General features: G+C 43.6%; 9 protein-coding genes across 14 annotated transcripts; 5 read left to right on the forward strand and 4 right to left on the reverse strand.

Annotated features, from left to right (window-relative positions):
* Positions 1-47,199: 47,199 nt before the first annotated feature.
* LOC119225416 (mucin-5AC-like) lies at positions 47,200-53,082 on the reverse strand. The gene is made up of 2 exons (XM_037483263.2): positions 52,811-53,082; positions 47,200-51,294 (listed from the first exon to the last, which is right to left on the reverse strand). The coding sequence occupies exons 1-2, from the start codon at positions 52,980-52,982 to the stop codon at positions 48,110-48,112; spliced, it is 3,357 nt and encodes a 1,118-aa protein (XP_037339160.2). The 5' UTR covers positions 52,983-53,082; the 3' UTR covers positions 47,200-48,109.
* A 2,823-nt stretch (positions 53,083-55,905) lies between these two features.
* On the forward strand, positions 55,906-73,603 carry zfr (zinc finger RNA binding protein). Of its 3 annotated transcripts, none has more exons than XM_037482571.2 (20): positions 55,906-56,043; positions 56,207-56,288; positions 58,463-58,739; positions 59,550-59,688; positions 60,764-60,982; positions 61,214-61,548; positions 61,734-61,943; positions 62,503-62,797; positions 63,995-64,176; positions 64,257-64,376; positions 65,054-65,199; positions 66,445-66,610; positions 67,711-67,919; positions 68,151-68,301; positions 68,628-68,769; positions 70,631-70,728; positions 71,586-71,681; positions 72,082-72,193; positions 72,370-72,467; positions 72,595-73,603. In XM_037482571.2, the coding sequence occupies exons 1-20, from the start codon at positions 56,007-56,009 to the stop codon at positions 72,775-72,777; spliced, it is 3,297 nt and encodes a 1,098-aa protein (XP_037338468.2). In that variant the 5' UTR covers positions 55,906-56,006; the 3' UTR covers positions 72,778-73,603. The 3 variants fall into 3 exon arrangements, with proteins under 3 accessions (XP_037338468.2, XP_037338469.2, XP_037338470.2); XM_037482572.2 differs by having other exon boundaries at positions 60,887-60,982; XM_037482573.2 differs by lacking the exons at positions 70,631-70,728; positions 72,082-72,193; positions 72,370-72,467; positions 72,595-73,603.
* A 141-nt stretch (positions 73,604-73,744) lies between these two features.
* On the forward strand, positions 73,745-76,973 carry LOC119224999 (zinc finger protein 239-like). Its single transcript, XM_037482581.2, has 2 exons — positions 73,745-75,191; positions 76,099-76,973. Exons 1-2 carry the CDS (start codon positions 75,020-75,022, stop codon positions 76,971-76,973), a joined length of 1,047 nt encoding a protein of 348 aa, XP_037338478.1. The 5' UTR covers positions 73,745-75,019.
* On the reverse strand, positions 76,654-82,256 carry ccdc125 (coiled-coil domain containing 125). Its single transcript, XM_062562167.1, has 8 exons — positions 82,013-82,256; positions 81,712-81,821; positions 81,332-81,409; positions 80,487-80,730; positions 80,208-80,320; positions 79,358-79,715; positions 78,226-78,332; positions 76,654-77,843 (listed from the first exon to the last, which is right to left on the reverse strand). The coding sequence occupies exons 1-8, from the start codon at positions 82,254-82,256 to the stop codon at positions 77,529-77,531; spliced, it is 1,569 nt and encodes a 522-aa protein (XP_062418151.1). The 3' UTR covers positions 76,654-77,528.
* A 22-nt stretch (positions 82,257-82,278) lies between these two features.
* Positions 82,279-92,580, reverse strand: rad17 (RAD17 checkpoint clamp loader component). 3 transcript variants are annotated; one of them, XM_062562281.1, is made up of 18 exons: positions 92,449-92,580; positions 92,030-92,135; positions 90,989-91,219; positions 90,151-90,225; positions 89,850-89,988; positions 89,463-89,599; positions 88,895-88,947; positions 88,408-88,533; positions 87,715-87,784; positions 87,496-87,607; positions 87,198-87,395; positions 86,472-86,575; positions 86,216-86,362; positions 85,984-86,112; positions 85,023-85,143; positions 84,714-84,766; positions 83,211-84,423; positions 82,279-82,504 (listed from the first exon to the last, which is right to left on the reverse strand). In XM_062562281.1, exons 2-17 carry the CDS (start codon positions 92,069-92,071, stop codon positions 84,247-84,249), a joined length of 1,914 nt encoding a protein of 637 aa, XP_062418265.1. In that variant the 5' UTR covers positions 92,072-92,135; positions 92,449-92,580; the 3' UTR covers positions 82,279-82,504; positions 83,211-84,246. The 3 variants fall into 3 exon arrangements, with proteins under 3 accessions (XP_062418265.1, XP_037338471.1, XP_062418266.1); XM_037482574.2 differs by having other exon boundaries at positions 84,714-84,771; positions 92,449-92,528; XM_062562282.1 differs by lacking the exons at positions 82,279-82,504; positions 83,211-84,423; positions 84,714-84,766 and having other exon boundaries at positions 85,029-85,751.
* ak6 (adenylate kinase 6) lies at positions 92,563-95,675 on the forward strand. The gene is made up of 6 exons (XM_037482584.2): positions 92,563-92,706; positions 92,792-92,868; positions 93,321-93,413; positions 93,561-93,619; positions 94,168-94,313; positions 95,158-95,675. The coding sequence occupies exons 2-6, from the start codon at positions 92,832-92,834 to the stop codon at positions 95,345-95,347; spliced, it is 525 nt and encodes a 174-aa protein (XP_037338481.1). The 5' UTR covers positions 92,563-92,706; positions 92,792-92,831; the 3' UTR covers positions 95,348-95,675.
* Positions 95,676-97,351: 1,676 nt separating this feature from the next.
* On the forward strand, positions 97,352-104,368 carry ydjc (YdjC chitooligosaccharide deacetylase homolog). Its single transcript, XM_037482582.2, has 6 exons — positions 97,352-97,470; positions 98,633-98,808; positions 99,074-99,224; positions 100,465-100,564; positions 102,119-102,296; positions 102,937-104,368. The coding sequence occupies exons 2-6, from the start codon at positions 98,645-98,647 to the stop codon at positions 103,280-103,282; spliced, it is 939 nt and encodes a 312-aa protein (XP_037338479.2). The 5' UTR covers positions 97,352-97,470; positions 98,633-98,644; the 3' UTR covers positions 103,283-104,368.
* A 659-nt stretch (positions 104,369-105,027) lies between these two features.
* Positions 105,028-108,636, reverse strand: ube2l3b (ubiquitin-conjugating enzyme E2L 3b). The gene is made up of 4 exons (XM_037482585.2): positions 108,489-108,636; positions 106,932-107,027; positions 106,644-106,830; positions 105,028-106,291 (listed from the first exon to the last, which is right to left on the reverse strand). The coding sequence occupies exons 1-4, from the start codon at positions 108,513-108,515 to the stop codon at positions 106,137-106,139; spliced, it is 465 nt and encodes a 154-aa protein (XP_037338482.1). The 5' UTR covers positions 108,516-108,636; the 3' UTR covers positions 105,028-106,136.
* Positions 108,637-111,143: 2,507 nt separating this feature from the next.
* On the forward strand, positions 111,144-121,588 carry pias2 (protein inhibitor of activated STAT, 2). Of its 2 annotated transcripts, none has more exons than XM_037482017.2 (14): positions 111,144-111,254; positions 112,815-113,008; positions 113,579-113,666; positions 113,762-113,812; positions 114,026-114,116; positions 114,197-114,331; positions 114,408-114,513; positions 115,299-115,372; positions 115,684-115,844; positions 116,640-116,773; positions 116,945-117,131; positions 117,635-117,771; positions 117,847-117,884; positions 118,413-121,588. In XM_037482017.2, the coding sequence occupies exons 2-14, from the start codon at positions 112,867-112,869 to the stop codon at positions 118,617-118,619; spliced, it is 1,551 nt and encodes a 516-aa protein (XP_037337914.1). In that variant the 5' UTR covers positions 111,144-111,254; positions 112,815-112,866; the 3' UTR covers positions 118,620-121,588. The 2 variants fall into 2 exon arrangements, with proteins under 2 accessions (XP_037337914.1, XP_037337915.1); XM_037482018.2 differs by having other exon boundaries at positions 118,437-121,489.
* Positions 121,589-135,731: the final 14,143 nt, after the last annotated feature.

The following is a 135,731-nucleotide window of genomic DNA, read 5'->3' on the forward strand; positions in this document are numbered from 1 at the left end:
CTGCAGTAGGAGTCCAATTAAGTGGACATAATGGCATTCAAAGCCTCTCCCTGCTAGTGCTTAGAGCCAACGAGGCTCTATGCTTTTGTGCCTGTCTGTAGGCTGGGTGTCATTAGAGTCTGTACCAGTTGGTATTTGTCAGGTCATGAGTGTAATCTCGCGTCTTGTTAGTCTCTGGTCTGGTCTCTGGTCTCGTATATGTTTTTCCTCCCCTCGGATTTTTGGATTCTTTGAGTTTGGATTTTGAACTTTTGACTATTAAAGTCTGTTTTTGTTTTTTGGAAAACTCCGCACCCGAGTCCTGCTTCCAAGTATCATTTTGGCTTAAAACTCCCTTCAACAGACACTAGCTTTTGGAAACGTATTTGGAGAAGTCTAGTGAAAGCGCCATTGTAAAGTCTAAAAAATATCCGGCATCTATTTCATTATTTATTTGTGATAGGTATGATCCAACACACTTTTCCAAAATACTTTCTGTAGTGTAAGTACTTTAATACTTAAATTCCAAGTTTTCTACTTTCTAAAAATAAACTGGATTCTACTTGTACTAATAGATTCTTTTTGCTGCAGTTTATTCTAAAAAACAGACACAAATTCCATTTAGGACATTTCTGTAAGCCCATTTCCTACATTATGAGACTCTTGCTGTACTGTATAACTCCTGCATGGTCAAAAGACTGAAGAGTACTGAGCGAGCTGGAATCGCAGCTCAGCCTGTCCTGCACCGCCTTCTGTATCAGGGTACAGGAAATGAGTTGGGAGGAACTATCCGTTCAAATTGCTTCCTCATTTCAGAGAAGCGATAATGGCAAGTGATAAGTTATTTGGAAAGGAACCGAAAAAAAAAGATTACAGATTCATTTCCTTCCTCTGCCTGTTAATTTGCCTCCGTTTGGTCAGTCCTCTTCAGAGGATTTGAGTCGGTGTCTTTGGGTTCGGAGCGGCACGGTGACTACAGCCGGGCAAGTTGGCAGATAATGGCAGGGAGACAGAAATAAAGCACTATTTCTAGAGGGCTTTTGCTGTAAGAGCCGTGAGTTGCTTTGCTTGCGAGGGACAAATCCCCTGCAGCACCAATCAACAAACCACCGGCCACAAAACAAAAATCGGGAAACTACCTCTGCTGCTGTGCTTTAAAGTGTGTCTTTCATATGCTGCTGAATGGTTATAATGTCAAATATTAAGGGGGTGGAGGTCCCTTTAATCAGTGAGATTAAAGTCATCCATCGTGTCAAACTAGCACCGGTCCTGCTGACCCTCTTAGCACAGTCCACTTTCAGTTCAACATGATCTGATCGGCACATTTGGCCTACCAGGAAACGAACTAACATCAGACAAAGCCATATCACTCTCCCAACAGAACGTTATGGAAGAAGAAAGAGGAGGTTACACCTGCGTGCTGTGGATCAACTGACAGCAGACATCTTGGCCCGCATGTCCTTTAATGGTAAACAGTGAAGTCCATTAATGGTGGAGGATGCGCTTTTCAAACTTTTTTGTAATTCCACCCAGGTGCCTTAGAGTATTTACCCCGACAGAGCTCTGTGAATCTCTACACAGCCTGTGCACGTGGGCAGCTGCTGCGACACATCCTCCTCAGCTTCGATGCCTGTGCCAGCGGCTGTTTACACAGGCCCCGAAGGCCTCCCATATCACTGCAGACAAACACCAGCACATATGGACGGACCAATAAAAGACCTCACCTGCGACACCTTAATCTCCCGGACACGGAATCCAGCGGGGAAGAATTTAACAATATGAAAAACACGACAAGGCAAAAAAGTTAACATCATTACTCAAGGCACACGTGCTGAGCATTCCCCTTCTGCTGTAGATGAAAGGATCCGTTTTATTGTAGGGTTCAATAGAGACTAGTGAGATTCTAAATGGTAAGTTTCTTTTCAGCTGTTTGTTCAGACAGCTTACAAGTATAAGTGGTTTTTAAAAATGGCTATAAATCGGCCTATTGGTTGGGCGGGGTATCCTTTAATACCAAAAAGATACCTCGATGAATACCTTAATTTAAGGAATACAAATACTGTTAACAGCATTCATTGTACAACTTCAGGATGTAGTAGCATTTAATGCAGTTCAACCACAAGCAGATGCTCAAAAATCAAAATATTGCCTAAATGAAATCACAGAGAATCTGATAAAAATTTTTTTTTTTTTAAATGATCATTATCATTTAACAGTGTGGTCATATTTTCGCTTAGCCCTCAGGACATTTTAGGGTTCAAGATAACGTTCATCTTCATAGTGCACACTAGAAATCATGAAGGCACGACATGTAGCACAACATGTCAATCATACTTTGGTGTTTTTCATTTTAACCTCTGTATTTTATTTGACCCCTTTTGTTACTTTTTACTGAAAGAACTGAAACGAGGTCAACGAGGAAGAGCTTAGATAAATAAAGAGAATGTTCATGAAGCAAATTCTAATTCCTCCTACTGACCACCGTGCCCAACACAGTGCTTCCATCAATGCTGCCACCGCCGTCTGGTCCAAACGTGTCCAATGCTTCACAGACTCACACTGGTTTATGGTGAAGTGTTTGTCAAACTACTCTCATTTCCAACCTCCTCAGCTGTATACTTTGTGTTCACTGCTAATGAGCTAATGTTAGCAGGCTAACCCGCCAAAACAAGCTTTCTCATCGTCATTTGATACATTATTATAGAGAGATTAGAGCCAGGAGGAGCCCACAAGACTAAAACAAAGTTCCCCCCTCCCCCGTCGAACCTCAGTCTGCTACAGGCACGTCAAAAAGTGAGGGAGGGAATGTGAAACTTTACCCACCCCCCCCCCCCCCCTCCTCCTCCCCGTTTGGCACGTTCCTGAGGCTCCAACGCCGTTATGAGGCCACTTCATAGGAGTGTAAACTGTGTATTTAAAAAGCCGTCATTGTGGGACTAACATTGGCCCTGGTGTAGGTTGTTAGAATAACTGAATGACACAATGGTTTCTTTTCTAAATAAACAGATGTGGGTAGGCTATTAAAACTTTTTTTTCCCTTTCCCTCGCTTCCTCTTCGTCTCCTCCTCCCCTCCTCCATCCCATCTGTAAGTGGTCGCACACACATAAACACACACTCGCTCTCTCGCGCTGTTTCTCTCTTTCATTCACTCTCACTGCTTCTCTGTCTCTCTCTCTCTCTCTCTCTCCCTCTCCTACTCCCTCCATCACACATGTCTAAGAAAGGCCGAAGAAGGGCCGGTTCCCTCCTGCAGCTGTTCAGCACAGACGGGCCTCTATCCCGGCCTGCGCAGTGAAGTGATATCGGCCGTCTGCCCCGGCTGATCAAGTGCGTCATTCTTAACTCCTCAAAGACCACTGCCCCCCCCCCCTCTCTCCGCCCACCTCTTCCTCCCACGCTGCACATGGAGGAAATTAAATCACCACAATCCTACTGCCACTGGACTGCTTTCTAATCGAATTCTCGGTGAAAGATTACTGTGGGATGTCCAAAGGAGAGGGGCGAAGGCCAAACATCAATAATAACTGTGTGGAGAACTAATGAGGGGCAGGGTAACTCACCACAGTCTTTCACCCAAATGAGGTACCCCAACAACGGATCCATTTGATACAAGGCATTGTCCCCGTCGGGCCAAAGACATTAATATGCTAACAGCACAAGAAGGTAGCTGTAGGTTGCTGGCTGGCATCGAGGGAGAGTGTTCAGTGAAGATGAATCAGAAGTATGGAAACAAATCATTTGAGACATCACCCAAGTGCGTATTACAGTAACATGTTTCTCCAGTGAAGAACACAAAAATGAAAATTTAACATCTTGTGTTTTTTTTACCAAATCACCTCAATCGTTTCTTTTCATGTAATAGTCGTATAAAGTAGTAGTATATGTTCATTTATATTCACTACACCTTTCTTTATATATTTATATTATATTGTCGTTCATTTTTTACTTTTCTGTTTTACTTTTTTGGATCTTCGTGTTTTACTCTATATTTCTTGTTTATTTGTATGTACTGCGTGAGAACAAAGAATAACCAGATTTAACTTTAATAAAGCTCAACTCAATAAAGCTGATCCTGATTTTGAAACACATCTATTGTGAAGAAACCACTGATTTCTGTTTACAGGACTTGAAACTGGTATTATGAGTTAATTTACAGATTTTCTCCTGAAATGTTTTCCCTTTCTGTTATAATTGTACATTTGGGAGGGCGTCCTTATCCAAATCAACAATCTGAGGATCGAGGGGGGGATAAATAAAGGTCAAAAAAAAAAAAAGAATGACCACTCACTTTGCTTTAAATCCATTGGTTTCCAACATTTGAAAGAGAGGATGTGCGGGATTCACGTAAAGCTTTCCTTTTTAGTTCATGGTTCAATGAAGATCTCTGTTGTGGGACCGTCGTTAAGCAGTGTGTACAGAGTTAAAGAAAGGTTCCTTCACAAATATCGTTCCTTTTTTTGAATTCTCGTCGGAGATTTGGCTGTATAGGAAAACACAAACACATTATGAGCTTGAGAACCACTGAGTTTCCACGGCTTGCCCAAGTCCTCTCGTAGTGCAGAGGAACATTCCCAGCTGGTTCTGTGATGACGATGAAGCAGCGTGGCTGCCTGGTGACCAAATAAAAAGCACATGTCTGACATAGCATCAGAGAGGCATCAATCCTCCGCGAACTCTTGACTCCGAGGGGATTACTTTGAAAACAACGATGTGACCAAACCCCATGTTGCCACGTTGAAGAAACACAGGCGCCATTTCAGAGTGTCAGCTTTCAGAGGGGCGCTTTTCAAACACATACATGTGAAGGTTGTGTTGTTTAAATGTTGATTGTATTTCCTGTGGAAGCCAGAGTCTCCTTAAAGAGACGTTTCAATGCACCACTGTACATTTCTTTTTACAATTATCACTCTAAATAATGAAGGCATCTGTGTGTATTAAAAAAGTTCGAGCTGCAGCTGTCCTCTCTTCACCTGTAGCTTCTTCTGGCTTCATGGATGCATATCAGTTAGGCTTTAGGCAATAGGCTGGTTCATTCTAGATGACTGACGAGTGTGTGAGCTGTGGGAGAAGGGCGCATGATTAAGATCACGCCTTCCTCCACCAACAGGTACGAGCACAAGTTCACACAACTGAAACAACTTGAACAGACATACAGTATATTGACAGTTTGAAAAATCTTATCTGACTCAGTGAAGCAGACCAACACATTTTGGCACAAGTGAGTGATGGCTTTTAGTTTTTATTAAGTGGCAAACAAATCTGATCAGCTTTTTCCACCTGAAAAAATTATTTAAAAAGCTTATATTTAAGTAACCAGGATGGAGAAAGATTGTTCCTAATCTGAACCTATTCTGGTCCCCTGGAGTCGGACTCCAAACGTTCAAAAGTTCAACCAGAAATGTTGGTGTTTTGGGCCCACCATACCCATCCAGTCAGTGTCTGCTTTCAACTGATAACAGCCAGACAATCACTCTAGTAGTGGTCCCAGATGGCTTTGGATAGATCCATCACAACGAACACCCGGGGTCAGTCGCAGGTAATCCATCAGCTCCGGACTAATTCAGCGGTGTCAGGTGGGAGCAAAATAACTCTGTCTGTCGCGGTTACGACTCCATCGACAGAATTTATGGCCTGGTCAGAGTCTCAGTGTACGTGTGTGTGTGCATGAGTTAACACTCTGGAGGGAAAGCTCTCAGTTTACGGCCGTGTTGCGTGACGTGGTCTTCGGCTCCAAACTATGGCAGCAGCCCACGGCCTCGATGCTCCCAGACCAATCACACAGCATTCAGTAAGAAATGGGCACCAGCCCCCACCCCCCCCCCCCCTTTCGGTGACCTCATTGCACTGGTGTCAAATTCAATTTTCAACAAACATTATTAGCACAGCAGGGGAAACATTTCCCTTTCCAATACCCTGGAAATTGCCTCTGCAACGCTGCATTAACAAGATATTGTTAATATAAACATAACATGTCGCTCATTACGCACTTTCTACAAAAACATCCGAAGGTCAAGAAAAATGGGAGGTTCTCATTAGAGTCGTTGTCCTTTAGTTTGTTTGGTTTCTGATGGGTAAACAAGTAATTATTCGGAGCTAATTTGACATTAATCCACAGGAAGGGGACCCTCGGGATAGGGAGGCTGAAAGCTTAGTTATTGCACATGTTGACGGGCCAAGTCATTGGAACATTAGCTCCAATCATCCTTTCTCAAGTCTCCAACGGTTTCTGCGCCTTGTTGCCCACACACTGAAGGTGATGTGGCTTTCTTTCTGTTTTTTTGTCAGCTGGCAGGTTAGCTCAATAATTACATAACACAATTTTGATTTATTAAAGTTAAAACTTTAACCAGAGGCTAAGGAAGTTGATTTTGTGAAGTCCATTTGAAAGCAAACAGACTTTTAGCCGTTTCAATTCCAGCATTTTCTTCTTAATATTTATTCTGAAATACATATCTGGGATATTCAGTAAGTTATTTAATAACCCTAACCATATTGCTGTAACTGTAATAAACAGGGGTCTCTAGGGCTGCAAAAGCTTTATTCATGGCTTCTTGTAAACGCATACAGTATCAACGGGATACAATCGACGTTAACCATTCATCACTTATGGATCATATGGAAGAGCTCAACTTGTGTGTGAAAAGCCTGTTGACTAGCTTTGACCCTATGATCTTTTAACCCCTCTGTTGCTTGACTCAAATTTCCAATCTGGATGTTGTTTTGTGTTAAAAGGGCCAAAAGTTTACAACCTTGTGCGCTGAACTTTTACCTCACGCTGTTTTAGCCCGTGGCCGGGCTGCGAGCTGCTATGTAGATGTGGATGTGGACGTAGATGTGGAGGTAGATGTGCCATGGCTTGCTCGGGGCACCTTTAATGACCCTTTCTGAAAACCTAGCTGGAGATGTTTTGTGGGAAGACGTTTATATATCTACCTACTTTTCTAGCATACTTGTGGGCCAAGAACACAAACGTAGAGAGACAGTGGTGACATTTCTGTCTAGTTTCAGAGACCTTAAAGGGCCCATGCTGGAGAGCAAAGGGGCCACGTCTCCACTCTATTACATACCAAATCCATCACAATGAAGGAGGCCAGAAGGACATTTGGCTTAATCACTGTCATTTCCTGGACCCTGCCGCGCACCCCGGCTGTCTCTGAGCGTGGAATCCGGCAGTCTGGGTCCATGTAGACGGCTCAAACACACAGTGAACACACTCATCCATCCAGCATACACAAGAACTCTGATTCATCTGCGACGGCAGGGCCGAACAATCTGCTCCTTCTTCTGCCCTCCCCTGTCCAGACATACTTTCTGTCGCAATCTGTCTGCCCCGGGAGAAGATAACGGAGAACATCAGAGCCCGATTTATCCGTCAGCATTGAACTATCAGAAAGTCCCTCCCGCAGATGGCTGGATAATGTCAACTGCAAGAGCTTTCCCTGCCCACTTTGCTGTGTTTCTGCACACATATTCCTGAGCAACACACAGCGAACGCACTCATCCATCCAGGATACAAAAGAGCTGTGGTTCATCTGCGACGGCGGGGGCCGAATCTTCCTGAGAATAGCTCTCATGATAAGAGCGCCGTCTTAAAGGTAGAACGACAGGGTACGAAAACGTCAGTTGACGTCAGTTATAGTCTTGCATGCAATAAATGGCACCTCTGTTGGGTTACCGTTACAGAGGCTGATGGAAGAAGCATTACAAACTTATAGTGTCTTTCTCTAGGAGTTGTGTGTCCTTTTTTCTGAGGGAAGGACTCGACTTTAGATTTAAAGAGGTTTTTATTGAATTTTCCCCCTTTTTTTACTCTTACGTTGAGCTGACAGACTGCTAGAACACAGTGTTCTACACACCCAACAGGAAGAAACATTTCATTCATTTAGAGTCAAGTTTCCTTTTAGCTTTGTTTTCATCTCCCCCAACTCCTTAGGGAAATATCCTGTTCTTTAGCAGCTAAATGCAGCACTTTATTCGTCATTCACTATGTGTTTGTGCCATTTGGTGCCGGGCAGAAAGGGGCGGCTTCAGTAGGTTTGTTGACAGCTGCCACCTTCTGCTAGCACAAGATGGACGAGGATGATGAGACAGCAGTTTAACAGAGGCAGAGGAGTTTTGGCGGCTGTGATTCCACGTCAAATTCAAATCTGAGAAAATACTGAGTTGCTTTCAGAGTTTGCGAGTTAATTTAAAGATGTAAAAATTCTGAGGAAACAGCTACACTGTTTGGTTTTAGTTTTAAAACGATCATGGGCGTTTCAGCATCTTTTTGCAGTGGACGTGGCCTGATTGACATGAGTGCAGCAGCACACCGGAGCACCTAGAGAGATCTAGTGGCGCGCATGGTCCAACGGTATCTTACATAAACAATAACGTTACATCCCAAGGCCCAATTCCTTTCCGTCTATGGCCGTTTTGTCTACTACTCTCGTGTCAGGGGCCAAATGCTCTGCTGATCACACGAGACATAAATGCTTTTCTTGTCCGTCAGCGTTGCTCAACCCACAAACTCAAGACGTGATATTATCTGTAACGGGCATAAGACGTCTAGTGGTGTCGTAATGCGATGTCTGCAAGCCCATCAACCTCAAACCTCAAACATGTTTTAACAAAGCTGGCATGCAGCGATGGTTTGGGCTTCTTTTTTTTTAGGTTAAGCTACTTTATTTGTACCCGTAGGCAGAATTGGTTTGCAGTAGAAGAATACTATTCCTGTTGTGTCTTAGTCCCACACTGAAGCGGGACAATTCTCTCACCAGTGACCGCAGACAGAGCGACGTGTTTAGGTAGAGTTCGTGTGCTTTGGCTTTGGTGAGGAATGCATGCTTGCAGGGCATTAACGCTAACGTTTGGTCCACAATCTTCACAATCAAGATAGATCAAGATAATCTCTCTCAGAATGTTTTGGGTACATGTTTACAGAGTAAATATTGTTTGAATAATTCTACAATAATTCTACTGGACCAAAGATTTGTGGTTCAATAGCATTACGTTTACCTGTCATGTAGCTTTACTTTGGCCAAACCGCACAGATGTTTTACGTTTGCGTAGGGAAAAATGGTCAGCACGTCTGGTCTTTGAATCTTTGATATCAAACTATCTGGCACACTCTGGTCTTATCATTAAAGCATTTTCTGAGCTTCAGTAAACCTCTTCAAGGAGGAAGAAAAACAACCGGGCTCGGGCTTTGAACTTGAGATAACATGGTCTCCACATGGCGTGTGTTAAGGAACTGCTTGTGTGTGTGTGTGTGTGTGTGTTTTTTTGTGTGTGTGGGCATGCATCTATATTTTAAAATTGGAAGTTTGCACTCAGCAGAGTGCTGATCTCCGTTGAGTTCCACCATTATTTCTGGACACCAATGGGCATTAAAGAGTCATAAAACACGCTTCATTAAAAGCGTGTTTTATAGCGGGGCCGAATGCAGACAAGTCGTCCTATAAGATACGAAAGAGAGGAAATAAAACAAGGAAGAAGAAGATGAAGAAGGGAGAATTAGGCATTATTCCGCAGATCAACATGAACATTATCCATTTGGCCTCAAATGAATTTTCGTTTCATCCACCAGTGTTTCTAGATGTGCACGTTTAAGGCGTTCAGAGGACCAACTCTCCCGAGCGAGTCCAAAGGATTGATTGATAGCCGGGTTTTTGCAACAGGCTTCACTTGAGCCTTTGGTCGAAGTTTGAGGAAAAGTCAGACCTAATTTACTCATCCTCCATCTTCAGCCCCTGCCCCCTCCCTTCCTACCTGACAGGAGCAGCTGCGCTTAATGACGGATAGGCCGTGTCATCTCCAGAATTCCTGCAGGGCTGCCCTGCTCTCAGCATTTCTGTCAGCACTCAATATGACGTTCTAATTTTATCAAGGCTGCTACTCCTGTGCACCCATATGCGTATGTGCACAGTCGTATGGATGTACTCCCTGTCTCTCTCTCTTTATTTAACAATGCCTGCTATATATATGTATACATACATATATGTATATATTGGTGTTCTCCCTCCAAGTTAGTAAGATTCCAAGATGGTACACAACATTTGGGGCCTGACCATACTCCAAGGTCTTGTTAAGGCCATGGAATGAACTGCAAGGCCCTCTGGGTAATGAGCTGGGGATGTGCTGGGAGGAAACTCAAGCGTTCTTGCCATTCCAGGCGGAGCACAGCAGGCCTTGCTCAGTATGAATGACAAAAGCAGACAGGCAGCCCTGATGCTTTAAACATGAGGAGGTCAGCACTACGGAGTCAATGATCATTTTTGGGACCATTCTGTTAGTTTCTACAACAGACCGTCTAAATTAGTGTTTTATAAACTACATAAAAAGCTCCATTATTTAAGTGCTAGTGTGAACCTTCCTTTGCTTTAAGTTGTATTGTTGTACAAGCCGTGACGTGATGATGACGGGAAAGGAAACCAGACAGCACAAAGTCAGACTGAGGAAAAGGTAGCGCAGATAATGTTTTTTGGTTAACTCTAAGACAAACACATTCATAAAAGCTACTGTTCCTCCACAATGATACAGCAGTTTTGTATAAATTCTGACAAGGCCATGCGGTGATTTGTTTGAAACCAAGTGGGACTCATTTTCAATGGAACTTCTGCCTACGATCCCAAGGCCTGTTTTTTTAATGTTCAGATAGGAATGGTACACATTTGATCACAGGGAAGATATTCCAAGGAAAACGCGTTGTGCGTCCCGAATGCCCGCCACACACTTTAGCAGAAATGTAAGGTGATGCTTGTTCCATGTATTAAGATAATTCTCCATCTACATTCGCAAACTCCCCCACAAATGTCTGTTATTTTATTTATTTTCGAGAAAGCTGAGCTCAGCCTTTCCTGGCATGGTATTCCAGTAACTGGACTCATTTCTAAAAAGTGCAAGAACAATTGTGTCCATAAAGTTACAGTGAGCGTTTCTCCGTTGGGCTTCAACAGGCAGATTTGTGTCTGCTTGTCTCTCCTGCTTGGATCAAATTAGCTGAGGGGCCTGTTGAGGGAGAACTTGGGCAACACAAGGTTCGACTGCAAAACTCCTCTGTTGCATCAGCTCCTCATACAGTAGTGCCAAGTCTTTCAGAAAAAAAGAAAGGATCATAGAGACCTCGTGATGGCTGTCCGAACTAACCTGTGACCTCTGAAACAGGCAGCCAAAACAACATCTCTGCTTATTAGGGTTTTAGTCAGAAGGGTTTTGTGCCATTCACTAACTCGTCAACATGGTTTTTTTGCACTGTATTTTTGTCATGAAGACTTTCACACAGAAAGAAAGAAAATACAATCTGGCCACTTTTTCTGAGCTTTCGCATCGCAATCAAAGGCATGAACGAAATCCCCTCGCGCGAGACAGGCATATTCTAAAAGCAGACTATAGTGCTCAGCAATAGAGACAACAAAGACTGTTCAAACACTATTATTCATTTTTGAACCTTGACAAAGGCACCACACATCAGATCCACACCATGTGTTCTTGCATTTCACAATAAAAGCCCTAGACATGTAGACTCTCTGCTGCTCTAAGTCAATAGTATTCAGTCAGTGCATCTGTCGTGTATTTGCAGGTACAAAGGGTTTTGCTCCAAAATGTTTGAGAGTCTTACTTACTCCATTCAACGAGCATCAGCTGCATTGGACTCCAGACGGACGTCATACTCAAATGTAATAACATACCACTGGCTTTGGTTGTTCACTTAATGTGTTTCTTTAAAGTTTTCATGATGAAAACAGCAGTGTTGAGCACGAGTCCCTAGAGCAGCCAATTTTAATGGTTGCCCAATTCAACTCCCAAAGATGAAAACGTATCCAAAAACAACAACGTCCTGCCAAAAGCAAATGAAATTGCTGCTTATTACAGTGCTAGTAATCATTCCTATTTGGGCCCTTGTGATCGGGTGTGTATGCCTTTGAGTGTTTCTCAGTAACGCCCCCACCATGTTACCAATGCTGTGATTATAATCTGAGCAGCTATGTGAACACTGTTGGCTTTGAATGTGTGGTAAAGAACAAGGAAAACACACATATAGCAACATGCAGACACAGTGGCACCAAATTACCAAATGTTGCATCACTATGCCTTTTGACACGCCTTACAGTGCCCCGAAGCATTGCGCTAAGAAAGAAGAACTACACTTTGTAATGTATCATTTCCACTGTTCCAAGCTCATCAAGTTTTGAAGTCAAATGGACACCTCCAACTAGTCCAGGATCCTTATGGGCCACAGCGACATTCACTTCACTAAGTGGTTCCATGGCACACAAAGGGAAAGTTCAGCCATATTTGCCAGAGGCTCAATCTTGTGGTTTTATCTGGAACCGATGGATGGAACTTCAGTGTAAACGTTGGGGCTTCTTTGAGGAATTGTGTCTCTCTGCGTAAAAAAGTACATCATTATGTTACACCAATGTTTTGGCAGAGTCTGCAGAAGTAGTGGAAAACATTTCAAATACTCGACTGCATGAAACTTGTTTATAAATCCTCCAGAGAGAGTTACGTGAAATCTGATGAATTGCCTCAACATTCTGTTGAGTTTTTAGCTATTCTCCCAACTGAACAACACAGTCCCTTAACCTTGGAGGTGTCCATCACTGAAATGTTTTTTTGGTTTTCTGCATTTCACAATTATTTCCAATGAGATCCTCAAACGCCACTGGATGTTAGCTTGCTAGCTTGTGGCAGTCATTTGGATTTTAGAGTTTGTGTGCTCTAAAATCGTAGTGTCCACTCTACCCCGGTCATTTAGAACCACTAAAATAAATACGTCGCACCAAAGGGCACAAAACTGAAATCCGAGCCAGAACCAACTTCCTAGAGGAATGTCGTGTTCTCATCACAACCAAATATGTGAATGCTTTCCACCGTTTGAAAAACAGCCAATCGTCACACTCGAGTGTCATTTTACGCTCCCCACTTTGGCTTCTGTGGCTATGGCAGAGGTTTGGACTCGAGTCATGTGACTTGGACTCGAGTCAGACTCGAGTCATGAATTTGATGACTTGAGACTCGACTCGACAAAACGTACAAACTTGCAACTTGCAACTCGACTTGGACTTTAACATCGATGACTCGTGACTTGACTTGAGCCTTTTGACTCGAGAAGACTTGCTACTTCCCATGAAAACTGGGGGAAAACATTTTCACACCACCGCGCAGCTCTGTTTATCTGCATCTGTCAAAAAAATGTGCGCCACCTGTATGCAGAGAGCGCGCGCTGCCTGCACGACATCCAATCACTGCAGTCCATTTGACCGTATCAACGAGACAGCTCGTTCATCGGATTCAGACTCCGATGGAAATCCTCGCCAACATTATGTGAACGTCCGTTTTAAAGTACTGTAATGAGCTGAGTTAATATTATTAGTTAATCAGTTATGCAGATGTTGCATGTGTTCACGTTATGCTCTGTTACCAGCTGTAGTTACGCGAGACAACCCGAGTTTTGGGGGGCCGTGTATGCGGAAGTGTTCGTTTGGCGTGGTGACGGCCAACAGTGACCGAAGTTGAGTTGTTTTATATAAATAAATGCACCGGAGTTGCAAGCCATCGCCTCCTTATTTACGCTGCAGCATTGGGGTGAGCGTTACAGTACTATAACACAGTCACAGTCGATCCACCATTACCCTTCCCTTCGTAGTCTAGGTCTGTGAGGCAGCGCACCATCACCCAGGGTTCCCCGTCCCCACTATAATAAAAGGACTCGAAACTAAAATGGCAAGACTTGTGACTCGACTTGAGACTTGTTGGCGTTGTCTTGTGACTCGACTTGGGACTTGCCTCGTCTTTGACTCGACTTGACTCGTGACTCGAAGGCAACGACTTGAGACTTGCTTGTGACTTGCATAACAATGACTTGGTCCCACCTCTGGGCTATGGGGCCGGTTGCTGTTTTTTGCATGCTGTTAATCGGATCCAATCGGATCAGGCGATCAAAAAACAGTGGTTGAAGCATGAGATTCAGCCAACCAGAGGCGTACTTGGGAAAAAATCCAGATTTTTTAGTCTCGCTTTTTCTTTGCCGTGAGGCCTACACTACACTCTCCTTTAAAGCAGTTCATCTTCACTACCATTGTGATTAATGACAAACACTGGGCTATCGCATAGATGTGTTTTTACTTCACCTCAGCTCAATCTGACGGCCTCAAGTCAATGTGGTGTAGAAGCTTGCAGGAGCTTCTTCCCTTGTAGGCCGTGACTCTTTCAACCTGTAACTTTATTCTGCCGGCAGCTGCGCGCCCGCATGGAGCCGCCTCCATTTAGACATACACTGCCTGCATCCATCAGACAGGCAGAGATTGAGGATGCGGTCCAGGGTGACGAGGCACAGCAGGTCAGGTTTCACGCTCCTTCTCACATATCGATGAGGCGAGATATAGAGGATCACAAACAGGGACTGAGACACCCTCTCTGACTTGAACAAGGAATGACGAGGCTGGTGTCATTCTCTATTTTTGTTATTTTCAACAAAACCAACAATGAGTTTGACTGTCTCTCAATGCTTTCAGCACTCACATGAAGCCTTGGTGACAAGGTACGAATACATCATTCTTCAAAAGGCCGATTCATTTTCTAAAAGGGCTGAGAATTGTAGTTTTTAACATTACTCCAAGAGAAAATAGTGCATTTAATGGGGGAACTACTTTCAGTGATGGATTACTACACTTTTGAGGTACAGCCACATTACTTTAACATGACCCCCCAAGAGTCGGCCCCCATAAATGTGGTTAATAAAAAGCTACAGACCCCGTTGTGTCTGTCCAAACATACGTGTGAAATTGTCATATTTAGTGTATCAATTCTTGAGTCATAGCCATGAATGGGATTTGTGAGGTCACAATGATATTTGACCACCAATATCTGAATCAGTTGGTCTTACTGTAAGTGGATGCTTGTGCTAAATTTGAAAGAAATCAATTCAAGGTGCGTTCATGAGAATGTCCGTCATTCCGCCTTTTGTTTTCAAAGGTAGACAGCTCCCCACGTGTTGTGGCGTGGAGGAAAAACAGGAAACACACGCTTGAATCTGACAGACGTGAATGGAGAAACAAGGTGAACATTCGTGAGGGCGAAGATTTGCACCAGGGTGCAGTATGCGGGATCAACTCCAAAGGAACTGCAGTGCTCTCGTCCATCGGGGTGAGGCCTGTTGGGACAGTGTGTATTTCTGATGTGTTTCTGAAAGGTTCATGGAGCTCAAAGACCGGAAGAATAAGATGGAATAGGTCTTGAACCAGAACTACTACTCTGTTGAACTGGCCTTTAATCTGAGGCCGGTATGTCTTTAGGGAAAATGAGATGATGAAAGAAATGGTCGCATCTATTATCATGACATATTCATGATCACTAAGTAAGAGCAAAATACTAAAAGGGAAACAGGATACCTTCTCTTCTGGTGGTGACAGCTGGTCAGAGAAAGAGAGAGAGAGTAAGGGGGTGAGAGAGAGAGAGAGAGAGAGAGAGGGGGAATAAGAGACAGGGAGACAGACAAAGAGAGAGAGGGAGAGCAATGGGAGAGCAGGTTGTGTAAGTGAGAGAGGATGCAGCTGCATGGAGGCTCTGTGATGATGGTAGGGGTCCAGAAGCAGATGGGGGCTTCAGCCTGCACTGCAACATGATAGCCAGGATGAAATTCCTACATATTTCTTTAAAATAAATAAATAATTTCACAGACAACGTTGATGAACATTGTAATGTTGTGTCTCTCTGATCATATATACTGTTTTTCTTTCTGCACACTGTGACCACTTAAGGACCCAATGCTCTTTGGAAATATACATTTTTCATTATAATCCATTCATTTCTTAGGCATGTCTGCTGATTACGGAGTCCACGACTAGCTTTAGTGCGAAGGCCGAACATTTTTTAAATGACTGAAGAACTTTGGAATCTGACCTGTAGAAACCTAATAGTTGGAACCCCCCCCCCCCCCCCCCCCCCCCCCCCCGTGCCCCTCTCCCTCTGTAGGCTTTTAGCCTAGAGCTCTAATGATAACAGCCATGTTGGAGGAGCTGGATATGAAATCTACCACATGATGCCTGTGAAGAGTTTCTGAAGACTGAAATGTCAAATAGACTGTTTACTAATATCTGCCCCTGAGCAGAAAGTCTTGTAAAAAGAACGTTTGACCATCAATACTATAATAATAGCTATGGTCTGGATAATGCTGGCTGTTTTTAAACTAAGTTATACATTTCTGTTTCATTATATTGATGTAAAACAAATGTTGTGAAGAAGTAGCTTTTTAAATCTTGCGAAGGGTCACATCCGAGGTAGCTATGAAATAAGAAAGATTCAAAATAGTACGTAATAGCATGGAAAAAATTATCTTTTATCTAGATGACTTGAGTGGTCCAAGAGTGTAGGTAACTTATAACACCACAAATCCAAACTTTAATCTCTTGCTCCTATTCATTACTCATTTCCATTAGCTGATACATAAGTGTGTATGCTAGTTGCCTGGCAACCTGGCGGTGAAGAGAACAACTTGCTACACTGGTCCAAGAAATACAAAAATTCCCAATAAAATCCCCGTTAAATCAACAAGTGGAGTTGAAATATGGTACAGAGTGGCTGTTTTGCCCAGTCTTCATGCCAAGCTCAGCTATGGAGCTTCAACGGGAATATGTCTCAGTGACGAGTCGCCTCAACAAACCCTCCAATAAGCACATTTTCCAAAGAGTCAAACAATTCTTTTAAATCACTGTAACTTCTTACCTTTCTTTTTCAAACACAAGCAATCTAAACAGAGCTCTTCCTCGCCATTGCCAGAAGCAAACTATGTGTTAGCACAGGCTGGACATGAGTTACAGCTGCTATAATGCGGTGGCTGTTTCACTTTTATCACTCCAATTATAGTTAAAAACGTGACGCCTGCAGAAGTGCCTGTTAGGCTTTAGAAGAAAAGGAGGGGCGAAGCGTACACTCAACATTGCGTAGCGGGGTTTCTTGAAGAGCCTAAACCCCCCCCCCCCCCCCCCGCCCAACAACCCCCACCACCCCACAGCAGGAGACATTTTACTAGTGGTGTTTAAATGACCGGCTTGTTAAACATCAAGCGGCAGGCGCTCGTTGCTTTAGGATCTGCTGCAATGCTACGTCGCTGGCTATTTTCACCCTCTTCGGAGCTTTATTTGACACGCTGGTGTGAGGACAGGGCTGTTTGGAGACACAATAATCAGGTTTGACTGTGAGTGTTGAAGCACTGGATTCCCACCTGTGAGCGGGAGTCAGGACTCGAGGGGTCCCCGGGTGGCTCAGCATTTTTCGTAAACATCAGAGAAAAAGGGCAAAAGGAGGCCAAGGGAAGAGAGGTTAGATAGATGAGAGGTCCCACCCGAAGTCTCGATGATCTAAACACCTTGAATATCAGCTCAAAGACCCCAAAAGGAAAATCAACCATGCATGGATTAGTGGGTTTAATCAGATCACAGTCCTCTTATTTAAATGTCAACGTGAGATGCGACGTGACTGATTGGCTTGGAGGTCATGGGAGCACATGAAAACCATGATCCCCTGAGATTAAAGCCGCAGTCATGGAAAGTCCGACACATTCGCCGCGCTCTTTGATGGCGATGACGCAGACGCAGCATCGGGGGATGGGAAAAGTCAAGTAATGGCTTCAACGTCAAATCCATCTTAGGGTTTCGCTCAGCTTATTGCCGATCATTTCCTCCTTAAAAGTTCATGTCTGCACAGTTTGGATGTCGCCGCTGAAATGACTCAGCGGGATTTTGCAGTAATGGCAAAGACATTTTTAAAGACCAATTAAGAGCTATAATGTTTAATAATTTAATGTGAATACAGTTGTGTCTTTAGTCTTGGATGGTTATAAATTGAATTTTTTGGGGCTTTGGACCAAAATAAGTCACAATTGGCTGAAGTGTAATAGTGACTAACATTTCTTTTGCTATTTAAAGACATTTAATAGATCAAACGATTCATAAATTAATTTACAAATTATTCAAAAAAGAAAATAGTTCGAATCTTTAAGACAGTATGATGAAATATGTACAGATCACTGGATTTTTTGCACCCTGTGAGGTCATGAGCTTTATGACAGCGTAAAGAATAGCATTATAACATTTCTATGTTATGTTATTTAAAATACCAAACCTCAGCCTTTACAGATGCAAAAAAGTCTCAACTATGTTATTTTAATTCTAATCTGCAAAACAAAAGAAAGGAGCATGACAAATAATCTGAAGATTAATTCTGAAGAAAAACAAAACTCATTACATAAAGTAAAAATTTGGCCCCAAATCACTTCCCACCACACTGACGGTCAGTCGAGACAGGAGTGAAGACAGAATATTTTCGAGGCGTTCTCCCTTTTGTTCTCCTATGATTGAATGATTTCCCTCTGGGGTTTGTGCTGCTGCTTGACAGGTGAATCCTCTGGATGAAGATGTGTCAACCCCGTCGTGCTCTGCTGGGAATCTGAACAAATCATTTGTCTATAATCTGTGATGATGCAGCTTCAAGGTTCCTTACAGGAGGTCAATGCTTGAAAAAAGCAGGCTTTAAGAATGAAGTTTAAGTGGAAACCAGCTGCTGCAGCACAACACAATGATGAAGGAAAAAAAGTCAGAGATTCGTTGACAAAGCACCATGCATACACTACATAACTAAGTTCCCATACAAGATTTCCCACGACAACCATACTGTAGATAAGAAAACTGGCAACTGACTCCAAGCCTTTCCAGAAACAGACCAATTTCCCCAAAGACCACTTATCTCCGCAGTAACTCAAACAACACACTAGATTTAGAAACATTATCATCAAACCCACCTGCAGATGTCCAACCAAAGGCCTGTTGGACTGTCAGCCGAAGGGCAGCTCATTTGTGGTCCTGGTTATGCTGAGCCTTCAGGGCTAAACTAAACTAAACTCTGAGTCAAAGCTGTGTCTGACATGGCCTCACTGTTTTCCATTGATCAAGCCATTAGCGGCTCCAGGTTTTTCTTTTTGATTAAAGGAAATACAGTTTTCAATTGAGCCAAGTGTTCAAAGGGTGCTGTGTCATTCGCAACGGGTCGATAGGTTGGCTTTGGGTCCCGGACGTACTGTGGGGAAATGAAGCAGCGTTTGGTTGGAACATTAGTGCATCCGCCCAAAAGCCCGCTTTCTATACCAGAGAAAAGGGTTGAAAGCAAATCCATGCAGCACCGAGATGAATGATTCACTGGGGAGTGGTTTGAGTCGAGAACATATTTCATGAGCCAGAAGAATGAGCGTTGAGGTTTGTGGTTTGGGGTCATCTGAAGAGTCAGGACCAGACATCCCTCAAGAGTTCCTCGCAGGAAGTCATCGCTAAGAGTGCAATTAGAGAGGAAGCCCCCAGTTTCTGCCCAGAGAGTCTTCCTGATAGCATAAAGCCTCTTAAATGTGGTCAAATTCATACCTCGTTTAGAGAAACCATTCAGTGGCAAATAAGTGCCTCTTATTTAGATAAATGTAAAGTTATATCTATCCAAGTAACGAAGGCCATCTTTCAGTACCTTTCATACCTTAGTATGTTGAAGCTGCTAACCGTCATGCTGAACTAGATCACCAGTTTGAAACACATCTTTCCAGGTCCCTGCGTGTTGATGTCTCCAACTGGGATGACTTGTACGTGACCGCTTACTCACCAAGCTGAACGATGTGTGTTTACACCTTGAGGGCTTTGCCGTTAGCACCAGGCGGGCTCCTGCTCCAGCTGGTTGTTTATGTTCATACTGGAAACCATCCACCTTCAAACTGACATCAATTCAGAAGAGAGACACACAACTGCCATGTGTGTGTGTTCTCTTACTGTAAATATTTCCTTAGCTGTCAGCTGCCCTCCCTGCCAGCGCTCACATTTTACAAAGGTGTGGGCTCAACAGTGCAGGTTGGGACCCTGCGGCTCATCGGGGGGGGCTGTTGAAGATTACTCCCCCGCCGAGACGACCAAGGCTCTATTGCGTGATTGAATGAATACGACCAACAGTTGGCCAACTCACAGTCTAGACACCAATGAGCTGTAAGGCGTCGTAAAACACACTTTGTTTAAAATGGAAAACAACAGCCAATGTATGCGGGTGGTTGGCATGGGAGACATTTCATACATTCTTGCCAAAACAAAGTTTAAAATGACATACTGTTACGGGGGGGGGGGGGGGGGGGTACTGTGTTCTCACTCGCTTTCTCTCTCTCCCTCTCTCTCTCTCTCTCTCTCTCTCTTTCTCTCCAGGTAGCTCTGCGTCCGGCCTGGAAGCCCCAGGTGAAACCCCTGAGTGAGCGGGGATGGAAGCAATCAGCTGATTGGTGCCCTGCTGGATAAAGAAGAGCTTGGAGTTTTGGATGTGAAGGCCTTTGCCACAGTTAGTTATTGTGGCCTTTTATTTATTTATTTTTCTTTTTTTTACTGTTGGACATTAAGTTTTGTATATGATCTGGATGTTTTGATTTATTGTTTAATACGTCTATTTAGTTTTAATTCATTCGGCTCATATACAAAACTCCCAAAAACACACACACAGAGGGGCACAGTCACATACTGGCGCACCTGCACAAAATCGTATCATGCTCGGAAAGTAGAAGCACTTCAAACCAAAAACCAGCCATTTCAGATGAAGTAAGTAATCAATTAATGAATTGGTTATTTTATTTTTATTTCAAGGCCAAGGTCCCCGAGGTAAAAACCTATATACCAATGGTACAGATAAAATGGACATTCTATTTTTTAAATATTGGTAGTTATTATTGTTGAACCCTGGAGACTTGACTTACCATTACAGTGTTCTCAATGCTTGCAAAATACTGCCAGCATTCATTTGCAGAAGTTTGGTCGACATGTGTGGAGTTTATGATCGGAAGAATATGAGAACACTTCATGATTCTGCAGACTTGATGAGGAGGAATAACTCCGATCAAGCATTTTATTACACAAACACAAGCATTATTAATCACAGGGCGGGCTCACTTTTCTTTCCTTTGCACCATTTATTCTCCCCTCACAGCATGATGATTTCAATGCGGAGAATGAGGAGTGACCCTAACCTTTACGTTAGGTTTAGAAACTACATTTTTTCCCAATAAATAATTAGTTGCTAAAGCTGCTGTGAGGGAAAATATGATGTTGCCTCATTGGAATGTCTCCGGCATGTCCTGCCAAATCTGAGCTGGAAACACTTAGTAGGGAACCTGTGAGTACTAGGAACCGCTAATAATTTGGTAAGGGGAACCCACATCTGGTCGGAGGGCTGAGCAGAGGTTAAGAGCGTCGAAACTGGGCCACCGCTGCCTGCCAGTTGCGGGCTGAGAATCGGGCCCAGTGTTAAACAAAAATCTTAAATACAGGAAATGGACTTGTTATTATAATAAAACCATTTGCCTTGGCTTGAAACCAGGCTAAAATTGCTCGGTGTTTACTATTTTCGAATGGGGCCAAAAGTTTACGGACGGATGAATCACAAATCCTCGGCTGCGCAACTGCAGTCGTCGAAACTGTTTGTTTTTAGTAGAAGAGGCCAAAAAGCCGAGCAAATACAAGGGCCAAGTGCGATAGGAGGCGAGTTTGTTTACACGTCTCTCCGCTTTGTTGGACGGCCTCAGCCGATGACTCTGAGAGTTCCACCCTCTGAGCCACCGAACCAGAAACGGAAACGGAAGCAAACACACAAGTGAAATGTTTACAAGTTACAACCAAACCGAAAATAAATGATCAAACAAAACAAAGAGAGATTTTTCTTGTGGCGGTCGTCTTTTATTTTATTTTTTTAGATTCTAAAGCACCTATTTGTTATCCCTTCTGTCTAGATTGCACTCGCTATCTTGCTGGCGGAGTAGACAAGAGAGAAAGAACAGATAATCAAGTGAGGAGTCATCCATTGGCAAGGTGCCTGCGTTTTAGCACCATTGATGAAAGTCAGAGGGGATTTTGGCCCGAAGGGTTTCACCTGTGCCCTCCAAAGATTGTCAAACTCTACTGACGGGGCATCGCTTCCACGCGCATCGCCTTCGGTTCATTTCATAAAGAGTCGCTTCACCCCCTCCCAGGTATGAGCCAAAGTCCACCCAGTGCATCATTTTCAAAGAAGAAAAGAGGCTGGAGGAGTAAACTTCGATATGAGGAGCGTGATGATGTAGCTTGGGCCTCTGAATTTGATTTATTCTACACACTCTTGTCACTGAGCAGGAAAAGCGCATTGCTTCCTCATTATAATGTGTCATTAAGCTTGATTTGAAATCTACAGAAAGGAAAGTAGTGGTTAGTAAAAAAAATGAAAACCATGTATGCTGTGGGGAGAGGTCTGATTACAGAGAATTTACATCATTTTGTTTCATAGCGTAGATTAATGCCAAACAATCCACTCACAGAATCTCAGAATTTAAATTTCAAGCATTAGATAATGTTCTTTTCAACTTAGAAAATGCTGCCATTTAGAAATTTGGTAAGACATTGATTGAATTTGGTAAGACATGTTGATTATAGCGCCAGCCTTGATGGGTTTCATCACAGTCATTTCACTTAGTTTGATGTCTCAAAAGCACATGTAAGTGTGCAGTTAATTAAGAGACACAGAGACCAAAGTGAAAACAACTGCTCAAATCTTTGATAGACCTCAAACCAAGTGCAGTGTTTGTTGGCAGCACGTGCTGCCCTGCGCTGATGGAATCACGGTCAGGGTGTTTTTTTCCCATTAGAAACGGGGTGAACCACATCCATATGAATTGCAGCATGTTTGAGGTTATTAAAAGGAGGCCTTTGCTGGCGCGCTGATCCCCAGCTCTGTGTATGGTGGAGTTTAAGGACCCCGGGGCGGCGCGGCACCCTTGTTACTGCAGCAGACAGCGGCTGGGAGCACTTTAAACCAAAGCTAGGATATTAAGTTGTTCCAAAAACAAAGCAGGGGCCTTTTCACTTCTATTGCTAATACATTCTTTACTGGGAGAAGTTGTGTTTCGCCTGCTAAAGAAAAGTTATTTTCATAAAAGTTCCTTCTTTTATAACAGTAAGGTTTTAATGAGGCTTTCATGCTTTTAAAAAAAATGAATAGCACAATCTTCCACTTATGGACGAGAAGATGCTTTTTATTAGAGAAGGGAATTCAAACTTTCTCGATTCATTACACTATTTGCTTATGGTGGCTCAGCCATTTGTTTTATGAGTCAAAGAAAGAACTACCAAGAACGCATGTCAATGTTTCCGGCTGGAAATTATATCTTTAAGGCAGCAATAATCATGAATGATTAGAATTGCTATGTACCAACATTGGGTCACATATCTACTCATCACATCTACAGCTTGTGAAGTGACAAATCAACAGATAATTACAACCCAGCTCTGAAATTCGCTGACACTTCACAAAGTTTTTTCAAGCAATACGCGCATACTTTTGTTTTTTATGGCCCAGAACTTCAACGTTTTCATTTCCTCTCATACGTCTTAGTGTTTTTTGGCCAGAACAGGCAGCGGTGTTAATAAACTTGGACAGTCAGCCTCTTGCTTTATAAAAAAAAATGATTACTTTGCAGTTTAAGAGAGCGATATTTCTCTCATGAGTTGGTGGAGACCCAAAACCGAGTAAATAGGGGACTGATTTTAGGACATATTCATTGGCTGTACATAAGCATGCTTCGAATGAATGCTATTGTTTTTTCTGTTTTTTGGGAGGATGTACAAATATCATTCATGTGATCATTCTGTTAACATGACATCTGTCCTTCCTGGGAGAGGGATCCCTCCTCTCTGTCCCTGAGGTTTTTTCCTTTTTTGGGGGGGGGGGGGGGTTCCAATGTTAGGTTGCTTGTCCATGTAACACTGTCTCGTTTGTTTTCGAACAAATGGCTTAAAAATGGTTTTGATTTTGGTTGTTATTGTTACGTTTTGGGGGTGTTTGTGTTAGTTTGTGTCCTGTCTCTCCATGTACAGGAAATCTGCAGGCAAGATGGCTACCCTTCAACCAAGGTGCAGCCGATTGGATACGACCGACCTGGACTCCTCCCCTTCATTATTGGATGCAGCTGGTGCAGGTCTATAAAGACCTGTCAGTGTAGATCGTGGGGGAAGGGAGTTTGCAGCTCTGATGGCAGAGCGATTCTGGTGGCTCGCTGGTGTCCTCTCTCATGGTTCTGTGTTTATTTCCGTCGTTGGGGTTTGTGAGTATCTTGTTCAGAGAGAGAGAGAGAGAGAGAGTTTTTGTTTGTTAAAAAAAGGTAGCCTCAGAGCGTGGGCTCTTTGGTTTAGTGTGTATGTTACATTTGTTTTGTATACCGTTTGTTATTTGAGTTAAACATTTTTTTTCTTCCTGTGTTGCAAGGGGAGGGGAAAGGGGATATTGTTAGGGAAGAGACCCATGGGTATACACCACCCGTAGCTGACTGCCTGTCTAGATACACTAGGCAAGACCTGGGCGGACCACTCCCTGTACTTTTGGTTAGCGGGCCTCATCCGTGCCCGAGGTAGAGTAAAGGGGGGGGGGATTTAAGTTAGTTAGGGAAGTGTTCACCCTTTTTGCTTGTTTCTTTGCTTTGGTCTCGCCCAGCCCCTTTTCCCCTGAACATTTGTTTGGTTTTTCCTTTTAAGGAGAGAATAAACCTCCTATTTTCTTTACACCGTTTGTCTGTGTGTCTGTAGTCGTCACTCACACCACGACCCCATACCTCTGGTCGCCGCGTTCATCAGGGCTCATGTTTGCAGGGGTTGCGCTCCCTTACACCTAGACTAAGGGAGACGTAACAAGTGGGGGCTCGTCCGGGATCGTCAATCTCCCGACTTCCCTGTGAACACGAGGTCCTGGTGGGTGCTGGTGCGAAGGTGTGGTGTTGTAGTGTGGTTTCAGCAACAAGTTGCTAGTTTGGTTTGTAGTAGTGCTGGCGTGTACCTACTAGAATGGCTGCTCCAGCACTGGCGGTTTTTCTAGCGGCTCCATCCCTTGACCAGCTGGGAGGGATGCGCAGGTCAGAGTTATTCGCCGTCGCCGATCATTATAAAATCTCCGTCCCAAGGCAGGCCCTCAAGGCAGAGATGTTAGAGTTGATAAAAAAAGGGTTGGTTCACCAGGGGGTTTGTGAGGGGATGGACGAGGGCAGTGAGGCCTCAGGTGAAGAGTCTGGGGATGAAAAGACTGTGGGTGCACTGCTGGGTGATGAACAGGGGTTGGGGGCCGCTGCACCAGTGGTTTTACCTAGGGCCGACCTTTCGCCTCGTTCCTCTGTTGGGTCCAGAAGTGCTGCGGCTAGGCTCGAGTACCGGCTGGCTCGCCTAGAGATGGAACGAGAGGAGAGGGAAAAGGACAGACAATTTGAACTTAGAAAGAAAGAAATAGATGCAGAGAAAGAGGTGCGAATCAGGCAGCTCGAGTTAGAGGCTGGTGTTGGGGTTCCGTTAGCTCCCAACCTCGGTCGGTTTGAGGTGAGCAAGAATATTGCTGTGGTGCCGCCTTTCCGGGAGGCTGAGGTAGATTCATACTTTTCAGCATTTGAGCGTGTGGCTACGGCGTTGCACTGGCCACGGGAGGTTTGGTCCATCCTCCTGCAGTGCAAACTGTCTGGCAAAGCCCAGGAGGTTGTGGCGTCTCTCTCTCTAGAAGAGAGTGGGGATTACGAAATAGTTAAAGCCACTGTGTTAAGGGCCTACGAGTTGGTTCCAGAGGCATATAGGCAACGTTTTAGGAACCACAAAAAGCCTCAGACCCGCACTTTTGTAGAGTTCGCCAGGGATAAAGAGACACTATTCGATCGCTGGTGTGCGGCTAGCAAGGTCAAGACATTTGCTGAGATAAGGGAACTGGTCCTTTTTAGAAGATTTTAAAAACCATCTACCTGACAGAATTGTTGTGCATTTAAACGAACAGAAAGTGCCGACATTGTCTCGAGCCGCTGTGTTAGCGGATGAGTATGCTTTGACCCACAAAATAATGTTTACTGCACCGCGACAAGAGGCTCGACCGCCAACAACGCCTACAACAGCATCTCATGCCAGCCGTGTTTCTCTGGGTGAGACCAGATCTGCACAGGAGACACGTGAGTGTTTTTATTGTCATCGTCCCGGTCACCTCATAGCGGTGTGTCCGGTTCTAAGAAACAAGAAAGCACCGTCACCGGTGCCATCGAAAAGCATAAACTTAATACATTCCATGTCTCAGACAAACAACAATAATACAAACGAGGGTGGGGAGAAGCCAGATCAGGTGTATGCTCCGTTTGTGTCAGGTGGGAATGTGTCTCTTACAGGGGAACCAGTTGGCCAAATGAGCGTCACCATACTGCGTGACACGGGGGCAGCGCAGTCTTTAGTACTAGCAGACAGCCTGCCCTGGTCCCATGGGTCATACTGTGGGTCAAACGTCCTTCTACAAGGACTCGGAGCAACCCCCATGTCTGTACCACTGCATTGGGTCTGGTTAAAGTCCAAACTAGTGTCGGGACGTTTTCGTGTTGGCGTGGTACCAACTCTGCCGGTGGAGGGAGTCACATTTCTGCTTGGGAATGACATTGCCGGTGGCCATGTAACACCCATGTTAGAGGTGGTGGACCCACCTACCCTGGAACCTACGGACGACATTTTAGTACAGGCTTACCCTCATGTGTTCCCAGCTTGTGTGCTTACAAGGGCCCAGTCCCGTAGGTTGGGGGACGAGGTGGACCTGTCAGACTCGATTCTGGAGCGTGTGAACGGGGAGCCAGCCCAGTCCAGTATTTCCACTTCAATGAAAACTGCAATAGGTAAGAGTGGAAATGAATTCCAATTACACAATATATTGTCATCGATAACCTCACAGAGTATGATTAAGGCTCAGAAGGAAGACGTTAGTCTGAAGAAATGTTTTGATTGTGTAGCGATTTCTGAGGAAGCAAACACAAAAGAGGTGTCTTACTTCATGGAGGCTGGTGTTCTTATGCGCAGGTGGGCAGCGCAGGGTAACGTTCGGGGTTTAGGGGTTGTCAAGCAGGTGGTCGTTCCTAAACCATTCAGACAGCAAGTGTTATCCCTAGCACACGACCCTGCTTGGGCTGGGCACCTAGGAATAACAAAGACTTATGACAGAGTCCTTCGCCACTTTTTCTGGCCAGGTCTAAAGTCAGATGTTGTGGAGTTTTGTAATACCTGTCATGGATGCCAACTAACAGGAAAAGCGAACCAGGTCATCCCTCGGGCGCCACTGCATCCGATTCCTGTGCTGGGAGAACCGTTCGAACGGGTAATCGTGGATTGTGTGGGTCCTTTACCAAGAACGCGGAGTGGTAACCAATACCTTTTAACAGTGATGTGTAGTGCTACTCGGTATCCGGAGGCTATTCCCCTCCGTACCATCACAGCCAAGACTGTAGTTAAGGCCCTGATCAAGTTTTTCTCTACATTTGGCTTACCGAAAGTACTTCAGTCAGATCAAGGTTCAAATTTTATGTCAAAACTGTTTCTAACCTCTCTAAAAGAATTGGGTATTACTCACCAGGTCTCGAGTGCGTATCACCCGGAAAGCCAGGGAGCACTCGAGCGGTGGCACCAGACCCTCAAATCGATGCTCCGAAAATACTGTACGGATAATCCAAATTGGGATGAGGGAGTGCCATTTGTGTTATTTGCTAGTAGGGAAACAGTGCAAGAGTCGTTAGGTTTTAGCCCTGCTGATTTAGTGTTCGGACATACACTAAGAGGACCGTTGAAGGTTCTGAAGGAAAACGTTTTGTCCCCCACGTCTGTCAGTGCCCCTAAGAATGTGATGGACTTCGTTAGCCAGATGAGGGAGAGGCTACATGCAGCCTGCGCAATAGCTAAAGAGTCCCTCTCGACTGCACAGAAGCGTATGAAAATGCGTTATGATAAGGGGACGGTTGAGCGTTCGTTTGTGCCGGGAGAGCTAGTTCTAGCATTGTTGCCCGTTCCAGGGTCGTCTCTCTCAGCCCGTTTCTCAGGTCCATATGTGATTGATAGTAAACTCAGCGATACTAACTATGTAATAAAGACCCCAGACCGTAGGCGTTCGTTACGGACATGTCACATTAACATGTTGAAAGCATACCGTACACGAGGTCCTTCTAACACTCTCTCCAATAAGCCCATCCAGCCCGCTGTCTCTTCAGTGGCCACTGTTGCGCTGCAGGCGGGGGCGTACCTGGAGGATGACCCGGAGGACGGTCTGGAGTTAAGACATGCAGTGAAACCGGGTGAATGTATGGGTAATACAGAAATGTTGGGAAAGTTACCATCCCTTTTGAAACATTTGGAATGTGAGCAGTCTCAAGAGCTGGTGTCCTTGATTAACTCCTACCTCACGTTGTTTCATGACGTACCTGGATGTACCACGGTTTTGACACACGATGTTGATGTAGGAAACGCAACCCCCATCCGTCAACACCCGTACCGGGTAAATGCATTTAAGAGGGAGAAGATGAAAGGTGAGATTGAGTACTTGTTAAAAAACAACATGGCCAAAGCCAGTAACAGTGCTTGGAGTTCACCTTGTATCCTAGTCCCAAAACCAGACGGCACATCCCGGTTGTGCACAGACTATCGGCGAGTTAATGGTGTTACTGCACCAGACTCTTATCCGTTACCTCGAATAGAAGATTGCATCGACAGCATCGGCTCCGCGGTGTTTGTCACGAAGTTAGACCTGTTGAAAGGGTATTGGCAAGTGCCTCTAACCCCTCGTGCCTCGGAGATTTCTGCGTTTGTGACCCCTGACAATTTCGTGCAATATACTGTAATGCCTTTTGGCATGTGCAATGCCCCAGCTACGTTCCAACGCCTAGTAAATACTGTGTTTGCCGATGTTCCTAACTGTACCGCATATATCGACGACGTCGTAATATATTCGTCAACTTGGGCCGACCATATCGCTACGCTAGACATGGTGTTTGAACGTTTAGAAAAAGCATCCCTGACGTTAAACCTGGCAAAGTGCGAGTTCGGAAAAGCTACAGTTACATACCTTGGAAAACAGGTGGGACATGGGCAGGTTCGGTTGCTAGCTAGCAAGGTGGAAGCCATAGCTAGTTTCCCCGCCCCTGTTACGCGCCGTGAGCTTCGCCGTTTCCTAGGTATGGTGGGTTATTACCGTACGTTTTGCAAAAACTTTTCGACGGTGGTAGCTCCCCTCTCTTCGCTTTTGTCACCAAAGGTTCCGTTTAAGTGGTCTCCGGAATGTGAGCATTCGTTCAATTCCGCGAAGCTACTCCTGTGTACTGCCCCGGTGCTTGCAGCCCCTGATTTTAGCAAACCTTTTAAAATGGAGGTTGACGCTAGCGCCGTGGGCGCAGGCGCCGTCCTCTTACAGGAGGACGGTGAAGGGATCGATCGACCCGTTTGTTTCTTTTCAAAAAAATTCAGTGACTGTCAGACAAGGTACTCCACCATCGAGCAGGAGACATTGGTTTTGTTATTAGCCCTTCAATTTTTCGAAGTGTACGTCGGGTCTAGTGTTGTCCCTGTGGTGGTGTTTACTGACCACAATCCGCTAATTTTTCTCCACAGGATGTACAATCAGAACCGCCGGCTCATGAGGTGGGCGCTAATTGTGCAGAGTTACAACTTGTGCATCAAATATAAAAAGGGATCGGACAACATTGTTGCAGATGCGTTGTCTCGTGCACACTAGTGTTGTTTGGTGTTTGTAGTATGTTTTACTGTGATAGAATGGATGGTGCAATCCTGAATAGTTTTGCACCTTTTTTGGGGGGGGGCGTGTTACGTTTTGGGGGTGTTTGTGTTGGTTTGTGTCCTGTCTCTCCATGTACAGGAAATCTGCAGGCAAGATGGCTACCCTTCAACCAAGGTGCAGCCGATTGGATACGACCGACCTGGACTCCTCCCCTTCATTATTGGATGCAGCTGGTGCAGGTCTATAAAGACCTGTCAGTGTAGATCGTGGGGGAAGGGAGTTTGCAGCTCTGATGGCAGAGCGATTCTGGTGGCTCGCTGGTGTCCTCTCTCATGGTTCTGTGTTTATTTCCGTCGTTGGGGTTTGTGAGTATCTTGTTCAGAGAGAGAGAGAGAGAGAGAGTTTTTGTTTGTTAAAAAAAGGTAGCCTCAGAGCGTGGGCTCTTTGGTTTAGTGTGTATGTTACATTTGTTTTGTATACTGTTTGTTATTTGAGTTAAACATTTTTTTTCTTCCTGTGTTGCAAGGGGAGGGGAAAGGGGATATTGTTAGGGAAGAGACCCATGGGTATACACCACCCGTAGCTGACTGCCTGTCTAGATACACTAGGCAAGACCTGGGCGGACCACTCCCTGTACTTTTGGTTAGCGGGCCTCATCCGTGCCCGAGGTAGAGTAAAGGGGGGGGGGATTTAAGTTAGTTAGGGAAGTGTTCACCCTTTTTGCTTGTTTCTTTGCTTTGGTCTCGCCCAGCCCCTTTTCCCCTGAACATTTGTTTGGTTTTTCCTTTTAAGGAGAGAATAAACCTCCTATTTTGTTTACACCGTTTGTCTGTGTGTCTGTAGTCGTCACTCACACCACGACCCCATACCTCTGGTCGCCGCGTTCATCAGGGCTCATGTTTGCAGGGGTTGCGCTCCCTTACACCTAGACTAAGGGAGACGTAACACTTATCTCAATCCTCTTGTGTCACTTTTCATCGAAAAAACGCTAAAATAACAGATGTCTACGGCCAAAATGCCGAACTCCAGAGTTCAAAACAGTGGTCCACAAACCAATGGGTGTTGACGGCCACTATCTATATTTTTATATACATTTCAAAGGGCTGATAACCAATCTGAAGTTGTTTGCATGTCATTCAACATGAGACTACAAAAGACTGAAACGTAAACTTCTGGAAGAACATGACAAAGAAAACATAAAAGAAAAAGAGGGTATTGTATGCATTGTTACTATCAATTACACCAGCAGCACACTTTGTAGACAACTCCAGAGGGATATAATTAATGTCTGAGGCCAACAAAAAGCAGATGTAAATCTGTTCATAAAGAGGCCAACATGCACAACTATTTGCTGCAGGCACGGCTACGTGCTTATTTCTTTTAACGAGGAGCTCGAGCCCCATGTTACTTTCATATATAAAGCACTGAAACCTAAAGGAGAAAACTAGTCCAGCAATGAAGAAAGGGGAACTGCAACAGTAGGACATTAAAGGAATTGTGCACAAAGATCTGCAACACAATTTTTTCTGCTTTTGGAGGTTTCTTATGAAAAATATGACCTGCTGGTAGTGACACAAATAATGTCCCAGACAAACGAGTGCTACATTTGAACAACATGAAATGAGCTCTTTTTTTAAATTGCACTGTTTATGATTTGAATATTTACTTTTGATCTTCCTTTTTTACCCTGATTTATTCTGTTGAACCTTTCTTGTGTTTCCTGTCATCTTTGACAAAAAGAAATGCATTTTGTTGACTTGGTTCAGAATATCACTTATGTTGCTAAAGGAATCCATCAGGACATGCACATGGACACTATCTAAACTACGACTGACCAGTCGACTGATGACCTACGAGGAGTCAGCCTCACTTCACAGATTAACTGTGTCCCTCTCGGCCACGTTAGGTTACACAACATCAAGCCTGCTCTGGATGTGCCACACTCCAAAAATGTACCACCGACGTCTGCCACGGCGCATGCCCGCCTTCCGCCTCTCTGTTCTTTGGTCACTACGACGAACACGACGACGCACTCGTTAAAAGGAAATGCTACAGGTCTCTTTGAGGTTTAGAAATGATCTCTAATAGGGCAAAATAAAGACTTACTGAAACAGTAAAAACCTCATGGTTGTGAAGTCATTTCAAGCGAGGAGATGGTTTTAATCAGGGAAACACTATAATGGATTACATTTGTGTTAATGAGGCTTAAGGCGAGTGAGTTGTTTTACATTAGATTTTTTTTTTTGAGTCGCTGCAAATAAATTTAAGTTCTATAAAAGCATTGTTGAATTAGTTCAACCTTTATGACAACAAAGTGTTACTTTGTGCCAGGGTGGAACACGTAGCCGTCTGTGTGAGACTAACCAATAGGCTTTTGTCTGCAGGCCTATCTCCACCATCTGAGTGAACCTAAAGCTGGGGGTTGTACCCAAAATCTACAGGCTCTTGTCGGAGTTGATTTCCCCCTCAACCCTCCTCCTCCCAATGAATTCCAGATGTTTTGCAGGCAAAAGTGAACTTGAAGAGGACGAGGGGTGCAGGCAGTTGGGGATACTTTTCTTTTTCTTTTTCAGTACTTTTAATGTATGTCACCTACATGAAAGCGTAACAGGCCCCTGACACATTGGCTTGACTCCAAGGTCACGTAGAGACATTTAAAAAGTTGCGTGACTCACAAAACTAGTTAAGTAACTGACATTTACGATAAATGCAAAGCAAGTCCTCACGTAGGATGCAGTTGACAACTCGGTTCAAGTAATAGATTCCAAGTCAAATGAAGTATTGACCCGAGCAAATTTTACAATTCTGTGAAGCCTCAGACTCAGACAGTAGGTCGGGCAAACAAGCAGAGGAGGTGTTTCCCACCTAGCGACTGTGTGTGGTCCGCCTCACTGGAACCACTGGGAGGAATATTCTCTTCTGTTTTAATAAATATCAAATCCGTCTTGCCGGAAGGCGAGATGAAGAGAAGCCCCGACCTAGCGTTTCCCTTTGGCTCGCAATAAAGCGCTGGCCACCATGCAGGCTTCTGAGAAGAGGGCGGAATCAATCCCAAAAAATGTATGAAAGGCAATTATTGGCCGTGCAGTTTATAGAATTCCAAGTCGAGGCGTGATGTTTTCAACTTGTACGCAAAATACTTTTAGAAACTCCTCAGCATGTTTTTTGCTCTCGTGTACCTGTGGTTGTTTTTTTTCTTTCAAGTATGACCGAGGCTGACTGGAGAACTCTGTGTTTCAGCGTGAACGCCCCACGGCCCCCCTCACCGGATCCATTAAGTCGCCCCTCAAACTGCTGCGAGCGCCGCCGTCATCCCAACTTCCAGCTGCGGATCTTTGGGTTTTCTCACCACCAGCCGCTCGCCGGACCCACTCAGCCGAAGACTGCTGACTCACTGCCGGCTTTCCTTCCCGGTAGCGGCACACGTCGGCTATCGCGCACATGCTGGGATATCTAAATATTGACTTTGTCAAACCTGTAATCAGATTCCTATATCTGACAGAATAGAAATAAACAGCGGCGGTTTGCGAGGGAAGGGGGGGGGGGGGGGAGGGCCCTGGGGCCCTGGGGCCCTCGGCTCAGCAGATCTGGTAATGAGAACTTGCCTGTGATGCCAAGGGGTAGCAATACGAAAATAGGAGACAAAATGGGGTGTATAATTACTTGTATGACAGTAGAGCTAAAAAATGTAGCTTTGGACATTTTTGGATCAATGCTTTTGTATTTGACGAAAACAAATGTCGCCTTTTTAAGAGATAAACTTTCCCCACATATGTTTATCAGATCAATGTTATTCCAAGCATCTGCTTATCTGGCAGAGCCACTGCTGCTGGCTCCTCTTCTAGGGGGAGAGAAAACATTTAAATCTGAGCCTATGAAAAACCCTCACGTGGCTGGAATGTGGAGATTAGACAATGGCCATACATCAAGCACATCTGGCTTCAGCCTCAACCCTGCTCACTTTGCAAAGAGGAGGGATTATCTGACGCAGTTATCATTGTTCACCCATGAAATGTCCCCTTTGCTTTGGAATCAAATAGTCCATGAATTTCATTGTTTAAGATACTTACCTTTGTTTCCAAGGATTATTTTGGCTCACAGCAAGAGGCTGTGTTGCTCTCCACTAATCTCCCAAAGAGGCCCAATTGATATAGTGGAGGTGAGTCATTCTGCTTCATAGTTACCGTCTCAATATGTCTGAGTGTCAGTGCACACATTGTATACCGGTGGAAACTACTTATCATACCAATGTTTGTGCATGAATATTACATTGGCCATTATTATTAAACCTAAAACTAAATGTTTTAACTTCCCTCTGTTATTGTAATCCATATTTGCATAAGAAATCCACAAATCAAATCATTAGGAGGTAAAGGATTGTAATTGTAGCTTAGCATTAGACATTTTATAAACTGTATATGAAGCTTAGAAGTGTTAAGAAGTTACACATCAACACTATTTTGCAGTTCATTTCCCACCATAAAATACTATTGGTATAATTTACCTTTGCCTACTACTCATCTCCAATAAGTTGAACGTACTATAACGCAAGGCAATGTAAGCTCTGTCAATGTCAGCTGCGTCCACAGGAGAGACATGTGGGTCCACGTGAAACCATGTGTGTGGAAATCGGTTGGCTTCTAACGGCAGCCAATGGATCGGCGAATGCAAAACTATTATGACAGTGTGTATTTTTACGTCTTTTGAAGTGGAGAAATATATGCTACAATTGAAATGATTGTATTATCATGCTGCTGAGGATTGCTTTGATCGAGCTGTATTCACGTCTACTGTACATTTGAGTTATTTCTTTTCTCCCTGGCTCTCTTTGACAGACAGAGACGTACACATACCGACCTGTGACCTCTGCTGTGACTTCATGTACAAAATTGGCAATGTGCATGGTGCACTTCAGCGTATGCCTAACCTATATGCATAGATTTATATATTGTGCTGCGCATGGGAATGATTCTGTCTTATACACCACAAAAACCATCTGTTGTTCATTCCTTCATTTTTGTTTAGTTTTAAAAGGATTTAACACAGTCAAAGTGAATGTTCAGAATGTCTTATCACTTGCCAGTGAACTAAACTAATGAGGGACGTGAAAGCATTCTGCCGACCTTATGTTTTGGAGCACCAGCAGCCTTTAACCACATACTTTTGTAAATATATAGATTTATTTTTATGTGTTTCTGGAGTAATCAATTTGAAGAGCTGTAAGAGGATAAATTGACGTTAAAGTCAACTTCATGTTCATTTTCTCCCATGAAAGAGTTAGAGAAATAAAAAGCTATAGTTTGACAATGCCAAACTGCGTCAGACTGTTTCCAACCCACGTTAGCTATAGGGATTTTACACAAGTTCAAATCTTCCCTTTTTCCACTTTCTCAAAAGTACTGGAATGTAGCAGGAGCAGTCTCTTTCAGCAGACTCAACCTTCAAGGAACATGATGTTGGGATGATTCAAGTCTCTGCGGGTGGATTTGGATTGATGAACTGAAGCTATTGGACTTAAAGGTAAAGTGAGGAAATGAACCTTTAACCCAAGGACCTGGTTCAGGCCTGGCATTGACCTGCATGGAGAGTACGGCTGTGAATGCAACAAGACAAATTGAGTTCTTGAGTACTTCAAAATAGTTTTCAATATGGTTATAGTAACAAAAAAGTGAGATTTTTACCACAGATACTACTTTTTCCATACACACCAACTGGCACCCAGACAAGATGGCTGCCACATTGTTCCATTTTTGTGTGGGAATGTGTTTTGTCATTTCCTTTCCATTGCTAAGATCTAAATGACATCTCCAAATGGTGCCTTTTATATCAGTAGGAGGCTGTAATGGTCAGAGGCCTTGATAAACTCTCAGCTTAGACCAATTTCTTCCGCAGCCATCTGGACCTTTCACCATTTGGCCCATTAGTTCGCCCGACCCCCCTCAAGTCCTGCACATTTTTGGCCTCCCTTCACAGAAGAGGAGATAGCGGCCCAGATGACGCCAAAAGGTAATCACAAGAACTCCAACAAGCCCCTGCCAATGGTGCGCGGACTTGACTGATAAGTTGGAGGTCAAGGAGGAGATTATTTTTTATTCCTGGGCCGGTTTGATTGCTGCTGATTGCCAGGCAGATTGGTGGATTGTTGGCTAATCAAGATGGCAGCAACTTGAGAGCTTGAATGAGCAACTGCTCCCTAAGGGGTGAATCTCTTTTTTCTGGTAGGACTGTGAAGGACATCACTGAAGGCTTAGGTGTGAAATGTACGGCTTTATGATTCTGTCATACATGAAGGTCTGAAAAATAAAGCATTGAAACCTGGACTTGTGAAGATATATAATGTGAAACCAAATGATCAACACCACAAAACACAAAAATGAAATATTGTGGGGAAAAAAAGAGTATAAAAGCAGCATGTGGTCCAACAGTCAGCCTCCTTTTGGTTCTGTTTTGAGCGTTACGGTCCATCATTTTATTGCGTGGTATCAATGGACGTGGGTTCTGGAAGCTTTAACTTTGAGACGACAGAAGGGACATCTTACGGTGGGACAAAGGAATCTCTGTTACTAAGACAAAGACAGATGGAGAAGTGGAGACGGACCCTTTGAAAATCACATTTCAACAGATTTGAGCTTCAACCAATATTGCTTTTTTTTATAGCTGCACTCCAGCTTTAACACTTTTGGGGATGTTTGTGGAATTTCTTTACACTTCCATTACACATCGAAGTCAGACAGAATGAATTTCATAACGCATTAAGCTTTTAAGAAATGCATCTCAGTTGGTCTGAAATCCGGCCTTATTTCCATTTTGGGAACGGCTGTAAGAGATACAATCAGGTCAGAGACTGGGGAGAGCAAACTGTTGTTTATTCTTAACTTTTCTCCAGGGCACTGAAAAGAAATGCCAACAAGGTTTCCATTGTGAAAGGACAGACGCCCTTTGTATGCCCTGCCACTGAATGCTGTGTTTCCATAGCCCTGTGCTCTCCATCCTTTAAATCATATAATATTCCTGAATTACAATGACATGTGCAGGGTAGGGTTTCTCCTGTCTCAGACATTTCTGTCAGAGCGTCTTAAAGTTTTGTCTTGGCCAGGAAATGTGAGCCTTGCTCCACAAGCAGCTCAGCACACCAACTCAGTAATTTATTGCTTAAAAGGGGTCTGGTGTAAAAGCCATAAAAACGTTGTAGTGCAATGCAAGAGGAGAAGTTGATTTTCGTGGCGACAGTATCCAACATGGATTTGATCAGTCAGTGTAATTAACAAGGCTGTCGGTGCGTTGCGCTACCCCATAAAACCAGGCCATTCAGTATGCCCCGAAAATATTTAGTACATCCCAAAAATACCCAGGTTGTCAAATGCCTCCTGGATCAGATTTTGCCGTATGCAAGAAAGTCTACCTATTTTGACCCACAATTCTCTGTGCTGCAGATGTCAAATCGAGAGAGTCAATGGTCAAATTGAGATGTTGAGATAAAGTAGTCCCCTGACTTAAGGATGGCTGTCTTTAGAGCTCTGTGTGTGTTTCAGGCCTGCCACACCCCTCCAGTCGCTGATGAGCAAAGCTGTCAGGAAGCTCTACATCACTTGGCTCTTCACAAAGCCCCCCTTTTGTCTGTATTGCTGTGGCTGCTGTGCCCTCAGGCGAGTGTCATATGTATTGAGAATGTTTTGTAGGGGTTCTCTAATATTTAATATCCTTGTTTTCTCCTGTTTTCTGGCTAGGTAGGGAGTTCAGTATTGTTTCTGTTTATTTTGGTAAGCTAAGCATTTTATTAGTTAGTTAGTTTTGGCCTTCGAGACCCTGGTGTCCTTATCTTATTGGTTTATTTTTCTAGAAACTTTTGGTTATTGTCTGTTATTCTTTCACCTGTTAATACAGATAAATTAGTACTCGCCTGTGTTACGGCCATATCCCTACATAGTTGGGGGCTGGTCCAGGTGTACATTATGGCTTACTTAATTTGGATTTTTTTTTGGATAGTCCTACTTTGAAGCAGCTTAACAGTTGTGAAAAATATGACTTTACGAGATTCCTGGAAGTCTATGACTATGCAGGAGGTAATGTCCATTATTCATAATGCATGGGCAGAGAAAGGAGGTCCAGAACAAGCAGATGATCCTGAGGCCGTTGCTCAGGAATTTGCTTTTGAGGTTGCTTTTTGAAGTTTGAGCCATTACCTAGTAATACTTTTCCTTTGTTGAGTACAGTTGCCTGTTTAAAGTGCGCTTAGTTCGTCTTGAACTTAAAGATTAGCTAGAATTCCAGTTAAACCACAGCGAGCTTGACGCCGACACCGATATCAAAATCTGCCAGCTTAAGTTTCAACTCCTTTGGCATTCGATGGCAGTAAAAACATCGCTCTGGTCCCTCCATTGTGACAAAGCGAAATGGAACCAGTGCCTTGCATTGGCCCAAAGATGTGTGGCCTCTTCTACTGCAATGCAAGTTGGTTGGTAAGGCACGAGAGGCATCTACAGCCCTTTCTATTGAGGACAATCTCTGGTACGTAAAAGTAAAAAATGCTATAAACCTGTGTATGAAGCATACAGAAAAGGCTTTCGTGGCCTTAAGAAATCTCAACACCAAACGGGGAGGCTTTTCGACAGATGGTGCCTGGCAAGCAGAGCATCTGATTTCAGGTCATCACGCGAGCTTCCGTTAATGGAAGACTTGTGTCGCAGAGCGGACGGAATTCAGGAAGCAGAAGGAGTTTGCGTTGATACACAAGAGCTTTTTGTGGGAAAGAGTAAAACATCTCCCCAGTAGATGCACTTGCACGCCTCGTTTTCAGTTCCAATTGAATGCATACTGTATGCAGCTGACCATACGTTGTAATGACAGCAGCAGTGTGTACTCAAAGTAATAAGAAAATGTATTGGATTTGGAATGCATAGCGAGAGTCTACAACCATGCTGTGGTTGGCATGCTAACATGCTCACAATGACAACCATAACATGCAGATGTTTAGCAGCTGTAAGATTTACCATTCCAGTGTGGCGTGGTCACATTTGCTGATTTGGATGAATTGGACCCCATGAATGTAGTTGGATAAACGCATGATTGGGAGAGTGCTTCACGGTTTGAACAGTGCTTTAACTGACCCCTCATTTCTGCTTTCTCCCTCCTCCCTCTGTGCAGCTCTCCCTCCTTTCCTCTCTCATTGGCTGCCGGTAAGATGTCTGTGGTTCTGTGGGATCCTCCCATGTAAACAAGTGCGTTTCACCGCCAGCAGCCTGCCAAAACCCCTCAATTTGTCACTTCTGCGGCTTGCAAGGTGCTAGCAAAGGTATTTTATAGGAGGCTACCAGAAACCAGCTGTGGTCATCGTCTCACGCCGTTTGTTAGGTGCGTCGAGTGTAGAAACCACCAAGCAGTCTCCTAAGAGAAAGCAACACAGCCTTCGTCTGTTTACATTCCTGCCTATTTAGCTTTAAAGCTCGACAGATGTGGGTTCCAAGCAAATTCTGTTAGGTTGTCATATTAGTCCAGGCGCAGTTACGCTGTGTACCCGATGGTCAATAGCAAGCTCTGAGAAACCAGAACTTTGGCATCTGTCCGGTCTGAACCACAAACCCACCATGCACATGACAGGGTATGATACACATGCAAAATGCAGGAGATAGACAGACTTATTTTTTAGTGCTTTTTTAAGGCTTCAGCTCAAAATTCAGGGTGTTTCGAAGTTTAACAAAAGCTTTTCATAGAAATGAAAGAATGTCCACATACAGTACAGGACAGTGGTGGCTGACCAATAGAGGGTAACGGGGCGTTGTTTCACGCCGAAAGGGAACACATTAACGTATCAACTATTTTGCTTTTAAAATATGGAATGTACCAGTAACATTTGTGAACTATAGAAAATAAATGCTTTTCGTGTACAACGTGCCGGTCATACGCACATCCTGTGTTGTTTTAGTGCAGCTCTAAGAAGCACTTTAGCCAATTTCTGATTATATAAACACATTCAAGTTAGTCAAGGCTGCTTTTGAAAGGCGGATAACATGGTGTAGTTTAATAGCACAGATTGCACGGGCTGACTGACATTTTATACAATACATATATCATACTGATTATTTGACCTCCCTATGGCCGCTCAGACTAGCCGGCCTCCCGCTGATATCTGTGTTGAGAGCGGCATGGACAGGTCCACTGTCTGTCTGTCTCACTCTTATTCTTCTTCCCTCCCATCCTCAACACTCACCATTTGCTCTCTCGCTATACACTTTCTCCCCTTTTTTGTGAGCTCTTGAAACTGTTGCAACCACTCAGCCTTTCTCCTTCCTCGCTGCTGCTCTCATGATGTTCAGGATGCGACATTGTATCGCAAAGATTGCCAAAAATTCATAAAGTGGTCGCCTACTGATGAGAAAATGTATCATTGGAGTTGACTTTCAAAATATCCCCACTCTTAATTTTGTGACGTGATGTTATTGTTTGACACAAAATACTTTTCTGGACAAATCAGTGAAAAAAAAGAATTTGCTCATCTTTGAGGCCTTTACACAGCTGCAGCGTGACAAATGTGCAGCATGTCACGAAAACCAAAACAATTCATAGTGGCAGTGGCCGAACATTTTAGGTTTAAATAGATTAAGCAGGCCAACAACCAAAATCCTAGTGCAGGGTCTGAGATAATCAATTGTCTAACCTGAGCCATTCAAACTTATTTTATTGACTTTCCTTTTTGTAAAATCCTCTGAAGTAAATCGTCTCTAGGCCCATGGCTTTAGCTGTGAAAGGTAAAAACAGTCAAAGTTTTGGGGAGTCCTAAAGGTGTCCTCCTTGGTTGGGAGGGCATGGCCCCCCGTCGTGATGTACATGTCAGATGTGTCCGTTCCCACCATGTGATTGGTTGATGCTTCTGTTCGCCAGGAGGAAGTTCTACGTTTGCGCAGCATTTTCTTCGTGAACGTTTGAAGAATTAGTGACGTGCAAATTAATCAGAGCTGAAACGATGAGGCAAATGTTGAAAAAAATTTAAATGATCTCTAATTTGTTTGTTTGGGTTAGTGTGATGGTTTTCTTAGTTCACTGTTAAACATAACTCTAACATCTTTGGGGCAATTCCTATTGAAAGATGGTGACTCCGGTCCTGGAAATGAATCAGTAATGAACAGATTCTTTGTGATTGATGTCATTCAGCACATTTCTTACCTATTGTGAAACATCTGTATATGTTGATCACATCACACTCTAGGATGATCTTTCAAGCTTTTTCTTGGGACTTCTGTGTCCATCCACTTTGGGAAAAGACGTGTCCCCCTTTTGCTTTCCTTCCACAGCCTTATTTCCGGGGCTTGAGGTCAAACCAGCACACAGAAAAAGCCCAGGGAGCCTCTCAGAGATATCTGGAGAATGCTGAAACATGGCCGACAAATGAAGACGCAGCTGTGCTTGTCTGAGAGCTCCCCGGTCTCTCAGGAACGTGGAGTTATGAGGCCACTCACACTCACACACTCACACACACACACACACACACGACTCTGTTTGCTTAGTCTCTGACACGGAAAAGACAACCAACACACGAGATGGGGAGAGTGAGACAAAGAAGGTGAGGCGGGGGGGCTCAAATGCTTTTATCTTATTCTAACATCAGGCTCTTTTCTCCTTATTTCACAGACGTATCGGTTTATTAAAAGAATGCGGACTGTCCTGTTCCAAAAAATGAACAACAGCAAGCATTTTGAAAAGGGAAATTGTTTCCCAAATTCTTGCACGGCTCGGTAAACCCGAAGGGATTCATTTTTATTCGGGAATTGTATCTTTTGGCAAAGATGTGATCTCTTGAGAAGCTTGTTTCCCACATTATTTTCTTGAAGATTCCTTTTTATAACTTTTCTCAGTTCAAATTCTCAAATCCAACCAAACTCCTGGTTGTTCGACAACCAAAGCGTTTCGGTCTCTGACCTCATGTTTCAGCCCTTTTATAGATATTATTTTTCCTTTTGTCATTCAATGAATATCACTGAATGAATATACATACATATAATATATATATTAATATTTTTGACATGTGCCTGAACACGGTATGTTTCTTTTCCTAAATCCCAGAGATATGCAATAATTTGCCATATTTACCAGAAAGTGTGTGTTATTTTTGTTTGAAAAACAGATGAACCAACACACTGATTTTCCCACAGTAAAGGAAACGGTGGTTTTCTGGATGCTACATCAATATTTGACAATCTAAAATCTAAAGCTTGAAAAGTTAGAAGTAACGTAAAAGATGAGGATTGTAACCAAATGGAGCACAATCAGCAAAACCACTGGTGTGGTCCTTTAAAACTGACACACTGAATGACACACACATACGCACAAACACACACCAAACTTCATCTAAACTGTCAGTCAATGCTCCTGGTTGGTGGCCCACTGCTGTCAGTCTCAAAACACACACACAGTTGAAACAGCTGGCCGAGCCAAACCACAATCAGTGGAGGCAACCAGTTCATTAGAAGACAGGTTTTCTCTTTGAAGTGGCGTCACTCGGTCAGCGAGCAAACATTATTGTGAGGGGGGAAAATTCACGACCCCTTGTCCCACAGCTGCTTTAATGCTGTAACACTTTCTGCTGGTGGCTCCCCAGCAGGGAACCTGATAAAGACTTGCATGAAACGTCAAGGAAAACATGCACTAGATACAACGTAACTTTACAAAGAAGAACTATTATAATTGGATTTTTCATTTCAATCGCAGGTTAGTTTTGAATATGAATGCAGGATTTAATTTGTTCATCTTGTTTTAAATCCTGGTCTCATCGGGTGGTGAAGCTTTAGATCAGGGGTCCCTTGTTCCTCTGAGGGCCAGATAACTTTTCCCTTCTCTGGAGGGGGCCGGGGTCAGAAAAAGTGTGACGATTGCAGTGGGTGCCTAAATGTAAACATGTATTGTTTTCCAGAAAGCCACATATAACCAAATATTAACAATCCGGGATCTTCACAGAAAAAATAAAAAAAATAATATCACTTAATGAAATAAATAATAACCAAATAATCTTCTCTGGGATCTTTACAGAAAAAAAGGAAATAAATAATAACTCTCTGTCCCTCTTGACAGATGAGAGCATTGAACAAACAAATAATCGTTTGACCCCTGCAGGTTAAATACCCTGCATTCTGAATCAACCTTTTCTCCATTATTCCGTTCTATTTCACAGGGGCTAGTCTAGGATTTGCGTGGCCAGACTGAAAAAAAAATCATAATGCCCCTCTGGTATTGTTCAGGGGGCCGGGCCAAATGTGGAGTGTGTAGTTTGGGGACCACTGCTTTAGATCATAGCCAGGGTTAACATCCAGTGACGTGGCGCCTCCTCGTGGCCATGGGCAGGTACTCCGTATTGAGAAATGTCTGAACTGCAGAGGGCTGCGTCCAACAATGCGTTAATTTGTTGATTATTTTGTTGATCCATTTCTCAATTCTTTGGTTTAAAGAATTTTATTGTTTGCATGTACTGCATGCATCACAACCGTACAATGGACATTAATATATGAATTAATTCATTTTTAATGAAACACATGTAATGGAAGAAAGCTGGCTGATTAAAGGCCCCTGACCCCTCTGTCTCCCTGTCTTCCATCCCCCAAAGACACTGCAGGCAAGTTATTACAACAACTCAGCTGCCCTTAAATTAAATTGTTCATGTTCGCGCTCAGGCTGCCAGGTTGAAACCAAAGCATTTGTCTCCCATGGCTTTGACAAAGCGCATTATAAACGTATCGCCTTAGGATTAAGGCTTGTTTCTTTCTGCTTCCTATGGAATCGGTTGTGCAGGTAAGTCTTCAGTTATGAGCTCATGAGACAGATTGCAACACTGTGGACATGAAGTCATGAATCAGCCATAACATAAGGTGTGTTTAAGGACACCTGCCAGGGTGTAAATGAATCTTTATCTCGGTCACTGTCTTTTGCTTGAACCGTATTTATTGTTATAGAGCTCAGAAAGACAGACTCTCTATTCCAATGAGAGGATTTGTTCCACCACAGCTTCCCGCTTAAAAAGTCCTCTTTTCAACTATTACCTTGTGTCACCTTCAAACAATGGGATCGCCTCTCTCCTTTTCACTGGCTTCGTTTCCTCTAAATATCATGATAAGGTAATTAGCTTTTAATTGTCTGGCTGTAAATGGCATGGATAACGGCATCCGTTTAAAAACCGACGCCTGAAAGCAATGATCTATGAAGAAGAATAGAGAATAAACTTGGTTCAAACTCCAGGGGGCCGTTTGCATAAAATGACATTCAAATATAACCTACAACTAAAAGCTTTGATAGAAAGGGACTTGAATATTTACCTAAAATGAACACATGTGTGCCTCCGCCCACATCACATTACCCTTTATCCTATTGTGTGGAATTATCGTAATTAGTGTTTGATTTGAAGTTGTAGCCAAAAAATGTGTTTATAAGGTCACAGTGACCTTTGACGAACAAATCAGTTCAACCTTTAGTCCAAGTGGACATTGGTGCCAAATGTGAAGAAATCCCTTGTTGAAGTTGTTGCTGAGATATTGGATTTACAAGAAGTGACCTTTGACCTTCAACCACCGAAATCAATCTATCCTTGAGTCTAGGTGAAGGTTTGGGCTAAATTTGAAGATATTCCCTCCAGAGTGACAAGCCAAAAACTGCATCCCCACAGACTCACACAGATTCTGCTAAATATAAGATACAAAATATATATAACAAATGAAGGAGGGAGAGTTGCTGCCAAAATGAGAGATGTCGGGATCCAACAATGTCACTTAAATTTTCAACGTTGCATGAAACGTGGTGGAATTAGCGAGCTGGCTAAATAGCAAAACTATTTAGCAACATTTTCTCTCCATCATATACAGGTTTTGCCAATATTATAGCTTGCTAAAGCTTAAAATGATTTCCTAACAGATATTTTCTACATTTGAGATTATCAAATCAGAGGGAGGAAATATTTATTCCAGGCCCCCAACGACACAACAGAGGACATTTTTGATGAGTGAGTTGAGCCCACAGCTCTGAATTGGGTTAATTTGCTTTTTTTTGCATCCAGCTTACACAACGTCAGCATGACGATGCCTGTAAAAGGGAGCATTGCCCAATGATAGCTTCAATGTTGGTTTCTTCAACAATGTGAAAAATACAGAACCACAAAGCCACAACAGGCCTTAGTCAGAGCCTGCAGGTGTTATATTGTAGCTGAAATGTTGCCCATCACTCGACAAAGTAGAGCACAATTTTATCCCTCCAACAACATCACATGTGAAGCCTTCTGCGTTGGCACAGACTGATCCAGCCCACCAGTGATCTATAAGTCAGCAGTTTGAGGCTTACGAGTCAACAAACCTCCTGCCAACACTCACTGCCGACTCGTCTCTCCACATTCAAGAAGTACTTCGTACCCAAAATCGACACAAATCTGACATCCTGTTAAAATTAGAGCTCAGATTTAAAAAAACATGCATAACTTCTTACACATAAAACGCAAACAAACAAACCCAAAGAAAAACTGGGGTCTCAAAATTGCTACGTTAGTAACCATGAAATTACAAGGCAACATTATGGTTATATAATCTATAAAAACATAATTATGCCCTGTGGCTTTATGAATACTGTGGTTTTCATAAGGAGATCCCTTAGTAAAGCTAAATACCTTTCTGTTAATTTGTTCCCCTTTTCCCAGTCTTTTGATTTGACCGCTGTGGTGAGATAAACGTTTATAAATCACGGGGTGAGCACAGAAGCGCGTCGGGCCAGAGCCGACATGGATACGATGTGCGGTGCACGCTGACGATGCCGATTGCAGGCGAAAGCTTATGAAAACCATGATGGATTCCGCAGACGTGTTTTTTTGAGCTCGGGGGTTTCATCGCAAATCCATTTATGCTTTTATGTAATTTAGTTAAATATACATAATCCTTTTTATCTTTATATGTGTCCATTTTTGACCCACTAGCCTTGATGGAAAGTATGATGTCAGGCTGGGGGGATTCCCATTGAAACTGACCTCTTTTATTAAACCTAAACTCTGCAGACCTGTGACCTTGTTATGACTGGACTATATGTAAACGTTAGACACAACTTTGTTTTAATTATAGTCATTTTTAGAGTTTTGTATCTGCCTGCTTTTACTTCCATTTTTATTGTTTGCATGTTTTTGATTACCTGTGTGTTGTGGTTAGTGTATTATTGCAGGTTTTAATGGTTTATCTGCCTTATATTTTATCAAGTGAGTGTCGAATGGTGCATCTCATTAGGGTCAACAGGTGTGCCCCTCTGCACCTTTTAAAGAGCCTGGTGTGATGAGGGGGAAAGGTGCGGCATGGAGAGGAGGTGGACTTTGACCTAAAGAATTGTGAGCAGTGGTGTTTAAAAAGCTTTTAGAAATCTGTTGGTAAGCAAATTGTCCTTGTGGTGTAGTTACCCACGTTCCCCAACTGTCCCTGACTCAACCTGGTGTCATTTTTAATTGGTTTTAAATTGAGGTGCACCTCTTTTACTGGGCTTTTACCCAGTGTTGCAGAATCTCTGAGACTACTTTTAGATTCAGTCATTTTAGAGAATATTTTTATGTTGAGTTTGACTGTTTTTAACTGTAGTTTGTGATTCAGAGTGGAATTGTGTTTTAAGTTAATTGAGTCAACTAATGTGGCGCATACACACCACCTCACTGAGAAACCACTTTTTGGTTACATATACACCATCAGGCAAAATGTTGTAGCTAGATTTAAGGGAGGGATTCCATCAGCATTTGGTTCAAACTAACAAGGTACCTCTCTCTACAAGCATGTCAGAACTATGGTGGCCTACAGATAGGGGCTACTCTTATCCATATTCAGTTCTTCTGCATGACTAAATAACTATAAACTGGAAAATGAACACCAACAATGATGCTGTACTTAAAGGGCTCAGTTCAGACGTTTCTTCTTGAGGAAGATCAGGTCCTTTGACATCAGCAGAAACCTTTTCAACAAGAGGATCATAAATGCTAGCTCAGTAATTGGCCTTACCCCAGACTCACATGAGGTTATTATAGGAAATAGAACCGTGGCCATCCATCATACTGTTTTTAATGGACTCATTAAATTAATGGAGGCCTGTGTTTCCCTGAAGCACTCCGAAGGTCCTTTATCCCAGTAGAATAATTAATGAACACTTTAAATATGTTTCTTGGCTTATAATAACTTTGTGATGTTGTTCCTACCTTTTGGGCATTTTAGTTTTCATTTTATTTGATGTAATATCACCTCTATTGTGTGTTATTGGTGGCAAACAAGTTCTCCCTCTGATTTAATAAAGCTTTTCTAATCAAAGCTTTTGTTTCAGACCGACAAATGGACCATCAGACAGCGAGGTGGTCAGACTGACGGACAAACTAGACACGGGGGATTGAAGTTTCCCATCCAAAGGGGACGCTGGTAGCGTGACGGACGAGGAGGCGGGGCTCTAACCGGCTGGAGATGCAGTCTGACAGGCGGCAGTGATGTCCGGGACTCCCACGTGGTGTATGCCAGCCTGCCGAGCTACTTTCTGAAGCCCTTTAGCTCCGCCGTTGCCTGAACCCCGCCCAGTCTTCCCATAATCTCTTAATGTCAGTAAATGTCCTCCACAAGATTAAGATCTAGTACGCAGTGTTTACAACCCACATTGGTAGTAATAAATATCCACTCCCAGACCTGTAGTGTAACGATTGAATTTAATGAATAACAGTACTTTGAATACATGGCACTGTGGTGAAAACACTTTTCAGGTGAAATATTAAACTTTAAAATCTTCGTATTTCTGTTTCAACATCTGCATTTGTATAGCCCAGAACGTTTTAGACAGAGGCTTCAAAGTAACTCGTGCCTGCTGTCTAGTGTTCGGAGGAGGAAGTGAATCATGGGATCATCAGGTGTTCCTGCAGGGAGACACCAGTGTAATACACGTCTATATCCACTCATCCGGACTGTTGTGTCTGCTTCATTAACTGCCGTCCCAAACATTACCTGGGAGAGCAAGTGAAATAGTTATTTCCTATGTTGCTTTTCTAAATTCATATGGTACGGTCTAAAGTTAATTGAGAAGTATCTCTCCCCCCCCTTGGTCTTTTCTACATTTTGTCATGGTATAGCCATAGATTCAATTGCATTTCATTGGGATTCAATGACATGGACATAATTTAGTAGTGCAGAGAAATATTACATGGATTTATAAATAACCGTGAGTACAATAAATCTGATACCTGCCAGGGATGAGACCAAGACAAACCTTTGTCTACCACAGACTTAAAATAATCTATAATAAAATTTTAAAAAGGTGAACTCCACTGATCTAGATTTACTCCGACAAGTTCAATTGCAATTCAGTAGAAAACAACAAGATACGACAACTTAAACTGGCATGAGTAATTGGGTCCCTTCCATCAGAACAGGTTTTCCCTACCATTATAACAGCCCATCCCCCTGAAAAAGTCTGTACATATAAATGTGTACATTTTTATCCCTGCAAATATGACCGTGCACGTGGCGCTCGCACCAGCAGACTGCCCGCCGTCGCCCTGTCTCAACAACCAGGAGTAGGGCGTTTCCCAAGCACGTGGGGGCTTTAGGTGGAGGAGCTTGGCGCGTCACTGGCGTGCACCCGCTTGTGTTTGTGGAGTTTGTTCCAGGTGGAGAAGCGTTCCCGACACGTGGCGCATTCGTATGGCTTCTCCCCCGTGTGTAACCTCATGTGGCCCGTGAGGTCCGACCGGTTGCCGAACGCCTTGTCGCACACGGTGCACAGGTACGGCCTCTCCCCCGTGTGCGTCCTGCTGTGCCTCCTCAGGGTCGTGCGGGCGGCGAAGCGCTTCTTGCACACGTTGCACTTGTAGGGTTTCTCCCCTGTGTGCACGCGCCGGTGATTCTTGAAGGCCGAGCAGTCGGCGAACTCCTTCCCGCAGTCGCCGCAGCTGTAGGGCTTCTCCCCCGTGTGAGTCCTCATGTGCTTCTTCATGTTTGCGCACGAGCTGAAGCTTTTGTCGCAGGTGTCGCACCTGAAGGGCTTTTCCCCCGTGTGCACCCGAAGGTGCAGCTCCAGGTTGTACTGACGGTAGAACCCGTGCCCGCACTCCTTGCACTTGAAGGGCTTGTCGACGGCGTGAATCAACACGTGTTTGTTCAAGTCCCAGCTCTCCCTGAACATTTTGCCGCAAGTGTCGCACTTGAAAGTCTTCGCCACGGTGTGGGACTTCATGTGGAACTTGTAGTTTTTGAAATTCGTCATCACTTTGCTGCACCTGTCACACTTGTAAGGGTTGTCGTCGTGTTGGATGCCGTCCTTCCTGTTGGCCGTTGGGTTGGTGCTTACACTTGATGTTGCGCTCTCACTCTTACGTTTCTCCCTTTGTTCTTGCCTTGAACTTCTGGTTGAAGCCGTAGCTGCAGTGGTTGACGTTGTCCTTTCATCTGTGTGCGTCTTATTTGGGGTTGGGACAGTGCCTCCTTCTGACGTTGCACTCCCACTCTTGGGCCTCCTATTTGGGGTTGGGTTGTTGCTCGTGGTGGATGCTGGGGGCCCATCGCAGTGCTTCTTATTTGGCGATGGCTGTGTACTTGTGGTCACCGTTACTTTCCCATTGTCGTGTTTCCTTTTTGCTGTTGGTTTAATACTTTTAGCTGATGTGTTCTCGCTGTTAAAATTTATATATGCAGTTGGCTCAATACTTCCAGTAGAGGTTGGATTCACACCTTTGGATTTTTCAAATTGTGCTGTTTTAGTTATTCCAGTTGGTGTTATTGTACCATCATTGGGTACCCTATTTGAAGTTGGTTCAGTTCTTCTAGTTGATGTGGTCCTCCCATTGTTACATTTCTCACTTGGGTCACTGGTTGATGTTGTGGCCTTATTGTTGGACGTTTCCTCAGTTCTTCTGGCTGATGTTCTCTTCCCATTGCTACACCTCTTACTTGGTATTGACTCAACACTTCCAGCTGTGGTCTGTATCACATCTTGGCTTTTGTTGTTTGTTGTTGATGCGTCATTTCCTTTTGATGCTGGGTCATCATTACGTTTATCGTTCAGTGTCTGCTTGGTGCCTCGAGCAGATGTTGCGATCTTATTGCTAAATGTTTGTTTAGATGTTGTGTTCTCACCATTAGGCGTCTTACTGGGCGCTCGCACAGTACCTCTGGTTGATGGTTTTTTCCTGTTGCTTCGATTCCCTTTTAGTGTGGTCTCAGCATCGGTTTTTGATGTTCTATCCTCATCTTTGCATTCCTTACATGGTGCTTCAGAGCTTGTAGTTGAGGTCGCCTTGTCATTCTTAGGGTTCCTATTTGGTGTTGTCTCAAAACGTCCTGTTGAGGCCGGCCTCACATTCGGGCTTTTCTTACTTGGTGTTTGGTTACTTGGCTTACTATTTCCTGTCGGTGTCTCATTTGACTTTGTGCTCTCGTAGTTATCTTTGATTAGCTCAGAACTAGTCACTAGTGTTTTTACATTATCCATTTCCTTATTGAGTGTTGGCTCAGTGGGCCCACCAATTGCTGATTTAACGTTACCATCGCCACTCTTGTGTGGGGTTGATTCAACGCCTGTGATTGGCCTTGTGTTTTTGTCATGCTTCTTATTTAGCGCTTGCTCAGTATTTCCACTTGATCCTGGGTTGTCATTGTTACAGTTCTTATTTGGTGATGTCTTGACACATATAGCTGATGCCATGTTCTCTTCATCACATTTCTTAGGAGCTGTTTGCTCAGTACTTGTAGCTGATGTGTTCTCGGCAATACTTTTCTTAATAGATGTTTCCTCGGTACTTGTAGCTGATGTTGTGTTCTTGTCATTGGTTATCCTATTGGTTGTTTGCTCTGTACCTACAGCAGGTGTTGTGTTCTCGTCATTGGTCTTTGTTTGCTCAGTACATATAGCTGATGTTGTTTTCTCTTTGTTGCTGTTCTTAAGAGATTTATCCTCAGTACTTTTAGCTGATGCCGTATTATTGTTTTTGCCTGTTCTATTGGTTGTTCTCTCAGTACCTATAGCTGATGTGGTGTTCTCGTCGTTACGTTTCTTAAGCGATGGTTGCTCTGTGCTTGTAGTTAATGTCTTGTTCTGGTTGTTACTTTTCTTAAGAGATGTATCTTCAGTACCTATGGCTGATGTTGTGTTCTCGTTGTTGCTTTTCTTAAGAGATGTTTGCTCGGTGCTTGTAGCTGATGTGGTGTTCTTGTTTTTCTTAAGAGATGTATCTTCAGTACCTATGGCTGATGTTGTGTTCTCGTTGTTGCTTTTCTTAAGAGATGTTTGCTCGGTGCTTGTAGCTGATGTGGTGTTCTTGTTTTTCTTAAGAGATGTATCTTCAGTACCTATAGCTGATGGGGTGTTCTCGTTGCTTTTATGAGTTTGTGTTGACTCAATAAGTCTACTTGCCGCTGCATTTCCTTGGGTAAAAGTTATGGGATCTTGGCTCTCAGCTCTCACACAAGAGTTGTGAGAGAGGAGCTTGTGGCCTGTGCTCGGTGAAGATGCTGCAGAATTCCCCTTGTCAGATGGAGATAATATTTCGTTGTTTGCCGTGCTTTCAGTTTGTTGAGGGTCCAAAGGCTGAGAGTGGACACTTTTCTCACAAGCTGGAGTCAACTTGGAAGCTTCAGTCTCCGGTTGTTTGGCAAGCTGCTGTTGTTCCCGACTAATGCACATGTCCTCATGCTCCTCTTTAATCGGTGGAGGATCTGGTGGGACCAAACTGGTATTAGCATACTGGTGTGAGTGGAGAGCCTCCTCCTCCCCTCCACATATCTGTAGCAGCTCTGAAATTAAGAAAAAAGAAATTTAGAAATGTTGGAAATATATAAGCTTTTGTATTGTACAGTAAAAGGCCTTTACACAGAGATGGACAAATAAACAATACATAAATGCTCTCCATTAAATATTATACAGGCATTTAAGTGAAAGAACAGAAACGGTGGATCTGGCATGTTTGTACGTTCCATACACACAAACAGATACCAAATACAGACATACATATTTTCTTCAGGGCAATGCTAGCTTTCATTACAGCTTTTCGGGCACCTTTAAGCCAAAGAGGACAATTCAGCACAAATTAATGTCTAGCTAATCATCAAGCAAATGCTGTGTTAGTTTAACAAGGGTACTGCTGCTGTTTGTCTGTTGCATAGCAACGGTCTCACGTACGGGAACTATTTCTCTAGGGCAGTAGTTCCCAAACTACGGCCCGCCTCCACATTTGGCCCGGCCCCCTGAACAATACCAGAGGGGCATTATGATTTTTTTTCAGTCTGGCCACGCAAATCCTAGACTAGCCCCTGTGAAGTAGAACGGAATAATGGAGAAAAGGTTGATTCAGAATGCAGGGTATTTAACCTGCAGTGGTCAAACGATTATTTGTTTGTTCAATGCTCTCATCTGTCAAGAGGCGGTGGCGGTTATTATTTATTTCATTTTTTTCTGTAAAGATCCCAGAGAAGATTATTTGGTAATTATTTATTTCATTGTGATATTTATTTTCTTGACTGTTTTTTCTGTGAAGATCCCGGATTGTTAATATTTGGTTATATGTGGCTTTCTGGAAAACGATAAATGTTTGCACTTAGGCACCCACTGCAATCGTCACACTTTTTCTGACCCCGGCCCGCTCCAGAGAAGGGAAAAGTTATCTGGCCCTCACAGGAACAAGTTTGGGGACCCCCGCTCTAGGGTATTGCAATGCAATACACAACGTTTGGTGGCTACAACTATGTTGTGCTGGAAGGCAGTTATTTACTAACTATTTATATCAATCAAAACGTCAAACTGACGCCCGATAAAAAAACCTGCTCTTTACTCGTATTTACTCAAGTTGAATGACATGAGTTGGGAGAGAACCTTCTGGTTCAGGCTGTTTCCTGGGCGTGCCTTAGAACACTCAAACATGTGTATCCATAGTTTCCCCCGAGGGCGCCGTCTTGCTGGTTCCAAAGCCTGTTGGAGCGTAGCACCGATACGACAACGCCCTGCAACTGGAACATTATTGACGATAAAGTACAGCCTCGAGTACCTTTTTTCTTTATTAAAAGTGTGTTTTCCAAGTCCAAATTGACGAGTGATAACTTTAGAAAGTGATTTAATGTTTTATTGTCTTATTGTAAACGCAAAACTACACACATTTGACCGACCTCGGGTCAGCGAGCTGCCTCTGCCACAATACGATCTAGCTCCTACTGTGCTGCTATGTATGTACCTCGAAACCAAATGACCGGTTACACCATGTAGATGACACCGAAACACATTGTGAAGAAGGGTTCATTAGAAAGTATTTCACCCAACCTGTCCGGTGCAACTTTATCTCCGGAGTCAAAACGGCGTTCAGGAGTCTGCGTTGACGGGCGATTTCTGCCTCGTAGTTTTCTATTTTCCTTTCGAAGGCTCCCAAAATCTCTTGAGCTGCCGCGGTCATTCTATCGCACACGAACCGTCTCATACTTTGGACTGTAGACATCTTGGAATTCTTCTTAAAACTATTTGGGTCTAACGTTAACAGAACGTGCGTTCTTTTTTAGTTATCTTCCGCTTGAGCCCTCCCCGGACGTTGTAAACAAGCTCTTCTTCGGTGGTGCAGACTGTCGGTAGAACACCGCGCTTTCCTGCCCCGCTCAGGTGGGAGTTGTCTCTAACATCCTCGTCGGCTCCTGAAAGCCTAAATCAGGGGTCTTCAACTAAAATGTGAAGAGGTCAAGTTAGAGAACATTTCTAGAAGCAAAGGTCCGGAAGACCATAATGTGACTACTTAGATACAATAGAGTTATATCAACATTTGCACATAATCAACATATTGATTACATGCAAATGTTGCATGTAATACTGAATTCAGTATGATTCTAAAACTCCTTTGACAATATTTTTTGTAACATATACATAACAGAGAACTAAACATGTATGTGTGACTGCAAATATAAATAATGTTCTCTCAATTAACTAAATAAAATGAGGGCTGCATTTTTTTTAAAAGTCAAACTTTCTGCATGTTCAAATAAAGCGCTTCAATCCAGAAAAAGAAATAACGTGAAGATAAGCTTGAATATCTCCTTTTCTGGGAAGATGGGCCTGAATGCAGGGCCATTCTTCTCCTCACGTGGAGGAGCTCAATGCGCGTCATGACGGGGTTTCAACCAATTCGGAGCACATGAGACACTGGTTTATTGCCAGTTAGTTGCCTCTGGCTTAAACCCTACATCTACAAATATTGATGTCAGGGTTGGGGACAGTTACTTCACAATAGAAAGTACCCTATAAATTATGATTTTGTATATATTTAGCTAATCACTATCTAATTTAATGTGTTGGCTTTAAATAGACCATAAAATATTCTTAGTAAATATTCATGTCTGAATACTGAATGTTTTGTTAAAAAATTTTCTCGTTATGGGGCAGCACTATAAACGAATAAATGATGGAGGATGTTTAAAGCAGAAACCCACAAAGAAGAGTCCTTAAAAAGTCTGTGTGTTTGGCTGTCGCTGCTTTCTCTGCACAGAGCGCTTGTTTGTGAGCGCTTGGTTAGCTGCTGCTCTCTGCCCACTAGAGGGCGCTCCAAAAGCTCTCTTTATTTGATTAAACAACTTTGCAAGATTAGTTAATGTAAACCCTGATAAAACACAATGTGGCTGCAAACATAAAACCAATCGATACCATAATGATAAACTAAGATATACAATAACATAATTTAGTAAAAGTTGAGTAGTTGAGTAAAATCTTTTAAGAAATAAACAAGCAAAGCAACAACATCATACAAAAGCCTGCCAGATTAAGTGATTGAAAAGAGATTCTTATTCATCATCTCATCTCATCGGCAGGTTGTATTGAAGCAGACAGGCTTTGATGGCATTAAGATTTGGATTTAGTTTTCAGTCTCAACCTTGGAACAGCCAGAGGGACCCAACCTGAGAAGGCTAAGGCTGCCAACTGGCTCATAAGTGGTCAACACTTCACTCTCTATCTCTATATATATTTATTTAAAAGGGATCAGTAAAATCTCAAAATAAATACTAAAACAAACAAGGAGCCAGGGAAGAGAAGCCATGATAGGGGTGAGGTGATGATGTCTGTTAGACCCAGGAAAAAGCTGCAGCGTTCTTAACTAGTTGTAGGCGAGAGAGTGACTTTGTTAATACTATAGAGGAGGGAGTAACAGTAATGGAGGCGAAGAGGTGAAGAAGAATGTATATGTGAGCCGTAGGACCTTGGGACCTGGGAGCCTCAGCCCAGAGCAGGAAGCCTAATCAAGGAGAGCCTCTCCATATAAGGGAGATCCCGTGAGAGCAGAACAACTCACGTTTGTTCTCGTTGTACGGCAGGTGCCAAAGCCTGGGTTGCTCTGTTTGTTGCTCGCCAGCACAGTGTGTGTGTGGGCAAACTAACTAAGGAGAATGTCAGATCTGACCCAGACCTGGTGAGGCCAGAGTTCTACTTGCTGGTGCACAAGTGCCTTGGGCCTAGGAGGCTGAACTGGTGACACAGTGGTCAGCAGGGCAGCCACTGCTCTTTTTCTCCGGCAATAGTTTTAGTTCTGGTACCATGCTCTAGTGCCTCCATCTTGTCCTCTATCTCTAAAAGTAACCCACTTATATTGTGACCGTTGTTTCAAATTTTAGTATGTGTGTGTGCTCTGTATACTACCCAGGATCCTTCATATTATTTGTGTGTGCGCAACATAATTTGCGGTGTTATTAGTTTGCAGTGGTGGTTGTTTTACCCTTGTTTTAAATCCTGTGTAGTGTTATTATTGTTGGTCAATCACTGTTGGCATAAATTCTTTTCATGTGTTATCTAAATAAAAGTGATATGTACACGCAGAAGCCTCTGTCCGTCAATGGTATACCTCGTATGGGATTTTTGGCCATAAGCGTGTAGTAATCAAATTCGGGGTCTCTCTTCTCGAAGAGAGTGGCGTTGTCACGTCTTGATATTGCTCAAAGTATTCTCAGTGTCCACTGGGTCACATATAACTGAATTGGTCGGATTTTGAAGATGTTATGTTTTCTAGAATGCAGAACAGCTAATGTGATTTGAAGTCAAATCAAATAGTAGCTACTCCTAAGTTTCTTTCAGTGGGACTGGTTGGGTTTAGTGGCGCAATAATATTCATGATTTTGAGTTATTGTCTTGAAAAAAAGGTCCCATCCAACAATTGGTATCATTAAGATTAAATCTAAAATAGCAGCTGCCTTTTGGCTCTTTATTTACGTATCTTTTTTTGATGCTTACACTTGTGTTATCTGCAGACTACATCTTATAAGACATGAATTGGTATCATAATCCTGCCGAAAACCCACACGCTGTGTGTTGGCTTGCGGGCTGCTGAAGCTGACATTTTGCGCGATCACGCGATCTCAGTGGACGCGCAGAACTGACCAACGCACCGCTTCCTTCCCTCTGCGCAGGCGCTAAACGGCATATCCGGGTACGACATGCAATATAAATGCGCTAGTCTCCTACTCGACTGTCGTTAGATTATACAAAACCAATGATTCCCATATGTCCAGTAGTTTCCTTCACCTATGGTACGTATCTTTTTAAATCTGGGATATTATCTTTGCTGAAAATATCTGGATAGCTTCATAAATGTAGAGGCAATATTAGGAATGGTTAACATTAGTCCTAGGAGCGCTCGAGCCTGCTGCTAATGGTTAGCTTAGCGTCACCCTGTGTTTCTGTCCTCCGCAGTGCCCAGCCGGCTCGGTGAAGATGCCAAAATGGCTACCGGCAATTACTTTGGATTTACCCACGGGGCTGCCGCCCAGTACAGGTAAGAAGGGTCTTAACACACCGGCATTTCGCTGGAAAAATGCAGTTCCCCGGCTCTAAAGTTCGCTGTGTTGGTAGGCTGTGCAAACACGTACAAGCTGTATGGTTCCCATTGCTGCCATTGTTCGAGCTGGGGGAGGGGGCGGTTATCGCTGCTGCTGCTGCTGCTGATGCCGCAGTTGGATGCGGACGCGTTTCACACCGTACCTCGCGCCGCGTTAGAAAGGCAGCAGGGCCTCTTGGACGTCCTTTGCCGAGAGAACGTACCACGCATCCTCCGTGACACACCCACGATTGTGCAGAATTATCCGACGCCAAAGCGCAACGACGCGTTGTACAGTATTTTTGATGAGTGCGCGTGTCAGGTAAACCGCTGAAGTGGACCAGTGATGTATGTATGTGATCCATCATCGGGAATGTGCACGCGGACACAGCTCTGGCGAGGGTTGCTGGGTTTCATCACATTGGGTCTGAAGGTTTGGCCAAGTGAAACCCTTTCAATTGAATTATCAGACTGTGTATCCGTTATTGTGGGTAAACAATAACAATGTAGTCCATTGACTCTGCAATCTGAAGGGTAATCTGTCAAACTGTGGTACAGTATGGAAGCAGTGGTTCATATTGACATGTTTTTAAACTGTACTATATATCCTTTCGTGGTGCACAGAGGTGTCAAAAGTATTCATGTGTTGATGGTAGATGTTGCGTTTTTATAACTTTCACATAGCAGGATTTGGGTTAATTGAGGTAACTTTAGTGTTATCGCTGGGTCTTCAGTTCCACTGGCCGGCTGATGTTCCTTTCTGCTACAGAGGGTGTTATGTTGGAGATCGTAGAAAAGCACAGCGTTTAATCAGCTACGTTCTAAGCGTTCTGATCAAAGCATGGTGTAAATAAACAGAATCGTAATCACATTGTCATGAACCACACAAAAATCCGACTGTAATGACGTGTGTATTATACCTAGTTACGGTGATGCCTGTTTTGATGGACAATTAATTTGTCACAAACAATCCAGTGTTAGAGATGCAAGACAAACAATCTGTCTTTTCACCTCTTTACTTTTTTTAGATAATACAGTTCATCTTGAAAATGAAAAGATCTTGCAGCACCCAATTGAAACCTGATAGTTTTCAGCTGATTGGATACGATTCAAAATTCCAGTTTGGGAATTAACAGGAAATTTATAGGAATAAACAGAATATTTTAGGTTAACTTGACTGTCTTTATCTCGACATATGTGACAAAACATTTTGTGTTGTCATAAGACATGCATGCAAACATTTCTAATAACATTTTTGAATTAATCCATTTGTAAGTAGAACTTTAGTCTGTCATTGAACAACAAAAACATAAGCGTTAAAGAAAATTGCCTACGCCTCAGGTTTTAGTGTTTTTCCCTGAATCCTTTCAGGTCTACATCAATGTCTGGTGGGGGGGGATGGGTCTACACTAGTTGGATACATAGCATGTGCTGCATTACATAGTTCTTTAAAATATTGTTCTGTAGTTTTCTTAAACTAGTTTTCTAGTTAATGCGACACTGTCACACTCCTTTTCTGACACACGCTCCTTGTCTGTTGGTGGGAGTGTGCCTGAGTGTGAGACATTCTTGGAGGGGCCTGTCTAATGACTGTCTCGCCATTCATGCATCCTACTCACTCCTGGAAAAATTGGCTTACTGTGTACAAATAACCTTGGTATTAAAATCAACATGGCTTCAGTTCACCAACTAATCCATATGCTTGGTGATGACAAAGACGTTCTAAAACGACACAACGTTTTATGTTTACGATTCCAGCAGACGATGTTCCCCACTATCTGCATTGAGGATCCAGCTGAGCTAGGCTTGCATAGTCTTGTTCTCAACTACATTTAAATTCCCTGTCATATGCTTTTGAATAAAAACAAAAAAGGTCCTTTTCCGAAATTCCCGAGCTTAATTTCCCATGGATAGTTTCTGGATAGGCTCTTTGCAACCCTAGTTGCGATCATACGCAGTGATCATTGGAGAAATACAGATGTTATCATTTCCAATAATCCTAGTATATTTACAAGATTTAGCTCTAGATCAGTGTTTTGATAAAACAAAACAAGGTAAAATGTGAGTGACGTTAACAAAGCTCCGGATGGCCATCTAACCTGCAACATTTCTGTTTTGCGTTCCTCTACCAGTCAGCAGCCAGGGGCTGGGGTAGCGTACACGCACCCCACCACGGTGGCCAGCTACACTGTTCATCAAGCACCTGTGGCGGCACACACCGTGGCGGCAGCCTACGCTCCCACTGCAGGCACAGTTGCAGTTAGGCCGGCGCCCGTCTCAGTAGCAGCCGCTACTGCCGCGGCTTATGGGGGATACCAGCCGGCACATGCCGCAGCTGACTACGGCTACCCTCAGCGTCAGCAGGAAGTCCCTCCACCACCGCCACCGGTGACCTCGCAAAACTACCAGGTACGCCATGTGTTTCCCCCTTTAAAGACTCAAAAGACCATGAATCCTGTGACTCTGGTTTGCACGTTTATTTCTGATGAGTCAGTTCTGCCGTTGTGATGAACAGAGGATCTTAAGTGTCTGTTTGAATCATTTAATTGACATTTAAGTTGATAAGTCAATAAATCAAACATGCCCAGCCTTTATATTATACTTTATAGTTTGAGACTCACAAATAACTATCTAGTATTTTAACTATTTTAAGTATTCGATCTAAAGTTATGTTTGAATCTAAAACTATAAAGTGTAAGTATGTTCAGTTTGTTTTTAATTACCATTTTCCTTGAACCTCTTTGGCTAGTAAAACAATGGAGGTAACATTCGTCTTTAGAATGAACACTTGAGATAGTCAAGACGCAATGACAAGGAAGTCCAAAATATAATTTCATTTTTTCAAAATGTTTTAACACTGAGTAAAGCAATGTAAATGAAGGATATAAAGCAGCATTTTAAATTGAATCCCAGACACCATGACTAAGCTGGTTTACAAGATAGTTTGCTATGATTGATTCATAAAGAGTTAACACAATGCGGATCAGTCTCGACCCCCCCCCCCCCCCCCCCACCCCAATAATGTACTGATATCATGATATTGATATTTCAACTGCTCTACAGCCTTTCATGTGACAGCCTCAATGTTTTCCTCACTAAATGTAGCTCTCCTGCAAACAAATGTGTTGTCCGGATGGTGTGAAAACTACCCATATTCAAGTTCAATGATAAATCGAGGCCAGGAATTGATGCGCTGACCCACTTGCTCCTCCCTTGCAGGACACCTACTCCTATGTCCGGTCCACAGCTCCTGCTGTGGCTTATGACAGTAAGCAGTACTACCAACAGGCCACTGCTACAGCAGCAGTCGCTGCTGTACAGCCGCAGCCCAGCGTGGCAGACTCCTACTACCAGACGGGTATGCTGGATGGACACTCAATTCATTTAACTTGTTCCCATGTGAAACAACAGACTCACATAAGACACTGGTTTACTCATTGCACGTTCAACCCATTCACACAGCCCTATACATGGGACACGCCACACTTCTGCTTCTCCACATTAGCAGAGATTCGATGTATGAGGCCTATCCTACAGAGGCAAAAGTGGCTCCTTGTTAATCTGTTTTTTTTCTATGACTCATTATTTATCCTCGTAAAAATAATTGTGTTCTAAAAAAAATGCTAACAGCCAGGTTAGCCATAGCAAACGTTCAAGGATAAAATTATCCAGTCGTGTAGCTCTAAAAGACTTTCCAAATGTTAATTTACAAAAATATTGATAAATTGATTGCTGAAGAAAATTCAAGTAAAATGAGTAATTTATTCAGGCATGAAGGGGTTGACCTATGGAGCCAGATCCAGGTCAAAAGTTGATTATTTGAAAAACAAATCCTTATCCTCAGCCTTATTTGTTAAGCTGTGACATGAGTAGACGCCCCTCTCAGTGTATGCTCCGCCCCCTACGCCGCTTTGAGGTCAAGTCTGAATGTGGGAAGAAAAATTTGAATCTGCAACCGAAAAATGTAATACAGCAAATTAAAAAATATATATATATATATATATGTAGGTGAAGATTGAAAACAGTATTAAAAGTAGTATTCTAGAACTGAGTCTAAACTACATTCAACTCAAAAAAAAATTTCGTCCTCTTATTTCTTTTTAAATTGTTGTATTTTTCAATGATCAAGACCAAAACTTATACTTTCAGATTTGTTTTTCAAATGATCAAAACTTTTGACCTAGATTTGGCACCATACTACTTACTGATTAGCGTGGTCAATGAACTTCAATTGACCCACAGCTTTAGTTGATGAGGTGAAACTCTGGTAAAAATGTGTGTTCCGCGTGTGTTGAGACATTGATTAGCATTGTATTACAAGTGTGATTGTCTTACAAATGATCACAGGTCTTAATTCAACACTACTTCAATATTTTGCTGCATAATGACAAACAATTTTAAGAGCGGCGTTTGTCCTCCTTTCTGTCTTCCAGCCCCTAAACCAGGATATAGCCAGGGGGTAACCTCATACACCCAGAGCCAGCAGAGTCGACAGGTGACCGTGATAAAGCCAGCCGCTCCCAGTCAAGCCTCATCCACTTTCTCCATCTACCCAGTGACTTCTGCTGTCCAGCCTGTGGCCGCTGCCGCATCCGTGGTCCCCTCTTACTCCCAAAGCCCAACCTACAGCACCAATGCTGTCACTTACTCTGGTAAGCTAATATTATTTTTGCTAAGTGAGAATGTGGGAATTGGTAAGGTGTTTTAATAAAACTAAATAATGGAACTAATTAAGTTCTTAATTATTATTAATAAAACTAAATAATGGAACTAATTAAGTTCTTAATTATTATAACTTAATACAAGTTCTTATACGTTGGGATGACCACGTTAGTTGGTCCTCAAAACAGTGACCGTGGCGCCTCCGGTTTATCCTTTTCCAGGAACATCCTACTCTGGCTATGAGGCAGCCGTTTACTCTGCAGCCTCCAGCTACTACCACCAGCAGCAGCAACAACAACAACAACAGCAGCAACAACAACAACAACAACAGCAGCAGCAGCAGCAACAACAACAGCAGCAGGCACAGCAGCAGCAGCAACAACAGCAGCAGCAGAAGCAGGCAGCGGCAGCTGTAGCAGCGACGGCGGTGTGGACGGGAAACACGTTCACCAAGAAACCCCCCTTTCAGAGCAAGCAGCTTCGGCCCAAGCAGACGCCTAAACCCCCTCAGATCCACTACTGCGATGTCTGTAAGATCAGCTGTGCCGGCCCGCAGGTGAGTCCCCCTCTTCCTTATTGACATTCTGCTTGAAGTTATGAAATGCTTTGAAGTTGGAAAGGGATTGTGCCATCCGCATGTCCACAAAGACAAACTTTGAAAGGTTCTTCTTTAAAAATGTTGTGTCCCAAACAAGTAATTGACAACCTGTGTGACCAATGGCTCTGTCTTGAATGCGTTAGACATACAAGGAGCACCTTGAAGGGCAGAAACACAAGAAGAAGGAAGCTGCACTGAAGGTTTCCCAGAGCACCAACAGCAGCAGCAGCGGTAGTGGCGGAGGGTCGATGGCCCGCAATGCTCAAAACCAGCTCCGCTGTGAGCTCTGCGACGTTTCCTGCACTGGCGCTGATGCATATGCTGCCCATATCCGCGGAGCCAAACACCAGAAGGTGAGGAGGCCAAAACGATCTATCTATCTAACATGAATCAGTCGCAAGCCAAAGGTGGTACTGGTTCTTGTTAGATGGTGGAACTCTGTTTAATATGTTTAATGTTATTTATTGTTCTCTTCAAATAGTGCTAAAACTCTCCATTTTTATTTTTGGCCAACAGGAATAAAATCAGCAGAATATAAAAGGTGTTCAAACGAGGAGTCGTTCATTTATTCATATACTGGTTAGTGTTAATGGAGACTGTTGACACTATACATTTCAAGAAAATCCTCATCATCTGTCACTCCTCAGTGAATTTCACCTACTCTTTCTTTGGGTTTTTTTTGCATTGCTCGTATTGCGTCCTCCGTGCTGCTCGCGTCTGTGCATTGACTTCATGGAATCTACTCCCACAAATAATTTGCTTCGCTTTTGGTGTGAATGCAACATAAGACTTCAAACTATTTGAGTACGGCCCAAAATATATGGGAGCAGGCGTTTCGGAGTCTTTATTCCAATGTGTCGTGGGTCAACTGGAAACCTCAAACCTTTCTGTTCCCTGAACTCTCTTCGCCAGGTTGTAAAGCTTCACACTAAACTCGGTAAGCCCATTCCCTCAACCGAGCCCAGCATGGTCACTCAGACATCGTTCACCACCACAGCTGCTCCCAGCAAGACCACCACAGCGACCCTGAGCAGCACCGGCGGCTCTCTGTGTGCGGCCTCCTCCTCCAGCTCTGCATACCTCAAGCCGGTCAACACAGTCAGCAGTGCAATGGCAGGCGTCAAGAACCCGTTGACCAACAGCCTCTCTGTTGCCAACTCGGCCTCCGCCGGGAAGAAAGTTACCGCCCCCAAAATCAATTTTGTTGGTGAGTAAGAACACGTTGAGGATTAAGCACTTTCTATCCTACCAACCTGGTTCTTTGACGAACTGAAATTAGTTAACCAAGGATTTTGCAAAAGCAATTTTATAAAGGCAATAGTCAGTGTGGTTGTTCAATAAAGACAAATCTAATTCTGATTACTTGGCATTCATACAGCAGCAAACAGCAAAAGTCAGTGTTTGTTCTTTTACATTACTTGTCATTTAGCTGACGCTTTTATCCAAAGCGACTTACAATAAGTGCATTTCCACCGTAGAGATACAAACTCAGAAGAACAACTAACAAATTCCAATTTTCATCAAATAAGTTTCAAAACATTTCATCAGGCTATTTGAGGGCAATTCTTCAATAATATTTTTAATTTGGCTGCTTTATGTATATATGAACCTTAATACGCCATCTTGAAGGTGGACACATTTTCTTTGCTTTGCAGTCCTACTAATGTTTCACCATGTTATATCACGCAGACAGTGTTGCCACAGTTACTTTGAAAAAGTAAACAGATTACTGACTACTTATTATTATCCTTTAAAAAGTAACCTGCCCGGTCGGGCAGATGGTTCGGCTGACCGGGGGAGGGGGGGGTGGGGTTTACTGTGCTGCTGATGATCCAACCCTCTAACGGTACGGCTGACGGGTCGTTGACAGCGGTTATAATGGTAGAGGAAACACTGGCTTGATTTCCGACTTAAATGCGCATCGCTCTCTCTCTCCTCCTTTGGTGTTTGTCTCGCTGTGTGGTAGGTCTATGAATACAGCGGGTAAAATAAGTATTGAACACATCAACATTTATTTCAGTAAATATATTTCCAAAGAAGCTATTGACATGACATTTTCATTGACATTTTAATGTCAGCTGTTCCAACTGATCGCCTACAAGAAGGTCTAATTGCCAAGGTGTCACACAAGACACGTCCCATGATGGGTCAAAGCAAAGAGCTGTCAACACAATGATTGAACAAGTCATTTTAAACTGATTACTAAGTAACGCGTTACTGGCATCACTGCATGCCGACAATAAGTGATATAGCCATCATTATGACTATTATAAAGAAATATTCCTCCTCACAATCAACTTTTTTTGCATTGTGCTTTGATTTGGATTATATAGAGTTTAATCAGTTTAGCAGTAGCGCTGTTTATGGCCTATTATGAAACAACATTGTTATTTCTTGAATGCAGGTGGATCTAAATTGCAGACCACCGCGAAGAAGGACGAGGCCAAAGTGGAAGCTTCTAAGCCTGCGACGCCTTCTCTGGGTACACATGACCCCAAGGGAGATGTTTCAGATTCTTTGTCCACATCGGCCTTGGCTGCACTGCAGAGCGACGTCCAGCCGGTCGGTCACGACTACGTCGAGGAGGTGCGTTTGGAGGGACCAATACATACAAATGAGCTGAGCAGCAATGCATTTAAATCTTAAACTTGCAACTTTCTTCCCAGGTCCGAAACGACGAAGGCAAAGTCATCCGTTTCCATTGCAAGCTGTGCGAATGTAGCTTCAACGATCCAAATGCAAAGGAAATGCATCTGAAAGGTCGACGGCATCGACTGCAATACAAGGTTTGTAAACTGCCGTGTTACATCACCACGCAGGATACACACTGGTGTATTCATTGGGGTTCTCAGAGCAGGGAAACATGGGAGATCTTTATGGTTATGTGGTAAAACGTTTATTTATCTTAATGTATATATACTCTGAGAAAGACATGACAGATTTTTATATATTGTTGGAAAATTTAAGAAGGAAAGGCGGAATGAAGATTCAAAGAATAGTTGGGCTCCTGAAGCATTCCAACTAATAAAGAAACGGCAAAACTGAAGCCGCTCTTCACGTGAAGGAGAATAGTGCTCGTCCACTTTAAAGTGCAGCTCATCTTACGCGTGCCGATTATTGCTGACTACGGGGCCTAATTCCGCCGGGTGACATGGAACTGCAGCTCTTAGCTGGTTCTCTTTGCACGCCTTTGGGCGTTGAGCCAATCACCAATAAACTGTTCACACTCTAGTACTTCATACACAGCTGTACCTTTTTCATGGCTGTCTTCAGTTAGATACTCGGCTGGCTACCTCACAGATAAATGCCATCAGTACTGGTGAATCTCCAATTCAATGTTTTTTTAAATTTTTTATTAATGATTATACTTCTACTTTCTGGCAGAAATTGTACTTCATTTCAAAGTAGAATCTTGTTATTTCTATATTAGGACCATAATCCTTTTTCTTTTTTTCTTCTGCAGAAAAAGGTGAACCCAGATCTGCAGGTGGAGGTCAAGCCCAGCATCCGAGCCCGGAAGATTCAGGAAGAGAAGATGAGAAAGCAGATGCAGAAAGAGGAGTACTGGAGGAGAAGAGAGGAGGAGGAGCGCTGGAGAATGGAGATGCGGTATGGTTGTGGAAGTGTCATATAAGTGGTTGTTGAGGAAAGATGCAGAAGTTAGTGATGTAGCCTCATGAAAATTGTTGAAAATGAACTGCCTGAGAAGCAAGTGGGCTGTGGAATCTCAATGGACGCCCATTGATATACGCACTGAAGCAACAGCATCTCGAGCAGAGCATGGAGAATGCATGCCAGTCGGCACTGAGCAGTACTCTGTTCATACACTCTGTGTCGAGACGCTGTGGCTTTCAGGGTTGATACGGTCGTGAAAAACCTGGAAAAGTCATGGAATTTTAAAATGCTCATTTCCAAGCCTGGAAAAGTCATGGAAAAAAATAAAATCCAAGTTTTGGAAAATGTTATATTTATATTTTCACGTGGTTCGTTTAAGATACTTTTCAAATAATTCCTATGGTTTTAAAGAGAAGCTTTAAGACAGTCAAGCTTTAAGCAGGACGCTCTTACTCGCAGCAAATAGTTCACACCGTGGTTTTGTGAACGCAATCTAAGTGAAAAGTTTGATGGCCATAAAAACAGTAGGTCAGGAGTCATCCACTGTGCAGGGACGTGCAGCTTTAACCGTGGTTAGCTAATGGTACATATGTGCATGTCATGAGTTGGGACGGAGACCCGGGACGAGCAGACTAAGTAATGTGGAGACGGTTAGATATTTCAAACATGGCAGAGCGGCTTTAACGAGCCGTGCAAGCGGAAGCAGACATCAGTGCGCCGCTCCTCATGCAGCTCCTCTGTGTGTCACCTGCTGCCATCATGACGTCAATAAATCGATAGACCCACAAGGAGCATCAATCCAACATAAATGCTTTAAATATGTGTTACATATCTTTAGATCCAGCACAATGAGCATAAATTAATACATAGATTAATATTCCCAAAATTCCAATGAACCAATACATACACAGATAATCTGTAGTATACTGTAAACGGCATGTATTGTCTATATTTTAAAGTTTAAAAAGAGAGGGGGGAAAAAGTATTGTTTTAGGCACTGGTATCATTTTAGCCTTGGTATCAGGAAAACGATACTCAACCATAGTGGATAATTGTAAACCTACTTTGGGCCTAATTGAATGTAGGGTAAACGCTGTATACCTTTTGGAATTCTCATAGTTGGTTCTCACTTTTTCATGTACACAGATTTCACAAACTTTTTGGTAATGGAAATTTAGTTTGAAGTCATTGAAATCCGTTGGTCAAAATGTGTATGAACCCATGGCTTTGTATTTCCAGGCGTTATGAAGAGGACATGTACTGGAGACGTATGGAGGAGGAGCAGCACCACTGGGACGACCGGCGACGTATGCCGGATGGAGGCTATCCCCAGGGTCCTCCTGGCCCCCCCGGGCTTCTTGGAGTCCGGCCCGGTATGCCTGGCCTCCAGCCTCAGGGTCCCGTGGTAAGGTTCCATGTTATACGGTCGATGCAGTGTGCCCAATATACTGCCTGGAACCATGAATTGGTATTTTAAAAACTGATATTCACTTGTTACTTTCTGTGTGATGGTATTTTTTTTATCATTTAATAGATATATAGATATTCAATGAGGCATTCATGAATTAGAGATAAAATGGTGAAACAGGATTACAAACTCATTAAATATTCTCAGACCTCTCCATTTAAATATTAAAAAAGAAATGTTTTGCTTATAGCAAGTCTTTGTTAATAATTGCATTATATTACACAGGAATTATTCTATCCATCACTGTAAAAATCCCTCTGAATCTTGTGTAATGGACAATGTGACAGAAAACAATATCTCTAAAAGCATAACTGACTTATTTGCTATTTTTGGATTAATGACACCGTTTAACGTTGACCATCACGGTGTGAAATAAAGTTTTGACCATTGTTATTTGATATTCAGTGCAATATGCCATCAGAATTTCTACATTTATGCTTTCTCTAGTCGCCGGTCTCTGATAACCACTTGGTGTTTAAATGTCCAAGGTTCTGTTCACTCACTTGACGATACGTTCAGTCAAAATGAGTATTGGTGGATACTTTGAGTATTTTATCTCGGAAAGTATAGTTTTGGTGAGAAACTTTAATAAATCCAGTTGTTTGATGGAGATGATGCCACTGCAACATAGATATTAATTATGAGCATCACATCTCAACAGAAGAAAGTTGTTGTGAATCATATGGCGGAGGCAGAAGTCAGTACGACTTTAGTTGTCTAAGCTGGTCAGAGTTGGGCGCATTTCACAATAAACTGAACTGAAAAGGTGTGTTAATTGCAAAATATGCAAAGTCAACATGGCATGTGAAGATTTAGCACAGCAGAGGAAGTCACTACAGAATTCTACTTTTGTTCCGTTTTGAAGAGAACGTGACGTTCTGTTTTTCTTGTTATCCAGCTAGACAAGCGAACGGCAGTAAAGCAGTTTGCAAGACTAAAGACACGTTTTTATTTACTCACCTTTTCTTGGCTCATTTTTTTATTTTTATAATCTGTTGTTCCACTACTTTTGAACCTTTTGTTGTTCTTCCTTGCAGCCTCCACGTCGGCCCGACTCTTCGGACGACCGCTATGTCATGACCAAGCATGCAGCCATCTACCCCTCAGAGGACGAGCTCCAGTCCATCCAGAAGATTGTGTCCATCACAGAGCGCGCTCTCAAACTGGTCTCTGACATCATCACGGACCAGGACAAGGACAAGGCCAAAGAAGAGGAGAAGGAGGAGAAGGAACCCTCTAAAGACAGGTGTGATATCAGGTCTACTGGATCGTTATTGATGCACTTTCTTTCTCAAGCAGAAGCTTTATTTTGGGTTAGAGAGCTTCATGTGGCATTATTGTGCACGTGGAACAGCTCACACTTGGTGTTTCTATGGCAACCATCAGCTCAGCATGTTGGTACGGTGTTCATTAGGACAACATTCTGTACATGGAAGTGTGGAACTATCATTTCCCCCTCTGTTGTGTGAACGTCCAGAGCCCTGAAGGGAGTGATGAGGGTTGGAGTCCTGGCCAAAGGTTTGCTGCTGCGCGGGGACAAGAACGTCAACCTGGTCCTGCTCTGTTCTGAGAAGCCCACCAAGGACCTCCTCGCCCGCATCGTGGAGCACCTCCCCAAACAACTAACAGTACTATCTCTTACAACTATCACAACTCTTTGTGTCATTTCCTCAGCGGCCACTTTGATGGGCACAGGCCTCGTGCGTTCCTTTAGGTCAAGTTGTAACTGATATTAAGAAACCCAAAGTGTACAATGACCTTTTTTTAAATCACACACACACACACAAGATGTCCCTTCAGGCCAAATTGAAGCAGGACCAATGACATTGAATGATCTAACATTCAGTGATGGCTGCCTCTATGACAGGGCCCCGATGAGAGCGGCCGTGCTCCCCCTCTGGAGCCTCTGAGGCGTGACTCTCGTCTGAAATAACGCCCTTACTGTTTCTTCAAGGTGGTCACGCCCGAGAAATACGAGGTTAGTGGCTGCGCTGAGGAAGCGGCGATCATCCTGACGTCCGGCACCGAGCCAAAGATGCGAGTGACGATCACGCTGACTTCACCGGTCATCAGGGAGGAAAACGGCCGGGACGGAGGTTGGAATCCACCCCCCCCCCCCCATCACAGCCCTCCCATTGCACCTCCTCTCTTGTCTCTCTACGATATCAGTCTCAATATGTTTGTCGACACCCTGAAGAGCGCTTACCTGCTGGCACATAACATTTCAATCCGATCGTCCTGGCCCACTTGCTCTCCGCGTATGCTTCATTTGGATTTTAGTAATCGTAAATGAACGACGGGGCACCCGAGGAAGCGCAAGCGTGTTCGATGAGGTCTCTTGGTTCGGGGTTTGTTGTGCTCAGTTTCTGGCCTGCACATTCATTTATTTTTAAGCACCACCTTTCTTTTCAACAACTAAACCATCAAATAGATTATTTTTTTTAATTTTGTGATAATCTGCAACGGTGGAAGCCCAAATTTTTTTTCTCAATTAATGCCCTTTCTGATAATGTCGGGCGGATTTGAAAAGAAGAGGCAAGTGCCAGCAGTATTGCTCTTAGGCTTTTTCTGCGCTTACCTCTCAAATGCGATCTTTATCCTCTTGGAACCAAGCATGACCAGTGTTTGCATTGTTACGTCTAGTTAATTGCAGGTGAGATTCTCTTTGTTTCCTGTGTTCCAGGGGATTCTGTTTCCAGTTTACTGTTAGCCATAACCAATGGCAGACATGCATTACAGTATCGTTTCTCCAAATTTCCTTTTGAGATGAGGATATAAAAAAAAGTCCTGCAGAAGTTGACTAAATAGACAACAGGAGGCCCTTTTGTTCCTCAAGTTTGATTTGGAATTGATTATTTGACATATTGCAACCCTTTTTTATCTCAAATCCAGATTTGGCAGAGGAAATTGGATGTTACATTCCCACAGGAAACAAATCTTCCTTTTGTGTACCGGTGAACAAGTGTTCACCATGCTGAGGTCCCCTGTTCTAAAGTGCTCCCCTGAGTTGATTGGCACACATTGAAAATCTGGACACGTTTCTGCTGTTCTAATTTGAATGGAAAGATCAGGAAAAATGATTTAAAGACAGACCATTTTCTCTTTCAAATTAATGGACAATGGCAAGATGAAGATGAACCAATTAATTGAAATGATTCTTTGGGGAGTATCGTTAAAAGTTCAGGTACAGAAGGTTATGATTGAGAACAGCCTTTTGGTATACAATGATTGTCGGGGTCTTATTCCTACCTACTGATGTTAGGTATGCATGCAGTGATATCCTAACCCCTTTTGTTTGCTGGTAGTTCTCATGTTTTTTTCCCTCTTCTTCAGCACCCATTGCTTCCTCCTCTTTGTATCCATAGTAATATCTACAAGTCCAGCACAAAAGCCCCTTCATTTCCTTGGAACAAAAAAACAACACATTTTCTGGTACCTTGTGTCCCATCAGAGGTTTAGTAGAGCCCAATGGCCTTCGGAAGGATTTTTGACCAAGGTTTTCTCACATCCCAAAAACGTTGCCACACCTACTATTGCCATGCCACTTTTTAAAAAGATTAGCCATTTTCTCTTTATTTCTGCACCATGTTCATACTACCAGCCTTGGAATCCCCTCTGCGCCCCAGTGCTCACCCAATAATAGTATTAGCTTTGAACCAATAGAGAGCCTTAAACCATGTTATGTAGCTCTCTGGTCCATGGCCCTGTGATGACTTGACATTGTCAATCTGTATTTGCCCACTTCCTTTGACTATGTGTTGGTCTGACGGCTTTTAATGTCCTTAACTTTTATTCATTCTTTTATCAGAAAATAAGCAACCCTCTGTAATGGTTGCCATGGAGAGGGACATTGGTATGTGTGGCAATGTGTTTGTTCTTTGCCAGCCTCGCTGACCTGGTCAAACACCCATTCCTCATCACCCAAACGTTTTTTTGACACTTCAAATCCATTTTTAGATGTAACCTCGGGTATGGTGAAAGACCCAGCGGACGTCTTGGACAGGCAAAAATGCCTTGACGCTCTGGCTGCTCTGCGCCACGCTAAGTGGTTCCAGGTTCGGAACATCATTTTACTTTCTTATTGTAGCCTTATGAGATGCATTATTTACTTGTTTAGTCCTTTATTTGTGTTTTACACATTTGTTTTTTTTATTTTTTTCATAGCAATTAGGAAAATATTTTGAAATATTAAAAAAAAGGAAAAAAATATTCAAGGATGCCACATATTACAATAATGATCTGGTTAATGTCCTTGTGTATCGATTGTGAGTCTTAAGTTCATTTGAAACTCAACAAACAAACACATACTCTGAATAACTGGCATCCTTGTATTCTTTCTAATTGTCAAAGTACTGCATTACAGTTATAGTATGTGATTCCATAAGGCTGCACAATAACTCAAGAAGTGCTTTCATGTTACACGTTTGTATTGTTTTATTCTCTCTATACATATATATTTAGTAGAATAGGGATTGAGAGAGAAAAAGGAACATCTGAGTAGTTTCCTGTGTTTCTGCTCGCCGAGCAAAAGCACAGGCAAAGTAAATCAGATCTCCTCTGCTCTTTCAGTCCCTATACTCTCCTCACAGGTGGACTCTTGTACTTGTGTTTTTTTAAAGTACCTGTTAGTGAGATACCTGGACAAACCCGGGGTCAGGGTTTAGAAGATGACAAGTTCTCATTTCTTGTGCATCTTGCAAACTTTGAACTCCCTTTTACTAACTGTGAGGTACAAGACTACTGGGAATGGCAGCTGTTTGCAAGCTTTGATGGCTCATACATCCATACCTCCAAACCATACTCAAGCTTCCATTATGCACAGTAGTGTTTGGACCTCTGTGAGAGAACTGATTGGTCCATCTCTTGTCACTCGTTGCCTTTCCGTAAAACACTAACTTTATTGCATCAAAAGGCTAGAGCCAACGGCCTTCAGTCCTGCGTGATCATCATCCGGATCCTGCGAGACCTCTGCCAGCGAGTTCCCACGTGGTCGTCCTTCCCAGGATGGGTGAGTGCATTCAGAACGCGGCTCGTTTGCTGCGTTCGATGGACCGTTAAGAACTGGAGGAGCGGTTTGACCGATCGGTTTGTTTCTCCAGTGGTTTTAGCAACAGGCTGTTGTTTTTTTTTCCTTTTCTCCCCACGACCCCACCACTGCAGGTCAAACGCAGCGGCCACGTTCAGTCCAATGGGGAGGACTGCGTTTTAACTGCAGTGTCTTATGTTGCTGTGTCATGAGAAATGTTTTACCATCATGGGGCTTGTTTTTAGTTTGTTTTTAACTTTGTCTAAATAACAAAGAAATGATGGCCACAGAACTTAAAGTTGATTTTTGGCAGAAAGATTAGCAAACCTATTGCGTGCTTGGTGTGTCGAGGCAGCTAACCCTCCCCGTTGGCTCTGTTCAGGCGATGGAGCTGCTGGTGGAGAAGGCGATCAGCAGCGCCTCGGCCCCCCTCAGCCCAGGTGACGCTCTGAGGCGTATCTTTGAATGTATCTCTTCTGGGATCTTGCTCCCTGGTAAGATGTTTCTTTATTACATTGATGACTGTTACCAAACAAACATTGTGTTCAGCTGAGAGGAGGGAAAGTCCTTCACACCCCGTCCTTTGACGATATAGGGATACACTTTGAATAGACTGGTGGTGGTTTTGATCTAGAGGACTATAAAAAGGATAACTTCACCTTCTCAACAGGTGCTCCAGGATTAGTGGATCCTTGTGAAAAGAGGGCCGTGGATACCCTCGCATCGATGGGGGAGCAACAAAGAGAGGACATCACCTCCAGTGCCCAAGTAAAAGCCCTTTTATTTTACATGAACTACCAAGCTGAAACATTTAGAAATGAGACTGTTTGAATGGAGGGTAAATCTGCGAGAGGCTTCTGATTGTACTGTTTTTTAAAATCTCCCATTTCCACAGTTTGCCTTGAGGCTCCTAGCATTCCGGCAGATCCACAAGGTTCTGGGCATGGACCCCCTGCCGCAAATAAACCCCCGCTTCAGCGTCCGCAACAGCCGCAAGCGTCGCCGCGACAACAGCGAGGGGACGGACAGCTTGGAGGGCGAAGGCAAGAAGGACAAGAAGGATTACGACAGTCTCTGAAGCGTCTCCGTTGTCCGTGAAGTACTAACATGTTGTATGCGCTGTGTACTGAGCTCCAGTGTGGCTGTTGTTTTTGTTTCCTTTCATAAGCTACAGATGTATCAGTGTAACCGCAGCCTCACTCTGCTCTGTATCACACAAACCAAAGTTTCTGGTTGTGTTCGGTTTTAGTTGTAGACTTTTGGCTTCTCTAGAAAACAGTTTTTACCCGATGATGAGGGGCGCTGCACCAGCAATGCTTAATCCACGCCTTCGTTCATCTATATAGTCTCATCCGGAGGTGGACCATGTTATTAATGTGAACCATTCATTTGACCAACTCGATTTACTTGTTCCTTTTTGGATATGAATAACTGTGCTTCATGCGAGTGATGTTTGCTGCTGTGGTCTTCTTGTTGCTTATCGATGCTCGGCCACACATAACCATAGAAAAGACCTACGGGGCGTCCCAGAGATTCAGAAGAACTTTCACTGTTGATAGATCTTTGTTAGTTGTGAAGTTGTGCTTTTATGTCCTTTAATTTTCATATATTTGGAAGTGTTTGTATAATCTTTAAATAGATAAAAAAAACTAAAAACAGCTTTTGTTTGTGAAAACATGTTCACTTTGGGCACCGTTATTTTGCTTTAGAAATGTTTTTTTCTTTCTTGTTAATAAGAAACTTTATTGGCTTGCTTGCCTTTTAACCTGGTTTAGGTGCAAAATTCAGTTCAGTTCTGGAAATGAGAATAATAATGTAGACTGGGAATGAGTGTGTTTGAATGCTTGCCATGCTGTGCATTCTGCTTCAATCCCAGCAGCAGAATAAACCCATTTCCAGATTGAGTGTGTGTTCTGGTGAGTGACTTGGTTTTCTCTCGAGGTTTACACAATATTTGAACAAACTACTTTCTGTTTTTGTTGCAGCCTAAAGCTTTGGGTTCTTCTCATTGCAAAAAAAGGATTCTTACGAATTGTAGTGGCAGCCACTCGAGGGGAAAAAGCCCCTCACCCCAGTTGCAGTATTACTTTTGACCAACCATCTCATTGTTAAACAATGCGTGTCAGCTAATATCCAAATAATTTTCTGTTATTTTTTTTAATGTATGCAGAACTTTTCCTGAACAAAATTGTCATTTCAATATGTAAGTACCCTAAAGCTGTCAGTCACATTATGCCAGGGTCATATATATGTAACTATGACATAAACAAATGTCTTAAAGCCATAGTAAAATTGCCGTAACAATCATAGTATAGAAAAAAGACTCAACAATTGCCATTCTATAAATGTAATAATAGGATGGTAACCCTTGGGCATGTTTGAAACTAAATAATTTAAAGGTATTTTTCGTTCAGTTAAATGAAAATAATTTGTAGTATAGCATAAGAGCAGTTGTATATATTTGAAGAATGTTAGAAAAGAAGTTCTTGTGTCTGTCATTTCACAAGTTATAATATAGTGTATCATACTGTCATGTACACTTTGAAGAGCGAGAAAGGATGTTTAAAATATGAAATAATCAAATTGACTGTCCTATGAGGTCATAGTTTATATACAATTACAGGTCTTTCATTTATAAAAAGTCCCAGCCACTGTCCTTGAACATCAACTTATATGTCATACAAACTATAACAATTCAATTTAATATTGTGTTGCCAGTATGGATTTCATGCCATAATTTTTATTATACTTCACACAGGCCATTCTGGACACAGGCCATTCTATATTTGTGATAGGAAATTCTTGTATTTGGGCTTTGGAATGATTAGCTGTGGGTATATTTACATTTTTTGTGATAAATGAAACCACTTGCTTTTTTCCTAACTTAACAATTGTATATGTACATTTTCACAAATTGGCATTAAGAAAATGGGGTAGACTTAAATAAAAACTTGAAATAATATATAGGACAGAAACTACACTAAAAGCACACCTTCTGGTTGTGTAATTACGTTATTTTGTCAGTACGGCATATAATGGTTTTTATATAGATTGGAATATTCTTAAAATAGGTATTTTAGCTTGTGAAGGTACGCGTATGTATATAGAATCTGGCCATAATAATCATAATACAACATATACAAATAAATCAATTTACAACAAAATACAAATGAACGTATTTCCGCCGGCAGCGAGCGGTCCCTTTAACCCGGTGTTACATCATAACAAGTCCGGCGGAAACAACAGCGGACTATTTTGAAGCGCTTCAGCCGGTGTGTTTTTAAGCTACTAGAAATCAACTTGGCGTTAACTCGCGCAAGATGTCGTCCGTCTTCTGCCTCCGGGACATTGTCCACGAGCGGCTGGCCGCCGCCGCGGAGGACATCCTGCGGGTCTTTGCGGAGCGCGTGGCGGGCTACGAGGAGGAGATCCGCCGCCAGCGCAAACTGCTGGACGTCGTCCTGATGCCGGTGGTGAAACTACACAAGGGACGTGAGTGAAAAGCACCCTCCGAGCGTCCTGTGATGGTGCATCGTTACACCAATGATCTGGTGTGAGTTATGCGGTGACGCGGTTCATCTCGCGTTATGAGACCTTTATTACAAGCTTATTATGGGCGCTGGAGGTGCAGTCTACCAATAATACACCAGTAACCATCCACGATATTTACCTGTAAAAACGTTTTAAATAAACAGTGATCTTTATACAAGGCAGATTTCATACAGACTACGTATCCTTTTACAGATGCAAGAGATACAAATGGTAGCAAGAATGCACTTTTTTAATTTTTAAATATTAAGTGATGAAAAAAAATTACATTTAAAATAAAGAAAGCGATAAAGTTTGAAATACGTAACCGATGACTTTGTCGTGGGACAGTAGATGTTTTGGGGGTTGAGGCCTCTCTTGAAAGTGGTTTTGAGGAACTAGGAAGCTCTGGAGAACGAGAAGGTTCTGGGTGAACAGAAGGGATACAGGAACAAGTGCCAACAAATACGTTTATAATGAAGATGAAAATATTGGCTGTCCTCAAAGTTTAATTTGGATAATTGTAAAAAGTGTGTCAACACCGTACATATACTGTATATACAGCTACTTTTTGCCATTGAAATAGGCCATTGTTAATCACCGTCATAGAGGAGGCACTTGTCAGTCCGTATACTCAGGTTTCTGTTGTGAAATACACAATTTCTTCTATATTTGGTGACACCACACCATTGTTTCCCCTACCATTATAACGGCCTGAAATTATATACACCCCCCAAAAAAAAGAATTTGAATTATTTTCCCATGCATGGCAGTTACATACTGACACTCGCACCAGCGCAGCATATATTTTGTACGGATAGTTCTGACATGTGAGGGTAACCACTAACGCTTCACCCTTCCTCCCTCTCAGAGGTCACGGAGGGGGTCGCTGACCGGCAGCTTTGTGTTCAGGACAGGAGCTCCAGTCGGGCTCCTCCTGGGATTAAGGAGGAACAGGAGGAACTGCCCCCCAGTCGGGAAGGACGGGAGAACGACAGGACTCCGCTTGTGAATCCACCAAACGGCACCTGGGGAGCAGCAACCCAATCGGAGTCCGACAGAGAAGGTTCAAGCGCGTCGAAACCGAAAGGCGACGACGGCCTCCCTCGGCGAGACCAGCGCGGCGACCGCACACCGGAGGGCGAGCGCTTCAAATGCTCGTTTTGCACTGAGGAGTTTTACAATTTGTTAAAGTTGAAAGTTCACACGAGGACCCACGTGCAAGAAAAGCGCCACGAATGCGGCACTAGCGGGAAAGGGTTCACTCTGAAGGCCCGGCCGAGGAAGCACGCGACGCCGCTCGCGTGCCCGGCGTGCGGAAAGGAGTTCGACCGTCACGCCGACCGCGTCGCTCACATGAAGACGCACGCGGGCCAGAAGCCCCACGCCTGCGTCACTTGCGGGAAGGGATTCAGCCGGGGGGCGGACCTGAGGAGGCACAACCGCACTCACACGGGGGAGAAACCATACAGGTGCGCGCACTGCGGGAAGGGCTTCTCCTACGACTCGTCGCTGAAGAACCACGTGCGCGTGCACACGGGGGAGAAGCCTTACAAGTGCCTTCTGTGCGGGAAAGGCTTCGCCGTGGGCACCACGTTGAAGATACACACGCGCGTCCACACGGGGGAAAAGCCGTACGCGTGCGACGTGTGCGGGAAGCGGTTCGCTCACGGCACGGGGCTGAGGCTGCACGGGAGGGTCCACGCACACGAGAGGCCACAGAGCTCGAGTCGCAAAATGTATTGAGATTTTGCATTTTGGGATCACACACACACACACACACACACACAGGTCCCAGCTTCTCCAGACTGTTTGAAACGGTTCTGCAGTGATTTGTGAAACGAGTCGAGCACCGAGCCGTCTCCCCCTTGGGACCATCTGGTTGACCTACAGACTCGAGGTCCCACTGTCACACCGCCAGATGTTTGTGGCTCTTGGACGGCTGAGCCGGAGAATTTTAAAAATAAAGTTACTCACATCCCGGCGGGAATAAGTCATTCAAATGCTCGCACAAAAAAACAGTTTATTCTTACCAAATCCAACGGTGGCCTTCTCATCCATCATTTCTCCCTGCTTATGTGTGATTCGGTCTCATAACGTCCATCTCGTTCCTAAAAACGACTTAGTTTTATGTTCATCATCTGACGGAGGTCCGGCGGGGAAATGTGATGTTCAAAGTGTGGGTCCATCGCCTCGTAGGTGGATCGATAGACCTGAAGCAGCCGTGCGTTAACTAAAGTTTCCGGTCAGTGGGGGTTTAGATGGAGCCAACCAGTCAGAAAAGAGTTAAAACTGCAACAATCAGGATGGGGACTCTGGTTGATCCGTTTGTCGGATGTCAGCCTCGTGGTGGGGCGGTGGTTGGATGTCACACTGCGACGGGTCCGACAGCTCCCGCGGGTCAGTCCTGGACTCGGAGACGCTCTGCGGCTCTGGCCTCGCTCGGCCGCGGGACTCCGGTGCGTCTGTTTGTGGAGACGGGCTGTGGTCCTCTGACAGGTGTGCCGGCCCGCCATGTGAATCCAGACGCAAGCGTCTGTGCAGCTCCTCTGCACTGCGGGCTAACATGATGCTCACCTTCCTCTGGTGGGCCAGCGCCTCGTCCTTATCGTTCAGCTGCAGCAGGAAGCACAGCGACCAATGACAACGACTCACTGCATGATGACCTTTTACAAACACCGGCTCTATAAAGAAATGGAACTTTTGTCCATCTTGAGTTCATGCTTGAAGGTACAACAACAGGAGAAAAGTTGGATAGAAGTCCGATGGACAAGTTGCTGAGGAAGCTCTGTATAGGGCTTCCTGTAGGTCCATTTGAAAATGAGTGTACTTGTGTATATTTGTTCAGCATGTTTGTTTTAAGCTTAAGTTTTAAGCTTAAGCCACGGACTCAATACTAACAGCTGACTCTCACTCAGTTTCAGTGACATTCTGATACCGGAATAGGAAAATAAAGCATTTCATTTCACGCGATCTCCAGATGTTGAGAGATACTAACCAAGTCCAGCAGTCTGTAGAGAGTCTCCAACAGATCATCGGGCGTCTTGGATGGCAGCAACCCTCTCAACCTCCGGCTCACGCTGATCACAGGACTCCGGTTAGCACCTGGGGGCCAAAATAAAAACAGACGCTTTTCTGATGGTTCCTGGAAATGACAACTACGGGTTAAGTCAAGGGTCACTGTGGGAACCAGGGACAACTTAAATCTTTGACTGGACTCCAGTCACGAAGGAAAAGGAAAACGTTACCCAGAATCCCATTTCCTGCTTGTGGGCATTTTCTGTGCACCAGTCATAAAATTGATTTAACCAAAACTATTTGAGTTCCAAGTGTGCATCATGTTGTATTAATTCATTTCCTATTTGCATGTTTGAATGAGACATTGTGTTATTAATTAAGGGCTATTTTGCAATTATTTCCAACAATTGATAAAACCAGGTTCTTTGTATGCCTCCATAAATGAGAAAACATTGTCAACATCCAAAACCAAGCCAGGTTTTTCAGTCGTAAAATGTTTTAAAAATCAGGCTAGAAATGCTACATAAATATATAAGGAAATTAAAACAGGAAAAGGTTTGTTAGAGATACCAGAGTGGAGATTTACCAGATCAGAGTCTGAGAATAAACTAATTTAGAGGGAAAAAAACTTAATACAAATAAATACTTTTTGAAAGACACTAAAAGGTAATAAATTAAAATAGATATAATAGATATAACCGTGAAAATTCCTATGTTAATTAATCTTGAGTCTGGGGTTAATCATACATGGCGGAACGATGAGTCGCTTGTGAATCTTCATGCAACCCGGTGGTCTACGTCTCCCAGAGCGAAAGACAACCAAGTTAGAAAAAGAACGTAACCCTGGTTCATTGATCACAAAGGGAGCCGTTTCCCCACCCCATCCCACCCCTCCTCGCAACGGCACAGAAAGAAATGGGTCCAGAATGATTTGTGAGGGGGTGGAGCCGTAGCACAGATCGACCTGTCTGTCACTGACACATGTCATTGAAGCCAGGGAGATTTTGTCGGCTCCTCAGGGGCCTTTTCCCCTTTGTTTTTTCCAGGTTTGTGGACTTGAGTTTTGCAGTATTGACCCAATGCAGCGGCCTGTGTGCTGGAATCCGACTCGCCTTCAGCCTTTGAGTGATGGGATTTTAGGATATTTGCGTCGGCGAGCAACAGGAAGTGATCACTTCGTTTCCTCAGCTGCTGTTCGAAGGCAATGCGGAAAGCATCCGCGACCATCGACGCCTCCTCTCTCCTCAAACGTTGAGAATCCAGCTGAAAAACAAACACACACAAACTCTCATAGTCATTGTGAATAAGGTAAACAGAAATGAGTTCAAATAAAGAGAAGAGCGACTGGCAGTTGCAGTGGTTCACCTCCTGCTGCATCTGGACCAGCTGCTTCCTGCTGGCGGCTGCGGCCCGGCTGCACGGACAAGCCTCAGCAGCGCCGAGACACCGGCAGGCCCCCAAAACCGCCAGCTGGACACAGCAGAAGCAAGTTACTTACACGTTGTACTGAAAAGTGGAGTAGGATGGATTTAACGCCTTCAAACACTGTCTCGTTTCTAAATACGGCACATTCGGTTTTGGTATTTGGTTGAGATTGTGGCTCAGAAGCTAAACATTAGCTTGTGCTAATGTGTCCCCTCATTGGTCCAGTTTGGGAGTAATGCCATCTACTGAACACAACTTGATAAAACAGTTCCGACTCATAGCGCAAATGTTTTTGAAACAAAGGAAACCGCAGAAGGCAACAGACTGTGTTTCTGTGAGTAACTGTCATCATCTGACATGTTCCACCATCCCGAAGAGCCTCGTGTCAAAGGGTGTTTGGACTTTTCATCACGTGAAATCGTCTGGCTCTAACACGCTGCTGATGGTCGCTTTGAGAGGAAGACGTGCACAGTGGTTTGGATGTAACACAGGAGATGAAGTGAGTATATGTCATGGTACCTGTCGGGCTTCACTCACCTCCAGAACACTGGCGTCGCTCTCCAGGCTGGTTTGAAGTTTGCTTCCTTGGAAAGCTCTCTGCTCCTTCACGCTCAGCATGGAGAGAAGCTCCAAGCACTGCCGACTGCAAGCTGCAAACACAAACGCACCCATTTGTTCGTGAAAGATGGCCAAATGATTTCAGTTTAGCTCTGCAAACAGAAGAGAAATCTAGCATCTTGGCTTAGGACCCACTGAAGGTTGGAAGCTGCATGCGGCTCGTGGCCAGAAGGTGATTCTACAATAGTCCCCAATTACCTGAATTCTCTGCTCGGAGCTGCTGGACAACGCGGCCCCTTTCCTCCAGGTTGTCACTCAGGCTTTTGTTCTCACTTAAAACTCTGAACAACAGCAACAAAGTCATCAAGAACCGCTGAGAACGCCGCCGACATGAGTGTGTGTGGAGTGAATCCAACCTGTTGTATTTCTCCTCCCAGGATTGCTGGGACTTCTTCATCTGGACCTGGTTGAAGCCGAGTTCCCACTGCAATGTGTTCACCTCCTGAGAGGGATGGAGGCATCGCAACCACACCAGTGAAATGTCTTAAAAGCATCCCATTGGCCAAGCCAACTCCAGGAGCGGTGTATGTGACGCATTGTAAAGTAAACAAGCAATCCCTCTCACTCCTTTTCACATTTGTGGAGCGACGGGTTAGAAAACGTGGCAATAGTCACAAGAGCCAACGAGAGGAGGGTGTGACATTTGTTTGTTGCACAGCAGATCTCAAGGTGGACACGTATTAATGTATTATTATATTTGAATGAGCTTAACTTCAATTATCATATAACACCACATGCATCTGAATTCATATGTTACGTTTGTATCATCCCGTCTCTGCTGCAGGACAAACTCTCCCAGCTCCAGGACTTGTTCGCTTCCAGGACTTTGAAGCGGGCCAGAAAGATTGTAGCTGACCCCTCCCACCCTGGACATGAACTGTTTGTGCCCCTCCCATCCGGCAGGAGGCTGAGGTCCATCAGGACTAAGACCTCCCGCCACACTAACAGTTTCTTCCCTTCGACAGTCGGGCTCGTCAACAGAGGGCTGCTGTTGAATGTTAAAGCAAACAGACCAATCCCTTATTTGAGCAGCCTCTGCTTACCTTCTCCAGAGTTTTGGCCTGTGCCTCACTTTTCTGCAGCAGACTTTTAGTGTGACTCGTGGCTTTGTCCAGAATGGCCTGTGTGAAGAAGAGCAGTTCATATTTAATGCAGAGACAAAGGTGTTCCAAACATGAGAGGACTGGTCTTCACAACCAGCCTCACTTTGACTTTGTCCCAGTAAAATATAATAAATCTACTATGATTCCAAACTGACAGGATATGAGGCGTCTTTTGGGCTTAACGTTGACACTACTTTTAGTTTGGGGCAGCATTTCTATCGTTTTTTGGACAATTGACAGAGTCAAAACCCCAGCAACTCAGAGGGCCCAAACTGGGCCCTGCTCTAAGGGGTCCCGAGAGAATGAGAGCGCTGCTCTACCTTCCCCTGCAGGATCTTCAGAGCTTCGTATTTGCCTTCAACGTAACGATGCGCCACCTCCAACTCGCAGCCCAATACGTCGATCACCTGACAACGCAGCACAACCGTCACTCACAGTTCGAAGCGGACAGCGTTGGCCTTTTTCCTTCCTTCACTCTTCCTACCTCAGTCGCTTCCCTTAGCCGGTCTCTAAGCTCGTCTTGGGAAAGTTCCACTAGTGAGCCTGTTGATTCACAAAATCAATAATTCATACATTATTTATTAGGTATTTACATGAAAGTGATGCTTCTGATGTTCTTACCGCAGTGGGGCAGCTTCCAGCGGGTTCCCAGCGGTGTCCTCATGCCCTTCAGTCCGGGGATCCGGCCCACCTCTCCCTCTGGTCCGAGTGGCTCCGTTCTGGGTAGCAGAGTCTCCATCAGGCTGGTAAGGCTGTGGCTCTTGTTCCTCGGGGAGCCCGGTGCCGCTCCGACACCCGTCCCGTCACCAAGGTCCCCGTCTGCCATGTCATCATCCAGGCTGCAGGCCTCAGCGGCCTCCTGCATCTGTCCCGGGCCAAACCCTGACCTTACAGCATGGAGCTACCACACCAGCCAAAGCATAGATTCATTTGCTCAAATTTACAATGTTAAGCCAAAACCTACCTCCAGTATTTAATTTTCTGGCCCCGGAAGATCCTTTCTAGTTGTTTAATTTATCAACGGTGTCTCCATGGTCCTGGACATCGTAGGGGTTAGGTCATATCTCATATCTTATACCAGAGGCGATTTATTGCTGTAGATTACTTCCTCTGCTGCCAAACAGATGGAGAGAACAGGTTTCAACCATAGATTGGAATAAAACATTTGTTAGACATATTTTAACAGCGTGGCTGTTACAAAGCATAACATTTCTGTAGTTCCGGCCCTGGCTAACCAGATGTTTGTGGAAGGAACAAGAGTGATGTGTACTTCCTGTTTGGTGATCCGTGCAGCACTCAATGAGAGCCCCCAGGGGAATCTCAACTGTACTACTACTACGACGACTAGAATGAAGCTCAATAGGGTACAAAAATAAGAAACCAAATCAAAACAGTCTCCCATTGGTCTTCAGTGAGAGAGAGGAACTCTTGTCAGTTGTTGACATGCTGGAGATCTTCATTTAGTTGGTGTTCCCCATTAAAAGCTCTTAGCAGGTAGTGTACAGTCTGGCAAAAGCATTAACTAAGCAGGACTCTTCCAATCTATGAGTGGAGAGGTTACGTTAATCTCAGGATTGTAAATCTATTAATCATCAACACAACGGTTATTCATACAATAGTTAGTTTGGCCTCCTTTAGTTCTTAAACTACTCGATTAATTGACACTTTGGTCGACTCTGACTTTCTTTACTTTGGACAGTGGATCATCAAGGTGAGTATATTGTGTTCATTAAGGGAAGATTTCATGGAACAGCAAATCCAGAATTAAACACGATTCGTTAATATATTATTACGACGTATTAGAATGACTTCCTCTTACCTGAAACGTCCTAGCAGGTATGATTATACTCCCCACCACGACAAGCTGGAAGCAGCCAGGCGACTTCCGGTCATCACTGTGAAAAAAGAAAATCCATTCCCGTTCCACAAAGCGCGATGCCAGTTTCCTCTCCAGGCAACACCTCAGCGAAATAATAAAAAGCAGCGTAAAGCTGAGCCCCATCCAAACCTAGTATTTAAGGAGGTGGAGTCATTTCTCGAGTTGAAGTCGATCACCAGAGGGGAATATTTAAGAGGCCTCAGGTGAGCAAATATTGGATGAAGGCGTGTGTGAAAGGGAAGTGTTGCAATAAGATAATGATTTACACATTTCACACATTGCGTTTTATTCATTTGCTTATTCAGATAAAAACGTATCTCTCAATGAGCATATGTTGTCAATCTTTGACCATCCATCCATCCATGGAAAATAGAAGAAAAAAAACATACGTCACTCGACCAAAAACATGAATCTGTGAGGTACAGAGAAAACCAAGTCACAACAAATAAATACTGACAACATTCCATCGGAGCTGTGGAAGAACTTGAGCTACACAAAGATCGTTTGCATCTCAATCCCTCCCCCAGTGTTACCTTGACTTCTGCAAGAAAACGTTGTTTGTCTCCCAAGTCCACGATAAAAGGAGAATAAAAAAATAGAATGGTGAAAAAACATCTTGCTCAACAGGAGCAAATGGGGGGAGGATGGTGGTGGGGGGGGGGTGCAGAATCATATTACAACAACAACCTGGATTGGTTGAAATTCCAGGTTGTTGTTTTAGGTAGAAGGTACTTTGTATAAACGTACAAATGGACATTTCGGGGTTGAAGTATTTCTTGTTTCAATGAATGCCCGTGCCTCCTTATGATTAGGGACCTGTGGGAGCCAGGGGGATCACATTTAATTCAGGTTCAAATTCTCTCTCACGTGGCACTAATCACGCTCCGTCCCGAGCCAGAAGTCCAAATCACAGAACTAGAGTTGCGATGGCAAAGTGGGACAGTGTCACATAGGGCTGTGGTGGTGGCGGCGTCAGTCACTGTTGTAGTCCTCTATGATCACTTCCTCCTCCTCCAAGAGGACCTGGGTTGTGGTCGGTTGAGGTTGACTGGCCGACAGACCCTCCTCGACCCCACCCTGACTGTCCGCTTCGTCCTCGCTGTCCTTGTCCAGCAGCGCCGGCTCTTTGTCCGTCAGAGCTTCCAGCTTTAACCTGTCCAAGAAGCAAACAGAGACAGAGGTCTAGTGTACAGTGTCCCCCCATGTTAGGAGGAAACAATCTTCTGAAGGTGGAAAACAAACAGACTGATCTGCGCTGTTGTACAGCCTTTTGTTTGTTACTGTTTTTCAAAGCATCTCAGCTACTTAAGACGAGCCTGATGGTGCTCTTTAAAAGAGGAACACAGTGTTCAGGTGACGTTCCCGGTTTGAACCCGGCCGTAGACTGCACACAGACCCACGTGAATCTAACTGTTACAGGAAGAGAAAAAGTATCTGCTGTACCTGCCGGGGAACCTCCTCAGCGACATCTGACCCACGTCCTGGATGAACGCTATCTGCGCTGGGAGACGGCGTAGCACAGAACATTCAACAGTTAATGATTTCTTATTGTGAAAATGAGTTTACAAGCTGCCTCATCGTCACAGTAAAAACAATTTACTTAAGGGTCATGAAAGCCCATTAATTAACTTTGACAACACAAAGGAAGGAAAGGAAAGCAATACGATAAGTCACCACAAAAAAAAGCCCAATTGGAATATTTAGAAGCAACACGTTTTACTTTGATACATCACGGCGATGTGTGTGTGTTACCTTGGTTCCTCATGGGGTTGGTCAGTTTGGCCAGGTATGGCAGCAGCTCCGTCTGCAGGCTGACCGGTGTCAGACAGAAGCTCCTGAACAGGGACTGGGCCGCCAGGCAGTTCTCACGGTGCTGACGGGACAAAGTCATTACTGTTTCATCTACCTTTAGATAGTCTCGATTTTTTATTTGACTCTAAATGGGCCTTTATTTAATAAATAAACATCATGCTATATTACTCGCAGAACCAAATAAGTAAAAATCTCCCCGCCAAGTTCATGTTCGGTAAACCAGGACAAGATGTCTCTACAGGGGTTTCAAATCCGCCAGAACATCCTCGGTATCAGTGTAGCAGCGCTGCTGGTGACAGGAGGGGCCTGCGCACACCCCAAAGGACACTAGAAGAGATCCTCCTGCTGCCGTCGGGGGTGTGAATCGCCTCAATTACCCTTCTTACATTAAAACACTCATTTACAGAAATATATAGTCATGCAATTATGTACCATTCATTTTCCCTTTTATGTCTTCTTCTAGTGTGACCTTTGAATTGTGTGGTATTGTTTGTACTATTTTGAGGATTAGGTTGATTGGGAACTCTAAATTGCCCTTATGTGTGTGGATGTGAGTGTGAATGGTTGTTTGTCTCGGTGTTGCCCTGCGATTGGCTGGCGACTGATCCAGTGTGTACCCCGTCACTCGCCTGAAGTTGGTTGGGATTGACACCCCCCCCCACCGCGACCCTGTGTGGAGAATAAGCGGTTTGAAGATGGATGGATGTTTTTACCATTATTTAAGTATTTTAGAATTATTTCAAAGAATTGACAGTGTAGAGTGGAAGGGGTTTCACGACATATAATCAATAATTGAAATGTCATGTGCTTGCTTGAGAATATTTCTTTCAACCGTGTGCAATCTGGCCACACTGTTCCCATGCCAACGGCTGAACCCCCGCTCAGCTGTGACACGTCTTACCTTCTTGTTGACCAGCAGCCAGTTGGGTTTGTGAAGCGGCCTGAAGCCCACAGAGACCTGCTGGGAGTTGGAGTGAAGGATGCCCCTGGTAGCCACCGAAGAGCCGTACTGCCCCATGGTGCTGCGACTCTGAGATATACAGCAAATCCTTAAATATAGCATGCTGACATCTGTTTAACTTCCAGGGATTCAATATTTCGTATTACATTTCAGTGCCAAGAGAAAGACTAACCGCCCAATCCGAAGTGAGCAGGTCGGCGTCGGACAGATACTCGCTGGCACGATCCACGTCCTCCACCTCGGAGAAGAAGTCCAGGTAGTTCTGATGGAGGTACAGGCTGAAGAACTCTCCCGACATGTGCGAACGCTCAACAACCGACTGAACAAGGAGACATGGACAGCAGAGATCTCAGCGTCTCAAACTACACATGGATATTTGTTACCTGTTAATAACACTAGGGGAGGGGGGGAGGGTGTCAGGTGTTTACCTCGGGTTCCACAAGTAATGCTTCTCTGTGATGATGAGCCAGGTGAGCTGGTAGAGGAGGTTCAGGGGCACATTCAGCTGCTTCACCATCTTCGGGTTTCCCTCCTGTTGGTCACAGACGAACAAAGGACTCAAAACATATGGCGCTTTGTAACTTTTAATTTTAAAGTACTGTCAAAGAGGCCGACTTCAAGCTTCATCGCACACTGGAATGGTGCAAAAGTAAGAGGAGTCTGGTGTCACTCCACATTTCCATATCGGGTTCATTAAGTTGATTGCATTTGATATCCACTGGAATCACACCTTTAAAGAATAATGTTAGCATCCCGATTACTATCAAAAGCATTGATTATGGATGCCCCTTGTAAGCAGAGCTTGGACGTGGAACCTGCCCCTGATGGGATTTCTTTCCTAAAATGGTCACTTCTGTTTGCAAAAACATGTCAAATGACCAAAGAGACAAACTCAAGGCTGAAAAATTGTAGTCCAGTAATCGATGGGTGACTTCACTTTCACTTCCTATATACACTCTACGACGGAAGACACAAACTATTTCATTTTTCAGTTTCCTTCAACAGCTGGTCACTACTTTTTAACAGACGGGGAAATCATTTGATGGGGACCCTTTTCAGGGGCGGATTATTACAAACGATGTGCTCAATCGATTATGAATGAGACAAAACAACAGAATACTGACACGCACACAATTCTCGTTGGTCTGACTCACGTTTGCAGTGCAGGATCTTCCCCAGGGCTCTGAACAGGAACAGGGAAGCATCTTTCCCTCCAATAGACTGCTCCTCCTTGTGCTCCTTTGTCAGTTTGGACTTCTTCCTTCTCTGGTTTGTTCTGGAAACGGCTTTGCCCAGCGAAGTCCCATGTCTGTCCTTCTTCAACCTCCACATCCCCGCTTCCAACGACGTGTCTGGAAAGTTGCACTGATGTTAGACGCCCTTTGATGCGACTACAGGCAACCACATCTGTTCAAAGGTAGCCCATATTAAAAAACGGTGCTCATGTGGGACCTGGGAGGGAGGAGAACTGGAGGCTGTTGACGGCACTGCGGATATCTCCCGAGCTTCCTGAACAGAGCGTCTCCAACACGGCCTGGTCGCTGACGCACATCCGTCCACAACTCTGCTCGGAGTTAAGGAGAAAATATGCACTGCAGAAATCACATCGAACGGAAAAATGACAGGAAAATACAAATATGTGTGTGATAATATTGGGAGGATTCCTCTCACCTTTCCTGCCTCTGCCGCTGAAATTCGAGTCAGGACCTTCATCATTGTGGTTGGAGCCACGGGGTTAAAACTGGAGAAGCACAAAATGGTCTTTAGGGGAATCCAGAGGGCTGAGGGTGGCAATCACTTTCACTTTCACTTTGCAGTTTCTGTTTTCCCATTTCCTGCTGTCCTGCAGATGCTTTGCATAAAAGGTCCTTTTAAGACTTGTGTGAGCTTATACTATTTGAGCCACCGAAAGGCCTATAAAGTGAAATGCTTGGGAAGGAAGTGCAGCAGTTCACTCATTAAAACAAAGGCAAAGTTGTGGTAAAGAATTACTGACAGAAAACAGCATTTCAGAGTGTCACAATATGGCTTCTTGAGTAACAAGCAAATATGCGTTTTGTCCTTCCACTGCGACCTTTGACCACCAAATTCTTAGCAGTTTGATGCTTCGGTCAAATTCTGAAGAAATGCCCTCCAGAGGCTCTCGATGCAATCCTCTGTTCGATTCACGAATCCACCAGGGAGATCGGGGGATTAAAACAATGAAAGAAACACCTTTTACTGACACAGAAGCACACGTTTGCAAAATGCCGGTTCCATCGAACCTGTGGGTGCACACAAGCAATCCACCTGATCACTGAGCAGCATGTAACTCGGGGTCTCTTAGGATCTCAGTGGGGTTCAGTGTAAAAGGTCAAAGCCAACCTGATGCTGCTAATGTTCAGCTCCTCCTGGATCTCTCGGGGAAACAGGAAGCGCGAGCTGCTGTCTCCGCTCAGACTGTCCGACACGACGCACACCAGAGGACACCGGCCGGTCTTCACGAAGCGCCTGGAGGACACGATGTCACACGTCAGATCCGTGGACAGGCAGGCCGAGGGCTATTCTCACCATTTTTACTTAAACGTTAAAGTATATTTACATTCATCTACTGAACGGTAGAATAGGAAGTTAGTTAGAAGAACGGTTATTGAAATGATTGACCTTAACCCGTTTGTGACATCTCTACCAAATGATTGAAATCTGTTATTGTAAGAAAATAAAAAGTTGCTGAATGTTATTCATTCCCAAAAAGCAAAGAAAACATTTTCCAAGAACTTTTTTCATATTGAGGAATGAATCCTTGGTAGCCTCCTTTTGTTCTCTTTTACACGAAACGAGGCGACACCATGAAGCGATGCTCTGTTCTCACCTCAGGATGTCGTGCAGGCTGCCGGGCTGCCTGTAGAACAGGTTTGGGAAATCCTGAGGAGGAACAAGTGGTGACCACGTGTAAAATGTACAGCTAAACATGAAAGCTTTAGAGCAGAGTGAGCCGTGATCAAACAATACTGTTCTCGGCAGATAACGTGGGGTTCAAAACGTGCCCATATATTTGCAGTTGTCTTAAAAACACAAAGAGGAGGGTTAGTCTTTGAAGAGGAAGAAGAATCCACTTAATTTCTAATTCCCTGGCCTCGATCAGCAGTTTGAATTAACAAACAATTCCTTACCTTAACCTACACAGCATTTTGGTGAAAGTGGTAACTACAGTTCATCTACATCTGTTAAATGTAATAAGATCACTTTGCTTATCTCACTTCCTTCCTTTTTTATTTTGGTTTGTTTTTATGGGCACCAGAAAACCGCCAGCGCCATCTAGTGGACTGAAGCCCAAAAGGGTTCGTTTTTATTCGCCATATAGAATAAGAGATAGATACTTCCGTCCATGTACTGATACAATACATGGAGCACCCAGCGAGAAGTAGTGGCGCACATACCTCCACCAGGATGAGCTTCTTCTCTGTGGCCTCTCCGTCCCCCACCATCTTTAGGCAGTTGTACTTGTTTGCTCGGAGGAGGAAGTCCTGGAACTGGACAAGCTGGGAGCTGCAGTACGAGCCGTTCATCCTCCAGTCTGCAGGAAGACGGAGAATAAGAGACGGCACACAGACAGGGTACGAACAGGGACGTGCCGCCGCCGCATGTCATGCTGATGTACATGTGCATGCTGCCAATATAAAGACTATTTTAACATTCTAAACTTTAGGATTCATTAATGTTGGCACTGGTTGGTAGATTTTTACTCAAAAACAGCTGTGAACCTTTGGACATCAACATTTAGAGGGGGAGTTGATGATTAAGTGGGACGTGGGACGCCTCCTCACCCTGCTGGCTACTGGTGTACGGCTCCGGATTGGAGGGGTTGGTCCACTCCTGTACCCGGAGGCCCAGCTCCAGAGACAGAACCCGTACCGTGGCAGTCTTGCCGCAGCCCGACGGTCCCGTCAGCAGCAGGACGCCACCCTGTGGATGACAGAGCTGAGCTCAACCTCAACCGTTCAGTCCTCACGGTGATGACCCCCCCGAAAACAATGAGAAACAGTTTACCATCACCACAAAAAGTCCTCACAAACTCTTAAAGAGACCAGGGCTTCGGTTACTGAAATCCCCAAACTTGTGTTTTACCTTGGGTGCGTTGAGGTGCACTCTCAACCAGTTCTCCACTTCCTCGATCTTCTTCTTGTGGACCGCGAGCTCGACCTACACAAACACACAAATAAATCATTGGTACAAACCGCAAGGTTCAGTCTGGAACCTCGTAGCATGATTGGAGCCTTCGCCCTTCACACTCGATGACATTTATTCATCAGGTTTTTGGTTAAACGCCTGAAATAAAGTTTTTTGTTTTACATCAGTACATGATTGTTCTTAGACTAAAAAGGGCTAAATGACACAAATAAATGTCATCACTAGAGGATTATTCCTTTGGTGATGTGGTCACGTGACCTCAATGTAATTCCATTACGGCGTGACTTCTTACTGACGATCGCGTTCACCAAAATCATAAACTTGGGTCCACTTGTGAAGATTATCTTGCTGAATCAAAACCTGTAAATTACGTCAGCGTTTGTTTTTCACAGGGAGCATTTCCTGCAGTAACCCTAAAGATGATGGAAAAGGGCCTCTGACTTTTGGTGAAGGGAACCAGCGGGATCCAAACAAATGCAACGGAATATCTTCATTTTTAGTTCATTACATTGTTAGCCAAATGTCTGTGTTTTATCCATGAATGGTTTCTTAACTAGTTTTCCTGAAATAGGGCTGTATCAAGACATTTATAAAAAAATAATGTCCATAACCATGTATAATGCACTTTAAAGTTACGTCTCCCTCAGTGCTTTGAAATGAGGCAACAGAACCTACAGACACGTGTTAGTAGGCTACGTGATTCAGACCAGTTGTCGGTGGTTTCCAAATGTGTTCATGGGTACCAAAACAAAACATCCAAAGCGATGATGCTGACCTGTGAACGCGGCGAGTATCTGTCCACCCACGGCTCATCCTGGTCCCCAGAGGCTGACTCTTTCAGAAGGTGGGACGCGGGAGGGTCCGAGCTGCGGGACTCCCCTGTCCTCTTCCTGGGATTCTTGGGCTCAGCCTTGGACGACAAAACCCGGCAGCCCTTTTTCCGTCTGGACGGAGCGAAGCTTTCCCCCGGCAAGTCGGCGAAGGACTGATCCACCCAGCGGTTCAGCTAATAAAAAATAAAAAAAGACATTTTTATTAAAGATGTATGACGGACAACTGAAGGAGGATGTCTACAATAGGTCAAAGTGAATACATAAAGATGACTAAAGTCAGTGTGCTCAGTGAAGAGACGCTGCCTCCCCACTTGACACTGAGGTCAGCAGAAATAGGTACTCCAGAGAAAACCTTCTATTTGATTAAATGCAGGCAAAGACTAGGAAAATATGGGAAGTAAGGATGATGATTGAGAAGGAAAGATAAACATATTTAGTAAAAGACTGAGGGACAGAGGGAGAATGTAATAAATTAAAGCCACTAAATGGAGGGACGGCCCTTTTCCAACTGTGCTATGAGGCCAGACAGAAAAGGCTATCAGGTCGCCGTTGGCAACCATTTTGCAAAGTTGTCCATTTCTTGGCCTTTGGCTGCCAAGAGGGGAATACAATGTTCTAATGTCTACACATGTGTATAAATAGGGACAGCAACCAGTCAAACATGCAGCCCCAAGTGTTGTTTTTTATTTACATTTTATTGCTTTTACAGTGAGTAGATGCGTTAACTCGCTTGCACACAACTTAGAACTAAAGAAACGTGTGTGCTGTATGGAAAACTATACAGCGAAGCCTGAACAAAATGCACAAGCACGTGTAGACTTACAATTATTAAACTGGCATATAACTGCATGGTATTACTCAAAATATAAAACGTGACCAAACCATATTATTTGTTATAGCGATCAAAAGCTGACGTGAGCTAACGGAAACCACCCGTTAAACGTACAATGGTGAACAAGTAATGTGTCGTTTAGAGAACTCACTCGGCTTGGAGCCGCTCTCTCTCCCTCAGACCTGTTCTCCATCCTTCGGTGCGGCTCCTCATGGAGGGTCGCAGTGGGGCCAGATGCTGCTGCTGATGTTTTCAGACTGAGGAACACAGAACAAGCGAGACGCGGATATCTCAGCATACACAAGCGTCATGTTGCATTGTCTTTAGCTTAGTTTTAGTTTTTCTTTTGTTATTGTGCCGCGAAGTTAACTTCATCTTAATACCGAAGGGGCACATACTTGTTAAATGTTCTTTAGTTCTTTTCGACTCTATTTCTGTGTCTCGGAGACATTCACATGTCAGCTAACGTTACACAGTGATGGTGTTTGTTAGCTAACGGTTAACTTGGTCAGTTTCTTTTGGTCCGTTTTTGTGAAGCTAAAATGATAACTAACCTCTAGGGTACCTTACCTGGTCGGACCGGTGGACACGGTGGCTCGGCGGCAGTGAGAGCTGGTCTGGGAGGAACAGCGCAAAGAGGTGAAGCGAAGTTTTCCTATTTAAACTCCGTGGAGTCGGCGTGCCGCAAACTGTCCGCTCGGTGGCGTAAAACTGCCGCGAAAGGACTCACTCGCGGCAGTGTTTTGCTAAAGTCCTCCTCGGCTGATAGCAAACGCATCACGTTTAGACCGCTAGCTTTCCATTTCTTTCGCAGCTCGCGCGTTTCAGGTTTGTTCGTTTACATTTAGCGTTGGAACTGTCCGGAAGTGTCTCGAGGGGCGTTAGGAGGTAATGGGACATGTTTGTCTTCCAGGTGGACGTCGTCCGGACACGTGTTGGCCGCCAGCGGAGCTATGAAGATGAGGAAGCGACCGAACATCCTGCTAACAGGTGATGGGGACTGCGTGTCTTTTAGCCAACGTTAGGTACCCGCAGCGGATTCATTTGCGTCACGTCTAGACGGCGCGTGGCCCCGTTTCTAGCCACGAGTGCGTGGTTATTAACGTTGGATACAAAGATCTGCATTTCCACTGCAGTCATTGGTGCTGCTCACCTATCTTGATCAGATCCCCCCCACATGCATTGCTTCACTTTTTTAAAAAGGCCAACACAAAATATGTAACGTTGGTTTATTTATTTCCGTTTCGAATATTAATCATCATTTTTTTTAATTGAGATTGTATTTTTTGTGTCATCTATTTCTATTATATTACAGTGTCTCATCTATATTAACTATTCTCTGACATTTCATTTGAATTAAATATTGTATTTTATGTGGCAGTCACCAATGCCAAAGCAAATTCCTTGAATGTGGAGTTTTATAAATCTTGATTGTGATGCAGGAACCCCTGGTGTTGGAAAGACCACTTTGGGGAAGGAGCTGGCCCAGCGGACAGGACTGACTTACGTCAACATAGGAGACCTGGCTAAAGATGGTGAACGCTTTCAACAAGACTTTACAAAGCAGACTGGAAACCAGCAAGCTATTCGTTATTCCTCCTTCTGCTCTTAGACTTGAACATGGTAAATATGTCAGATGTCCTAGGGCTGTCCTAAACAATGCTGTCGATGTCTCCCCCCAGGTCAGCTTTATGATGGCTATGACGAGGAGTACCAGTGCCCGATTTTGGACGAGGACGGGGTGAGTTGAATCCCACACACCTGGCGATGATGCGCTGACATGTGCTGCTGGATGTGATATGGGAAAAGCTGTACTCCACTGTTCTGTGTCTCCGTTAAACGCACTGAGCTGGACTCCCACTGTTCTTTCACATCTGGTTCACCGTAGCCTTCATTGGTAATGAAGATCCCAGTGGGGCTGCAGTCAGAATCTCACCATTCTGACCCAGGCCAAGCCACCCACTAGCGGCAGAGCAACATGAGGATTTCTACAGGGCATCGAGAGCAAAAACACAACAAACAAAATTTGATTAAGTTTTGAATCGGAATGTGAGCAGCAGCACTAACAATAAAACGCTCTCCAGCCAGACCACATGGCCTGACCCGTAACATCAACAAATACGACGTCTGGGAAACGCTGTCTACTTTGAATGTTTGAGCATCAAACGTCATAGATGTTACTGAAGTCTTATCTTCTTGCTCTGCGTAAGAGTGGACTGATTAGTCGTTGCATGGGTGTCACACATGTGTACACTGTGACTTGGTGTGACCCGACCCCATTCCATGCAGGTGGTGGATGAGCTGGATGAAAAGATGGTCGAAGGCGGCATGATCATCGACTATCACGGCTGCGACTTGTTCCCCGAGCGCTGGTTCCACATCGTCTTTGTCCTGCGCACGGACAACACCCAGCTGTACACTCGGCTGGAGAACAGGTAAACCTGTCTGCACCTATGACCCTTGGACCTATGGCACTGTGGTTTTGGGCTTTTGGTTGGCACCTTTTTTTTTTTTTTTAATCCCACAAGACAAGCTGTAATCCTACATTACATTCATTACATGTCATTTAGCTGACGCTTTTATCCAAAGCGACTTACAATAAGTGCATTTCAACCATAAGGATACAAACTCAGAAGAACAACAAACAAGTGCAATTTCGTTGAATAAGCTGATTTACAACTTGCTATAGATAAGAGCCTTTATAATTACAATTTAAGTGCTATAATTTTTGTTGCAACATTGTAGGTGAGGTGTTCTTAGTGGTCACTGCTGTCGTTCAGCTTTGGGGAATGCCCCTTACCACGTTGGTAGTACCATACACCAGTGGAACGCCCTCAGCATTGATCCAATTGATACATTAGTTAATTTTCTAGTCTTTTGAAAACGGGGAGTTTGGATTAGTCTGCTGCGCATGGCTCTGGTCTAGAGTTGGGGGTCGGATACCAAAAACGAACACGCCTCCATGGCCTTTCTTATAGAACAGTTGGTGGAGGCCAGTCTTCAGAAATTTCTGGAAAGAATGTCTTTCTGCAAATCAGGTTTTACTGAATTTTGATGGTTCTGTTCAGGTTTTCCAAAGCAATACTTCAAATTACTCATAATTCTACTGAAGTAACTGCTCTGCTCCATAACTCCTGCCTATGACCCACACTCGATAGTCTAACCCTTCAAAGTTTCCCAAGCAACTTCTTTTACCATTAAAGTAACTCCTCGCAAACATAGTAGTCACTGTTTGTCTCCCGCCTGACGCGGATCCTGTGCTCTTGTGTGAACCCCCAGGGGCTATGCGGGGAAGAAGCTGCAGGACAACGTGCAGTGCGAGATCTTCCAGACCATTTACGAGGAGGCCATGGAGGCCTACAGCGAGGAGATTGTCCACCAGCTGCCCAGCGACACTCCCGAGGACCTGGAGCGCAACCTGGAGCAGCTGGTTCAGTGGACCGAGCAGTGGATGAAGGACAACAACTAGATGCCGACCTCTGGCCGGGCCGGGGGTCACCGGCAGGACTGTCACAACCATATTATGACAATTAAAAAAAGAATGGAATTGATAGTATTTTCCAACCTGCATATATTTTCATAGTCGTGGTGATGCGATCGCCTCTAGCTACTTGAAATGGTTGATGGAATCCACTAATGAGCACTTCCTGACAACCAGCTGACTGATCACCCGTCACAGGACTTTGATCCATTGCAATTAGCATTGAGTCAAAGCACTCATGTTGTGCTGCATTCATGTCATTTTCTATAAATAAATGGCCACTGGGGATTGTTGTCCTAGTGAGAACTACATGGTAGCTGGGGTTTTATTCAATTTTATTTCAATATCTAAAGCGTAGACATTGTGGTCTTGCGCATCTTGACCTTTTCCAACCGGCGAAGGGAAGTTACCATATTTGGAATGTAGAATGTATGTCTTTAGTGGTGACAGCAACCTGTCAATCACAGTAATCCTGCCTCAACGCTTACTCTGCTTCATGGTCTATTGGACTAAATAGATCATCATGCCGTGTTGAGGATTGGAAACTAGACATAAACCAAGAGGGAAGTAGAGTAATTTCCTCATTAATCAAATCAATCAGCATCTATTGCACTGAAATGAAATCACACTGCACACAAATTATACACTGTTTGGGCCATCTTCATATCTTTCTGTAGTCAATATAGGGGACAAGGACTTCATGTACTAACAGGAAGTGATGCCTGTACCATCAGACAAAGTGACTTTTGAATGCCACTGCCTATTGCATCACAACATTTCGTTTGGTCTGGTCGTCATCCTCACTGCTTCTCCAGCATTGGCAACTAGGGTTTTTTTGTCTTAATTTTCTAGATTTCTAATTTCACAACCTGCTTCAAGAACATTCTGTTTTAGGATATAGTCCAATGTTCTGTTATGTCAAATCGCAGAATTTGTTGTTTCTTGTGGATCTGTTGATCAGCACACCTCTTCTCATAGTTCACAAAAATAGAATAAACATTTCCACTTAACTAAGCAGGAGAAAGTAATACCGACTGGAGGAGTCAATAAACGGTCCATTTAAAGTGGATTGGCATACACTGGAATTGTGTGAGATGGTTATCTAGCTGGTCCCGGTGACCACAAACAGGTGCTGGATAAAGGTCCATAAAGTCCCCCAGATGATTTCCCCTTTTGGTTAAATTGTGGCAATCATTTCACTTAAGGACAACTTTTATTTCAGCTGATTTATCTAAATGAACTGCTAAACTGTATCCAGTGCTGTAGAAAAGAGAATGCCATGTCTTCAGAAATGACCCTTTAGGCCAAACACCTGGTGGAAGCCACACCTGTACATATTTCTTTGTCATCACACAGGCACTGTGTGTTCCGGCATGCAGACTGTACGAGCTGAATGGTCAGTAGCTGTGCTCGCAGACATGGTGGGTACATTTATGTCCGGTCCAGATGGTTCTGGTGACGCAGTGAGAACGCTTTCATATTTGTGTTTACGTAAAGTTTTATTGGAGACTTCATTGAACCGTTCCACAAAGACCACTTGTGTCTTCGTAGATTGTTGTTTGTATAGAACGTTACGTTTATTGTTTGTTGACCTGGAGAAGAAGCTTGTGGAAAAAGTAAATCGGATAATATTTATATTTTTACTAATCGATGGAAGGGATTCAACATTGCGCTGTGAGATTTCTGGACAAATATGATGACGTTCTCTTTGCCGACAAAAACAACTTCCGTACCGGTTTCAGTTTTCAAAATAAAAGTTCTAAAAAGCTTAACGTTTCATGAAGTATTCATTCAAACGGTATGTTTTGTTTTTTAGAAGTTAAGAATCACGCCATCATTTATTTAATTGCTTCGTTGTTAAATAACAACTGAGCAATAATAACATAAAACGTGTTTAACGAGACCCCTCATTTTACAGTTTACGGCGTGAGTCTTATTTTTTTGTCTGTTGTCCGTGGGTGGGATGCCACGTTATATCCGACAGAGGGCGTCGTCTCCCGGTAAAGTCTCCTCCGGACTGACCCGATGCGCGTTGCTTGTCGGAAGTACCGGTTCCGGCGCGTTCCGTGTGCTCTCGGGAAACGTACTGACCAGCGCGTGGAGCAGAATGGGTAAGCCTTTATTTCCCTCGATTAAAGCGACCACGGTGTCGTTCTAGCGGCTAACGCGTCGGTATTGTGTTACCGGCGAAGTGAGGGGAGCGGAAGGGGGCAGCCCGCTGACAGAAGAGCGGAGAACAAATTAAGCCGGCGAATTGAAGCGGTGTGGTCTTTAAAATATTCCGTTCATAGTTCAGAAGGTGAGAGTGAAACACGTGGGAATTCTTTGGCCCCACGTGTAACGTGTCCGTGATCAACCGGACACGTTACACCGCTCGGAAGAGCGTCATGTTGTGTAATCCGCTCCTAATTGTGAGTCATGGCCAGGCTGCGTTTGGCTCTCCTGCATCCAAGATGTTTTCCAAGATGTTACCTTTACATTCGGAATTTTGGGATGTATATTTCACCCCATTCTGTCTCCAGCAGTAACAAGTGTGTAAAAATCTACACACTTGAATATGAGTAAAAAGAAACACCTGAATGTGTGATAAATCGTAATCAAGATAAAGATTTGAACACAATTACTTTATTTCAGGCATTGATTTGTTTTTCTTGATTTTTCTTTAATTTGAGGCATTATTCCATTTCGAACTGAAAACGTGTTAAAATATCAAAATACATAAAGTAAAAACATAAAATAATTTTAAATAAAAACAACATAAGATCAACTATGTTGTCATTTCTGTGCATTTCCACAACCCGCTGAGGGCTAATGCCTCAGAGTATAACAATTCAAAAATGCATCAGACTAATGCAAATTTGATCAAATATATATACAATTTTGACCGCCACAACCAAACTCCTTAATACCTTTTAACATTTTGCCCAACACATTCCAGTATGTTAAGAAATGGTGCGCTTGATTTACAACACGGAACAAAACTGATGTTTTCATCTCAATCGTCCTGCTTTCATCCTTGTTGGATGTGCTGGATGTCAGAATCACGATTAAACAAAATCATTTGAGTAATCCACCAGCCGCCCCAAACACCTGCACCCAACACCTGCAGGCTCAGTGTGGCCTTCAGGTTCCTGCAGCTTCCCCCTGTTTTATAAAAACAATGTTCCGTTTCTTCTTTGTTAAAATAACCTCCAGTGTCTCAAGCCACAGCTAGCCGTCCTAATGATGCGTGACTATACATCTTTTTGTGGGTCTGTGTCCGTGTGTCCACAGGGAGCAGCAATAATGCCACAGCCCAGAGTGATGCTGGTGGTGACGGGAGATGATTTTGGCTACTGCTCCAAGAGGAACCAGGGGATCGTGGACTGCTTCCAGGCTGGAGGCATTTCCAATGTGTCGTTGCTGGTTAACGCCTGTGCTGCCAAAGAAGCAGCGGATCTGGCAAAAAGGTGGCAGATTTAAAAAATATAAAAACGACAACAAAAAAACACAAACGTTAAATCCGGACAGGCTTAAGATAAAGCTAAAAGACTGGCAGGGGTGATTCACCTGGTGCCCATGAGCATTGGTTTTTAATGCCTCACATAACTGTGATATAGTGTAATATCTAATCCAGATAGTTCTGATGCCAGTATCGTAAACAAGCGACGAGTACGCAAATCAATGCACCATTTTGGGGAGAGCAAACTGACGGAGTTTCTCGCTCCTTGTCAGGCACAGCATTCCCATCGGCCTCCACGCCAACTTGTCCGAGGGCGTTCCGGTGTGTCAGCAGGCCTCCACACTGACCAACCAGCATGGCTTGTTCCGTGGGAAGATGGGCTTCCGTCAGGCCCTGGAGAGGGGTCAGCTGAGCATGAAGCAGGTACACTGACCCGATCATCTTTGTCACGATGTGAGGTAGTTTTAAAGACCTGTGGTCAAATGCGCGTGCTCCATTATGATTCAGGGGGAATATGTGTTGACGCCCATGCTTTTTTGTTCCAAAGCAGTGAAATCTCCCTTCTATGGCTGGAGGCAAGTAGTATAGCTTAGCTTCTGCCGCTGTCACAGCCGCATCACCACTGGCGAATAGAAAAATGTTGTCTATAGGCTACACTACGGAAGAGAGGTCCGGAAATAATCTGCAGTGGTGTAGGTTTTGGCTAATATAGTTCTGTTGGTTAATCGCTACGTTCTCTAGTAGCACCTTCTGAGAATTATTCTCTCTCCTCCTAAGTTCCTCCCACAAAACACAGCATGTTTATTCAATCTAATATCACACAATAAACTGCAGAGAATGATGCTACAGTTGATAAACATGTGTTATTACAACTTAAGAGCGAAGAGAAGTAAACTAATAAGAAGTTTGATTTGCGTCAAAAAGTTTGAGCCAGTAACGTGCAACAATGTCAAGCTGCACAAAGTTTGTTTGACGTGGTTTTGTCTTCTAAACTCTCATTTGCTAACCGTGACATGCCGGAGCATGAGGCACACTGGAGAGCTTTACACGCACATACAAGTTTGTGGATCTTGTTGTAGCTTGTATGTTGGTTCAGACGGGACGGGTCTCGTTATTTACCCTCCCAACTGGCAAATATAGTAGCTATACATAGTTAAAAGTTGAGAGGTAGAAGATGTAACCAATCTAAACAGCAATCAAGCATACTTTACTTTGGTTCTGTAAACGAAGGGTTACTTGCTTAGTGACAATCAACATTGATGACACACAAAATCTTATCATATTGTTATTGTGCAGTCTCAACTGTGATGAATAATAAAATGTTTTTTTTCAAACGGGACTCCGTAATGAGCAGCTGCTGGTGGCAATTGCAATGCAACATCTTAAGCCAATACAAAAAAACCTCAATATTGAAGGCGAAAAAACATTGGCAAAGTCCAGGTCACCTTAAACTGTAAGCCCCAGTTCACCTGAACTGACAGACAATCCAGACTAACCATACAAATACATCAGCACACACTTGTGTCACAACATGGGTCGATGGACTCCTTTAGTTTATTCGTTATTAACTTAGTTAATAACGAATGTTGATATGCGAAGAAGCGTTCATGTCTCGCCGCATTTCAGTAACCTCCTGGTGTGGTTTCATCATTTTTCTTCCCAGGTGGAGCTCGAGTTGAGGGCCCAAGTCGGGCTCTTCAGGGAACTGACTGGTCACCTTCCCCTCCACATGGACGGACACCAACACGTCCACGTGCTGCCAGGTAATAATGGGGAAAAAACCCAAATAAATGCCAACACCTGTGACCGTTACTGTTCCGCACGCACCTCCAAGGAGCTTCACATTTCTAAATATAAAACTGAAGTACTAAATATAATGTATTAAATGAATACAAATCACAATAAACATTCGGTTCAACACTGCACGTTTTTCCCTTTCATGGCTCAATTATTTGAATCTATGCAAATGTCAGGACATTTGAGGGTGAACCACTTGTCTAAACAAAAACCATCAGTCCTGGTGTGTGCCTAGTTCTGCTAATAGCCCTTTTAGCTGTAAGCTGTATTAGCCCCCCCATTGTGGCTCTGTTAGCTGCATTAGGCTTGTTAGCTGTAAGCTCTCACAGCTGTATTAGCGTGGTTAGCTGTTAGATCTCACAGCTGTATTAGCGTTGTTAGATGTTATCTCTCACAGCTGTATTAGCGTGGTTAGCTGTTAGATCTCACAGCTGTATTAGCGTGGTTAGCTGTTATCTCTCACAGCTGTATTAGCGTGGTTAGCTGTTATCTCTCACAGCTGTATTAGCGTGGTTAGCTGTTATCTCTCACAGCTGTATTAGCGTGGTTAGCTGTTATCTCTCACAGCTGTATTAGCGTGGTTAGCTGTTATCTCTCACAGCTGTATTAGCGTGGTTAGCTGTTATCTCTCACAGCTGTATTAGCGTGGTTAGCTGTTATCTCTCACAGCTGTATTAGCGTGGTTAGCTGTTAGATCTCACAGCTGTATTAGCGTTGTTAGATGTTATCTCTCACAGCTGTATTAGCGTGGTTAGCTGTTATCTCTCACAGCTGTATTAGCGTGGTTAGCTGTTATCTCTCACAGCTGTATTAGCGTGGTTAGCTGTTAGATCTCACAGCTGTATTAGCGTGGTTAGCTGTTATCTCTCACAGCTGTATTAGCGTGGTTAGCTGTCAGCTTTGTTCGCCAAACACATCACAGCTGCTAACAGCTAACCACCTCTCCTCCTGACACAAGATGGGGTAGTCTGCTTGTTTAGTCATCCAATAAATATCACACATACAAAATCATAAATGCATGGAAATAGAAGTGTTGTCTTCCATAGTGGACACAAGAGGCCAACATAAAGTAGTCGACATTCACTTGAGGCACATGCTGGCCAGATAAGAGGAGTCAGTAGTCAACAACGGTATGATTTACCGCAACCACGGTAGATAATTGAAGAAAACAGTCATAAACACAAGACATAAGATTAGGTGTGGACAGACGAAGACATTTGATACACCGACAAGCCCACATACATAATCTGTTGGGGACAACCATAACTGTATTTGGAGAACTCAAACGTCAGTATTGAGAATAATTAGCTTTAAAAAAAAAAAACTACTAAAGCTATAACTTCAAAAATGTTGGCCAATGATTTTCTGTTGCTGGACTAATTACGTAGCAATAATGTTTAGTGTTGATAATACCGGACTAGCTTTTATTGTTGGCCACGACAATTACTACATTAAGGGGATTAAGTAAGGCCAGCGCCCCTGGGCCTGGAGCATTGATGTGGGTTACTCTGTTGTTGCAGAGGTGCGTGAGGTGTTTGCAGAGGTCCTGGCGGACCTCAAGATTCCTTACACCCGTGTTCCAGTGGAGCCGGGTCTACACAGCTGCACCGCGCTGCCGCCACACCTCCAAAGGTTCTACGCACAGGTGGAGAAAGACGCCCTGGACTCCATCCCTGTCTTTTCCCGCTACGGAATCAGGTCTGCTGCCTTCTTTGCACAAAGGAAACAGGTTTTTAGAAGTTTATGCAGAAATCCCAATACAACCAAAAGATTTTTGTCTTATTTAGACTTTTAGAAAATCCTTGACGGGTGAACATAGAACACAGAATTCTGTGCCACATCATTTTCTATCACACATATTGCACACCGATGGATGCATTTCTAAATCTCATTAGATCTGATAAGGTCCCTTTCATCAATCAAATAGGAGAATTTGGCCCTGCAAATAACAGAGGTACCATTACAAGTGACGCACCTTTCTTCAGAGGAAAATGTATTGCTCTGGAAATCAAACATTTGATTTTTTTTTGTTTTTGTAAATAACATCCAGGGTTGCATCATTGCATCGTTGCAACAACTGCCATAGAAATATTACTGGTTGCATGGATTACGCAAATACAAGAACAATCAAAAAACAACCAAGCTGGATTGAGCTGTACATTTCGTTAAACTGCTCACCACTATGAATGTTTGATAAGATTATTGTGAACCGGATTTTAAAACCATGTGGCTGCTGGTCACAACGACTCATGTCAGGCCGTTGTGAGTGGAGGGTTTGCTTTTCCACCCCCCCCTCCCCTGCAGGATGACCGACGGACACTGTCTTCCATGTCCACAGGTGGCCAGACGTGTACCTGGGGCTGACCACCATGGGCCAGAACATGTCCGTATCCAACCTGGAGAGGGCCCTTGGCCAAGCCTTGGAGGCCGGACCCTCTCCCACCCTCGCCTCCAGCGATGCTTCAGACTCCAACCGGCCCGCGGTGACGGCGGAGCTCATGGTCCACCCGGGCTACCCGAGTCAGCCCCTGGACGGAGGCTGCGGGGAGGGCCCTGATGACTTCTCCTGCTCGGCAGACAGACAGCACGAGCTGAGCGTGCTCAGAGACCCGGCCCTCCAGGCCCTGTACCACCGGGAGGGGGTGCAGCTCTGCTCCTTCAAAGACCTGACTCCTTCTGACTGACATGTACTTAAATCTGCCCCTAATCACGAGTATGCAAAACAACAAAAGGAATGGTGACAATTGATGACAAAATGATGTAGTACTGTTTCAATTACGACCACGGCACCATGTATGCAGTGGTGAGTGTGCGTTTGTGCACTCTCGCACAACGATGGTACCATCAACCTCATCATTTTCATGCTTGAGGACCGCTTGCAGTGGCAGTGATTGGCAGGTACTGTCACTCTTTCCCGTCCAGTAGGTGACCAATGACTTCTTCAGGTTGCACCCTTTCAAATAAGCCATTAAGAGCGGGGCTCGGTAAGAAAATGACAAGCGCAACTGAGCTCGTCTTCTCGTGTCGGCCGGGCGGTTGTTGATTCTTGTCTTTTCTGTTTTTGCTGTTAAAGGTCCGGCGTGTAAAGCCAGCATACTCCGTGACGGTTAGCAGCCGGTAGGCCTTAGAGCTAACATTACGGCAGACGTTCTACAGATCTGCACTTTACTGAGGTCACTTTTTCTAGTTCCTGTCACGTTTTCTGCGGTTTATAATGAACCTCACAACCAACTGCTACAAGAATGGACTCGACTCTCTGTTTAACCGGCATCTAATCTGTTTTTTTTTTTATTTTAGAGAAAACACAGGTTTGACCTGTCACGTCAGGGTCAGAGAGCTGTGGTTGTTTTTAATGGAAACTAATAAATTATTAACTTAAGTTGATAATGCTATGTAATATTAAGAATGGCAAATGTGATCTAAGGTCGTTAGAGGAAGTGTGTTCTTTCTGACAAACGCGGTGCTAATGATGGATTAGTGTGCTGCGCTCTCCGACACTCCCTTCACAGCACTTACGTCACCATTGGGTTGTAAATGGGACGTGTGTAACTTCACCTACTTCCTGCTTGCACTTTGACTTCCCGTTAGTCACTGAAATCCTGTTCACCTGGTTTTCCCATGCTAGAAGGAATGTAAGCAAGAAGTTGGGTGAGCTCACTTTGAGGTCAGTTTTATCTGATCCAGAGTTTTTAAGAATATTTCAGTGACGTTCTTACGTGTGCAATATAGGATCAGAGTAAAAGAATGGAGTTCTAGGGGGACCAGCTTAATCCTGCCAGGTGATGGTGTGTGTGTGAGAGAAATAACTACCAAAGATCTCAGGACTATAAGCACAAGTACGTCACTGAAGGTGTTATTTTAACACTGCGTTTGTAATATTTACAGCGAGTACCTGGGCAGTGAAGTAAATGCAATTAGTTTCTATTGAAATTTTTTTACATAGTGATTTTGTTAGTGCTAACAATTCTGATATCAAATTAATGTGTATTGTGTATGTAGACTATTTCTACAGTTATTTTCAATATCAGCTCTACCCCTTTATGGGTGTCTTCTACTGCATCATGTCAGTTTCCATATGTGAAGCAACAATCGATTTAGTATCACTTGTACTTTCAGTATCTTAATATGGCTAATCCATAACTACGGCATCCCTGATGGGAAATACCGGTTATTTAATAATTTTGGCTGGGAGGTGACCATTTTCATCAGTAATGTTAATTTGATTCCTTGCTGACCGACAAACGAACTGTCTGAAATTGCTATGGGGGATTTTCTGTACTGTTAAACAGTAGGTGAATAAATCAAAATTATTAATGCAAATGACCTGATGAAGCTACATTTCTATTAACATCCATGGGTTCAGCACAAAAACAGGTTATGTAAAACATGACCAGCATCCACTGACTACCAGGCAGACAGTGAGGCCAAATGGTTTGCCATCTTTATTATGAAACAATATTGGGACCAGATCAAACAGCTGTTACATGGTGTTATTTTTTTGGCCACTGCAGTCCCTTTTTCCGTGTCCCTGGACAGTTCAGCCCTCTCCCAGCTGCCTTCAAGGTGCTTTTTCCCCCTCCACACAAGTTAGGTCCCTTTGCAGCTGACAGTCCATCTGCCGCTAGAATGTCTGGTAAAGGGCTCTGTATCTAACGTGGTTATATGTGGGGGGGCAGGGGTGTTGCCTGATGTGGGAGACATGCGTTGCAGATTCTAATTAACCAAAGGAAGTTCTTCCCATATTTACCAATTGTAATTGCATCAGTGGAGTAGGCTAAATTATCAAAAAGAAAAAAACTTATGGAGTGTTTGGAAACTGAATGTCATTTTTAGTTCTTGCTTAAGAATCTTAAAAGTTAATAAATGTACGGCCTGCCATGGTTCATTTCTTGTCAGTGTGTTACAAACTGGTTGCATGTCTAAAAGCAGCGTAGGCGAGTAAGGCAAACGTTTCAGTCGCCACACACCCTCTGGGTGCAACCTACAGCTTTTCTTATTTCAGTAACACTTGGCTTCTCTTTTTTTAAGCTTTAAAGATTGACAAAAAAAGGTATTAACCGGTTTTCCAAAAAATTAAGAAAATAATTAGGTGAGATCTATTCCACAGAGTGGTTTAAACGGTGGAAAAGATTAATTTTCTTTTTCGCCTTGCCATCTAACTGTTCAGACGAACATTGCGTTTCTTTACCCATTTTTCCCCGTTAAGAAAAGAGTATAAAGTTAGAAATGGTCTGGAGGTGTATGGCCAAAGAGGAGCTGAAGTCAAGAGGGGAGGGTGGAAGCTGTCTGATCCACAGAGAGTCCTGGATGGGAGGGAGGGAGGGAGGCGGAGGCTGCCTCCACCGCTGGTTTCAGCTGGGCGGCATCGGGGACTGCAGGGAGGATTGTGTGGTGGTTGTGAGGGGAGGCAATAAGGATTGTTGGGGGTGAGGCGAGAGAAAGTAATTGGTCGGGGCAGGTGAGATAGGAGGGATGGGGGTGGGATGGGAGGGTGTGTGGGGAGAGCGACACAGAGGGGGCTACACGCTAGTCAGCTGATCAGTCCATTGGCCGCTTTTCGCCGTATTTCTTTGTAAACTCTTCGGCGTTCTTCAAGAATTTTTTACGGTCCTTTGAGTATTCTTCTGCTAGGTCTGCCCTGAGGGGATGCTCCGGCTGGGGGTCGTTCACCAGCGCGATGAGAGACTGAATTACTGCAAGCAAGAAACACACACGCACGCACGCACACAGCAATCCAGTTAGACGTGAAACACAAGTCTACCCACCTAGACTTAGGACGCTCGTTGGTGCCAGCAAACTGTGTTTCAATGATTATTATGATCATACACTACGTGGCTTTCTGTACCACTAGGACTGTACACCGATACTGAAGCCCTGGAGTTTCTTAAAAAACACGTATATTGCAGGAATTTGATAACAGAAAAAATAGCTGTATGCTTTGAGAAGTGATAAAACGTTTTTAATTGTAGTGTTTTTGTTCAGTTTACTGAAGTAAGACTAATGCAACACTTTAGATACTAAAAGCACTTTCTCACACACACACACCTTGGTCAGTTTTGGTGGCAGGCTTCCAGTTCTCTGCACTGATCACAGGCAAGCACACCTGGCCCTTCTCGTCGATGTTGGGGTGGTAGATCTTTGTCTTGAATGTGATCTTGGGAGGCTTGAAGGGGTACTCCGTGGGGAAGATGATTTCGATTCTGAACGCGCCTTTGTCATAAGGAGGGTTGTCCTGGAAGCGGAAATGAAAAAAACACCAGACAGGGTTAACTGATGGGAAGCGTTAGTGGACGGGCGGCAGATAAGACTGAGGAACGAGGAGCGGCTACTCACAGGAACGATGAGCCCTTGCCATGACAACAGGTTTGATTCCTCGACTTGAATGTTTCTGAAGTTTTTCATTCCAGACCTGCGAATCTCGTCAAGTTCCTGAGAGAGCAAGCAGACAGCGCAAGTTACAGAAGGGACAAACGTTCATAGAGGTGGGGTAGAGAACCGGTGTGGACCCGGTGCACCTCGCCACCAAATATAACTGACACCTCCAGTAATTACTGACTGACAACTCTAGATTCCTATTAGCCTCACAATTTAGCTCGGAGGCATGTAAATGAAGGGGGACCCAATCTTCTTGGTTTTATTGTGTTTTTTTGTTGCACTTTTTGGGATAGAGGCACAAGTGTGTAGGTTCCACTCATGTAAACAAGGTAGCGCACAAGTTGGGGGAGAGAATGGGCAAAGGAATCAAATAAAATGCAGCTGCTTACCCATAAACCACGGCTTCTAAAAGGTTGCCTTTTCTGTTAAACTTTAATACACCTCATCACAATGTTGTGGTTGGTTGCCAGATCTTTAGGTTATATATACCAACAGGCTTAAGTGATATTTTTGAAAGTTGGTGGACAATTTTAACCAATATAGTAAGTCTTTCAGCGTTCATTTAGTGTAATTTAAGCCTACTGAGGTGATTTAAGCCTGCTGAGAAGTAGGTGAGGTCTATGGAATATTGTGTAGTCATCCTCCCTATCTCATAAGGCAGTGGTGGGATCGGTCAGGGCTTTCTCGGAAGGGGGGGGGGGGTATTACACTGACATCTGCCGTGCAAAGTCTTGCCACATCCCGTTCGAGTAATTCTATGGTGCAAATTATACACTCGCTGATAATTACGATCGTTAAACTGAGTTCTTTACTCTGCTTCCATCTTATTTCCTTATTCCGGTATGGCGGCTGACGTTGAATCTTAAAATTGCTGTGCTTGTCGCGTGACCAGTTCCCGTACAAAGCCGCGCTGAATTATTGTGTGGAAACCCCCACGGCCCGTCCCGAAGTGACGCTTTACACGTACCGACAATGCAGAACGTGAGCCGTGGATTTACACGGAGTTCTCTCACCCATCGCCGAACTCCCAAACCAGGCTAACTGCGAGTTCGGCAGCCGCTAGCTGGCTAACGTTAGCTAGCTGAAACGCAGCTAAGATCTCGGGCTAACATGTTAGCTGATTAGCCGTGTTGTGCCGTGGAAAGTCGGTCGCGAGCTTTCGTCGGCCAAAACAAAAATCCCCCCTCGGCTACATAACCCATAGCCGCCCAAATACAACATCCGACTAGTGAACGGCACCTAAGCTGCGTGGTCGTCTCCCGGAGGAACGGCCTCTCGAAGCTTCGGCCTAACTTACCGGTGCGCAAAGGTAATATTTGGCCGACTAACGTTAGCTGGTTGGCCAGTAGTGACCTCTCGTTTCTAATAACGTTAAGTTTGAATCAATAGACCGGAAACGCGTGAGTCTTGAAACGACATGATCTCGTCTGAGTTTAGGCAAAAGCGTCAAGTGGCCGCTGGCGCGTCTTCACACATTACAAAATCAAAAGAAAATATCGGGTCCGGGAGATTTACCTTGCCCAGCCTCCTGCTCGCCGCCATCTTGAAACTGCTATGTGTTCCCAGAATACACAGCGCGGGGAATATGTGCCTCGGCTGTGTTCAAAATCGCATACGAAGATACCATTCATTGTATGTATGACGTCAAATCGAGCAGGTTGTCCACTCACGTGCTGTGCGTGTGTCTTTGTTTGTACCCAAGAAATGCCCGGATGCATGAGCATGGATTTGCACTTAATGCACATACGCAGCCGGGAGTCTAGCAACAAGCTGTTAATCAGTCTGCTTTATAAAGTTTCCTTACAATAATGAAGACCGTTTTCCTTCCTAATGTAAAGAATGCAAAACATGTCTGGAAATGTTTCGAATTGTTTGTTGTTTTTCAGACACGTATTTCTGTTGCTTATTAGAACCATAGACAGTATACACAGATGGACAGAATGAGAAGAATAACGAGTATTTTAACAATAAATTATTATACTAGAAATAAAGTGAAAACACAAAACAACTCTCTGAAGAACAGGAACAAGAGCCACTTGCCTTACATGGTTATGCAATTACACATAAACACACTCTTACACACTAACACCTATACTCAAAGCTTTGGAGTCTATACTGGTCATAAAATACATTTCTTTGCACCTAGGAGGTATATTATATCACACACTCAATCGAGTTGGAAAGATTGTGTATTTAAATGCTGTGAGATAGAGAGAGAGACACACTGGGTTTGGGGGACTTGTGACCTGCACTACTGTAATGGCCTGGGCCCTCTGCCAGGACTGGTGTGTGTGTGTGTGTGTGTTGTGGTATCTGTCTCTGTCATTCGGGGTCCCTTGTTGGTTGGTTGGTTGGTAATTAGCAGACTGAGCACAGCTGGCTGGTGGTTTAACATTGGTTTAGTTAACATTAGTCAGCAATAGGAGCAGTAGTGTGTTTTCCGACAAGCCTTATTAAATCAGATCAACTTCAAGGAAGGACATTCTCAATAACGCAACACAAATAACCAAACTCAAATGTCTTAAATCTGAGTCTTTATTCCCCCCCATTGGTGCCAAATTACATAATAAACTTGACAGAAAATTGATATAAAAACTACAACCTAAAAGCAAAAACGTCCCTACAGGAAACATGAGACTACATATTCAGATGGAAGGTTGCTGCCAACACCTCTAAAATTAAGCTTTTTCACAATTCATTGCTTTGTCTTATAGCAATATGGTAACAGTCCTCACACATGCCATTGTGTGAAGTTTGAAGCATTGTTGTATGAAAAGTATTTATTAAATGGATTCCTCTGGGGCATTCTATGAGTACAAAAACACCTTTTAACTTAATCAATTGTATGTGGGTATTTTTTATTTCTTAATTTTGTATGTTGTTTTTTAATACCAGACATTACAGGTATTTACTGCTCTCACACACTTTTTTTCTATTTGATGTGATATTGTAATGTATTATTTTACAAAAGTATGTGAAGCAGAAAAATAAAAAGGTTGGGGCTCCAGCACACCTTCTTGATCAAGAGGAATTAAGTCCATCATTGTTTCCGGGAGACATGCATTCATGTCCATTTTATGTATTTGTTTTGCAACACTAGTACAAGTCCAGCTGGTTGTGTACTCAGTTGTAGTCCTGCTACTGAAGTGTTTGTGTGGACAGTGCCATCTACTGGGATTAAACCCTCTTTTATATATTTTATCAATGCCAACAATTTTCTATTACAGAAGCATATCAGTCAGATCATTGTATTTTAACAACATTGGAAATGATGCAAGATTAATTCTGTCTGTTGTAATGTGCAACAAAATTCAACATGAATCTCGCAATGAAGTCCAATCAAATAGGCATCCGTTATGAAAACCAAATAGAGATAAATACCCTTAAGAAATTAACCAACACAAAAAAAGAGAATGGCATTAACTCCAGTACTGTTTGAAGACAGATAGGATGACGCTGTAAGTGAGTTTTTACAGTCAAAGAGATGAACTTTTTTATTGCATAAAGAAGTTAAATTGAAATCAAAACAAAAAAACTGCTAAAACGGTTGGCACATTCACTCGTAGTAACTGATTACATAACAGAATATTTCAAATTAAGAGCATACTTTTCATCAGGGATATTACATTACATAACATTACATTACATGTAATTTAGCTGACGCTTTTATCGAAAGCGACGTACAACAAGTGCATTTCAACCATAAGGGGTATCCAAGCAAAATAAGAAACATTGACATACAATCACATGTGTACTCTGAAGCACCTCAAAACAATTTTTAACTGAGTCAACGTGATTGATTATAGGGACCCTGAGTATATGCAAAAATCGTTTCGCAAAAGCACTTCCATAGTTACACGCAGGCAGCGATTTTTGCCTAAACCAAACTAAGCATTTTGGTCACTTATACCCAACTAAGCATTTCAAGATATTGTTTGTGTGATATATTAGATGTTTCCTGGGAGCCGATGGTTTATTTTGAAAGGTCAATTGTCACGTGGGGATTTCTTTTATTTCAAAAATACGTCTGTATTGCACGACAGTCACATTTTGACAAAACTAACAGCAATTGTGCTTTGTTAACGAGTTTCAGCTCAATTGAATCTCTTCTCGGAGTCGCGTCACTTTTGTTTATTTTTTATTTTTGTCGCGAGCAGTGCTGCGTACAGAGAGAGGGGGTCCAGTCCTGACCCGACCCTCCACCGCCAGCTGTGGCGTCACCTGGAAGTAGTCATGTTGGGCGGGATGACCCGGGAACAACAAGATGGCGGAGAGTTTCGGGTAGGCAAAAAAGAAAAACACTGACCACATCTTACGTTCTGTAAGCATTGCAACATGTAACCACGACTCGAAAGGACCGACGTGCTCGATGTGTGGCGTTCTCGGTCGACGGGCTGTCGCGAGGCAGGAATGTGCACCCTCGGGGCGTAGAGAGAGAGTAGTTAGCCTCAATGCTAACCGCTGCTAATAGGTCCCTCGTTAGCTTGTTAGGTCCCTAACTTAGCTGCAACCGTTACTATATTGTGTTAAACACAGCTAGTTACGCATTCGTTGTTAGCAAATGTTTGGGATATGAACGTTTTGGGGTTTGAAGCTGTCGAGTACCCCGCAGTGATATCTATTGTTCTCTGCGCGAGATCAATGCCATGCAGCTGATAACACGAAGCTACACCCAGTTAGCTAAGGGACGCTTAACCGTCTCTAATGTCGTAACTTTTTGTAGCGAGCTATACAGATTTCGGCAGCAGATTTGTTCCGTCGATTTAATAACATACTCTCTGTTCATATTTTAGCATTATTTCCAAACTCGTTACTTTTACATGTCAACACTCTGTTTAGCACCCAAAGCGGAGTCCTGCGGAGGTAATCGGTCATTAACGTGTTGTTTCTCAGCGTTAATCACACGCTAGTGGAACTGATTGAAAGGCCTCAACGTTAAGTGGATGAAGTGAACGCTCAATATGTTTTCAAAACCAAAATGTATTCACTGGGCCACTTGTGAGTTGCGTCTCACTGACGTTACTTCTAAATCTACGTGTTGATAGTTTGAGCTGTTTGAGGTGGCTTGTGGTACAACCACTACGAACGGATTACACGACAGTCACATATCGATCATATCATATCTCTTTTTCATGAAGGCGTTTATCTGGGCACCGTTAGAACATGTCCGTTCCCTTCTTGCAGTGTGCTGACTAGTTAAATGTGAACGACTTGTGAAACCTATATGTTTTAATTGTTGAAAATGACAAGATGTTGAGACCTCCGCAAGTCCAAAATCAACCTATATTAATTAACCCAGGAGCATGGATAGAACAAAAAATGGAGGAATCCCTCAATGAAGAGCAAATGTCAAAGCTGATGGGCTAATGTATTTTCTTTGCTCCTGATTGTGCTATGCATTGACCCTTCGCTAAGCCCCACTCCTAATAATAATAATAATAATAGTAATATTCTACTCCTCATATAAAAAACAACACAACAATGCAGTCATCATTATGACATCTCGAATAAATCCAGGTGGTCAAACTGACTAGCTTATGAAAACATGTTAGACCCTTGAGATGGACCTTTTTACTGGTCCTTGATACAATCCTTAAACTCTCTCGCCAAACACACAAGACTCCATTGACAGAAACAACATCTGGCACTCTGTCTCAGGGTGTGTCACATGGGAGGATTTCAAGTTTAAGAATGGCAGAGCTGCGAGTGTTCCCGGGCCTCATTGAGCATAGCGAAGTGGTTGCAGAACCCCAGCCCATGATTAGGCCTACATGAAGTCCCTGTTGCCCTGTGACGTGAGAGGGGGGCCGTCTTGGTGAACTCGTACATCTCTGTTTGCAGACGTTGGTTGAGTAACGCAGACTTCAGCCCGTTGCACCGGTGAAACAGCCGCATGTGGCTCAACAACAAAGAGGAATTCAGTATGAATCTCCAGCAGCCTGCACCTCTCATCCCCCCCGTCCACCCTGACGTGCAGATGAAGCCGCTGCCCTTCTATGACGTGCTGGACGTCCTGATCAAGCCTTCAAGTCTAGGTCTGTTTTTTGTTTGTTTCTATGTAAATAATAACACAGAGCCACTGAAACTAGTTTTTTTCCTCTGTATTCATTATTTTAAATATGGCTCTTATACAATATTTGAGGTTTAATGTAGTAACAAATATATCTAATATGAGTTTCGGACTTGTAAGTAGCTTTTACATCAACTTCCATGTTGCAATTCTGACCAGGAAATATGTCGTTCAATGGAATAATGACCCAATATGTAGTGGATAGTGAGTTAAATTGTTAATAAACATTATTTCAATCTTTAAATGATTATGACAGTAGTAAAAGAAAAATCACTTTTTATGTATTGTAGTTCCACAGTGAAGCTAAATCATTGGTTGTGGAGACTTTCCTGGAGTTATAGGTCCTCTCAGTGCTGTTGTCTATAGTAAAGCATATAACCTCATTCTGAGCACAATGCACCTTTGTGATGGGAGTGAACTAAGACTATGAAAAAAAAGGTGTAAACTCTGTGCTCTCTGTAACTGTCATTAGTTATGCTGTGTGGGTTTTGAGTCATGGTATTGCAGCCCTAACACTTAGCATTTGTGTTTTCAGGAGCGAGTCCTGCACAAAGGCACCACCAAGAAAAATATTTCATCTTTGCCTTGACGCCACAGCAAGTTCGGGAGGTGTGCATATCCAGGTAGGACTGATTTTGAGGAAAACATTCGCACCCAGGTCCATAAATGATAAATATGAAAATATTGTGTTGCATGTCTAATCTGATTTGTTTCACAGGGACTTTCTACCAGGTGGCCGAAGGGACTATATGGTTCAGATTCAGCTGAGGTGAGAATCTTCAGCTTTCTGTCGTGGAAATAATACATTTTCACATTCTCAGAAAAGTCGAATGCTACCGTTTTTTCACAACATGAAATTTCCATGTAGGAACTTTTAACAAACTTAAGGAAAGTGGTTCAAATGAAACTCATTCATAACTTGACTTTGCTGAGGTTTTGCTTTGGCTATTAAATAAACATTTTTCTTTTTTTGTGTCGTCAGGTTTTGCTTGTCAGAAACAAGTTGCCCTCAAGAGGATAACTACCCAAACAGTCTTTGTATAAAGGTTAATGGGAAACTTTTTCCTCTGCCAGTAAGTGCTAGTTTTACTTCAGTCCCAACAAGAAGCCAATTCGACCGTAACAACGCTAACAAAGCACTTTAATCCACCAGGGTTATGCACCGCCACCGAAAAACGGCGTGGAACAGAAGAGACCAGGAAGATCTCTAAACATCACCTCTCTTGTCCGACTCTCTTCCGCGGTCCCCAATCAGATTTCAGTCACGTGGGCGCCTGAAATTGGCAAAGTGAGAACATCAACACCGTCTTATTCTTTTCCCCACTGGACATCACAGGAACCCGCTCATGGTTGTTCTTTTTCAGACCTACTCCATGTCTGTGTACCTGGTGAGGCAGCTGACGTCCCCGCTGCTGCTGCAGAGGCTGAGGATGAAGGGCATCAGGAACCCGGACCACTCCAGAGCGCTAAGTAACTACAGAGGACACCACTGTGACACTTCACTGTCGTCCTGGAGAAGATTGAACCCTGAATTAGACGCGCCTAACTTCAAAAGAAAACACACTCAGTTTCCCCGGAGCACTGCACAGTGTATTTATACAGCTAGCCTTAAAAAGCGTTTATGAAAAACACCCTAAACCCGCTGCATACTGCTGTGTTTTTAATCCACAGTTGGGCGGTAAGACGTAATCCGTACTGACTGTTTAAACCCAGCAAGGAAAGCGCCATTGGCCAGTTAGTGAGCCGATGGTGTAATTATGAATCCCACAAGAAGCGCTTTAATGCAAAGTGTAACTTTTACGCTACAGATCTTCTCTCAAGGCGAGCAACGGAAAGCAAGGCAAGTAACTCGCCATGCTGCTGATGAATAGCCAATGTTTATTGATTTAGCTGCTTTTAAATAAAGAAAAATATTGGAAAACGTGTTTGTTACTGATTGGCAGAGCTATTTTAATACAGCCGGTCTACTATTACTTCAGGTAGGAAGCATAATCACCTAAAAGAACAGGGGACTTATTTTGAAGAATTCCACTGTTTTGACAAAGAAATGTATCTGATCAGACACTGAAGTATCAAGTCAACACACATATATATGCGATTACACCAGGCGCATTAAAAGGACAAGTCCAGCCAAAGCTATTTGCTGAAAGCCGACGCAGATTGGCCACATCGTTATGTCAGGTTCACAGTAGGGGAAGTTTCTGGATATATTTGTTTTTTGCGTGTTGTATAATAATTTCGTACCCCTGTTGCAGTTAAAGAGAAGCTGACGGCAGATCCGGACAGCGAGGTGGCCACAACAAGCCTGCGAGTCTCACTCATGTGCCCGGTGAGTGAAGGGGAAATCTGAGCAACTTCCATAGATGGCATTTTGTAGAGTCAATTCAGTGTGGATCAGATCTGGGTAGGAGCATGCATTGTGCACAACAAGTACATGACACATTTAACACATTTAACAAGGCACAGAAGCTGGAGATCAGTGACTGTTCTTTTGCCAAAAAATGTGGGGGTATGCATCCACAGTGGTACCATCAGTGGCATATCTCTCTGGCTAAGAAATAACTTGTTGTGCTTGTCTATTTAGTCATATATTCACATGTGACTCTGTATTAAGTTTTGCTTCATGTGTCGCCCCCCCAGCTGGGTAAGATGCGGCTGACGGCGCCGTGCCGGGCCGTAACCTGCTCCCACCTGCAGTGTTTTGACGCCGCCCTCTACCTGCAGATGAACGAAAAGAAGCCCACCTGGATCTGTCCCGTGTGCGACAAGAAGGCCGCGTATGAGAGTCTCATCATCGACGGGTCAGTGAAGCTCATCATATCCATCTTTTATTTGATTGGTTTACATGGGAGGGACAGGACACATTCATAAAACTTTGCTGTAAATGTGCCCAGATGCCATATTTCACATGTACTCCTTGGACTGGTGTGTGTGGTAATGAGAAAAAAACTGTTCCGACACAATTACCAAAGCTCTGCCAAAGATTGTTTAGAAGATGGAAAAAGAACGTCACTCTTTAATCAACAAGAACTCCAACAGAGTGATGGGTCTTCTCTTTGGCGGATTGCTTTCAGGAGTCACATTCTTCATTTTCATTGATATCATCCTCCTGCTTATCAACTTTATAGTTTTGAACCAGGGCCTTTTGGATTGTGGTCAAGCAGCACATGTGCCAAATGTATCTTATTCTCTAATGGGTACGGAACGTATTTAATCAACATACAAGAAAATCTGAATATCAGATCAGCTTTGGAATCGGGGCCAATCGTTTCTTGATGGGAGCTGTAAATAAAGGGTTTGAAACACACAATTGGAGTGTAATGAAAAAGAAAAAGGTTTGTGGATCAGAAACTGAGGAACGTGAAATGATTATATTCCATTTAATTCTTTTCAATTCATTTTATTTTGTACAGCCCAAAATCACAAAGTTGCCTCAAAGATCTTTATAGTCTGCAAACATGAAACATCCTCTGCCTCAAAACCTTCACATCCCTCAAACCCTCAAAACTCCCCCCAAAAGACCGTGACAATGAGACTAGATAGGGAGTATCTTAAAAGATATTTCCATTGATGTGTGTGTTTTGTTCTCTGCTCAGTTTGTTCTTGGAGATCCTGAACGACTGCTCCGATGTGGATGAAATCAAGTTCCAGGAGGACGGAACTTGGTGTCCCATGAGACCAAAGAAAGAAGCTGTCAAAGTCTCCTCTCAGTCGGTTCCCAAAATTGAGAGTAAGTACATCATTGTGGAATTGGTCCTACCGTATCGAAAGTACAGCGGTTGAAATCTGCCCTACAATATGAACAATAACTATCATGCTGAGCGGTAGTGCCTAGAGATGCACAAATCCATCAGTTTCCATGGGAACAGCAACATAATTTTTTCTCCTTTTCGTCCTCCAGCCTCGGCTCCTTTACGCCAGTCATCAGCGGTGCCTCACTCTACTGAGCCCAGCACCGCCAAGAAGGCCGACGTGATCGACCTGACCCTGGAGAGCTCCTCGTCCTCCTCGGACGAAGAGGACTCAGACCCTCCGCTGAAGAAACGCTGTGTTTACATTTGCAAGAACGAGGAGATGCATGCAAAGGGGTGAGCTCACATGTTGGCCACAGCGCTCTGCCATGTTGCTTAAGTCAGTGTTCTGTACTACCACTTCAAGTAAAGCAACATCTATAGTTGTGAAAAGAAATCACCACATCTTGTTAATTGAAGATGGCGACGGCAAAAAAAGCATCTAAACCACAAACCAATGCGGGATGTGGCGAAGAACACGTCCGCTTATCATGTATGTTCTTATCAATAGAGCCGCTGTGCGCATTCAGGCAATAAAATGACACGTTGGTGTGACGCAGCTGATGGCTTCCTGTCCCTGCATCCCAAAATAAATGAATGCATGTTCCCTGATTTTTAAGTATTTGAAATCCAGTGAGGGGGCATTCCGTTCTGTGGGTTCCCTTTTGTCCCGTTTGCACAGGTTCAGTAGGGGCCCATCTCCGGTCATCACTAACGGCCCCTCAGTTTTAAATGTGTGCTGTTCTCTGGATCAATGAGACTCCAGCAGTAACCGTGTGCTCTTCTTCCCTCCCTCTCAGAGTGCTGACCTACCAGCCCACCGTGCGCGTGCCCAACGTCCAGGCCCTGGACCCGTCGTACCTGACCTCCACGCTGGCCGACTATGCAGTCCCCTTCCACCCGTCCACCCTGGCCAGCATCCCAACAGACATGCAGAGTGAGTCGGCGTGGGAGGGGCCTCTGTAAGCGCTGTAACCATGTGCCACTGTTAACGATCCGTTCCCTCTCGCAGGTCTGGATTTCTTTTCCTTAATTCAAGGAGATCCTCAGGTATGTTTGTTCCAGTTTTTTGCTGTTGCTGGCTGCGCTATGCGTGATGTTACTTATCGTATTTTGTATTTGAACCAGGAGATCTATCAGCAGAAGGGACTATTTGTTCAAATTTCTTCTACTTTAGGAAAGGTAACTGAAAATGTAAAAGATTAAGGGATTCGCTTGGAGTGACAGTCTTTCAAAACTATTTTAATACAAGGTTATATTAAAATGAGGGAATCTTTGAGTTGCACTCTGAATTAAATATATTGATATAGTAAATGTTCACCTAGAAAACAAAATCCAGCTATATATGAGCCTTATTGATCTATTTCATTCTAAAACAAAGCCTTTTTGTTGTAAGAGCGACTATTTAAAAGCAATATTCTTTTATTTATAGTCCCATGGGACTGAGGTGATTAAATCTTTCGGACCCACTCATCCTTAGCTGCTACATTTCAGAAAGGCCGATTGAAGAAACAGCCTTTTCTGTACATACATGTTCACTCATCCGGAATGGTTCTGACTGTAACCCCGTTGATCCAGATCAACTCGTTTTTCCCCGAGCAGCACTACCGGCCTCAGATGTTCCTGGACAACCTGACCAGCAGCATGCAGAGTGCGGCCAGCACCAGCTCGGCCCTGGTCTCCTCCTCCAGCAGCCACTACGACACCGGCGGCCACGAGACTCGGGTCATCACGGGAGGAGGAGGGACGGACAGCGGCATATCGGATATTATTTCACTAGACTGAGCCACGTCTCACTGGACCTCTTTTCCCGCAATCTTTTTTTAGTGCGGACTACATGTACATACCTTTTTTTTTTATACCTAGAAGCACTCAAATTGGTATAAATGAGCACTTTGATGGCCTGAACATTTTTACAATCTGCATTTGGGGAAATACTTGTGTGTGCTGTCGTAATTGCAGTATTTAAATCACATGAGATCAAACCAATGATTTAGTTAGTCTTTGACTAGTCCATCCGTATACAGGTGTAGAAATATTTTGAGAACCCTTCCTCCCTGGCAGAAGGATAAATGTCTGTAACCCTTTCCCCCCAGTTGTTCTGGTATTGGAAGTATTAAGGTCATTGAAGTCATCCTTTATACCAATTAGTTTACTTGCACTTGGTGTGCGTCTTCACCAGTCGGGGCGGGTGGAGGGGGAGCCCGGCGCTCTCACCCTGGTACAAAGTGGGGAGGCCCCACGGTGAAAGACTTGTGGACTGACGGACATGCTGTCCACTGTGACCAGCGCGCGCACAGCAGGGACTGGAAACGCTTTCATTTGGTTCTCAAACGCTCAGCCATTACTTCAACGAGGTTTGTCACGGGGCAGCTCTCACGTCACGCTGACGGAAAATGTTTAGTCGGAGCAATAATCATTGATCTAGTGCTGGGTTGAATCATGTTGTAAATGTAATTCAGCACCACTCTCTGACTCCTGAATCCGCTGCCGGGCCTTTACATGCAGCCACTCTATTTACTCGAAGGAGTTGCAAACGTGCCGTTTGTTTTAGGTCAAATCTTTTCCTTTCAGACATGGAGGGGTTCAGGTGCATCGTGTGTCAGCACAGACCCCGTATCTGGACCTGGTCGGCCTATCGCAGCGAAGCGGCTTCGTCGTTATCTCCTTTATCGGCTGTTCTGAAAGGAAAACGCACGCGTCTCCTTCCCCTTACAAATGTGTGCATCAGCTTTTACTAGCGTGAGACGGTTTAGAGGATTTATGACATAATGTGAAATGAGGGTTTGTTTGGTTCATGTTGCCAAAGGTGTGATCTTTAGTTAACATTTTTCTTAAAATCCACTGTAACTCTTCTGAACTCTGGCCTCCACTGTGCTTTTGATTTTGTCGCGTTTCATTTTGATGCAACGTGATATCGGCGGATACTCTGCGGAAATACCTAAAAGAGCGCTTTCTCACAGGTCAAAGCAAGCTGTGTAGACGAAGGACGACCAACGGGGCAGCTGCTGCATCCTAACCGTCTCTCGCTAGATCGCTGACTCCCGGCCACCAGGAGCTAAATATCAGGGACCTGAACTTCACTTCTCGGGACTCGGTGGCCCGCGCAAAATCAATGACTCATCGAAGCGATGCTGCCAGTATCTGAAACACGGAAAGATTTTAGGCCAGTGTATTTATTAAATTCAAACTTTCCAATGGAGGGTGGCAGTTAAGTGTACACGTTAAAAGAAATTTGAAAACTGAAAAATATCAATTGTTTTTAAATCAGTTCGTACCTTGAGTTCTTTCTTTCTCAAAGGCCTCAATAACCAGAACATTTTTGGTAAAATAAAGTGAATGGTTTCAGAGAAAAGTCACCACACTCATCTAGTGGTATCTGATCACATTTAGTCACCACTGAATTAAGTTAACTTAAAACCAGCCTATTCCTTAGGTCTCTGCTTGAATTGCATTTATTTTTAAAAGATTATACCTTTTTACCTATTTTTGTGATGTAATAGAAGGCAAAACCTATGAGATTTATTCAGACGTGTTAATATTAGTGTATGTGTTACTGGTTAAGAGTAAATGAAGATGTCACACAGCAGAAATAAAAGTTTTCAGGTTTGCAAAAAAAGAAACACCTTCAGAAGGTTTACCCCTTTGGAATGATGCAGACGCAGCTTTAAACCTCACCCAAATTGTAGCTCCCACATCACATGCATTATAGTCTTTCTATCCAGGGAGAAGGATCCCTCCTCCTTTTTCTCCATCAAAGGGTTTTCATTTTTTGGGGAGTTTTTCCCGTGCCGATGTGAGGTTTTTGGGGACAGGATGTTGCATGTGTACATAGGAGGACACTCTGCAAAGATTGACTCTGATTAAGTGAAGCAGAAGAACATTAAGGCATAAATGTCACTTATGGTATTCAATACACCCAAATACCTTAATTTGGGCCTTTAATAAAAGTAATATATATATATATTTGCATCAGTCGCAACAATAAAATGCAGAAAAACCCCACTAAAACAAACTTTCATAAATACACATACAACTTACTGTCTGTTGTGCCACTGCTTAAAAGCAGTTCTATTTTAAGGTGAGGCAGAGATGAGCAGTGCAGTTTTTGCAATAAAACGCTGTCTTGATCCTGTGCGTTCCAGCATCGTGGCACCTCTTACAGTATTACTACTTTTCCCGTCTTCTTGCGTCTCATGACGCATGCAAGAGGTAGAGGGCAAGGTGCTTGAGCAGCGCCTTCATCACCTGCTCCCCGAGGGCCTTGTTGGTCAATGGCTTAGCCTGGGTCGGGTCTTGCCTCAGCTTGAACAGCTCAATGTGGAACAGATGGCTGTTCACTACTGCAATGTCAATGAAGTGATAAAGAAATGTCCTATACCACGTCATTGGCTATTACGGCGTGCACCACAAAACAATCAGCGCATCACAAGTCTGCAGGACCTTTGTTTTTCAGGGGACCAGTGGTGGTCCTCTGTGCTGTGCAGGCTAGATGTTGAGATGAAAGTAGCCTAGCAGCTAGCTTAGCATAATATACGTGTGACTACAAATATAAATAATGTTCTCTCAATTAACTAGATAAAAGTAGGGCTCCATTCAGGACCAACCCTTTTGTCGACCAAGGCGACCGCCCAACGTAAAATCTGTCCAAACTGGTACAAAGGGACGAAAACGAAGAAAAGCAGCAGGAGAAGAAAGTCTGCATGCAAATGCAAATAAACATCTGCATTTGACTCTTCCTGTCAGTTAATTAAAAAATAAATCTGAATCTAGATAGATCTAGATCATATGTTTGGTAAAATTATTGGTAAATCATACATTACATTAATATCATGTGGACTCATTCTACTGTCATTGCAGTAAAATGTTATTAAAAAATACTGATGCACGCGTTTTAAAAAAGATAAGGAATTTGTGTTCATAGCATAGCTTCAATTCATTTTATTTTGCATTTTGCACATCGGCGGGGAAAAACTCCCCAAAAAATGAAAAACCCTTCAATGGGGAAAAAAAGGAAGAAACCATAGGGATAGAGTCAGAGGAGGGATCCCCTCCTGGGACGGGCAGACTGCAATGGATGTCATGTGTACAGAATGAACAATGTGAAGGATGTACAATACATTCAATTTCTCTAACAGAAGTGATACAAATAAATCGCAAGTAGCAGAACAAGTGTACGGCAGGACCACCGCAGGGACAACCTCCATCCACAGAAGCTTCTGTGGGGAGAGCGAGCAAAGACTTTAGGAAAGGGTAATGTTGGCTTATGACAACAGTAATATGAATCATATTTAAAATAATGATGATGATGGCAGACTGAAAGTGGAAACTGGTTCCACAAAAGAGGAGCTTGATGGATGGGGGCTAGAGCCTTCAGTTTACTTTTTAAAACTCTAGAAACAACAAGTAACCCAGCATCTATGGAGCATAGCTGCCTTGTAGGGCAATACGGTGTTACAAGCTCTTCAGTATAAGACGGTGCCTCACCAGCAAGTGCCTTGTAGGTGAGGAGAAGTACCTTAAATTCTATTGATTCAACGGGGAGCCAGTGCGGAGAAGTTAATACAGGAGTGATATCCCTTTTCTTAGTTCTTGTTAATACACGTGCTGAAGCATTCTGAATCAACTGGAGAGGTCTAAGAGATTTACAAGACCAGCCCGATAAAATAATTACAGTAATCCAGTCTATAAGTAACAAATGCATGAACTAGTTTTTCTGCATCACTTTGAGACAGGAAGTTCCTGATTTTCGATACATTACGTAGATGAAAAAAGGCAGTCCTTGAAGTCTTCTTTATAAGAGATTCGAAGGACATATACTGGTGAAAGAGAACCCCAAGGTTCTTAATGGTGCTGTTGGATACCAGAGCAATTCCATCCATAGAGACTGTATCACGTGACAGCTGACTTCGAAGGCGCTCTGGAACTATCATGATAACTTCCGTTTTTTCCGAGTTTAGCATCAGGAAGTTGCAGGTCATCCAAGTTTTGATGTCTCCAAGACATTCTTGAAGTCTAACAAGCTAGTTGGTCTCTTCTGACTTGATCGACAGATACAGTTGATTATCGTCTGCATAACAATGGAAGTTTATGCAGTGTTTTCTGATAACGTCGCCCAAAGGAAGCATATACACTACAGGGTAAATAAAATCGGTCCAAGCACAGAACCTTGTGGGACTCCGTGACCAACATTGGTGGTCCTCGAGGATTCACCGTTCACAAACACAAACTGGGATCGATCCGATAAATAGGATTTAAACCTGCTAAGTGCAGTTCCTTTGATACCAATCAAATGTTCTAGTCTCTGCAGCAGAATACAATGATCGATGGTGTCAAATGCAGCACTGAGGTCCAGCAAGACAAGAAAAGAGACCTTGGTTGGATGAGAGTAGAAGATCATTCGTAATTTTCACCAGTGCCATTTCTGTGCTATGATGCACTCGAAAATAGAATGAATTGAAGCTATGCTATGAACACAAATTCCTTATCTTTTTTTAAACCCCTGCATCAGTATTTTTTAATAACATTTTACTGCAATGACAGTAGAATGAGTCCACATGATATGATTTACCAATACTTTTACCAAACATGTGATCTAGATCTTTCTAGATTCAGATTTATTTTTAATTAACTGACAGGAAGACAGTGACGACTTGTATAGCCGCATGTCGTCATTCCGCCGCTGGTTGTCGAGGTGGTGCCCAGTAAATAATATGGGCTTCGTTGATCACTGGAAGACGTCTTGGGGAGAGCCTGGTCTGATTAGGAGGGACGGCATCCATCAAACTTTGGATGGCGCTCAACCAGAAGGAGAACCTTAGAAATGGGTTCAAACTTCTGAACTTAACATCGAATATGTCAATCCATTTATTTATGTAACAAAAATAACAAACAATTCGGTCCACAATCCGCCGTGCCTCACGGTCAAAAGTCATCTGCCTCGCTGTGCGCCACACCTGCACTAATTAACCCTGGTGTTATAGGCTTGTGGCAGAAACAGCGCCATCCCATTGCAGTATTCAGAATGGCTCCAACAGGATCAAAGACACAAGTAGAAGAGTTACATTTTGAAATTGTAGAAGTCAGTTGATCAAGGTTGATGGAAGAGAAGCCATTCAAGTAGGTATCAGGGCCCACTGCTGGAGTTCATAAAGTCGGTACTACTGAGGTCCACAGGAATACACGGCTCGACAGCACTGTGACTTTCTATCAGTCTGGCTACATTGCTGAATTTTTCCTATATTAATGATGAGTAATAAGACGCTCTTGCGTTACGGAGAGCCTTCTTGTATGTTTTAACGCTGTCTTGCCAAACTAGCCTAGATCCTTCTGATTTGGTGGAACGCCATAACCGTTCAAGTTTCTGCACAGTTTGCTTTAAGTTCTGGGTTTGAGGGTTAAACCAAGGAGCGAACTTCCTCCTTCTTTCCATTCTTCTTTCTAGAGGAGCAATAGCGTCCAACGTCACTCCCAAAGAACCTATGGCAGTAATAAGAAGATGGTCAATTTGTGATGGACTGAAGTTTTTACAGGTATCTTCTGATATCTTGAGACAGGACACTGAACTTAGAGCAGAGGGAATGGCTTCTTTGAATGAGGCTACAGCGGTATCCAATAAACATAGACCGTGAACCCATTTCTAAGGTTCTTCTTCTGGTTGAGCGCCATCCAAAGTCCCTCCTAATCAGACCAGGCTCTCCCCAAAACGTCTTCCAGTGATCAACGAAGCCCATATTATTTACTTGGCACCACCTCGACAACCAGCGCCGGAATGACGACATGCGGCTATACAAGTCGTCACTGATCAAGTTTGGGAGGGGGCCAGAGAATTTGTTTTAGCGCAGACCTGGGCATTCCACATGGAAAACCTGTGTGGATATATGCACATATATGAAACCTATATGCAGTATATATGTACATATACGTATCTATGTACATATATACTGCATATATGCGTATATATGCCACATATAGGCGACCTACAGTATATGTGGCATATTTGCGCATCTATGAAACCTATATGCAGTTTATATGCTGCATATATGCACATATATGATAATACATATGCTGCATACATGCCATTCTTGATCCCACCTTTCCTTTTCTAAAACCACATTTCTGGGGTATTGCGCTCAATGTGCTGTAAGGTGTGTAGTCTTCTATTTTGTAGAACATGTACTGTTGCAAATAACCTCATGGCATATTGTTGTTGTCTGAAGTGTTCATAAATAATAATAATATTCACCCCTCCTTCACCCTTAATCCCCTCTGTCCGGCCTTATTTAGGTCAACATATGTGCATATATATGTGCATATAGGCACACATATATGCATGTATATAGTTAAATTTTTGCATGTATATACAGGTCCTTCTCAAAAAATTAGCATATTGTGATAAACGTAATGATACAAATTAAACTTTCATATATTTTAGATTCATTCCACACCAACTGAAATATTTCAGGTCTTTTGTTTTAATACTGATGATTTTGGCATACAGCTCATGAAAACCCCAAAATCCTATCTCCAAAAATTAGCATATCATGAAAAGGTTCTCTAAACGAGCTATTAACCTAATCATCTGAATCAACTAATTAACTCTAAACACCTGCAAAAGATTCCTGAGGCTTTTAAAAACTCCCAGCCTGGTTCATTACCCAAAACCGCAATCATGGGTAAGACTGCCGACCTGACTGCTGTCCAGAAGGCCATCATTGACACCCTCAAGTGAGAGGGAAAGACACCGAATTTTTTGTTCGGTAAAGTGCTGTATCAAGGCACCTCAGTGCGAAGTCTGTGGGAAGGAAAAAGTGTGGCAAAAAACGCTGCACAACAAGAAGAGGTTACTTAATTAATTAATTTTTATCATTACATTACGGAAAATAATGAACTTTTATCACAATATGCTAAGGACCTGTACGTGTGCATATATGTGTACATGTATGCGTGCATATATGCACCTATATGTACATATAACATATATAACATATAGGAAAACGGCCAATTTCATATATGTCACATATAAATATATCAAAAACCTATATCAAAACATATATGTTTAAATAGGTTCTTTCCATGTGGGATTGTACGGCCCGCGGGATGATTCTGACCGGCCCGCGAAAGATTACATAAGACGCAATCGTGCACGTCAACTGTGCACGTGAAATGCGTGTGATTGACTTCGTTCCGTGTCACCCCTGAAAAATTTGAAAATGTCAGCTCATGCCAAAAAGAGGAAAGTGGATGCCGAAAGCAGAATTTTCTAAACAAACATGGACTACTATTTTTTTTCTTTACTGATAGTGCACCCACTGATGTTCAGCTTGAACTCATTGACCTGCAGTCTGATTGACTCCTGAAAGAGCACTTTAAGTCAGCATCACTGCTAGAGTTCTACTGTGCTCTCAAGGAGGAGAACTTTCCAAACATGAGGAGACATGCTCAGAAGATGTTGGTTCTCTTTGGATCCACCTACATATGTAGCATCTGCACCTCAGACATTCAGCCTGACTTGGAATATAACAAGTGAAATGAAACACTTGATCTAGCTAAAGATTAAAGGTTTAATATAGGCATTTAAAGTCAAAAAGGCTACAAAACTGGGACACTTTTCTTTACACAGTTTAGTGACGTGTCTTGTTCATTTTGGCTACAAAGATGTGATGTCTTTAGAAAGCTAACAAAATGCTGGTTTCAATAGTATATGAAACTCAAAATGCTATGTTATTAATGTGACTGAAAGAGTCAAATCCTTCACATTTTGTAAATTCTATTTGAATAAATGATCATTTTGAAAGCTAAACTCACCTTTTAATTGCCAAATAACACACGCTTACCAGCGGTCAAAACAATGACATTTACTGCTTTTTATGTAGAAATAAGCAGGCATAGTTGAGTTCGGCATTTTGGCCATCCAAAATATTTTCAGTTGCTCATTTGAGAGCGAACGCTACGTCTACGTGGTCGGCACCGACTACGGGAGATGGCTGGTTAACTTCAGCAGCTATTGACTGAGCCTCCATGGTGCGGAGCCGCGCTCCTAACTCACTAAGCCTCGCCTCCAACCTATCAAATATACTACACGTCTTACATGTACCATAATCCGCAAGGGGGGCAGAGGAATAGCTAAACATATGACACACCGAACAAGAACAGGAGCAGGAGAGGTAGGGAGGGAAGACGTCACAAGGTTAGCTGCTAAGCTAATGCTAATAGAGGTAACGTTGACGCTAAACAACGTCTAAGCAACTATTCAATTGAACGAAAAAGTGCTGCACGGTGAGGCGTTTAACAACGCCACGAAAATAATTCGCCGCTTATACTAAAATAGATCACGACACAATCAACTTAGTATAGCTACAGCTGTGAAAAAGTTGAATCACACACGCTGCCCCTTCAGACACCGTCATAGTCCTGTGGGATTCGCCAGAGATGCACCAACACAACTGACATCACGTGGTTCCATTTGATCACGTGGTCCATTTGATCACGTGGTCCATTTGTTGACGTATCATAGTTCAATTCGATCATGTGGTCGATTTGATGACATCACATCCAACTGATGTTATTCCCATTCCATTCCCACCACTTGAAGAAGCACAGTGGACTCACCAAGTCAATACAGACAGTTTCATAGTCCACTGACTTCCCTCGCTTTCAAGATGTTGGACATGAGCCTTCAGGATTTGGTAGTGAAGAGACAGGCACCATTGACTCTCAATGAAATTCGCCCCATAACTTATCAGCTACTTGTGGCATTTACCATGCTAGAGGATCTCCGCATTCTTTACACAGACTTGAAACCTGACAACATTATGCTTGTCAACCACCAAGATGAGCCTTTCAAGGTAAAATTAATTGACTTTAGTTTGGCCATTCCAGCCTCCGAAGTGAGGGCAGGAATAATTGTGCAACCTTGTGCTTACCGAGCACCTGAAGTGACCTTGGGCCTCCCAATATCAGAAGCAATTGACATGTGGGCACTGGGATGTGTTTTGGCATCTCTGTTTTTTGGCCAGGATATTTTCAAGGGAGAATCAGCATACGATGTAATGAAAACTGTTTGCTGCCTGCTGGGTCAGCCACAAGACCACCTGCTAAATGCTGGAACAAACACTCGACAGTATTTCAAGAGAATTTACCGTCCTGGCAATTCACAATGGACACTAAAGACACCACAAGAGTCCAAGAAGGAAAATAATAACCAGCTAAAATGGTCAAAGTGGCGGTTCGACCATGTTGGAAATTTGGCTGACGCAGTAGATATCTTTTCAGATGCAATTGATGAGGTTGAACATAAAGACACAGCGGCATTTTTAAATCTCCTTCAAATGTTGCTAAACTCAGATGCTGAAGCAAGAATAACACCTCGGCATGCCTTGAAACATTCTTTTGTGACTATGAGTCACCTGGCAGACTACGCTCACAGAAGCTCTTATACACAAACTGCCTCTAAGCTGATGGTCGTCTGCCCTGGGTGTGATTTAGACGAATGTCAGGAATATCTTAGCAGTTCCGAAAACGACATGGAATTAACTGACTCTGAAGAGGTGTTTCTTCAAAAGATAGACAACTCCAGCCTTGCACACTGCCCAGAATCCCGCCGTGGATCTCCAACCTCACTGAAACAATTGCAGGATAAGGAGTATCCCTTACTCTGCAACAAGTCTGTTCAATACAAAGTTTTGGACTATATTGGAGAAGGAAGTTATGGACACGTACTCAAGTGTGTCAATTTAAAAACAAACAAGAATACGGCCATAAAGTTTCACAAAGACGTTAAGAATTATGCCAAAGAAGTAGAGATGCTGGAAAAGCTCAGGACCCTTGACCCAAAGAAAAACAACTTGGTGACATTCATGGACAGTTTTATAGTTAATGACATGGCTTGCATCACTTTTGAGTTGCTAGACAGGAGCCTTTACGATTTGATGAATGAGAATCAGGATCTAACTATTAGTGAAATCCGTCCGATAACTCATCAGCTACTTGTAGCATTAAACGCGCTAAAGAGTGTTGGCCTCATTTACCAAGACCTGAAACTTGACAACATTATGCTCATCAACCACAAAGATGAGCCCTACAAGGTGAAACTAATTGACTTTGGTATAGCCATACCAGCCTCCGAAGTGGCGGAAAGAAGGATTCATCAAGTTTGTGTATACCGAGCACCAGAAGTGACCTTGGGCCTCCCCATATCAGAAGCCATTGACATGTGGTCACTGGGATGTGTTTTGACATCTCTGTTTTTTGGCCAGGATATCTTCAACGGAGAATCAACATACGACGTAATGAAAACTATTTGCTGTCTGCTGGGTCAGCCACAAGACCACCTGCTAAATGCTGGAAGAGACACTCACCACTATTTTACGAGAAAAAACTGCTCAGGCAATTCACAATGGAGACTACAAACACCAGAAGAGTACAACGAGGGACATCATGAACAACTGCATTTGTCAACGTGGCCATTCGACCGTATTGGAAATTTGGCTCGCGCAGTAGATAGGCATTCAGATGCAATTGAAGACGATGAACTTGAAGACAAAGAGGCATTTATAAATCTCGTTCAAATGTTGCTCAATTCAGATGGTGAAACAAGAATAACACCTGAGCATGCCTTGGAACATTCTTTTGTGACTATGAGTCACCTGGCCGACTACGCACACGATAGCTCTTATACACAAACTGCCTTTGAGCTGATGGTCGTCTGCCCTGCGTGTGATTCAGACGAATGTCGTGAATATCTCACTGATCTCAAAAGCGACATGAAATCAACTCACTCAAGAGATGTTTCCTCAAACATTGACAACTCCAAGCCTGAGGAAACACCCTGCACAGAACCCAACTGTGTAACTCCAACCTCACTGGAACCATCACAGGAAAATGAGCGTCCCTTGCTTTGCAACAAGTCTGTACAATACAAAGTATTGGAGACTGTTGGAGAAGGAGATTTTGGACAAGTAGTCAAGTGCGTCAATTTGAAAACAAACGAGAATTTGGCCATAAAGTTTCTCAAAGACGTTAATGATTACACCGAAGAAGTAAAGATCCTGAAAAAGCTCAGCATCCTTGACCCAGAGAAAAACAACTTAGTGACATTCATGGACAGTTTCATAGTTGATGACATGTCTTGCATCGCTTTTGAGTTGCTAGACAGGAGCCTTTACGATTTGATGGTAGAGAGAGAGGGACCATTGACTCTTAATGAAATCCGTCCCATAACTCATCAGCTACTTGAAGCATTTAACGCCCTGAAGAGTATCGGCCTCCTTTACGTAGACATGAAACTTAACAACATTATGCTCGTCAACCACCAAGATGAGCCCTTCAGAGTTAAATTAATAGATTTTGGTTTGGCCATGCCAGCCTGGAGAGTATGGGATGGAATGATTATTCAACCTTCTGCATACCGAGCACCAGAAGTGACCTTGGGCCTCCCCATATCAGAAGCCATTGACATGTGGGCACTGGGATGTGTTTTGGCATCTCTGTTTTTTGGCCAGGATATCTTCAATAGAGAATCAACATACGACGTAATGAAAACTGTTTGTTGTCTGCTGGGTCAGCCACAAGACCACCTGCTAAATGCTGGAAAATACACCAACCAGTATTTCAAGAGAAAACACTGCTCTGACAATTCACAATGGACACTAAAGACACCAAAAGAGTACAAGAAGCAAAATGATAACCAACTGCCATTGTCAATGTGGCGATTCAACGATGTCGGAAATTTGGCTGACGCAATAGATATCTATTCAGATGCAATTGACGAGGTTGAATTTAAAGACACGGGGGCATTTTTAAATCTCATTCAAATGTTGCTCAATTCCGATGCTGAAACAAGAATAAAACCTCAGCATGCCTTGAAACAATCTTTTGTGACTATGAGTCACCTGGCAGACTACGCTCACAGAAGCTCTTACACACAAACTGCCTTTAAGCTGATGGTCGTCTGTTACAGTCTCTGAGACACCGTGAGACAGTCTCTGAGACAGTGTGAGACAGTCTGTGAGGCTGTGTGAAACAGTCTCTGAGACAGTGTGAGACAGTCTGTGAGGCTGTGTGAAACAGTCTCTGAGACAGTGTGAGACAGTCTGTGAGGCTGTGTGAAACAGTCTCTATAACAGTGTGAGACAGTCTGTGAGGCTGTGTGAAACAGTCTCTGAGACAGTGTGAGACAGTCTGTGAGGCTGTGTGAAACAGTCTCTATAACAGTGTGAGACAGTCTGTGAGGCTGTGTGAAACAGTCTCTGAGACAGTGTGAGACAGTCTGTGAGGCTGTGTGAAACAGTCTCTATAACAGTGTGAGACAGTCTGTGAGGCTGTGTGAAACAGTCTCTGAGACAGTGTGAGACAGTCTGTGAGGCTGTGTGAAACAGTCTCTATAACAGTGTGAGACAGTCTGTGAGGCTGTGTGAAACAGTCTCTGAGACAGTGTGAGACAGTCTGTGAGGCTGTGTGAAACAGTCTCTATAACAGTGTGAGACAGTCTGTGAGGCTGTGTGAAACAGTCTCTGAGACAGTGTGAGACAGTCTGTGAGGCTGTGTGAAACAGTCCCTATAACAGTGTGAGAGGGTCTGTGAGACTGTGTGAAACAGTCTCTGAGACAGTGTGAGACAGTCTGTGAGACTGTGTGAGACAGTCTCTATAACAGTGTGAGACAGTCTGTGAGGCTGTGTGAAACAGTCTCTGAGACAGTGTGAGACAGTCTGTGAGACTGTGTGAGAGTCATTACCCCCCCTTTCTACCCCAGCTTCTGGTCGTGTTGTGTGGTGGTTAGCACTGTCGCCTCACAGCACTAAGGTCGTGGGTTTGACTCTGCTCGTTGGCCTCTCTGTGTGGAGTCGTCATGTTCTCCCTGTGGTTCTCTCCGGGTACTCCGGCTTCCTCCTAAAGTCCCAAGACTATTTTCAGTCTTTCTCATTTCTATATTTTCAGCAATCCTTTCATCCTTTTACATACACATCAGCTAATGATAGCCTAGTATGTTAAGCTAACGTCAGCGAACAGCTAACTTGAATATCAATATAACAGAGCCACGAGCAACGAATGTGCATGTTGTCAACAACTGGTGGTAACACATCCCGTCGGACCAGGATTATTTATTTATATTCATTAATTAACTTTTCTCCCCATGTTATCGTGGTAACCTCTCCAGCAGGGCCGAGCTCCTCCTCAGGAATCAGGAATCAGGATCAGGAATCAGGAATCAGGAAACGTTTATTGCCATAATATGTAGTACATACATGGAATTTGCCTTGGCGGTAGGTGCATGACAGAAGACAGTATAATAATGACGACATAGTCCAAATAAGATAAAAATATAAAATATAATAAAATATAAGCTATGGGGGAGTACGCTAAAAACTAAAGCTATGGGTTAGTAAGTTAGAGGAGATAAGATAAAATTAGAAATAAAAATAAAGATAAAGTGCACCAGCTGAACAAAGTGACGAGTGACAAGTGAAAGTGACACAGTGAATGAATGAACATGGGAGTCAGAGTCAGTCAGAGGGGGCCCGGGCTCTGTTGATGAGCCCGACTGCCGAAGGGAAGAAACTGTTCGTGTGGCGGGAGGTCTTGTGAGACAGTCTCTGAGACAGTGTGAGACAGTCTGCGAGGCTGTGTAAAACAGTCTCTATAACAGTGTGAGACAGTCTGTGAGACTGTGTGAAACAGTCTCTATAACAGTGTGAGACAGTCTGTGAGACTGTGTGAGAGTCATTACCCCCCCTTTCTACCCCAGCTTCTGGTCGTGTTGTGTGGTGGTTAGCACTGTCGCCTCACAGCACTAAGGTCGTGGGTTTGACTCTGCTCGTTGGCCTCTCTGTGTGGAGTCGTCATGTTCTCCCTGTGGTTCTCTCCGGGTACTCCGGCTTCCTCCTAAAGTCCCAAGACTATTTTCAGTCTTTCTCATTTCTATATTTTCAGCAATCCTTTCATCCTTTTACATACACATCAGCTAATGATAGCCTAGTATGTTAAGCTAACGTCAGCGAACAGCTAACTTGAATATCAATATAACAGAGCCACGAGCAACGAATGTGCATGTTGTCAACAACTGGTGGTAACACATCCCGTCGGACCAGGATTATTTATTTATATTCATTAATTAACTTTTCTCCCCATGTTATCGTGGTAACCTCTCCAGCAGGGCCGAGCTCCTCCTCAGGAATCTGCGATACTGTGAGACAGTCAGTTAGGCTGTGTGAAACAGTCTCTATAACAGTGTGAGACAGTCTGTGAGACTGTGTGAGAGTCATTACCCCCCCTTTCTACCCCAGCTTCTGGTCGTGTTGTGTGGTGGTTAGCACTGTCGCCTCACAGCACTAAGGTCGTGGGTTTGACTCTGCTCGTTGGCCTCTCTGTGTGGAGTCGTCATGTTCTCCCTGTGGTTCTCTCCGGGTACTCCGGCTTCCTCCTAAAGTCCCAAGACTATTTTCAGTCTTTCTCATTTCTATATTTTCAGCAATCCTTTCATCCTTTTACATACACATCAGCTAATGATAGCCTAGTATTTTAAGCTAACGTCAGCGAACAGCTAACTTGAATATCAATATAACAGTCTCTGAGACAGTGTGAGACAGTCTGTGAGACTGTGTGAGACAGTCTCTGAGACAGTGTGAGACAGTCTGTGACAGCTAACTTGAATATCAATATAACAGAGCCACGAGCAACGAATGTGCATGTTGTCAACAACTGGTGGTAACACATCCCGTCGGACCAGGATTATTTATTTATATTCATTAATTAACTTTTCTCCCCATGTTATCGTGGTAACCTCTCCAGCAGGGCCGAGCTCCTCCTCAGGAATCAGGAATCAGGATCAGGAATCAGGAATCAGGAAACGTTTATTGCCATAATATGTAGTACATACATGGAATTTGCCTTGGCGGTAGGTGCATGACAGAAGACAGTATAATAATGACGACATAGTCCAAATAAGATAAAAATATAAAATATAATAAAATATAAGCTATGGGGGAGTACGCTAAAAACTAAAGCTATGGGTTAGTAAGTTAGAGGAGATAAGATAAAATTAGAAATAAAAATAAAGATAAAGTGCACCAGCTGAACAAAGTGACGAGTGACAAGTGAAAGTGACACAGTGAATGAATGAACATGGGAGTCAGAGTCAGTCAGAGGGGGCCCGGGCTCTGTTGATGAGCCCGACTGCCGAAGGGAAGAAACTGTATGTGTGGCGGGAGGTCTTGTGAGACAGTCTCTGAGACAGTGTGAGACAGTCTGCGAGGCTGTGTAAAACAGTCTCTATAACAGTGTGAGACAGTCTGTGAGACTGTGTGAAACAGTCTCTATAACAGTGTGAGACAGTCTGTGAGACTGTGTGAGAGTCATTACCCCCCCTTTCTACCCCAGCTTCTGGTCGTGTTGTGTGGTGGTTAGCACTGTCGCCTCACAGCACTAAGGTCGTGGGTTTGACTCTGCTCGTTGGCCTCTCTGTGTGGAGTCGTCATGTTCTCCCTGTGGTTCTCTCCGGGTACTCCGGCTTCCTCCTAAAGTCCCAAGACTATTTTCAGTCTTTCTCATTTCTATATTTTCAGCAATCCTTTCATCCTTTTACATACACATCAGCTAATGATAGCCTAGTATGTTAAGCTAACGTCAGCGAACAGCTAACTTGAATATCAATATAACAGAGCCACGAGCAACGAATGTGCATGTTGTCAACAACTGGTGGTAACACATCCCGTCGGACCAGGATTATTTATTTATATTCATTAATTAACTTTTCTCCCCATGTTATCGTGGTAACCTCTCCAGCAGGGCCGAGCTCCTCCTCAGGAATCTGCGATACTGTGAGACAGTCAGTTAGGCTGTGTGAAACAGTCTCTATAACAGTGTAAGACAGTCTGTGAGACTGTGTGAGAGTCATTACCCCCCCTTTCTACCCCAGCTTCTGGTCGTGTTGTGTGGTGGTTAGCACTGTCGCCTCACAGCACTAAGGTCGTGGGTTTGACTCTGCTCGTTGGCCTCTCTGTGTGGAGTCGTCATGTTCTCCCTGTGGTTCTCTCCGGGTACTCCGGCTTCCTCCTAAAGTCCCAAGACTATTTTCAGTCTTTCTCATTTCTATATTTTCAGCAATCCTTTCATCCTTTTACATACACATCAGCTAATGATAGCCTAGTATGTTAAGCTAACGTCAGCGAACAGCTAACTTGAATATCAATATAACAGAGCCACGAGCAACGAATGTGCATGTTGTCAACAACTGGTGGTAACACATCCCGTCGGACCAGGATTATTTATTTATATTCATTAATTAACTTTTCTCCCCATGTTATCGTGGTAACCTCTCCAGCAGGGCCGAGCTCCTCCTCAGGAATCAGGAATCAGGATCAGGAATCAGGAATCAGGAAACGTTTATTGCCATAATATGTAGTACATACATGGAATTTGCCTTGGCGGTAGGTGCATGACAGAAGACAGTATAATAATGACGACATAGTCCAAATAAGATAAAAATATAAAATATAATAAAATATAAGCTATGGGGGAGTACGCTAAAAACTAAAGCTATGGGTTAGTAAGTTAGAGGAGATAAGATAAAATTAGAAATAAAAATAAAGATAAAGTGCACCAGCTGAACAAAGTGACGAGTGACAAGTGAAAGTGACACAGTGAATGAATGAACATGGGAGTCAGAGTCAGTCAGAGGGGGCCCGGGCTCTGTTGATGAGCCCGACTGCCGAAGGGAAGAAACTGTATGTGTGGCGGGAGGTCTTGTGAGACAGTCTCTGAGACAGTGTGAGACAGTCTGCGAGGCTGTGTAAAACAGTCTCTATAACAGTGTGAGACAGTCTGTGAGACTGTGTGAAACAGTCTCTATAACAGTGTGAGACAGTCTGTGAGACTGTGTGAGAGTCATTACCCCCCCT

Source organism: Pungitius pungitius, chromosome 5 (genome assembly GCF_949316345.1).
Source record: "Pungitius pungitius chromosome 5, fPunPun2.1, whole genome shotgun sequence".
Lineage (NCBI taxonomy): Eukaryota > Metazoa > Chordata > Actinopteri > Perciformes > Gasterosteidae > Pungitius > Pungitius pungitius.

Bases quoted from the DNA above. Each gene is read 5' to 3' on its own strand.
- ccdc125 (XM_062562167.1), bottom strand. From the start codon at position 82,256: ATGCAGGAGGCCGCTGAGGCCTGCAGCCTGGATGATGACATGGCAGAC. The intron at 80,731-81,331 runs GTAAGCAGAGGC...CATCCCTCTCAG, and splicing joins AGGCCAAAACTCTGGAGAAG to GAGGTGAACACATTGCAGTG. The intron at 77,844-78,225 runs GTTAGTATCTCT...TTCCTGCTGCAG, and splicing joins TCTACAGACTGCTGGACTTG to CTGAACGATAAGGACGAGGC.
- zfr (XM_037482571.2), top strand. From the start codon at position 56,007: ATGATTCCCATATGTCCAGTAGTTTCCTTCACCTATG. The intron at 59,689-60,763 runs GTATGCTGGATG...TCTGTCTTCCAG, and splicing joins AGACTCCTACTACCAGACGG to CCCCTAAACCAGGATATAGC. The intron at 72,468-72,594 runs GTAAAAGCCCTT...CCATTTCCACAG, and splicing joins ACATCACCTCCAGTGCCCAA to TTTGCCTTGAGGCTCCTAGC.
- LOC119224999 (XM_037482581.2), top strand. From the start codon at position 75,020: ATGTCGTCCGTCTTCTGCCTCCGGGACATTGTCCACGAGCGGCTGGCC. The intron at 75,192-76,098 runs GTGAGTGAAAAG...CCTCCCTCTCAG, and splicing joins GGTGAAACTACACAAGGGAC to AGGTCACGGAGGGGGTCGCT.
- pias2 (XM_037482017.2), top strand. From the start codon at position 112,867: ATGTGGCTCAACAACAAAGAGGAATTCAGTATGAATCTCCAGCAGCCT. The intron at 114,514-115,298 runs GTAACTACAGAG...CCCCTGTTGCAG, and splicing joins GGACCACTCCAGAGCGCTAA to TTAAAGAGAAGCTGACGGCA. The intron at 117,772-117,846 runs GTGAGTCGGCGT...TCCCTCTCGCAG, and splicing joins CATCCCAACAGACATGCAGA to GTCTGGATTTCTTTTCCTTA.
- ube2l3b (XM_037482585.2), bottom strand. From the start codon at position 108,515: ATGGCGGCGAGCAGGAGGCTGGGCAAG. The intron at 106,831-106,931 runs GTGAGTAGCCGC...TTCCGCTTCCAG, and splicing joins GGCAAGGGCTCATCGTTCCT to GACAACCCTCCTTATGACAA. The intron at 106,292-106,643 runs GTGTGTGTGTGT...TCTTGCTTGCAG, and splicing joins TGCCACCAAAACTGACCAAG to TAATTCAGTCTCTCATCGCG.
- rad17 (XM_037482574.2), bottom strand. From the start codon at position 92,071: ATGGAGAACAGGTCTGAGGGAGAGAGAGCGGCTCCAAGCCGA. The intron at 91,220-92,029 runs GTGAGTTCTCTA...ATTTTTTATTAG, and splicing joins AGAGAGCGGCTCCAAGCCGA to CTGAACCGCTGGGTGGATCA. The intron at 86,113-86,215 runs GTTAGTCTTTCT...TGTATATCTCAG, and splicing joins TGCTCACTTCGGATTGGGCG to AGTCGCAGCACCATGGGGCA.
- ak6 (XM_037482584.2), top strand. From the start codon at position 92,832: ATGAAGATGAGGAAGCGACCGAACATCCTGCTAACAG. The intron at 93,414-93,560 runs GTGAACGCTTTC...GTCTCCCCCCAG, and splicing joins AGGAGACCTGGCTAAAGATG to GTCAGCTTTATGATGGCTAT. The intron at 94,314-95,157 runs GTAAACCTGTCT...GTGAACCCCCAG, and splicing joins TACACTCGGCTGGAGAACAG to GGGCTATGCGGGGAAGAAGC.
- LOC119225416 (XM_037483263.2), bottom strand. From the start codon at position 52,982: ATGTCTACAGTCCAAAGTATGAGACGGTTCGTGTGCGATAGAATGACC. The intron at 51,295-52,810 runs GTTGGGTGAAAT...TCTTAATTTCAG, and splicing joins GATAAAGTTGCACCGGACAG to AGCTGCTACAGATATGTGGA.
- ydjc (XM_037482582.2), top strand. From the start codon at position 98,645: ATGCCACAGCCCAGAGTGATGCTGGTGGTGACGGGAGATGATTTTGGC. The intron at 98,809-99,073 runs GTGGCAGATTTA...GCTCCTTGTCAG, and splicing joins GCAGCGGATCTGGCAAAAAG to GCACAGCATTCCCATCGGCC. The intron at 100,565-102,118 runs GTAATAATGGGG...CTGTTGTTGCAG, and splicing joins ACACGTCCACGTGCTGCCAG to AGGTGCGTGAGGTGTTTGCA.